This window comes from Euprymna scolopes, chromosome 8, assembly GCF_053919585.1.
Source record: "Euprymna scolopes isolate OS-2025 chromosome 8, ASM5391958v1, whole genome shotgun sequence".
Lineage (NCBI taxonomy): Eukaryota > Metazoa > Mollusca > Cephalopoda > Sepiida > Sepiolidae > Euprymna > Euprymna scolopes.
Genome location: NC_136489.1, coordinates 160,612,204 through 160,756,382, shown reverse-complemented (window position 1 = coordinate 160,756,382; position 144,179 = coordinate 160,612,204). Strand labels below are relative to the sequence as shown.

At 34.6% G+C, this 144,179-nt stretch overlaps 3 protein-coding genes across 6 annotated transcripts in view; 1 reads left to right on the top strand and 2 right to left on the bottom strand.

The window, feature by feature from the left end:
* Nucleotides 1–15,350, bottom strand: part of LOC145283954 (E3 ubiquitin-protein ligase RNF103-like) — a 41,343-nt gene extending 25,993 nt beyond the window's left edge. The window contains exon 1 of the mRNA XM_080133052.1: nucleotides 14,571–15,350. Coding sequence (XP_079989178.1) covers nucleotides 14,571–14,796 — 226 coding nt within the window. The 5' untranslated portion in view covers nucleotides 14,797–15,350. The remainder of the gene's footprint in view (nucleotides 1–14,570) is intronic.
* An 18,873-nt stretch (nucleotides 15,351–34,223) lies between these two features.
* On the top strand, nucleotides 34,224–79,015 carry LOC145283920 (uncharacterized). 2 transcript variants are annotated; one of them, XM_080133021.1, is made up of 10 exons: nucleotides 34,224–34,528; nucleotides 42,096–42,168; nucleotides 46,998–47,059; nucleotides 55,308–55,335; nucleotides 62,281–62,366; nucleotides 63,827–63,851; nucleotides 64,494–64,537; nucleotides 74,850–74,908; nucleotides 76,548–76,614; nucleotides 78,799–79,015. In XM_080133021.1, the coding sequence occupies exons 1-10, from the start codon at nucleotides 34,505–34,507 to the stop codon at nucleotides 78,940–78,942; spliced, it is 612 nt and encodes a 203-aa protein (XP_079989147.1). In that variant the 5' UTR covers nucleotides 34,224–34,504; the 3' UTR covers nucleotides 78,943–79,015. The 2 variants fall into 2 exon arrangements, with proteins under 2 accessions (XP_079989147.1, XP_079989148.1); XM_080133022.1 differs by lacking the exon at nucleotides 34,224–34,528 and adding an exon at nucleotides 34,724–34,775.
* A 4,786-nt stretch (nucleotides 79,016–83,801) lies between these two features.
* On the bottom strand, nucleotides 83,802–123,742 carry LOC145283953 (uncharacterized). Of its 3 annotated transcripts, none has more exons than XM_080133050.1 (8): nucleotides 123,586–123,730; nucleotides 115,512–115,579; nucleotides 108,783–109,002; nucleotides 103,995–104,009; nucleotides 98,384–98,457; nucleotides 93,284–93,363; nucleotides 84,922–84,983; nucleotides 83,802–84,037 (listed from the first exon to the last, which is right to left on the bottom strand). In XM_080133050.1, the coding sequence occupies exons 2-8, from the start codon at nucleotides 115,540–115,542 to the stop codon at nucleotides 83,983–83,985; spliced, it is 537 nt and encodes a 178-aa protein (XP_079989176.1). In that variant the 5' UTR covers nucleotides 115,543–115,579; nucleotides 123,586–123,730; the 3' UTR covers nucleotides 83,802–83,982. The 3 variants fall into 3 exon arrangements, with proteins under 3 accessions (XP_079989176.1, XP_079989177.1, XP_079989175.1); XM_080133051.1 differs by lacking the exon at nucleotides 123,586–123,730 and adding an exon at nucleotides 120,769–120,922; XM_080133049.1 differs by lacking the exon at nucleotides 115,512–115,579 and having other exon boundaries at nucleotides 123,586–123,742.
* Between the last annotated feature and the right edge of the window lie 20,437 nt (nucleotides 123,743–144,179).

The following is a 144,179-nucleotide window of genomic DNA, read 5'->3' as shown; positions in this document are numbered from 1 at the left end:
TGTTGGAATCATTAACTACGCACACACACACACACAGTAATAAATAGTGATATCTACATGTAGAAGCAAAATAGGTTTAAAGTTCTAAATTTTTTTTAGATGAAGGCTGATTGTTTATTTTACTTGTATTGATCAAACTATTGCTCTCATTTTGATTTATTTGTGCAATGTTTCGGTCGATTTGGCCTTCAACTGTCCTCAGGCATGTTGGTTGGAAAAGAAAAGAGAAAAGTTACTGGCTCCGTGGATATTTTTGTATTCTTTGAGTTGGTTTCTATTTTATGACTATGGATGAAACTATAACCATAAAATAGAGACTAACTCAAAGAATACAAAAATATCTACGAAGCCAGAAACTTTTTTCTTTTCCAACCAACATGCCCGAGGACATACACACCAAAACGTTGCACAAATAACACTTAAGATGAGAACAATAGTCTGATCAATACAATATAAAATAGGTTTAAGACTTCTAAAATATGTATTAAAATTGTGCACAATGACTCGTAGCACAGTGGATATAATACTTAGTAAAATTCAGTAGTAAAAGTTACACTTTTCTAGGGGTTGAAGGTTCAAAAATACAATTGTGAATTATTTACTATCTGATCATGGTTGGAGGAACAAGAACATGCTACCCCTATGAATTTAATAAAGGGTTCAGATCAAAATTCCATGCAGATTCCCGAGTTTGACAGAAAGATTCCCAAATTTGATAAGATACACTTGAAGAAAGACGGGGGCTACACTAATGAAAACGTTGTGCAAATCACACTCAAGACGAGAACAGTATGACATTTCTGAATTTTTGAGATGAGGATTGGTTATTTGTATTATTATTTATCGGACTACTGTTCTCATCTTGCGTGTGATTTTCAAGGACCCGTGGTGCAGTGGTTAGAGTACTGGGAAAAATCAATTGTAAAAGTGATATTCTCCTGAAGGTTTAAGGTTCAATCCTCAGTGTGGGTGACCGAAATATACATTTGCGAATTCCTTAGGACCTCTATCCAGTCATGGCTGACGGAACAAGAGCATGCTACCCCCGTGAAGTAAATAAAGGGTTCTGCTAGAAATTTTGTCCAAATTCCTGAGTTCGACAGAAACATTCCTGAGTTCGACAAGATACACCAGAAGAAGGTCAGAGGTTATATTAACTGAAACGTGAAAATCACACTCAACATGAGAACAGTAGTCTGAAGAATCCAAATACGAACTTCAGATTTCTAAAATACTAAGCATATCCGTATTTTATATATGTATTGGGCCGAACTAATTTGCATTTTGATATAAAAAATGAAATCTCATTAATTCAATATTTTGTTGTTAGTGTTTTCTAATTTAATGATTAAATTTATTATAACAAAACTCCTATTTACGCAAATTTTTTTTTTTTTTACATTGTGTATCTTGAAGGCTACCATACTGTAGTCAGCCGGGAAGCAGGCCAGCTGAACAGAGTTCCACAAACGGACAGTTCTAAGAAAGAAGCTTTGTTCAAAGTATTTGTGTTTAGATTTAGGCACAGGTAGAGTGGGGGAACTTGTTGATAGTGGTTGTAGTTAGTCAAGTGTTTCTTGTGAAAGTTCAGCAAGGGTGGGGGGACCACAGATTGGAGCTCAGATGAGCATTTGCCATAAAAAATAATGATAAAGCAGAGACAGGCTTGTAATGCCTCTTTTGTGGGAAAGAGATTGCTGGGAAGAGAAAAGGGCATTACCTATTAGGTTTCAAAGTCGGTTTGGAACTCTTATCAAGCAGGATAGGACGTGCCGAGCAGCTTCTGCCCAAATGTGGCACCAGTACTCCATTTTAAGATGTACTTGGTTCATACACAGATAAAGGATTGCATCAGGAGTAAAATACATGCTAGAGCATTAGAATAACCCAACCATTTTGCCAGCGATCTTGTCAACAGATTTGATGTAGGTGTTCCATTTCAGATCAGTTCTAGAAGCTTGTGTCAAGATATGCTGCTTCTACAAGATGGGAGCTATTCATTTCAAGTCGAGCCTGATGGGTTGGTTGGTTGGTTGGTTGTTTTACGGCATATCAACCTTTTTCAGGTTATTTAATGCCGAATCTAGTTATTTTGAGGAACGATTTTTAATGGAGTATATTTGTTTTTTAAGTCGGATACTATTTAACCCACAGTTGAGACCCTAACAGGTACTACCACTCCAGGTCAGAGTGGGCCTGGGAGCAATGGCAATTAAAAGGTAGTTCCACACTCCCCAAGCCCGCAAAGTGGGGCCTCACCATCGGATATAGTTTTAGGTCATATTCAGGACCAGCCTGATGGGAGTCAATTCAATTATGATGAAAAGAGAGAAGTTTGGTTTTAGCTGCATTAAAATTAACCAGCCACCTTTTTCCCCCATTGCATCACGTGCTCAAGACCAGAATTATGCATACATTATTATTATAAAGAAAATTTATGGCTTTTGTGTGATTTTAACCAAAGATAAATATTTTCTGCGTGTCTTACCAACAATCCAATAAAATTGTTCAAAATATTTGAGGGGGGGGGGGTAGCTCTTGCATCCCTGTCAATTATTTTGACATCGTTCCATAAATTAGTTTTATGTTGAAGGTCAACAGTTATATTACTGGGTTTTCATTTGCACTAGTCATCCATAAGCAGCAAAGAAACGGCTTCCTTTATTTTATCTCTAACTTGAATACCGAAACTTATACAAAGTACAAACTTTGAATATAAATAATAATAGAGGATTCAGAAACGGGAACATGAGTTCCTTGGTTTTCACTAATTTGTGTTACTGTTTACAAATTAAGAGTTTAAAAACAAAACTAGAAAAAACAAAAGAAAAATTGAAGTAAAAAAAATACTTGTGAGCAATGCTGTATGGATAAAGATAGTTTATTATATAATTCACCTTTTTCCAACCTAATAAGTTGTTATGCTATTTGAAATATTTTATCAAGTAGATAAATATTTTGTAAGCAAATATAAATGGTTCTGCGTTTTTGTTTTTAAAAGAAAAAAACAACATTAGAAGCTTATTTAAAATTACACTTATTTTTTTTAAATACAAAAATAGAGAAAAATCTTTGTGATGTACATACTCGTCATGGAATGAAAATGTCATATTCCAAAAATCCCATAAATTAATCAAATAGTTTGTTTCTTTTTTTAATTAGGAAAATAAAAATTTTACGATTTTTAATGATTTTAATAATAAATACATACATTATAAGCCTGATTTTGATCTCAATAGTTCAACTTGAGTTGTCTCCCTATTATTTATACATCATAGCCGATCAAATCACTACGCCTCACTTAGTCATAAACTTTCATTTTTCAAGTTAAAAAAAAAAATTTACATGATGTTTGGAATATGACATCATATTTCAAAATCATGTAAATTGATCAAGTAATTTTTTTAAACTAAGAAAATGAGTATGTACATTATTTTTTTTATATGATTTATTTAACTAAGAGATGAATACATGATTTTTTTTAATGATTTATTTAACTAAGAGATGAATACATGATTTTTTTTAATGATTTATTTAACTAAGAGATGAATACATGATTTTTTTTAATGATTTATTTAACTAAGAGATGAATACATGATTTTTTTAATGATTTATTTAACTAAGAGATGAATACATGATTTTTTTTAATGATTTATTTAACTAAGAGATGAATACATGATTTTTTTAATGATTTATTTAACTAAGATGAATACATGATTTTTTTTAATGATTTATTTAACTAAGAGATGAATACATGATTTTTTTTAATGATTTATTTAACTAAGAGATAAATACATGATTTTTTTAATGATTTATTTAACTAAGAGATAAATACATGATTTTTTTTAATGATTTATTTAACTAAGAGATGAATACATGATTTTTTTTAATGATTTATTTAACTAAGAGATGAATACATGATTTTTTTTAATGATTTATTTAACTAAGAGATGAATACATGATTTTTCTGTATTTTTGTTTTCTTAATAAGTGTAATTCTAAATAAACACCAAACGTTATTCTGAGACCCAGTCAATTCCGACTTTTGGCTAGGAGCAAAGTGTAGTATCTGTCCTCATATAGTGAAGACGAAGTGCAGTAAAAAACAATTGATTTGCATGATGAAAATCGCCTGATGATTTTTTCTCCTTAAGTCAGGAATAATAATTAGTCCAACATGTTGGCTATTTCAGTTGCTTTTTATGTGTTGGCATTTATTATATGTCTTAGATAATCCCAGGACTTACCTTCCTTCTTTGGACAGAAGTTAGTTAATCTCTGTCCAAGGCACGTCTACTGGAGAATGCCGATAGAATTGCCCAGACTATTTTTAGAGGCCAGCTTCACTTTTATACAAGGGTGCTGGCTTTTTCTCTGCCCATCTTCTGGCCTTGTGCCATATTATAATTTGTGCATAGTATATAAATATATATAAGTATATATTTTTTGAATGAAGCAATTTTTATTTTTGTCCCAATCCAGGGTTCCTATTTTTGGAGCGCTGCATTTTCCCTACATTAAAAACTGACCTTATATCTAATTCTAGCCTCATGGAGATGCCAGAAAATAAGAGACGCAGCCAATTTGAAACTGTTTCTGCTTGAAAAGATGTGGCCATTGAGTGACAACATGAATAAATATTTGATGATACCAAGAACTTGAAGCATACTAACTTTTCTCAACATTACTCGATTTAACATTCAATAAAGTTATATCGGTAAAAAAAAAAAAAAAAAAAAAAAAAAAAAAATCGATATTTCAGAAAACAAAATATCAATTTTTTTTTTTTTGCACACGAATGATGCAGTTTTGCTATTTCCTAATAACTTGAAAACAGTGTGACAGTGCAAACTTATTTGTCTAGAAGACGCTCTTCTTTAGTTATATGAAGCGTTAATTTATACAAGTAAAAGTGTGACAGTCATTACGTCGCAAATGGACAAACAAATAAAATAGGAATAGAAATAAATAAAAATCTGGGTCTGCATTATTTCTTTCTTTTTTTTTTTTTTTACGAAACGTTTTTATTCCTGTTACTTTCGGCCAGGGTTGCTAGTTGGATGGTAAAAGTCAGACTCCGACTCTTAAAATTCCTAGGATGCAGATTAAGATAACTTTGATATCTTCAACTCAGACTCCCAACTCCGACTCCTTGACCCGTATGTGGAAATCTATTCAGCAGATCCATACACCAGCCTCCCACACCTATTCAGCAAATATTTTATAAATACTTTTCATGTATATTATTTTTTACATTTAACATTCATTACACACACACACACACACACACACACACACACACACACACACACACACACACACACACACACACACACACTCAACCAGCTTTATAGAATAAGTTAAGATAACAAAGGGATAAAAAAAATTACAATTAAATTTTATTATGCTATCAGTTCAAAAGGGAATACAATATTTAGGGATAGGGAAACCTCTTTAGGCCATGGCATTTCGAAACCAAATACTTCTCATCAGAAGAGGAGAATAAAGACATATTATACAGAGAAGAAAATTTTTAAAAGATAATATTGCCTTTATGGAAAGAGGACAAAAGGAAAAACAGGAAAAAGCTATAAAGGGTTATAGCAGCATGGGTTGCTTATTGATTTAGGCCAGTTTTTTTTGCTTTTTTTTTTTTCGGATAAGATTGTAATTCCGGATCGATCCCAGACTAATCCAATTGCCAAATTCCATTTGATTCGGGAACTGGATAACAATCCAATTGTTATCCTATGTAATCCACAGAATTTTTATTGATCCTGTGTCACAACCAAAACAAAACCAGCTGTCCAGAAAGGATTTGCAGTGATCCGATGGACCGAAATATGTTGAAGTAGAAGCATTGCAGTACAAAATATGATATATCACCAAAAATAAAAGCAAAAGCATACAAAAACTGCTAAATTATGCAACTGGTAAAATCAAACAGGAAAACCATGTAAAAAAATAAATTTATTGAACTTAAGTTGAATAAAAACTTTGGTATATTTACAAAATATTACAAGTAGTATGAAGCAATATGGTGTAAGGACATTAGGTTACTCCAATGTGCACCACAGATTTACCCCCTCCTATATGTAACATGATGTAATTGTAATTTAATATCATCATAACTTTTGTACCATTTAAAAGAAGTTGCAAATAAACTAGCAATATTTTTTAAAATATTTTACAGCATACAAAAATAATGAAAACACAAGACCAAAATCGTGTTTACATTATCGATGCTTTAAAACAACGTTCCTATGTAGTGATCATTTTGAAATCGTAAACACACCCGTATTTTAAAAAATCTAACAAAAATCAATTAATGGTCAAATTTTTATGAACTTTTTGATATGTAGTCAATTTTAAATTAACTTATATTTTAAAAGCAGTTTTCGTTAAATATGTGAGAAGAAATATTTTTTTTTTTTAGATGTTCTAAACCCTCCCCTCCATTTCATGTTATGAAAATGAAAAATAAATTTAGGTCCATAAAAATTGCAACATATTTTTTAAGCTGAAGGGTTTAAATAATTTTTTAAAATAGTTATTTTTACATATACATACATACATACATATATATATATATATATATACACACACACACACACACACACACACACACACACACACACACACACATAAGAAACCATTATTTAACTTATCTTGAAATTGTGAATAAAAAAAACGGACATAAAATCAATATTTTTTTTTAAATTAACAATTTTTTCTCAATAATATATAATTAGTTAAATTATAACAAAACAAAAAAAATCAGATCAGAATTCTAAAAAGTAATTGATTTTTAAAAGATTTAAATAGAGAAAATTACAATATTTCGCGATATGAAGTTTTAAACAGATTTTTTAGTAAGGTTTTCCCATTTTTAAAAATATTTTCATATAAGATTATTGGCAATTATAAAATAGCAAATTAAACTACAACTTGAATTTATTTTAATTGTTAAAAGACGTGTATTTCTAGAGGGGGGTGGTCAACTTGATTTTAGCGTGTATTTAAAAAAAAAAAAAAATGGATGGAGATCTCTAATTGATAAAATTAACATAAACCATAGCAAAAAGAAAAAGCTGTTCCCCTGATTCAATTAAAGCATCTGGCGGTTTCCGTAAAAAGTATGCACATTTATATGGTAGACAAAAAATGAAAAATGATGACGTGGCTGATAGTGCGTAAAATGTTGGTGATTTTACACAAAAATTTGAACATCTCTAAAATACATAATGTCAGAGATACCACTTCCTCCTAACAATGCACCACAGTCAGTGATGTACGTCGAAAATCAGGCCCCACTGTATTACGTTCTGGCCAGACCCCACTTACGTTCACATCTTACCATTTTCTTTGTGCTTTCGACTTTCAAATTCAGCATGATAATCCCCTATATTATGCTAACATATAACTTATTTTCACTATTTCTGTAAATAACCACTTTTTTTAAATAAATATGCATGTTAAAAAATATTGGAGTCTTTGTAAAAAGGAAAAAAATTCCATAACGTTTATTTTATACTAGTGGAGGGGGACGCATGGGGTTGCTCGATCGTAAAAAAAAAAAAAAAAAAAAAAAAGAACACGGAACTTGGGTGGCATCAGCCAGAAACAAAGAAACTGAAAGCAAAAAAAAAAAAAAAAAAATGAACTGTGTTGGCCACACACTCACATAAGTTAGTAAGCGAATGCATTATCGATGGGACCATGAGGACACAGATGTTATCACGTCGCAAATTTAGTTTTTTAAACTGGAAAAACATAATGACGGTTCATGCATGTGCAATTTGCAAATAGTGTCGAAAGTAAGATTTTTATCTACTCCTCTCTTCAAACAAAATGACATTTCTACACAAAATAATTGACGATTTTTTCAATTTGTCGATATCATGTGTCCGAGAGATCGCTATTTCTAACAATACTATATGATGTAGATAAGTTTTTAACGGACATATGAACACACACATACATACAGATGTTTGCCCCTAAAAAAAAAACATTTTCTCTATTAATTATTTCTGCAAATAAGCATTTCAATAAAAAGAAATTACTTTTCAGATTTGCTCATGTTTAAAATCCAAAACACACAGGAGGCCTGATTTTCAACACTGGCAAATGTGGAACACATTGTTAGAAGGAACACACATGCCGAAATAAAAGATGATGTTCCAATTTATCGTCTGCATATTTTCACCAAGTCTAGAATTTGCCATCAAAACAAGAATCTCCGTTAAATTCTTGAATGGCCGAGACCTTAAATTACATGAATAATGACATGGTTTCATAGGCACTTGTGCATTACAGTTATTTTGAACAATTTTTTTGTTTTCAGTTTTGACGACTTCCTTTCAAGGGGAGACAATTCAAGAAGAACCTATCCGAAAATGTCAAGGTTTCGCATAACTTTTAGTTAAAAACTAAAATACACTAAAGTAAAATATTGTATAACTTTAGTGTATTTTTTGTTTTTAAGTAAAGGCTACACAAAACTTTGGCATTTTCGGATAGGGTCTTCTCGAAGTGGCTCCCTCTCTGAAAGAAGTTCTTAAAAACAAAAGACAAAACAAAAAAAAAATTATTGGGTACGTTTTACAATCCACAGAGATTCAAAAAAGTGGTAAAAAAAAAACAAATATATAACAAATAAATGTTATCAAAGGCAAGATAAGTTATTCTTCTTTCTGGAAAAGTTTTTAGCGCTTTTACTTACTTTAAAACGTTTATTCGGTTTGAAAAGCGGTAAATTTGTTTTTGGTTCCCACTTTAACATTTTCCTTTAAAATGATGATTTTTCTAGGTTTTTGGGTATGCTGAAGACGATTATCACATTTAAATTTTCCTCAATTAGTTTTCTGGACATTAAGCAATGTCAGTCTTTATGTTATAAGTAGTGGCCATTGTTGTACGTGCAGGCGCATGCCAAAAAATATGCGCACTTGTACATACAACAATTGTCAGACAGATAAGAAATGGTTAAAAATGAATCGACTTTAACATATAAATGTATATTTGCGTATGCGTACAAAGAGCACTAAGTTGACTTATGCATGTCAAGTTTGAATTTTTTACCCCTAAGCAGCTATTTTTATCATATATATATATATATAATGGACCACAAAAGACAACCAACATAGTGAGTGGTATATATATATATATATATATATATATATATATATATATATATATATATATATATATACACACACACATTAGTAGGGCGGCTGGTATTGCCTGGTGGTAAAATATGCTTAAATATGATATTTTAATTAATGCAGTTTTCGTATTTAATATCATATTGGACTCAATATATAGTAATGATTTAAAAAGTTATAAAAAAAAAAAAAAAAAAACTTGTGCGCCACCACTGAGAATCAAAACCGAAACGTTTAGCTTACAATTTATTTTTTCCTCTGTCATTAATGATTGAGTTATGAAAACATGTTTGCTGCAAGGCTAAAAATTAAAACCAATAGCTACTACGTTATGCATGCATATTCGTAATGCCATCATTTGACTTCCACCTGGCAAATTTCATTTTATTTTTAATTTTCACACTTTTGTACAGATTTTCCCGGGCCAAATATTTCACATGGTTTCAAATATCTTATCTATGAAGTTTCATGTTTGTAGACCAAAAACTGACAGAAGTTTGGTAGGCAAAATTCTATTCTGGAGCAATTTAACTTTTTTGTACCCAATCTAGGGTACTCCTTTTGGGGAACTGAATTTTGTAACCTGGTTTCCTTTAAAATGACGACAGATTTTCGGGTATGCTGAAAACGAATATCGCATTTAAATTTTCCACAAATAAGTAGTTTTCCAGATATTTTTGCATAATTTGACCCGAATTCACGTGAATTCCCATCAAGCATGGATCGGGTGAGACCGGCAATCATCGGTGTCAGCTGAATGTCATAAGAGACGCAGACTAATGAAAAAAAAAAAAACAAATTGGAAAAAAAATAAATAAATTCAAATAATCAAAACTAACAAAAACTACCTTGAAAAATGAAAATATGTTTATTCTATTTTAGTACTCATTTGATTTATTTTTTTTATTTATTTATTTTTTCTTTTTTTTGCAAAATATCTATTCATAGAAAGTTTGTTTTTTTTTTTTTCAAGAAAAATTTTTTTAACCATATAATTGTTAGGTGTAAGTACAAGTTTTTTTTTCTTTTGTTTTCTTTTTTGCAACCGTATTTTTCTTTTTTTTTTATTTTCAAGACTTTTTGTTTAGTCAAGTTTTTTGTAGAGGGGGGCACAGAAATTTAAAAAAAAAAAAAAAATTTTTTATTTGATTGTTAATTGCTGGCGGAAGAACTTTCTTGAGATGAGAATATTTCCTTAGGAATCTTTTACTTCGGTCGACTGTCGACGGCAAAGATGGAGGCAATTGGTTAGAGGAAATATTTTTTAGGGTTGCCATTTTGAATGCCCATAAATAAACGATTTTTACTATTGTTGGAATCTCTAACTTAGATTGTGCAAAAAAAACGATCCTGTGCGCAAGGATATCCATTGTCTGCACTGTCCATTTGTACATCTTCAGGAGATACCATCCTTTACACACAATCTTTTTTTAAGCAAACATTTGTATTTACAATTGTTGCACCTCATTTTGGGGGGACAGCAATTTCTTCTCCTGACAATATGAGATTGTCTGCATCTGTGTTTTCATTTCTTTTTCGAACATGCATAGATTTATTTCCTTGCCTATAATTTTTCTGTTTGACAAGTTTGAAAATATATTTGTCAGCTTTTTTTTTTGTTTTAGTCGCTTTCTTCCAATTCGAATGTCGTCTGCTTCCATTTTAGACAGCACTTTTTCATTGGCTAATCATTGATTTCTGGGAGTTCGATTACTAATCAAATTCCCAGAAATTGAATTACAAAAAATAAAATAAAAAATAAATAACTAATCAGAAAATAAAGTCACCCCCCCCTTAATATTACCTTAAAAATTACTAAAAACATAACAGAAACAAAATAAAATTAAATAAAATAAAAAGTTGAGTTAGCGTTTCAATATTTGAACAACGCTCGCTGGTCTGACACCGATGATTGCAGGTCTCGTCCGATCCATGCTTAACGGGAATTCACGAGAATTAGAGTCAAATTATGCAAATTAATATTAAGCAATGTCATTTCTTGTGTTATTGCTGGTGGTCATCTTAGTACACGCAAGTACGTGTAAACACAACCCCAAGAAACTACACGCAAGCGCACGCCGCGCGCGTGCCAATATGGTCACCGGCAATAACATAAGAAATGACACTGCTTAATATCGAGAAAACTACTTATTTGCTGAAAATTTAAATGCTATATTCGATTTCAGCATACTCGAAAACTTATAAAAGTCATCATTTTAAAGGAAAATTTTAAGGTGGAAACCAGGTCAAAATTTACCCTGAATTTTCCCTACATTAAAAAAACAACTGTTGTCGTGGCGTAGCGTAAACGAAAGCGGTGAAATGACGCAAAATAGTCCCAGAGTCCAGGGGTTAATACCTTGCAAACAGTAAATTTGCGACGGTTTTGATTATCAGATTCGTTGTCAGCGACCTCTAATACCCCTAAAAAATCCAAATTAGAGTGGTCGGTGTTCTGTTGTAAAGTAAGATTTACCTTTATTTATTTATTTAGTGTGTTTTTTTTAAGTGCTTTTGAAGTCTTGTCAATTCGAAAGTAATTTCTGGTTAGAAAAAAAGTTATATTTTACTAAGTTTGTAGTTAATGACTAAAACAATAATCGATGACATGACCTATCACTAATAACCTACATCCAAGTGGCACTGTGCCTTGTTTGGAGTGTAAAGACAGTAAAAAAAATAAATCATTTTTTTATTTATTTTATTTTTTTGTTTTTGTTTTAATTACATTTTCACCCCAAACAAGGCACATTGCCACTTTGTTGTAGGGGGCTACTTATCAGGGACATAAGCTCCAGGGGGGTTGTAGAAAGTTGGACAGAACCATCAACCATCTTTAAAAAAAATAGAAAACAGTTTTAGGGCGTATAAATAATCGTGGTTATTGTGAATAGAAGCATTTTACTTCTACCGCTAAAAATTTTTAAAAAGCGTTCAAATTTTAGCAGAGGCGTTCGATTTTCTATTTAAGTTTCAATGTTTCCGCCCTAATAATTCACACTGGTTGATTTTTTTTCAAGTTATTTACAAACATCCTCTCGCAATTTCGAGCAGGTTGGGTGTGGGTGAAGAGTCGTTTGTTTATATCTATGGCGGTTGTTCGACTGTTTCCGTAAACGAGTGACGGAAATAGCCGAAAAGAAAATATCTGTAATTCTATCATTTATTTATTTATTTGGTGCTAGTGCAGAGAGTGATCCGGACGTAAATAATAACATTATTATTTAAAAAGCCATTCTTAACATGGGGGGGGGGTGCCTATAGTATACTTCAACCTTACAATTGAATAAATAATAAAAAAACAAAAACTTTAATTAAACTTGGAAATACGATTTAAAAAATAGAGCGGATCACGGATCACTCTCTACACTAGCACCATTTATTTTGTGTATGTGTATATATTCATATTAAAAACTCTTTTTTCTATTTATTAAAAATATAAATAAATGCGTTATATATAGGTCATGGAATTGCATTCATCTGCAAAAGACCTAGCTAATTTTCATATTCTTTTAAACATTCATTGTACTTAATTCCTTATTTTTTCGGTTTTCTTATGGGAGGATCATCTTTAGTTAACTATTACGTGTAATTATATTCATGCAGATATTCTACATGATTTAGACTTGCGTAATATTTGCGTAAAAAGTTATAGTAAACACAAACCTCTTTCTGTATAATATACAGAAAGAGGTTTGTGTTTATATACAGTGTATATATGTGTCTTAAAAAATTTGTCTCTAAAACTCCTCTGTCAGTTTTTGGTCTACAGACATGAAACTTAATATATAGAGTATTCGAACCCATGCGAAACTTTATATTTGGGTATTAGCCGGAGAAAATTGGGGCCAAAAGTGTGGAAAAAAAAAATATGGGGGTACTAGTGCAGAGAGTGATCCGGACGTAAATAATAACGTTATTATTTAAAAAGCCATTCTTAACATGGGGAGGGGGAGGGTGTTTTGTACCTATTCTATACTTCAACCTTACAATTGAATAAAAAAACATATCATAAAACTTTAATTAAACTTGGAAATACGATTTAAAAAAATAGCGCGGATCACTCTCTGCACTAGCATCAAAAATGGAATTTGCAGGTGGAGGTCGAATAACAGCATTACGAATATGCATGCATAACGTAATAGCTATTGGTTCATGTTTTAATTTTTAGCCTTGCAACAAACATGTCTTCATAGCTCAGGCATTAACGTCAAAGGAAAAAGTAAACCGTAAGGTAAACGTTTTGTTTCGATTCTCGGTGATGGCGCACGACTACGAGTCATTTTTTTTAATCATTACTACATATTGGATTCAATAATATAAATACGAAATAAGCATTAACGAAAATATCATATTTAAGCGTATTGTACGACCGGGCAATGCTGGACGGCCTGCTAGTATAACATAAAGACGCTGAAAGAAATTCAAGAAAAATTCAGTTTGTTGTTTACTATTTTCGTTTTATTTATTTATTTATTTATTTTTTTTATAAAGAAAACTCTTTTTAAGAATCTGAATTATAAAACGGCACTTGTGAATTACTGAATTACTGTTATTATGGATGATTGGGTATGTTTTACAATCCACACAGATTCGAAAACGTGGTCAAAAATTCAAATACATAACAAAAAAATGTTATCAAAGGCAAGATAAGTTACTCTTCTATCTACCTGAAAAGCTTGTCAGTGGTTTAAAACGTTTATTCGATTCGAAAAACATATAGTGTCGAGCGTTAGGTGAGAACAAGGAAAATTGTCTCGGATTGACACCCAAATATTTAAATATACAAAATACTGTGAGAAACTCCACTCAATATATGTCACTGTTTTTCGGGTAAATATTTACCTGGTTTCCACCTTAACCCTTTCCTTTAAAATTACGATTTCTGACGGTTTTCGGGTATGCTGAAAATGAATATCGCATTTAAATTTTCCGCAAATAAGTAGTTTTCCAGATATTAAGCAATGTTATTTCTTATGTTATTGCTGATAGCCATCTTGGCTTGCGCGTAGTTTCTCGGGGTTGCGCTTACGCGCACAAACGCGCTTGCGCGTACCAAGATGGCCACCAGCAATAACATAAGAAATGACATTGCTTAATATCTGTAAAACTACTTATTTGCGGAAATTTTAAATGCTATATTCGTTTGCAGCATACCCGAAAACCTGTTAAAAAAACAAAAACAAAAAAAAACCGTCATTTTAAAGGAACATTTTAAAAATTAAATTCTAAATAAGCAATAAATGAAATATATAATTTAAAAAGTTTGGAAACGGGAGTGATTCTATAAATATACCAATAATAATAACAACGTACAAGTCATGTAGAAATACACACACGAAACGCAATCTCACCATTTTTTTTTTTTTTTTTTTTTTAAATAAAAGAGTTATCAAATCTACTCACCTGTGGCTTCGACTAATCCGGTAAGCTCTTTCTTTTCGACAAGTCCGGCATAACCGACTCCTCTTTGTTCTAAAAGCGCTTTTAATTTCTTGACAGACAATGTCATTGGATCGAGTAGACGGTGTGCCAGGAGGCCGGCATCGTACCAGGCAAATGCCTCCAAGAGTCGAGCGATCACGAAGAGGACGGCAATATAGATTATCAGCAAGACGATCCTCACCCACATTTTGACGAATGTGGCGGGAGGGGATTTATTTATTTCGATTGATACACAAACCTTTCTCACCGTGACGCCATAAAACAGCTATCACTACAACAGCAACAACCCACAATTCTACTTGCTAAGAGAAGACAACTAGATTGCGGAAGAGAACGTACAAACATTTTTCCTTAAAAAAAAAAACAACAAAAAAAAAAAACAGTCGGCTATCAATTAAAACCACAACAACAACAACAAATATGTTTTTGCTATATTTGACACGTCACATCACATCACTTCCCTTGGCGAAACTAAGTCGCCATTTTTTACCTACTTCAATTAATAATAAAGTTGCTGTTTTCGTCGATATTTTTACCTATGCTAGTACCGACAAGCTGTTATTAAGGACTGGAATACGTAAAACTTTGCCCTTAATTTGATATTTTCTTGCCTTCATTTATATAAGATATGTCCTTTTGGAGAAATGAGTGCCGAGCTAGATTGGACGCAGCCGACATCCAAACCAACATGGTGGATGTAAATAAATGGTCACCTGACATGTGTAGTTGTCGCGCCATAATAGAGTTATCGCCCTTTGATCCTAATGACGGTGGTTGCGTAATATTTCGGATCAATTTTAGTTTCGGTTGGGTTCTTAGTTAGAATTCAACTTAATTTAAAATAAACCTACAGAAAAATCATTATTAAACGTACTCGTCACCGAACGGAAATGTCATATTCCAAAAATTAAGTAAATTGATCTAGTATTATATATCATTATTTAAAGACGATTAATGTGAAATCGGTAGCATTACAGGGCTGAGCTCGCAAATTTGAATTATTGTGGGACTTATTTGCCTCTGTTTTTTTTTTTTCAAAATGGTAACACGAGACAGTCCCTTTTTGCTTACTCATAAAATTTGATTTTCTTAGTCAAAAATAAAACTACTTGCTCAATTTGCTTTTTGAAATGTGATCTATCCGTTCCGTGACGGGTACGTGCATTATAAAAAAAAAATTCTTGATTTTCAGCATTTTTGCTTTTTAATTAGGTTGTTTGCTAATTTCATGGCAGGTGCTCAACTGAGCTTCACTTTATGCCCCCCCACCCCCTGCAAAAACATTCACAGCAAACACTCACCTAGCTATAACCACTATCAGCAATTCCCTTTTCTTCTCTATCTGTGCCTAAAAGTAAACGAAAATTCCACGAGTAAAACTCTTCATAGAATTGCTAGTCTGTGCAACACAATACTGCAGAGCTGCTTCCCAGCTGACTATAACATGATTATTTATCGATTTATTTATTGCGGACTATTATCCTCATCTTCTAGTTGTTTCACGACGTTTCAGCCAACTATTCCTCTGGCCTTCTTCAGGTAGTTAACCGCGACGGGATAGGAACGCTGAGTTTCTTAACTGTATTCTTAGTAATTACTGCCTTCCATAGTTGTTGTTGTCGTCTCATAACTTTTGGCCAACTAAACCTCTAGCTGGCTTTGGGTAGGATTGAAACCACTACCTTCAGACAATGCCCACCTGGAACCGTAGAGATTCAGCGTCTTTATTCACCGAGGATGCAGTTAGGAGATTCAGCGTTCCTATCCCATCATGGTTAACCACCTGATGAAGGCCAGAGGAATAGTTGGCCGAAACATCATGAAGCAACAACTATAAAGATGAGGATAATAGTCCGCAGTAAATAAATAAATATACAAATTACTCATCTCAATAAAAATTCCAATTAATTAAAGAATATAGCATGATTGTATTCAAGGCTAGCAGTTCTTAATAGGCCGTCCTCTTAAATAAATTGATATCTAATTTCCGCCATAACTGATCATCACGGTGTTGGCTCACCTGACAATCATTAGCTCTTATCCGTGAGTGGCCTCCAAGCCTTGATAAGTGGGGACTCTACAGTGTATTTATATATCAAGTTCGATATAGTATCCAATTTAACTGATTGGTTAACCACAGGCATACACAGCCACATACCTTCCAAGAAAGTCCAACAAAAACCAAATAACCAGCAATGGTACACCCCTGAATGTGCTGCTGCCATTGTACACAGAAACCATTACTTCAATTACTCTAAACTTAATAAATGTTTTGAAACTTAAGTTCCCTTTAGAACTGCCAACAATCACTGCAAAAGGACTATAGAAAATGCAATAGAGTCATACACTTAATCCATCAAGTCCAAAATAGAAGAGTTTTGAATTGGAAGCCATGTTTAATTTTAGAAGAGTTTCCGACAGGTAGTTATTCTATACAAGTCCTGGAGATGAAGAACTGTCGGTGGACAGTTGTTCTGTATAGGTTCTGGACTTTATAGTTTTGCAGTCAAAGATCAAAAGATCCTTCTCATGCTGACACAAAAAAATATGTACTTAAATGCTAAAAAGATTAAATTTTTATGGAGCAATTCTGGTTTATGATTGGCTGACAGCAGAAGATAAATTAATTTGATTCGTCAGTTCCTATCAGCAGTGTTTATAAATAGAATCTCCCAACTTTCAGGGATCATACCCCCATCAAATACCCCCATTATTAATGGTAGGGATGTGTCTCCTAGCGGCTTCAGCTGCAGGGAGACTGGGTAGAGTACTCGTCAAGGATCCGTTCTTGACACTCAGTCTGACAGGTGCATGGCCGGGAACTGGCTCAGTACCTGTCAGACTGAGGTACACTACTTGGGTATCACCCAGGAGGTTCACCCTCCCAGGCCTTACCACCTGGCTTTTGGGTGGGGCAAGTTTATTGCTTGTCACCTGAGGCGCCCCGACTGGGAATGCCGATGGGGATGCCCAAGCAATTTTTGTTGAAGCAAGAGTGCCCCTCCTTTAGGGGAGCTTGACTATCTCTCACTTTCTTGAGCTTGTGTCACAATCAAATATCTATCCCCTTCAATTATAAAAAAATATTGCAACAAAAGTCCCCTTTAGAACTGCCAACAACCACTGCAAAAGGATTATAGAAAATGCCAGACAGTCATATGCTCAATCCATGAGTTTTGGCAAATAGCAAACAAGGTTCTGAACAGATGTGTTTTCTCTTGCTCGACCATCATCAACAGGTTTGAGGTGATTTCGTTAGCATCTGACAAACTCTTTGCCAAGAAATTTGCAGCAAACTCAACGATGCTTCTACATTATTGGAACGAGATTTTGTGGTCGATAAATGGAGTTTTCAGATAAAAAACAATACTTTAAATGATTTTTTGTCAATTCTAATTAGTTACAATGGTAGCTTCCAAATTATGCAGCCTGAATATTAACCGAATTATTAAAAAAACAACTTTAATCATGTTACCAGGTGAAAAATTGCTGCCATCTTTGTATAATTCGAACAGAAAATTACCTCTCTGTTGAACTCTCCTGTGTTTGACGATCGTTTTCATTAAATTCTATTCGTTATTTTCTTCAATAAAAAATTTTCTACCTCATTAATTTTTGTAATTTTTTGGATATAATCATCTTAAAAATATGAGGAAGACGTAGAGACCATTGTTTTAAGTGTAGTATCTGTTCTTCAGATGCTGCACTTCCATTTCTTGTTCTCTGTCGGTGAAGGAGAAGTCCTTCACGACTGAGACAATTTTTTATTTTTGTACCTTTTCTCCACGTTAAAAAACGACCCTGGCGTCTAACTCTGTCCCGTGGGGAGGCATTGTAAATAGGGACCATTGTTTTCATGTGAAATTTATTTTTACAATTTCCGAAAATCTCATCCCAGTTCTGTACAGGCGCCAACTCAACCCTATGTGATCAGGGCCACCTACCTCCCGAATTTTAACTCACGACCGAAAATAATCTGAGCGACATCCACATACCTGTTTGTGATTAAAAACTTTGATGCCAGCAAAGTAATTGGTCCTGAAAATATTCCAATCATAATACTCAAGAAGCTGCAACCAGAACTAGCACCCATTCTTGCAAAGCTGTTCAATTGATGCTTAAAGGTGAAATGCTTCCAAACACCCTGGAAAACCTTATTAGATTTTTTTGTGTTTTTTTAATATGGACTTATCAAGGTCCAGAGGCTACTCGAGGATAAGGCTTAATGAGCGTACAGTAGTCACTGGGACAATATCGTAGTAATCGTTCGTAGTGGAAATTTGGTAAATTGGATTATTTAAGGAGACGGCTCATCAAGAATTTGTTTATGTTGAACTTGAAGATGACCAAACAAATTGTAGTCAGCTGGAAAGCAGGCAAGCAGAACAAAGTTCCGCAGGCATGCAGTTCTCAAAAAGAAACTTTGTTCATGGAATCTACATTTAGGTTTAGGCATAGATAAAGAGTGAGGGAAATTATAGATAGTGGTTTCAGCTAGACAAATGTTTTTTGTGAAAGTTTGGTGATGTGGAACCATAGATTGGAGCTCAGACGAGCACTTGCCATGAAAATAACAATAAAACAGAGACAGGCTCACCACATCTCTTCTGTGGGAAAGAGGTTGCAAGGAAGAGAAAAGGTCATCCTTCACTAGGCTACAAAGTCTATTTTGTACTCTATCAAGGCTGGATAAAATCTTTCTACCAACTCCTGTCTTTATGTGGCAACAGTACTCCATCCTTGGATGTACCTGGCTCTTGCCAATTTGCTCAGTATTTAACCCTTAGGCTACGCTGGCTGTTAATTTTTTAACACCTAGTTTTCTATTACAAACAATTGCAACAGTGGTGTCTTCAAGGACTATGGAATTCTTCTTTGCCTTAATCAACGGATGAAACTCAGGCTTGAAACCCATGTTTTAATGTTGTCATTGTTTTTTGATAAAAAAATTCTTTTTCAAAAACCCTAGACTTGATTTTATGTGATGTGAAACAATGCACACTCATCGTAGACAATGTGTGTAAAAATACCATCGTAGCCCAAGGGTTAAAAATATTGGAGATCAGTCTTCTGCATCTCACTACAATTCAATTAGTTTTCTATGCGTTGCAAGTAAGCTGTTTTAATCTGTGTTGAATAGAGAAATTGTCAATTTCCTCAGCAAAGAAACAACCTTATCAGGGACAAAAAATATGGTTTCTGTCCTATGAGATCTACAGCTGATGTACTGACTGTAATTTTACATAGTATCAGTGAATTTATTGATAGAGGGGTGGGGGTTCCTCTCAAGAGCAATAGCTCTTGACATATCAAAGGCATTTGATAGGGTTTGGCATAAAGGCTTACTACACCAGTCTTCCAGCTATGGAATATCTCAGCCAGTGAATTTTTTCTCTCCGATAGGTTTTTACGAGTAGTCATCAATGGGCAGAAATCCGAAACTCAAAGTACTTAGGCTGGTGGGCCTCAAGAATCTATCCTGGGCCCAACTATCTTCCTTATTTTCATCAATGATTTCCCAAATCACATTCAAAGTTCCTTTGTTAATATATATGCAGACGACACTATCCTCTATGGCAACACTTCGAAGACCAACAACTACCAAGATCTCTCTAAGACTCCTCTAACCTTGAGTACATGGTGCAATGGGGCAAAAGGCGGCTGGTTTATTTTAACATATCAAACACCAAGCTTCTATCTTTTCTCCATAAACGCTCTGATCCCTGCTTGACCCCAATTGATATGAATGGCTTTCATCTCAAAGAAGTTCCCTGGGTCTGACCTTCACTCTTAACCTGAAATAGAGGACCTATATGAAATCTGTTGCCAAGTTTGATAAAAAATGGTTGCGTCATTCTACCGCTTCAGAAGGTATTTCACTCCTGATGCAATCCTCTACCTGTATCAGAGTGAGATATATTCTAAAATAGAATACTGTTGCCGCAGTTGGGTAGAGTTCAAAACCAGTTTCAAGACCTAGTAAATGTCCTTTTCTCTTCCCTGCAACCTCTTTCCCATAGAAGAGACATTGCGGGCCTGTTTCTGCTCTCTTGTTATTTTCATGGTAAGTTTCAATTTCAATCTATGGTCTCACCTGGCCAAACCTTCACCAAAATACACTCGGCTAGCTATAACCATAATCAACAGTTCCCCTTACTCCCTATCTGTGCCTAAATCTAAACGCAAATTTCATGAATGAAGCTTCTTTCCTAGAACTGCCCACCTGTGGAACTCTGTTCTGCTGGCTTGCTTTCCATCTGACTACAATATGGTTGTCTTCAAGTCCAATGTAAACAAGTTCTTGTTGAGCTGTTCCCTTAAATAATCAAATTCTATTCAAGTTCCACCACTAACAATTACTATGCTGTTGCCCAGGTGACCTCCATACTCTTTTCTTTCACTAATCGAGAAAGAGAAAGAGAGAGCAGTCTGTCTTCACTGCTTGTTAAGTTTTCTCTGCTGGCTGACAGTGGCTCCCAAAGTGGCTAAAAAAAGTTCCGTAGGAGACGGATGGAATCAATGCGCCCTGTCAGCTGATTGGCCAGTGTGTGGCTTTAGGAAGTTTTTATCCATGATTGCACAGAACCCCTAATAAAAGATTAATTTGCAACACAAAAACACAGAATAATTAACCAGAACCTCTTTTTTAAACAAAACAATGAGGGGATTCAGTCGACAGAAAGTGAGAGGAGAGAGGTCTGTCTTATTTGGTGGCCTGAGTTCCTCTCCGGTACTGGCTTGTTCCTGACAGGGGTAATTAATTCCTAAAGGGACATATAGGATTAATGCGCCCTGCTAGCTGACTAGTAGCGGCCACATCAGTCAGCAAGGGGGGGGGGGTATTAATCCACAAGAGAAAATAGTACGTTATGGTGACTGCTACAAAATATTATTCTGCGTATTTGGCTACCATTTTTAGCAATAAAACCTTTTTTCGAGAGATATCATGTAAGATGTTTACTTATTTTTTTTGTTTATTTAGAAAAAAAAATTAATCACAATCAACAATTTCCCTTACACCCTATCTGTACCTAAATCTAAACACAAATTTCATGAATGAAGCTTCTTATCTAGAACTGCCCACCTCTGGAACTCTACTGGCCTGCTTTCTAGCTGACTACAATGTGGTTGTCTTCAAGTCCAATGTAAACAAGTTCTTGTTGATCCGTCCCCTTAAATAATCAAATTTTATTCAATTTCCACCACTAACAATTACTATGCTGTTGCCCTGATGATATCCGTATTCTTTTCTTTCAATAATCGTCTGGATTGTCCAGTGGACAAGGACGAGAGAGAAGAGTCTGTCTTCACTGCTTGTTAAGTTTTCTCTGCTGGCTGGCAGTGGCTCTCAAAGTGGCTAAAAAAAGTTCCGTAGGAGACAGATGGAATCAATGCGCCCTGTCAGCTGATTGGCCAGTGTGTGGCTTTAGGAAGTTTTTATCCATGATTGCATAGAACCCCTCATAAAAGATTAATTTGCAACACAAAAACACAGATTAATTAACCAGCACCTCTTTTTTAAACAAAACAATGAAAGCGTCTATTGTGTCCGAAGTGAAAGAAAGAAGGAATAGAAAGTTCTAGGATGTTCTCATGTTGGGAAACAGAAACTTGAAGTGTCCCCAGGTTGTCTAGTAAAGGTCTTCAGTGAAGTAGTCTTGCAGCCTGAGGGGATTCAGTGGACAGAGAGTGACAGGAGAGGGGTCTGTCTTATCTGGTAGCCTGAATTCCTCTCCGGTTACTAGCTTGTTCCTGACAGGGGTAGTTAGTTCCTAAAGGAACATATAGGATTAATGCGCCCTAATAGCTGACTAGATATGATCTTAAACTATATCCGATAGTGTGGCCTCAATTTGTGGGCTTTGGGGAGTGTGGAGCCACCCTTTAATTGCCATTGATCCCAGGTTCACTCTGACCCAGAGTGGTAGTACCTATTAGGGTCCCAACTATGGGTTAAATAGAAATTAACTTGGAAAAAAAAAATATATATTCTATTAAAAAAAATTTTCTTCAAAATAACTGGATTCGGCATTAGATAACCTGAAAAGGGTTGATATGCCGTAAAACAAAAACAACCAATCAACCTAGTGCTCCTGCTACTGTTGGTGTTTTCTTAACTTTCTTCATCTTCTATCCCTTTCAGCTCTCTATATAACTGTAATAAAAGATTAATTTACAACACAAAATCACAGTAATTAATCAACTCCTCTTTTTTTTTCAAACAACGAAAAGGTTTATTTCAAAAGAAGAAGGACTGTGACCGCGGGGAAAGAAAGAAGGAATAGAAAATTCTAGGATGTTCTCGTGTTGGGAAGCAGAAACTTGAAGTGTCCCTAGGTTGTCTAGTGGAGGTCTTCATTGAAGTAGTCACAGCCGGGGAGAATTCAGTGGACAGAGAATGAGAGGAGGGGGGGTTTGTCTTATTTGGTGGTCTGATTTCCTCTGCTGGTTAGTTGCTGAGGTTTGGTGTAAGTGTGCTGTAATTCCACACAAATGAATTTATAAATTTTTAATGTGCGTGTGTTTCTTAGAAAAATAAAATAAGAAACAGCACAGATCTTTTACTTTATTTGTGACTACTACAAATCCATCAAAGATAAAAACTTTTATTTACATTTTACACAGACAAAGAAAAACGACCAAAGATTTCCATTTATTCACAAATACAATGGATAACCATTCAACAACGTAAAAACAATGGTGACACTTTAATTATATTCACTGTCAACACAAAAAAGTTTTCTTTGAACTGTCTTCCTCCATTTTAATAGTAAACTTTTGATTTCATGCCAGTTTCCATTCCAGTGTGTCGAATCAACGCCTTCATTTTTGTAAACAATGGCTAAGCTCGACCGAAGAAACAGTCATGTGACCAGCACGTCATGACCATGTGTGCTAACGACTTCCTTTTGTTTTAATCACAAGGTTCTGAGAAAAGAAACATAAAACTTGATTTTTTACAACTAAACAAAAACAGCAGACGTTTAATTTCGAGCTGAAATTAATATGGACACAGTCAATAAATACCTGATTGTGACAAGTTCGGTCAGGGATTAATTTTAATCATTTGTTTGTTTATTTGCGACACTATATAGAAATTGATGTTTATTGCCTATCATTTTGTTAGAGTTAATTTTAAATGTAAACTAATTAAAATTTATTTAAAAACATCTTAGTTTAAATATAAAGAAAGAAAAAAAAAAGTAAATTTATAGAAGGCAATACAATGCAAAGGTATAACGAATAGACATAGACTGAAGTGTAATCAAACTGAACGATGTATATATGTAAAAACTTGTAATTTTTGTGAAATTAACTTTTTCGTAGTTAGAACTCCCGAAGTCTGTTTTCCTTTTCTGGCATGCATGCAATGGGGAGCAGTATTGCTCCTCTAGACGGTCACGTCATAGAAGCAAATGCAGACATAATGTTACAATAAGCTATCCAGAGTCCAGTTTACCCAGGGATAATATCTTCCTATGAACATTCGCCTGAATAAACCTTTTTTCGTACATCAAATCTGTTGCTAAGGCCGCTGGAAAAATGGTGGGATCTTTCTATCGATCCGGTAAATATCTCACTGCTGTTGCTATTCTCTATCTATATAACAGCCAGGTACGTCCAAGGATGGAATATTGTTGCCACATCTGGGCAGGAGCTGCTAGGAAGGACTTGTCCTGCCTTGACAGAGTTCAAAATAGACTTCGTAGCCTCGTAGGAGATGTCCTTTTCTCTTCCTTGCAACCTCTATCTCACAGAAGAGATGTTGCGAGTTTGTCTCTGATGTATCGTTATTTTCATGGAAAGTGTTCAACTGAGCTTCAATCTATGGTCCTCCCTCGCCAAACTTTCACAAGAAACACTCGTCTAGCTGTACACACTATCAATAATTCCCCCCACTCTTTATCTGTGCCTAAACCTAAATGTAGATTCCATGAACAAAGCTTCTTTCTTAGAACTGCATGCCCGTGGAATTGTCTTCCGTTTTTCTGCTTTCCGGCTGACTACAATATGGTTGTGTTCAAGTCTAACGTAAATAAGTTCTTGATGAGCCGTTCTATATAAGTTATCAAATTTACCAAATTTTCATTACTAATGATTACTATATTGTCCAATGTCTACTGTACACTCTTTAACCCTTATCCTTGAGTGGCCTCTTGGCCTTGATAAGTTGAGATGCCTATGTAAAAAAACAAAAAAAAACTTTTCTTTATTACAGTTATTGAAGTTGTTGTGTTCGTTGTTTCAGAAGCTTGTGTTGAATTATTTATTTTCTTAGGTTGTTCCCTAAAAGCATTCTAAACCCTAAAATACTATATATCTATCTATACTCCTATAATTTTGTATGTGTGTGTGTGTGTATTGATATTCATATTAAAAACGGCCCTGTCGGTGGGGCATTAGAATACACCGACTGCCCCCCTGCAGAGGGTAAAAGTCCCTCAATGGGGGTCCTAGATATGACCTTAAACTATATCCAGTGGTGAGGCCCAAGCTTGCGGGCTTTGGGGAGTGTGGAGCCACCCTTTAATTACCATTGCTCCCAGGTCCACTCTGACCCCGGAGTGGTAGTACCTGTTAGGGTTCCAACTATGGGTTAAATAGAAACCGACTTGAAAACAGCAAATATATTCTATTAAAAAGATTTTCTTCAAAATCTTTGGATTCGGCATTAAATAACCCGAAAAGGGTTGATATGCCGTAAAACAAAAGCAAGCAACCAACCAACCAATCATATTAAAAACCCTTTTTTCTATATATGTATTTGCTTCTCCCACGAAAGCAAAATGTGACACAAGGTCGTTTTAATGTAGGGAAAACTTGCTCCCTAAAAGAAGGGCTATATCTTATATGTTTTTAGATAGAGTGATGTGGTTCTCGACTGATTAACTGTGTCTAACTGTGTCGGATATATACTCGAGAGTCAAAACAATGGTAAGAATATGCTGTTGTCATAGCCCTAATGATAACTGAATCAACCTTAAACGTAACATAGACATGAAACTTAGAAATAAATGGCAGCAAATAGAAATAAAAGTAGATTTTAATATAAGTCTATCTCTGCTCCTATAAATTTGGAGGTTATTTTTGTGTATTGATATTCATATTAAAATTGGTATTTATTTGCTTTCCCCACGAAAGTAAAATGTGACACAAGGTCGTTTTTTTAATGTGGATGAAAATCAGCTCCCTAAAAGAAGAGCAAAAGGGGCACTCTGGTAGGGACCAAAAATAATAATTGTCTCAGTATAGAGGGTTTCCCCTCCATTGACCAAGGACAAATTACCTTAAGAGTAGCATGAGAACAGATACTACAATTTGAGATATCAAATCTTTTATTTAGGCTAAAAATTAACATGAACAAAAAACTTATGCACAAGGCCTACTCAAAAAGGAGGGAAGATGGGGGCCATTGGTCATCCTTGTCACTCCAGAACTAAACAAAAGTTTCTCTTAGCTAGTATTGCCTTCCACTATAATACTGCATTCACCCTTTCGTACTGGGGGACGTCCTACTTAGAACCCAATTGTTTAAAACATTTCTACAAAAGTGTAAAAATTTTTAAAAACTGAAATTTGCCAGGTGACGGTTGAACGACGCCATTACGAATATGCATGTGTAACATAGTAGCTATTGGTTCATGTTTTAATTTTTATGCTTGCAGCAAACATGTCTTCAAAGCTCAGGTATTAACGTCGAAAGAAAAAGTAAATCCTAAGCTAAATGTTTTGGTTTCGATTCTCGGTGGTGGCACACAAGTCTTTTTTTATCTTTTGAAATCATTACTATATATTGGGTCCAGTATAATTTATATATATAAAAGCGAAAATGTATGTATGTATGTATGTGTGTTCGCTTTTTCTGTATGTCAACAAAAGGCTTTTTTAAGAGAAGCGGTCGCTCGCTTCACAACTTTTTAAAACTTTTTATATCACATATAAATCGTAATATCTCACAGTTAACAACGAAGCTTGCCTGTCTATTTAATTTGCTCGATTTCGGGAAGATACATATTCAATATTTGTCGCTCGCTGCATGTGGGTTAGTCTTTTTCCTATAACATCTTGAGGGGGGGAAGCGTTCCGCAGTAAATGAAATACAGTTATGTATGATGGTTCCAGCCAGTCTAAGGTGAGATAACTCACTAGTCTTAACTCGTTGTCATGACAACCGCTTAGTAAACAGGTGAACCCACGGACGATCGACGTAATTAAAACTGCTATGTACCACAGCCAGGGGGTCCTACGCACTACTACGATTCCCAACCTGGGGGCCACTCCACAATACTACAATACTATCCCGCAGTCAAACTTGACCTCATTAACTCATTAAAACGGGCACCTGCTAAATCCAAGTAATTAAATAAATTCAAACGTGTTTACGTTAACATCTCGTGGTGGGGCAATGGTTAACGTTGCACGTTTTTTTGTTTTTTTTCACACTTTAATTTACAACTTTGCCTCAACGGTTCGGGTTCGATCCTCATATTTACTTTTTTTTTACCTCCCCCCCCCACACACACACCTCCAAACACCCGGGAAACCCTCGCTAGTATAATAATAAATACGAAATCTACATTCATAAAAATATCATATTTATATTATATTTTAATTCATGCAGAAACTGACACATGTGCATGCGAGTATTATGTTTTTTTCTAAACAGTTCACTTCTTGTAAGTAAAAAAATAAAAGAAAATACTCAAGACAGTGAATACTAAAGACAGTGAATCAAGTACAATAACCATTAGGCCAGTTTAACACGCTTTTTAAAATTTTTATTCTCCAAATTTTTTCATACAATAAACTGAACATGATTAGCTCATATAATAAAGACATGCACACACACACACACACACACACACACACACACACACATATATGTATATATATATATATGGAGAGAGAGAGCGAGAGAGAGAGAGATAGTGTGAGAGAGAAAGAGATATTGTCAATATATTGATATATCTTTTTGCATATTCTAGAGAAACGTTTTTATCGTCTCTGTTTTTTTTTTCCTTTCTTTTTTTTTCAATCGAAGGGTTATTTTTTTCAATACTCTTTTTTTTCTTTCTTTCTTCATTAAGTTTCGTGTGTGTGGATGTTGAAAGGGTAAACTTTTTTCTTTCTGAATCGATCTTTTGTATGTAACGTTTTTTGTTTCTTCGTTGGTGCAAAGCAAAATTCTCTCTTTTTTTTTTCTTCAGGTCTCTGAATGTTTATGAGTACATTTTTTTTTATTTGCGTTTGTGCGTGCGTGTGTATTGGTCTGCCATTTTTTTTAATTTTTATTTTTAATTTTTTTTTTTTTTTTGCAAGAGGCAGACCATCGACTTTCCACACTATAGAAAAAAAAACTTGGAAAATGAAGACCTGTTTGCTGCAAGCATAAAAATTAAAACATGAACCAATAGCTACTACGTTATGCATGCATATTCGTACTGCCATCGTTCAACCTTCACCTGGCAAATTTCAGTTTTTTTTAATTTTTACACTTTTGTAGAAATGTTTTAAACAATTGAGTTCTAAGTAGGACGTCTCCCAGTACGAAAGGGTGAATGCAGTATTATAGTGCTTTTAGATATTCGTTTATCGTCTAGTTCTGAGTACTCCTGTTGTTTTGTTTGTTTTGTTTGTTTTTTTGTTGTTCTTATTAGGACCACTCCTTCAGTTGTGATCACGTTCGCCCACCTTCCTCTTATTCTTTTCCAGAATAGCTGGTCATAAACGGCACCAATTATAACACAATCAGCTAGTCACTGGCGTGTGACCGACCCACGTGTTACACTAAATGTCCTGGAAACAGTCCGCGTATGAAGATCTGTTGATTAAACATCTTTTGTCAGAGGTAAGATCAAAGGCATACCTGAAATGTTGGGTGTGGCCGTCTCCTTCACTCAGGGCGGTGTCCACACTCTGGTGTCATTCTGTATGGAATCTTCTTCGTCTTCAAGCTCGTTTCCTTTGACCTTAGGCAGACATTCAATACAGGCACAAACAACGCATGACACAATTGTATATATAAGATCTTAACTATGTTATTCTCCAAATGTTTTCATACAATAAACTAAACACAATTAGCTCCTTAAAACTAACTAACCTAACTAATGATGAGAGGAGGCGGGGGGGGATTTCCCTTCTTCTTATCTACAGAGGGACAGAAAATACGTGCTCACCTCATGCTGTCCAGACGAAAAGAGAGTGAAAGAGGAAAGGGAATTCTGAGGCTGCATTTCTATGCATCCCCCCCCCCGCCTACAGCCAAATTACCACCGGGCCATGCAGGGGGAAGGTGCATAAGCAACCAACAACCGTGGCACTACGATATAGTGCCACAGCACATGTGAATACCCTTTATGTAAGATTTCAAATGTTAGGACCAAAAATTGTCTGAGTAATTTCGTAGCGACTGTAGAGGTAAATGTTTTTTTTTAACTTTGACCCCAATTTTGACCCTTTAACTTTTATTATTTTGGTATCAAATCAAAATACGAAGTTTTACCCATGTCCAAGTTACCTACATCTAAAATTTTAAGTCTTTACACCAAAATTTGGCAGAGGAATCTACAAAGGTCAACTCTTTCAACTTTGACCTTTTGGCAGCCAAATTTTCGGCTCAAAGCTCAAAACTGATTAAAAAGCTTGCCGCATGTCTGGATACCCGTTATGTAAAAATTTCAAATGTTTAGACCCAAAATTGGCTGAGTAGTTTGCTAGACACCGCAAAGGTAAAATCTTTTGAACTTTGACCCCTTGGCAGCCAAATTTTCGACCCAAATCCATTAAAAAGCTTGCCCTATGTCTGAATATACTTTATGTAAAATTTCAAATGTTTAGACCAGAAATTAGCTGAGTAATTTGGTAGAGACCGCAGAGTTCAATTTTTTTTTTTTGACTTTGACCTCAATTTTGACCCCTTAACATTTATTTTTGGGGGGCTCAAATAAAATTAAAAAGTTTGATTCATATCCAAGTAACCTACATCTAAAATTTCAAGTGTTTAGACCCAAAAATAGCAGAGGAGTTTTCAAAAGTCAAATTGTTGAACTTTGACCCCTTAACAACCACATTTCTGGCCAAAATCTGATTAAAAGATTTTCCCAAATCTCAATACTCCTTATGTTAAATCTCGAGTCTCTAGACCGAAAATTGACAGAGTTATTGTGTAGGGAAATGTACACACACAGACACAAACACACACACACACAAACATTTTCACTTTTATATATAGACTAGCGAGGGGTACCCGGCGTTGCCCAGGTGTTTTTCGGGGTATGTGAAAAAAAGCCGAAGCGTTGACGACGCGCAGTTGGAAAATAGTAAAGTGTTTTAAAAAAAACAGGTGCGCGTTTTTGATTGACATGACGCCGATAGGTATTCAGCAGTTATTTTGTGCGGGACAGTTTTGAATAAATGGGTTTCTTTTTTTTTAAAAACCCGCTCCCTACAGTCTGATATGACGAAGTCGACATTGACCAAACTGGCTCTGGGCCTGTGATTAGAGTCGAGGTTCGCTTTTTTTATAGCGAAAAGCGAATGTAACGCGTGCCGATGCGGGAAATGTGGAAGAATTAAGGTTTGAAATTAAATAGAGAGGCGAGCTCCGTGGATAATTCGTAGATATTACAATTTATAGATGATATAAAAAGTTTTAAAAAGTTATGAAGCGAGCAAGCGCTTGTTTGAAAGAAGCCTTTCGTGGACATCGAGGAAAAGCGAACATACATACATACATACATACATACATACATACATACATTTTCGCTTTTATATTTATAGATTAGAATTAAGGATGTTGTCTCACAGAGAGGAAGTTTCTAGTGATACGTAGCAAATAAGCTGATAAAATCCTTTTCTTTTTTATAGAATTGCAAAAGAGAGTGGTGGTATTTGGAACAGCAGGAGGCCCACAGAGTACTATGTGCGTAGATAAGAGCTAATCTTATGAAAACTGCACACCACCTCTCAGCCTAAGTGGTAGAAAACGCTGAACATTGTCAACCCCACACATCCCGCACATCAGCTTCATCTGTTCCAACCATTCGGACACTGTGTGATCTGGTGAAACACTATAAAATTCAGGAATCAGACCAATATCGAATGTTTTGCCTGCCATTTGTAAGCCGAAATAGCTTGAAAACTGCTAGGTCTTTAGCCTTACACCCCGGAACTCTTTTTTGAAAGGAACTTTTCGCTTCTATCACAGGTTTTCTGTCTTGAGCAAAAGCACAGCCGCCTATCTGTTTGAGTTTGGTCTTCTAATCCTCTGAAGTCTCTGGAATTCTTGCGGTTAGTCTCACCTTTTTCCCAATAAAACCAGCTACGTCTACTTCTTCTTTTTCTCCTAGCCCCCACATATCGACAGCAGGCAGAGCAGACCTTCTGTCTTTTTAGAGGTGAGTGTGTTAGAAGAATTACTACTACATCAGTCACCACACAAAAGAAAAAAAAACTTTTTATAAACGACACAAAAATGTTCATCTATTTCAGATACCCTGATGGATGTTAGTTGAAGAAAGTGGGACAGTTTTCAAGTGACAAAACTAATAAAATTTGAAAGCCGGCCTCCGTTTTTCTTTCAGACGTATTTCTGCATGTGGAAAAGTATTTGACTTGGCTGTTCAGTAAACGGACGACAGATAGAAGATATTAATCTTTTTCTTAGCTGATGCCATGAGAACACTCTTACTGCTGTTCGTGGTTTCTGAAGAGGCTAAAATAGTATTCCAGAGAATGAACGAAATAAATACACCCTGCAAGATGATTGGCTAATGTACGACCCAACTACCTGCATAGACTTCTCTCTAAATGAAGAAATAAATATAAGTGTTCATAACTGCTACACACGTGTTTGTTTCATAAAATGTGTAAATGAGATAGACATAGTGATAGTGTATGTTTGTATAAGCGTGACTGTTTTTGTTTTTTTGTTTAGAAAACGTACATGTTCATTTTGGCTGGTGCCATCTGCATTTATATCTATTTACATTTGGGCAAGAGCAGCTAGAAGCAGTTTAGCCTGCCTTGACAGAGTTCAAAATAGACTTCGTAGTGGGAGATGCCCTTTTCTCTTCCCTGCAACTTCTTTCTCACAGAAGAGACGTTTCAAGCCTGTCTCTGCTTTATTATTACTTTCATGGTAAGTGCTCGTCTGAGCTCCAATTTATGGTATGCCCTGTTCTGACTTTCATGAAAAACACTCGTCTAGTTGAAACCACTATCAATAATTTCCCCCACTGTACATCTGTGCCTAAACCTAAACGTAGATTCCATGAACAAAGCTTATTTCTTAGAACTGCGCACCTGTGGAACTCTGTTTCGTTTTCCTGCTTTCCAACTGACTACATCAATTAGCATAGATATCCCGAAAAATTGAGTCATAGGAAAGCCCTAAAAAAATATCTTAGTGGCCCCTGAAGATTGAATTTTCTTTATGATCTACAGACCCACCCTCAAACCCACGGTTTGAATTCTTGCAATGCAGAGCTAACTCTTCTTTTTCTTAGTAGAGAAAAGGGAACATGTATTTAACACCCAAAGAAGGTCGCAGGATACAGCGGCCAAAACGTTGTGCTAATAACACCCAAAATGAGAATAATTGTCGAATTAATCGAAATAATGCAAATACTACTTCAACTGTTTTAGACGTAGATGTTTTGCAACTAAAGTCGCCTTTAGGACTGGCAGCAATCAAAAGAGTTAAAGAAAATGTGTAAGAATTTCACACTCAATTAATCAAATGCAAATTAGAACAGAGGTTTAGCTCACATGAGTTTTGGCATATAACGAACAAGATCTTGAACAAATACGTGTCCTCAATCCTGACCATCTGCCTTGACAGAGTTCAAAATAGACTTCGTAGCCTAGTAGGGGATGCCCTTTTCTCTTCCCTGCAACTTCTTTCTCACAGAAGAGACGTTTCAAGCCTGTCTCTGCTTTATTATTACTTTCATGGTAAAAGCAAATCTCCACACTAACGTAATGTACTTGCAATAACCCTTATCCCTGAGTGGCTTCCGGGCCTTGATAAGTGGTGATCACTGTGTAAAAAAAAAAAAATCATTAATGGGCTTGAGATGATCATGTCAGTATTTTTTGCAAAGAAATGTGCAACAAACTCAACCGGTTCAAATTAAGAAAGGAACCCAGTGTTGTATTTGTTGTCATTACTTTCATCTCTCTGCAAAGGAAAAACATATATACTATGGAGATTTCAAAATCAACCTGATAATGGCTACAATATACTATTAATCGCTAAAAATTGTAAATAAATGAATTTCTACATAAAAAAATACTTGATCAGTTTATGAGACTTTTGGAAGTTGACATTTTCGTTCCCTGACTAGTACGTCCATCATAGAGCTTTTTCTATATTTTTGTTTTTATAACTAGATTGAATTTTGGATAAGAAGTGCGCGAGCCTTTTCTAGTCTCACACAAAAACACGAGTTCACATTTCAAGCTATATTACTTGTCATATACATACGCGCACACAAACATACGCGCCCACGTCCACACACGTACATATATTCATGTTCGCGAACAAACACTCACATTCAGGTGTATATACACACACGCTAACATACACACATGTACTCACACACGCGCACACATACGCACACAAGGACAACGTCACTTCCCCTTTCAAAGGAAATGCACACATGCGCAAAAGACCACCGGAAACGAGTATAAAAGAAAGAGCAATAAGCTGTTTCCAGCCCTTTTAGGACCAGCTTTCGAGCTGTCCAGTCTACGGACCGACAGCGTGCCTTTTCGGCATGCGCGTGCACACACGTACTTCACACCACTTGCTACCATGTGGAACAAAAGGCAAACAAACAGTATGTACACCATACACTCTTTCTCTCTCTATCTACTATTTGTGCCAGAGAACATCACCGCGTAGCTGACGACTAACATGGCGTACAGCTTAACCCACTATCTTTGTCTTTGTCTACACGCTGGACTATCATTCTCAGTTCTACGACATTACTCACTTCTCTTCCCATGCGCGAACAAACGATAGTGAGATGAACACACATTTCGTTTTTCAGTCTCGCAACAAACAATGGTTACCACCCGAACGCGGTCATGAACACGTGTTATATCTAAAACATTAATTCTTGCAACAGTAAATAAACGATGTTTATCTCATCCATCAATTGAGTCTTTGTTTCCTTCAATTTGATTCGTTTCATTATTTTCTTGTAGCGAGTTAGGGTATTATTATATCCTAGTTCGCAACAGAAGCAAATAAATGCTAACATTTAACCTCCTACCCAAGGACCAGAAAGTGGGATTTAAGGGCCAACGCCCTAGAGGAAGAGCACTCTTTTCTACAAAAATGCCTGGGCAACCCCGTTGGCATTCCCCCCCCCCATGGTAAGGGGCGCCTCAGGCGATTAGCAATAAACTAACCTCTTTTGAAGGGAAGAGGGTAGAGCTTGGGAGGAGGGACCTCCTAGAACTGCACAGGGTCAGAGACATACTTCAGTCAACAGCGAACAAGGTACCTCAACAACAGCCTTTGGTGTCGAGTAAAAAAATGGAAAAAAACCGGCTGACTTGACCGGATTTAAAATAAGGGAGGCAACTCTGATAAAAGTCATACTTGTTATTAACAAAATAATTTCATAACGTTTATTATTAGAATGATTGGGAAAATCAGTTGAAGATTCATCAAATTATATTTTTCGTTGCAGCCTCGAATCGCATATAAAATTGTCACATTGTTCACATTTTACCACGTGCAAATTTAGACAGTAAATTAAAAGGAAAAAAAACCCCAAAAAACAAATAACATTGGAAACTTACAAAGTTTGTTTTTTTTCGTATCTAGTCTACACCGCCGGTGTTATTCATTTAAACTTTTTCCACACAATTTTTCTTATTTCATGTGGATCTCGGACAGGATGAATGTAAGTTAAAAAAAAAAAAAAAAAAAATCTCTGCATTTTGATATTTATAAAATTGTGTGGCCACTCGAATGTGCGTATTTCTCGCCTCTATGTGACTTCCACTTTATCATCATCTTTGGTACTTATGTTAACGTGCTGAAATATAACGGGGTTTGTATTACTATACACATAGATTCGAAAACGTTGTCAAAAAAAAAAAAAAATACAAAACAAATATATATAACAAATGAATGTTATCAAAGGCAAGGTAAGTTACTTTTCTACCTAACCGGATATTTTTTTGTGTTTTTATTTAATGTAAAATGTTTATTCAGCTCGAAAAACATAGTGTTTACCCGATGTATTGAAAAATTTTAAATGGCGCCGAACTCTCTGCTGAAAACGGTAAGTTTGGGAAAATGAGTTAAAAATTTAAAAAAAATACAAAATACTGTTAGAAACTCTCTCAATATATGTTACCGTGACTTAGGCTGATATATATTCGTTGGGTTTTTAACAGTATTTTGCATATTTTCTATTTTTAACTCATTTTCCCAAACTTTCCGTGTTCAACAGAGAGTTCGGCGCTATTTTAAATTTTCCAATACATCGGTAAACACTATGCTTTTCGAGCTGAATAAACATGTTACATTAAATAAAAACACAAAAAATCGATAAAAGGCATGGTAAAACCTGAGTTTAACTTGAAAATACTAGTCTAAAAAATACTCCCCAACCTCGAAAGCCGTTTCAGCTCGAAAAACATAGTGTTTACCGATGTATTGGCAAATTTAAAATGGCGCCCGAATCTCTCTTTGACACGGTAAGTTTGGGAAAAGGAGCTATAAATAAAAAACTAGACAAAATACGGTTAAAAACTCGCTCAATATATGTTACTGTGACAAAGGCTAACATATATTCGATGGGTTTTTTATGAGAGCGCGTTTAAAGTCAGCCTTTATGGAAATTTTTAACACGCCACGGGGAGATAACTATGTAAAGCCACGGGCACTTCCTCCCTATCTTTATTACTAACTTTTCTTCCTAAAAATCGAACCTTTTGCTCGGTATCATAAATTGTTTTTTCGCTGTAAAAAAAAAAAAAAAAAAAAAAATTGATGCAATTAAGTGAATTTTTTGGAGAACTTCGTTCTATAACCTTTTTTAAATGTTTTCATTTTTTTTAATGTCTTGATTAAACTGTACAAGTACCCGTTTTTGTTAACTGATTTTAAAGTGTGTTTTAATTGTGAAACACGAGTTACACGTGTTTTAATTCTGAAACAGTAAACACGCTTAAGTTAAAATTAAAACAAAATATGGCACTATGACGTTTTTAATCGGCGTTTTTTTTTTTTTTTTTTTTTTTTTTTTTTTTTTTTTTTCCTAAACAAGCATAAGTGTTATGCCATAACACTACTTTTACAGAAGAGTAACTCATCTTGCCTTTGGTAATATTTATTTAGGGTTTATTTATAATCCACAGAGGTACGAATAAGGGTATTATTTTGGGTTTGTATTACTGTACACATAGATTCGAAAAAGTTGTCAAAAAAAACAAAAACAAATATATAACAAATAAATGTTATCAAAGGCAAGATAAGTTACTTTTCTACCAAACTGGATATATTTTTCGTGTTTTTAGTCAATGTAACATGTTTATTCAGCCCATAAAACATACTGTTTTTACCGATGTATTGGAAAATTCAAGATGGCGCCCGACTTTCTTTTTAACACGGTAAGTTTGGGAAAAGGTGTTATAAATAATAAACTAGACAAAATACTATTAAAAACCCACCGAATATATGTCAACCTATGTCACGGTAACATATATTGAGCGAGTTTATAACAGTATTTTGTCTAGTTTTATATTTATAGCACCTTTTCCCAAACTTACTGTGTTAACGAGAGAGTCGGGCGGGCGCCATTATGAACTTTCGAATATATCGGTAAACACAATATGTTTTTCGAGCTGAATAAACATGTTACATTAAATAAAAACACGAAAAATTATCCAGTTAGGTAGAAAAGTAACTTATTTTGCCTTTGATAACATTTATTTGTTATATATATATATATATTTTTTGACAACTTTTTCGAATCTGTGTACAGTAATACAAACCCTTATTTTACTTTAAGGCACGTCTCACGTTCGTATATAACAATATTTTTTTTGTAGATTTCGATGTGCTAAAAACGAATCTGCAAACCATTTCCGTTGCAAAAAATAGTTTTCATGATATGAAGAAATTACTTTTTCGAAAAGTGGGTGATCACTTTTCCATGTAATTTTTAATTCAAAATGAGCACCCACTTTCTTGCCACCTGGAAGAGGGGGCATTTTTTGTGTTTATTGGCTAAAAAGTTTTTTTGTTTGTTTGATTGTTTTTCTGCATGGTATTAACCCCTGAACTCTGGGACTATTTTCCATTTCACAGCCTAGCCTTCGTTTACGCTACGCGCGAGCATAGACGAAGGCTGTTAAATCATTTAACTTAAATGTCTCTCTCTCGCGTACCAAACTGCCTTGTCACTGACTAGGGACTGCCAAAATTCACCACAGAATTACCCCACCCTATATATAACACGATGTAACTTTATTTTAAATTAATATTATCAGTATAACTTTTGTACTGTTTGAAAGGGTACTCATTGGGCGTTGAGTTCCATGGCGACCAGCAGAAAAAAAAACAAGCGTCGTTATCTTCTTGACGCATGCGCACGTAACATTTTCATTTATTTACTGACGTTGCCGTAGTAACTAAACGATTATTATTAATAATGTTTCCTTTTACAGACATTTGTTTTTTAATTTCTTTTTAAATGACGACTTTTATCGGCAGCGTTCAACATTGCTCGTTTTATAAACATTTTTCATTACAGAAAAACACAAAAAAACTTATCCAATTAGGTAGAAAAGTAACTTATCTTGACTTTGATAACATTTATTTGTTAAAAATATTTGTAAAAGTGAGAAATTATCAGTAAATGGTTTAGTTATTTTTTTCGTTTTTTACCCATCCGCAAATGCTATTAAAAAAAAAAGTCGTCATTTAAAAAGAAATTAAAAAGCAAATGTCAGCATACCCGCAAATGCTATTAAAAAAAAAAAAAAAAAAAGTCGATAAAAGTCATTTAAAAAGAAATTTAAAAACAAATGTCTGTAAAAGTGAGACATTATTAATAAATGTTTAGTAACTTTTTTATTTTAATATTCATAAAGAGTAAAACTTTTTTTTTCAAAATAAATAAATGTGACAGTCGTTACGTGCGCATGCGTCAGGAAGGAAGCGACGCTTGTTTTTTCTGCTGGTCGCCATGGAACTCAACGCCCAAGGAGTACCTTTAAAATAAGGGCAAAATAAACTAGTAATCATTTTTTAACATTTTTTTCATCGTACGAAAATAATGAAATTGCAAGACGAAAATCGTGTTTACATAATTGGCGCTTTAAAATAACGTTCCCATGTAGTAGACATTCCGAACGTGAAAACATACCCGTGTTTAATAGATCTAGCAAAAATCAACTAATCGTCAGATTTTCGTAAAGTTTTCGATAACTTATCCATTTTAGAATGAAATTACATATAAAATGCAGTTTCTGTAAAATATGAGGGGAAATATTTTTTTTAGTGCATGTCCCCACCCCATATTTATTTTTTCGAAATTCGAACAAAATATATTTATATCTATCGAAATTTCTATTTATTATGAAACATAAAAGTTCAAATAAGTAAAAAATATTTATTTTTTTTAAGTTTGAATACACGTATTGAACAAAAATTTACCTTGAAGTTGCAATTAAAAAATTGATGTCAACTTAATATTATTATTTTTTTTTAATAGCGTTTTTCTAATTAATATATACTATAACCAGTTGAATTGCCAAGAAAAAGTAACTGATTTTTAAAAGATTAAAACAATTAAAATTCCATTATGTCAAAATGTCCGCTACAACATTAGATTTTTTAATTGTGAAATTTTTTTTAAAATATAAAGTTATAATATAAACATGACACTTGCCACCTATTTTATGGCCAGATTAAAATGGATTCAAAATTAATATTGTGTTAAAATCCAGTTTTTGTACATGCACTGCGATAGGTGTGTCAGAAATTTCGTGAAAATAGTGAATAATTCCACCCCATCTTTCCAAGCTTATAACTCCTCGAAAAATGTAATTCAAGCCCTAATTCTTTTTTTCAAATAAAGGAGCAAGGACCAATGTTTCATTTAAAAAAAAACAAAAAACAAAAAAAAAACGTATTTTTTTTAAAAAAAAAGGTTTTAAACTTCGGACTTTACAGGTAAATTTCTAAAAAACAGCACTTTTTTTTGTTTTAAATTTGAATATATTATTTATTGACCTTTTCTCTTCAATTTGTGATATATAAGACTTTGGTACATAAATTAATTATTTACTTTTTAATAGACATTTCAAAATGGGAGGCGTGAATTATTCGACCCCCTGTCTTTCTAAGCTTATAACTCCTCGAAAAATGTAATTCAAGCCCTAATTTTTTTTCAATTAAAGGAGCAAGGACCAAGGTTCCATTAAAAAGAAAAAACAAATAACGTGGTTTAAAAAAAAAAAAAGGTTTTAAACTTCAAACTTTACAGGTAAAATTCTAAAAAACACTACGTTTTTTTTGTTTTAAATTTGAATATATTATTTATTGACCTTTTCTCTTCAATTTGTGAGTAAGTTAATTATTTACTTTTCGGTGAGTAAATTAATTATTTACTTTTTAATAGACACTTAAAAAGGGGGGGCGTGAATTTAAAAAAAAAAACGTTTGTCTAAAATATTATATTCGGTTTATTGGAAAGAACAAAATTTCACATTGACCCTGAAAATATCGTAAAAATAGAATTAATAGAAAAATTTTGATAGATTTTTAAAGTTTAAAAATTTAAAAATATTGAGTTCGGAAAATTCATTACTGTTTTTGGAAGTATAATCCATAAAGAAAATAAACAACCCACTTTTAGCAGAGAAATTACGAGATTTTTATATTTTATTCGCAGTTTCGTGTTAGGGGTGTCAAAAATTCCTACAAAAATTCTGATACACCTAGCACTGCGATATTCTTGTATGTCTTGTTTTATGAAATAAAATATGGAAGCCGAGACTGAACAAAAATGAACTGGTTGATTGAAAACATTCACTTCCGCAGTTGTGTTCGCCGCTCTAAAACTTTACAGCTTAACTCGATTATTCTGTTAGTGTTTACTAAAAAGTAACCAAATTATCTATTAAAAGTAAGTTGTGAAATTATTTTTATAAATTTTTTTTCTTGTGTTTTACATTTAATTTTAAAGTTTATTAAACTTTTTTTTTTTTTAAAAACTCAACTTTTGTTAACGTTTGTTTTTAATTTTAGTAGTAATGAAGTGATCGGAGGCACCAAACTGGCAAAAGGAAAAATTATTCCAAAGTAGCATTCAGGGGGGAAAAATGCTCTTTCGTATGAATAATTTAAATAGTTCCAAAGTATCGAAAACTTAAATAAACAAATAACATGTGTAGTGAACTAACAAACTATTTTATTGTCACTTCTGCTCTTCCGTAGATGCCGAAAAAAAGTCACGTAACATTTTATGGGTTTGTATTACTGTACACATAGATTCGAAAAAGTTGTCAAAAAGCAAATATATAACAAATAAATGTTATCAAAGGCAAGATAAGTTACTTTTCTGCCAAACTGGATATATTTTTTGTGTTTTTATTCAATGTAACATATTTATTTAGCTCGAAAAACATACAGTGTTTACCGATGTATTCGAAAATTCAAGATGGCGTCTCACACCCTCTCTAACACCGTAAGTTTGGGAAAAGGTGTTACAATTAAAAAACTAGATAAAATACTATTAAAAACCTGCCGAATATGTCAACCTATGTCACGGTAACATATATTGAGCGAGTTTTTAACAGTATTTTATCCGGTTTTTTTTAATGTTTTTCGAGCTGAATAAACATGTTACATTGAATAAAAACACTAAAAACATATCCAGTTAGGTAGAAAAGTAACTTTATCTTCCCTTTGATAACATTTATTTGTTATATATTTGTTTTTTTGACAACTTTTTCGAATCTATGTGTACACTAATACAAATCTCAAAATACTTGTAGAACATTACATTTCTGTACGATTGATGACGTTTAGGTAAATGTGTAGTTTAGCGGCATAAATTATTTGACAGACAAAAACTTATCAACCTTTTTATTTTTATATAAAGCACATGATTAGTCCCAAAGGCTGAAATCAAACCAGAAAAAATTTCATTTTTATTATTTTTTTCATAATTTTTTTTTTTTCTAAATGTACAACATTCGAGGCCGCCATATTGCTTTTAAAATTTGGCCTCTCTAAGGTTTGATAGATTGGCCTTTTTACGGCCAAATTTGGCCGTTTTTATACTCTTTCATTAAAAAAATATGGCCGCCAATCATGGTGCCATGAAAGAGCGAAAAAAGACCAAATTTGGCCTTTTTTACACTTTCATGGAAAAAACTCTTGTAAAAAAACAAAAACAGTTGGGTTTTTTTTAATTTTTTTATACAAGAGTACCCAACGGAGTATAAAGTTTATACTATAAACACTCCCAACCTCCCCATATTAAGAACAGCTAGTCAATGTGCACTGGTTGTTCAACCTGTTTATTCCGAAAACCATTCTTAACATAGGGAGGTTGAAAATAAAAAAAACGCCTTCTGGAGTAAACGCCCCTTCCAACCTACTCATGTTAAGAATGGCTTTCGAGGTTGGGGGGGGGTTATTCCGAAAGCCGTTCTTAACATGGGGAGGTTGGGGGAGCGCGTATATATTTTTATTAGTTTGCAGGTGACATGAGAAAAATAAAGCATTAAAAATCGTTCTCATCTTAAACATTATTATATGAGGAGTCATTTTTTGTGTAAAAAGTTAATTTATTTTATTTTTATTTTTTACGAAGGAGTCCCCACTTATCAGGGCCCAAGGATAAGGGTTAATTGGTGTACAGTAGTCAATGGGACAATATCGTTGTAATCGTTAGTAGTGGACATTTGGTAAATTGGATTACTTAAGGGGAATGGCTCATCAAGAACTTGTTTACATTGAACTTGAAGACGACCATATTGTAGTCAGCAGTTGGAAAACTGAACAGAGTTCAACAGGCGTGCAGTTCTAAGAAGGAAGCTTTGTTTATGGAATCTATGTTTAGGTTTAGGCACAGATAAAGAGTTGGGGAAATTATTGGTAGTGGTTTCAGCTAGACGAGTGTTTTTAGGGAAAGTTTGACAGTAGGGGACTATAGATTAGAGCTCAGATGAGCACTTGCCATGAAAATAACTATAAATAACATGGCCTTTGCTAGCATGCAGGTGCACACGTTGAAAATGGAAGTCAATGGTTTTGAAACCTGTCAACCTCAACCGTTCGACCTCGATGCACTTGAAACAAACCAGTCGTGTTCAACTCGGTACTGCATTATTGACACACACCTGTCTAATGCATGCTAGCACGTAAAACGGATGTTAGACTATTACTGATGATGATGAGTTTTATTATTGAATTCTGTCTGGAAGCATTTTTCTTTATTTCAGACTCGGAGGAGTTCCAGGCAATCGAGTGATGACTGCATTCTTTTATCGTCTGACAGTGAAATTGATCTTTCAGGTAAAATATATATTTATTTTTTATTTTTTTTGTACTCTTGCAGAATTTGACCCGGATCCTCAGAATTTTATATCAATTATGACTCGGACTCGACCAGCGATCACCAGATTAAGCCAAGTGTTGTTCAAATGTTGAAACACTAAATAGACATTTTTTTTTGTTTGTTTTTTGTATAAAAAATGTAATTTTTAACTATTGTTTTGGGTAATGGGAGGTATTTTTTCTGTTTATTTTTGTAACATTTGTTGGCAAAAAATGATTTAATTCTCTTGAAAAAAACTTTTGTACTTTCACCTAACAATTTACAGTTTTCATAAAATCATCTATCTATATATATAAAAGCGAAAATGTATGTATGTATGTTTGTGTGCCTGCTAAAAACTTTTGACAGACACAACAAAAATTCACAAACTTGGTCTCATATGAAAGCCGACGACAAATATCGAAAAATTGGCCCAAAGTGACCATCAGAAGTGCGTCAACTGATCGATTTTCGGGGGGGGGGCAAAAAAAGTGACATTTTAATGTTAAACATTACATATTTTTAAATCGATTTATAACTGCCCCAAAAAATACGGCCGCCAACTCTTCTACATAAAGTATACACGCGGCCATTTATTTTGGGTCAACTTGTATTTAAAACTCGCCGAGTCATGTCATGTGATCTTGACGTCAGCAACCTCTAATGGCGGTCGGAATTTACAATTTAAAAATGTTGTTATCGGTAAAAAAAAATTAAAGCTAAACTATGAACTTCTTCTATGCTATGGCAATGTTACCAAAGTTATTACCACATTCAAAATAGGTAGATACGATAGTTAAACGAAAAATAAAGTCAAGCAAAACATGTGAAGTAAAAAATACGCTTACAAAAAATATTAACGATCAAAGTTTTTTTTTTAAATAAAAACAGCCAGACGCCATTTTCCAGCCTTTAGAGTAAGGCAGATGAAGTGAGAGAGAGAGAGAGAGAGATGTCTAGACAGATTCGACAGGGGGGGAGGGTCAACAACGCATGCGTCAGATGACGTCATGACGTCGTGACCTGATTTACTTTAAATAGTTGATAAACTGAACAAACTTTATATACGCCGCTTTAGCGCAGGTAGTTAAGGCCTTGGTTCATTATCTAAACGTTTTGGGTTCGAATCGTGGTGTGAGATGTTTTTTTTTGTTTTTTTTTAATTTAAATATTGAACCCTGTATTATTTAAGCCATTTTTCACGTTATTTTTTTTTGTGTGTGTTTTACCCCCCCCCCCCTTGATTAAAACGTTGTTTTCTTTTCTTACTTCACTTATAACAATGCTTACATCGTCATCATCGTCGTCGTAACGCTCGACGACTTTCAAACTTCGCCTCAGGGGTTTGGCTTCAATCCTAACCCCCCCCCCCGCTTCTTTTTTATTTAACACCACACACCCCTACAAACACCCGGGCAACGCCGGGTACCCCTTGCTAGTCTTTTTTATAAAAAAAAAACAACTTCTGGTTATACAAAACTAAAAAACTTTTACTGCCAAGTTTCTTTCTTTTTAAAAAAAATAAAAAATTTAAGTTTTCTTGAAAAAAAAAAACTGTTCTCTCATCTAACAATAAACGTTCAATTTTTTAATTTTTTTTTTTGAAAAAAAAATAATAAAATAAATAAACAATACAAAATGCAACTTTTCTGGAAAAAAACAATTAAAAAATACAAACATGTATATATATTCAGTAAATTATCAGTAGGATTTTGTAAATTTTTTATTTGTATTTCTACTTTTTCCGGTTTGTTTGTTTTGAAATTTGTCTGCATTTGTTACTTTGCTCGGCTTAATCCAGTGACTGTCGGTCGAGCCTGAACCACAATTGAAAAAAAATCCTGAGGATCCAGGTTAAATTCTGCAAGAGTACCTTATCTTTTTAAACTGAAATCAATTTACCACTTCAAAAAAATGTAGGGAAAATTGTAGCTTATCATTAAAGTGTCTGCACATGTGTGTGTAATGGGAAATCAAATTGCCGAAGTGGAGAAGAAAGAATTAAGATGGTGCCGACCACAACTTTTCAACTTTTGAAACTAAGCGATCTTGCAAAGTGACACAAAGTCCTGCGGCTCATGGACAAAATTTTGCCACTCGTCTGCATAAAACAAAGCTATGGGGAGAATGTGGACAGATGGTTATGAGAACCCTCGGAGACGGATGCACGAGAACCCTCGGAGACGGATGCACGAGAACCCTCGGAGACGGATGCACGAGAACCCTCGGAGACGGATGCACGAGAACCCTCGGAGACGGATGCACGAGAACCCTCGGAGACGGATGCACGAGAACCCTCGGAGACGGATGCACGAGAACCCTCGGAGACGGATGCACGAGAACCCTCGGAGACGGATGCACGAGAACCCTCGGAGACGGATGCACGAGAACCCTCGGAGACGGATGCACGAGAACCCTCGGAGACGGATGCACGAGAACCCTCGGAGACGGATGCACGAGAACCCTCGGAGACGGATGCACGAGAACCCTCGGAGACGGATGCACGAGAACCCTCGGAGACGGATGCACAAGAACCTTCAGAGACAGTTGTTGTGTGTTACTGAGTCACTTTGATGTCTTGCTTTTTTTTTCCTCTTCCTTTTTTTGGTGTTACAAAAAAAGACATTAAAAATAAGACATTCCTTATTGAAACATACTTTTATTTAGATATTCAAGTGTTTATATCACATTCAACTGCAGGAGTGTTAATATCATCTTTCTTTATATTCAGTCAACACTTTATTCCCGTTGAATTGATGTTGCTGAGGGTAGAGATACAGAAGTGAGTTTTCTAAGCAATTCTGGAGTCTCAGTCTTTTTCAGTTGACTCTACACCTCCTGGTTAATGTAATGTTCAGCTATATATATATACAAGGTGCATTCAATAAGTTTCTAGACTTTTTTGTATGGACACTTTTATTGATAGTACACACATGAAACTCTAGTCCCCTTTGAAGTAATCTCCTCCGGCTGCAATGCACTTGTTGTACAGTACCAACAACTTCTGGAAGGCCCCATGGAAATCCGCTTGTGTGAGTATGTTAATGACACTCATCACATCCTTTCATTTCCTCAATTGTCTCCTAACGACAGCCTCTAAGGTTTTCCTTGAGCTTAGGGAATAACCAAAAGTCACAGGGAGCAAGGTCTGGACTGTAGGGAGGGTGATGCCCTTCTTGGTCAAATAGTCTGTAACAAGGATTGAATTGTAGACTGCTGCATTCATACAAATCTTCCGCAACTTCAGTTCCTAACAAATAATTGTGTGTACAGTTCCCGCACTGACATCAAACTGTGCACTTATTGTCTCTATAGACACACGATGGTCCGTATCTATACAATTCCTTATTTGGCCAATTAACATTGGTGTTCTGACTTCCTCACCCCTCCCACATCTCCCATCATAGCTCACAGACTCGCTGCCTTCCTTGAATCTCTTATGCCACTCAAAAACTGATGCTCAATTCATGCAAGATGGTCCAAAAGTAGTCTGAAGCATTCCACACGTTTCTGTGGCATTTTTTTTTTCTTTTTTTTTTTCAAAGTTTAAAACAGAATTTTATTGCATATCGTTCTTCTAAAGTGTCCTCATGTCCATATTGCATTTTTTAAATTCACCTGTTGTGACAATTAGGTTTTAGTAGGGTGTATTCCAATTTCTGCTGTAGCTGTTCATTTGAACCTGAAATCATAAAAATGGATCAGTCATCTCATAAGATGTATAGCAATAACATGCTGAATTTTCAAGTGTCTATGACAATTTTAAATGCCTGTACAAAAATAGTCTGGAAAGGCACCCCGTACATGTTAGCTTAATGTTTAGTATTTATATTATATTCAGTGCATGTTATTTTATTATTCGAATCTTTTGAGTGAGTGGAGAGAAGAAGTGATCATTACAAGATTAAGAACAGGGCATACAAATATCACCCACTCATTCCTATTAAAAGGAGAAAATCCACCTGCATGCTTACCTTGCCAAGAAAACTACACCGTTAAACATTTTTTAATTAACTGCATTGACCTAGCTCCCCTATGCCAAAAACACTACAGCATTAACAACATTAAAGATCTCTTTGAAAAAATAAATGAAAAAAACAATTCTAAATTACTTGAAAGAGGTAAACCTCTCCTCCAAAGTATAAATCTACCAAAAAAGAAAAAAAAAAATTTTTCAACCCAAATCTCTTACAGACCTTCCTCCAATCTTACCTTGATATACTGGAAAATAAAGAACACCTACCTTACTAAGACATCCAAAGAAAAAAAAAAAATGAACTTATTTGGCCATGCAGCTGTTGGTAGGCCAATAAACTGAACAAACAAACAAACAAACAAACTTTGAGTAATTTGTATATTTATTTATTTGCGGACTGCTATCCTCATTTTCATAGTTGTTGTTTCACAACATTTCAGCCAACTATTCCTCTGACTGTGATGTAGTGAATAGAGGCGTTGAATCTCTATGGTTCCAGCTGAGCATTGTCTGAAGATAGTAGTTTCAATCCTAAACAAAGCAGGCCAGAGGATTAGTTGGCCAAAACATAGTGAGACAACGACAACTATGGAAGGCAGTAATTATTGAGGATACAGTTGAGACTCAGGATTCCTATTCCGTCATGATTAACCATTTGATGAAGGCCAGAGGAATAGTTGGCCGAAACGTCATGGAACAAGAACTATGAAGATGAGGATAATAGTCCGCAAATAAATAAATATCAGTGCATTTTATTGTCCATATTTTTTTTTTCCAATCTTTCAAATCTTTTTGAACTAGCAAAAAATGTTTTTAATTTTTTTTCCTCAGATCCAACATTTGATATCGATGAGGTGGTTGATCTCACTGCATCTAGTGATGTCTCCATTGTTGTAAGTATTTTTTTTTTTTTTTTTTTGCAACTTTGAGAAAATTCCTTGCTTATAAATTTTTTTTTCATTTATTATTTTTCTATTTATTCCTTACTAGCGCGACCTTTCAAAATTCTACATCAGACTCTTTCATATATAATATATTGATGTTGGCATTCTTTGGATGTTCAGCGTAAATAGATGTACTTATCTAAACTAGCAGGGACGCCTGGCGTAGCCTGGTTGTAAAATATGCTTAAATATGATATTTTAATTCATGCAGATTTCGTATATATTATTAAAGAATCATTTTTCTATCGATTCTTATCTATTATAAAGTTGTGATTTCAAAATTAAAAAATATATCCATATGACTTGGATGCATCCGCTTGAATCAAAACTAAAACTTATGAAGAAAAAAAAAAAAAAATATATATATATATATATATATATTTTCTTCATGAAGAAATGAAAGGTCATAACAATTAAACAACAGTCACTCAGAAGAAAAAAGATGTAAGCATGATACAAAATAACACACACGTTATCGTATTAATATTAGTGATTTCAGATGTATATAGTCTTTGTTTCATATCTTATACTAGCAATAGCAGACATCATAACATTCAGTGCTGGACAAGACATGCTACTTAATTTGACATTCATAGTTTTTAAATCAGTATTAAGTACATTTCTCCTACGTTCATCAAAATAAAACTTGTATAACTGGATTCACGATAAAATTTACTTTAAAATGATATTTTAATATTTTTGTTATGATTTGTTTATTCGCAGAAATCACTATTTAAATCCAACTATTAATGACAAAACCTGTCATTCTGTTCAAAAAACAAGTAGTGTAAGTGTTACATAAGAACAAGAAAAAATGGCCGTGATGTCTCTTGAAGTTTCGACTTAAAAATAAAAAAATTATACAGAATGGTAGAACCCCCCCCTGATTATTGTTGCAACAACTTGAAGCTGTTAAAATGAAATTTAATTATCCTAATTAGTTTAATGTACTTGAAAACATTATTGTAATCTGTACAAAATTTCCTTTCATTTGATATGCTACAAGCTATGTTTTGTTAATTTCTTTGAATTGTGTCATGGTTGCCATCTTGGATTTTTCACAGTGTAATGATGACAAATGATAATGTCTTTTTCATTTTTTTTTTCTTTGAAGATTGTAATGCTGGGTATGGGGCAGCCAAACCAGCTGGCAACATTGTCCTGCTTTTTATTGAAACCAGCCGAGAGGTTTTTTTAGTATCCTCATTGTTCCCTTAAGTGCAATTGTCTGGATTTCTTTTGCACTTAGTTCACCTGGAATATTAGTTAGGTAGGACTTCAGGTTCTTCTTCCTAAGCCCTGTGGCATCTATAATAACTGGTATGATTGATATTTCTAAGATTCCAGTTTCTTTTCATATCATGCATGAGACCGTGTGCCATTAAACAAAAACTTACCTTACCATGCATGAGACCGTGATAATAATATTTCACATGATGATAAAGTCTTATCACCCATTTTTTAACTGTTTTTCTTTATGATGCTTCTATTTAAAGCCGTTAATGAAATTTAATTATGCTAATTAGTATAATGTACTTGAAAACATAACTGTAATCTGTACAAAATTTCCTTCTAATTTGATATGCTACAAGCCATATTTTGTTAATTGCTTTGAATTGTGTCCTGGTGGCCATTTTGGATTTCCCGGCCACCATCTTGGATTTATCATGATGTTATAATGACAAATGATAATGTCCATCAGAATAATGCTTCCTATGATGATAAAGCCTTACTTAGCATTTTTCATGATGCTTCTACTTAAAGATGTTAAAATGAAAGGCCACTCTAGGATAAGGGTTAATAAGTGTTAGGTAGAAAATGAGACAACCCCATAATGATCAGTAATGGTGGAACTTGGGTAGAGCTTAGTTATTTAAGAGGACGGCTAAACAAAAACGTAGGGTTTGTTTTACTATACACCTAGATTCGAAAAAGTTGTCAAAAAACAAATATAGAACAAATGTTCTCAAAGGCAAGATAAGTTACTTTTCTACCTAACTGGATAAGTTTTTAGTGTTTTTATTTAATGTAAAATGTTTATTCGGTTCGAAAATCATACAGTGTTTATCAGTATATTTGAAAAAGACAAATGGCGGTGAGGTCTCTGTTGAATACGTTAAGTTTGGGAAAATCAGTTAAAACTAAAAAATTATGCAAAATACTGTTAGAAACTCAATCAGTATATGTCAACCTATGCAGGGCTACCCGGCGTTGCTCGGGACCGTATAAAACAATGAGAAAAATGAAGTTACTTTTGAACATACCTATTATTCTTAGGATAGAGGAATTTTTGTATGTATCATTTGCTATCTCGAGCAAAAGAATATTTTACCTACCCTGGGACGGGCAGTACACATGTATGAAAATCCTGCTGAGACATCTTCCAAAAATGACATCATTTTTTCTTAAAATTATAGTGCTGATAATGAGTAAGGAAAGAAACGCAGTAATGTTGAAATTTATGGTGAAGCAAGGGTTACCTAATTATTAACCAAGACTATTTATATATTAATTTAGAAATCCTAATGATCCATCTTCTAAAAATGCTCGAACTGCGTTTGTTACAGTTCAAACCTCTCTCTTACATGCAAAACTGCCGACTGGAAGGACAGCATTTTGTTACATGATAAGGGCTGTCCCCTTTTCATGTAAGTATAAAAATGGAGAATTTAGTTTAAAATGAAAATGAAAAAGCAATAGATAAATTCGAACCTCGTAATTTAGTTTAGAAATAGATTACGTGTGAGAATTTAAAAATGTAAAACAAACATTTGTTTAGAATATAGATAAATATTTCAAGGAAAAAATGTGAACTCGCAAGTTTGTTATGAAATTTTAAATTGAAAGAATGCAGCTTATAAGATAATGTTTTTAACATATTGAATATAGGTTAAAATTCCTTTTCTGAGAAATAGGAAAAGTTTAGGACACGTATGTCCAGAACACGTCATGACGTCACGGAAAATAGAAAGTTCTAGGAATAGAGAAAAAACTAGTGAGAAAACTCGGAGAGAGACAGTCAGGCGTCTAGGAGCAAGACGTCACGTTGAAACTAAAATGTGAGACTTTGAATTCTTGGTGATGGAACACGGCCGTGTGACGAAATAAACCATCAAGTGTTTTTTTGTAAAGCTCGTCTTGTGTCTTATGATTCTTACAGAAAGGTAAAGTGGAATTGTATTATATATTTGTGTTATGTCTTTACATACACGTCTCAACATCATCATGTCCGAACTGTCTGAACACTATCCCTTCACACCAAGAGCTTTCTTCTTCTTCCATTCAACGCAATTAAGGAATGAACATTTAATATATAAGAATCTCTCCTAACATGAACAATCTATCTAAGTCTCTTACAACAAAATCTCTCTCTCGAACTCTCTCTGAGTCTTACAACATCCCTCACTGTAATAAGACTCTTACTCTCTCTCTCTAAGACTGTGCTTTTAATAAGCATCCCTTCCTAAGACTCTCTCTCAATGAAACCCCTATATAACAATTTTCTTTGCCTCATGGACTGAGAGACAAAATAGGGGAAGCGAAAGTTACTAGGCTGCGGAAAAATGTACCCATAAATGCTTTCAGTTCTCCGTTTGTTTTTAAATCCAGGAATAAATGCTTTTTAATTTAAATCGTTAGAACCTCTCAAAGATATGAGTTTTCAGTTATTTTTTATTTTATTTTTTTTAAATCCACTTTTTTTTCTAAATAAAACTGAACTAATTTCCGCTCTCATGACAGTTCTCGCTGAAAACTAAAAATGTTGATTTTATTGTGAAGTCTAAGACTTTTTTTATTTTATCAAAGAATTTTTACGTTTCTGAATTTTTGATATAAGGATTGATTATTCGTATTATTTGGATTTTTCTGGACTACTATTTTCATATTCAGTTTTATTTTCACAACATTTCGGGCAGTGTAACCTTCTTCCGGTGTATCTTGCTGAACTCAAGAATCTGCACTAGAATTGTCTGCAAGGACTTGTAGCGTGATGAATAAATCACTTGATTACACTCTTCTGTAGGTTGAAGGGTTAATATTCAGTGCGGGTGACATTCAAAATACAAATTACTGGATTTCTATCTGGTTATGGCGTCAAATAAAATGTTCCGTTCGAAATTCCGTGCTGATTTCAGAGGTCAACAAGATTCTAGAGTTCAACACGATAAACCTAAAGAAGGTCAGAGGTTATGTCAGCTGAATAACACTGGCGATGAGAACGATAGTCAGAATAAAAGTTACTTCCTATTCCTGGATATGACCTTAAACTACATCCGATGGTGAGCCTCCAGCTTGCAGGCTTTGGGGAGTGTGGAGCCACCCTTTAATTGGCATTGCTCCCAGGTCCACTCTGACCCGGAGTGGTAGTACCTGTTAGGGTCCCAACTATGGGTTAAATAAAACCAGACTTGAAAAAAAAAAATATTCTATTAAAATTTTTTTTTCAAAATCACTGGATTCGGCATTAAATAACGTGAAAAGGGTTGATATACCGTAAAACAACCAACCAATCCTGTTCCTAAACCTACGTAAGCACTCTATGATTGAAACTGATTAAAAAAATTGTTTTTAGTACTGCCTTCTCTCTCTCTACGCACGCACGCACACACACACATAGAAGAGAGGCTTGTGACCCACAAGGTTAGAAAATTATTTTGCTTTCGGCTGTTTTTGCTATAGGTTGATCATATCTCTGAATGATGAATGTCTAACATTGTTTTATCAACGTTTAATGATAAGCCCACTTGGATTTGGGTTCGCAAACAGGTGTGAGGGAGATTTGGGAATACCCGACTTGAGGTTCCACCGAGACGCTGCCCTTCCAAACCTTGACAGAAGAGTCTGCATGGGACCCCATAGTCAAGGCCACTTTTCCCGACCCAACCTCATCCTCAATCACAAGGTTGAGGTGTGTCGAAAACCATGGAGCGACACGCAGTTCTTGAGTTTAGGGCCATGCTAAGGAACCTTCCAAGGTCCAGCGACCTTTCACGGCTGACTAGAAAGGAACTATATAAAGAACTAGTGGGGGGGGGCTGATGACCCGCTTGAGTTGGGCGCCAGGTTTGAATCATCTCAATAACTCTCCTGGTGATTGGCCCAAAACACGTTGCCCCCTTAACGCCATACTGAAAAGTATTAGACTAGTGAGGTCCACAGGGTGTCCCTGTTGTAGGACCCCAGCCAAGGAAATGCCAGAACACGCGTTCTTCAGTTGCAGTGGACTCTGACAGTAATGGGTGTATGTCAACGAGATGACAGCTCGCATTGATCCCGAGCATCCTTGCCCACTGGACGTGTTCTACATCATCCACAGCGCAAAGCTGCCGTGAGACAGGGAGAGACGAATGGTGTTTCTTGCGATCCAGGGTGTGGCTGGAATGGTGATATGGAGTTCAAGAGTGCAAGAGAAGTGCGGGATAGAATCTTTTGCTGATCAGGATCTGGTCCCCTTCTTCAAGCACCAGCTGAAGGTAAAAATCAGATGTGATAAGAGAAGATTATACTCCAAGGCCTTTGACCGAAGATGGACAAAGATAGTGAGTCTGGGCATGCGTAGAGGTGCCAAGTTGGAGTTTGTGTTCCTCGCCTAAGCATGACATACACGGTTCCAGATCCTGCCGGACTTCAGATCTCTAAAACAAGCGTTTAGACTAGGTTCTAAGCTAGCCGAGTGAATGGCCCCCTCCATCCACGATTGTGGAGGAGAAATCCTTCACGACTGAGACAATTTTTATTTTTGTTCCTTTTCTCCACATTAAAAAATGAGCCTGGTGTCTAACTCTGTCCCCCCTGTGGGGAAGCATTGTGAATAGGAACGTTAACATCTCCCCCCCCCCTCTCTCGACACTGCCTGAATTTTGACTCTGATGACCCTCTTCAATTCAGGAATAGTCTGGAGATTATTTTGATAGGCGTTATCTTTGAAATAAACCTAGTGATAAAAATGTGCAGGGAGATAGGGGTGGCTAGGATAAACCCTATTTAGGATCACACTGCCTACTGATGAGACAATCGCCAAAGTATCCCATATTGAATGGTGATAAAATAAAGACTGTTGGATATACATAGCTGAAACTTAGTGGACATGTCAAGCATAGATTGAAGTTTTTTTTTTTTTACCGAATCTGATTGCAGTGTAGAAACAATTTGAAATTTTATAAACCATTCAATAGCTTTTGAGGGGTCGGGGGAGAATTGCCTTGTACATGAAAAAAAAGTTAATCTTTACATAATTCTTTTCTGTTATTTAGCAATTGATAAGTGTTAGATCACCTGTGATTACTAATGTAGATGGAATGTATATGTTACTGTTAGGGTTTGTTTTACAATCCACAGAGGTACAAATAGTTGTCAAAAAACAAATATATAACAAATAAATGTTATCAAAGGCAAGGTAAGTTACTTTTCTACCTAACTAGATAGGTTTTTAGTGTTTTTATTCAGTGTAAAATGTTTATTCGGTTCGAAAAACAAGTAATATTGAGCGCTACCAAGAACAAGAAGAAATAGCTTGATATCTTTGAAGTCTCGCCAATAACTTTAAAATAAGAAATAAAACAAAATGGTGACAGAAACTCAATAAATGTTACCGTGACATTTATTGAGTGAGTTTCTACCAGCATTTTGTTTTATTTTTTATTTTAAAGTGATCATTGAGACTTCAAAGTTGTAAACAGACATCGTGGTCATTTTTATGTTCTCCAGTAGCACTCAATATTACTTGTTTTACGAACCGAATAAACATTTTACATTAAATAAAAACACTAAAAACTTATTCGGTTAAATAGAAAAGTAACTTCTCTTGGATTTGATTACATATATTAGTAGTATTGGGATGATTAATCAGAAAAATCGACAAATTTGGGGGAATCGATATCGGAATTTAAAAAATTTAGGCCTATTTTTTGATGCCAAAACGATTCTTTTGTCTTTTTTTTTTTTTTTATTATTTGATTTTGTTTAAAGCAAAATCTTCCATTGCTGGTAATAATGATAAAATAATAAATATTTATTGATTTTAAAATACCAGTAAAGTTAAAATCGATAGATCATCCTCCACAAGTGTATTTTTACGTTTATGAAAATATCGGCATATTTAACATGTATTTTTTTTTTTTTTTTTTTTATGGAAATCGGGGGGAAAATAGCAACTATATAGTTAAATATTTAGAGATTTATAAAGAATCAGAATCAGGAATTTAGTACGGAATCAGTAATTTTATCGAAATCGGATGAAAAATATTGGAATTGTCCCATCACTAATTATTGGTCCCCTGACAAAGGAGGAATTGAATCGAGTAATTCACTCTCGTTCGTTTGTTCGCACTTTTCTCAATAATGATGCCTTAAATTTTTTTGAAATTTTACACAAACATTAGTCATGGCGAAAGTAAATTTTTATCAGAATGGATTTTCTCGTTGCCCTCCTAAGGGGAATTATAGAGATAAAATTACCCCGAAATCGTTCATTTGTTCACACTTCTCAATAACCACTCCTTGAATATTTTTTTTTTTTTTTTTTTTAAACTTTTGCACAAACATTAGTCATGGTGAAAGTAAATTTTTCACCTATTGAGAGGGACGCCACATGCTCGTCTTGCAATGCCAACTTGTTTTGAAAATCAAGATGATTATTCGTTTGTTATTTTCACGTTTCGGCTGATGTAACCTCCAACCTTCTTCATGTGCATCTTTTCAAATGTGAGAATCTTCATGTGAAACTCTGCTAACCGTACAGAATTTTAAATTGAATTTTTGGATTCTATCACTAAGGTAGATTATTCTTGTTCCATCAGTCGTTCCTGGGTTGAATACTAATTATGTTATTCTTAGCTCTCAACATCTGTAATAAGGACTGAGGCTTTTGTCTAGAACATTCCATGAGCAATGTTTCTGACAAAGAGGAAAGAATTGCTGTTTTCTATTTCTGTAATCTATTCCAGCTAACACTTATTATTGGCAAGTTTTTGACATTAAAGTAATTATTTATTTTTTCAGCTCCTTACATCAAGTGGCTTCATACTTTGTCTGAGTTTATTTCCGTAAATAAAATGTGATATTATGAGAATAGCAACCAAGATGAAAATAGTCTGAATAATCCAAATTGTTAATCCTCACCTCCAAAAATTTTGAAACAAGATAATTATGTTTGCAATAAAACTTTCATCGTTTATCCTTTAAAAATTTCTTGCAGATTGTAGACAGTTCAATTAGTCCTCAGGGTAAGTAAATTCCAAGAACCTTTTCTTTTATTTATTTGGATTCATTATTTCTATATCATAGACATTTTTTTTTTTTTTTTTTTTTTACATAGGCATCACCACATTATCAAGGCCAAGAGGCCACTCAAGGATACTCTGGTTTTGTTATAGTAGATTGTTGCATAAGTTCCCACCGTGTTTTTTTTTTTTTTTTTTTTAAGAAAATCAAAGAATTTTAACAGCAAAAGTAAGTTTGTGTGGGACCCAAGCTCCAAATTTTTGTGTGAATTCCATTGACTAAGGTACTGTGAAATTATCACAAAATCATCTTTTCACCCAATTCTGTACATGTCTGATGGCCATCTTTCTTCAAAAGAACCCTGAGTTGGTTTTTACCTTTCTTGATTGGTCTTCTGGAACGAGGAGCATCATCGAGGTCAAAATTACTGTTTGAATCTGGTAAACCAATCCTAAACAGTCCTCTCAGCTATAGCATTTTCTCAATATATGGCACAAATATCCTTAGTCACTTTACTCGCTGTTTGACCTCGATTAAAGGCGAAAAGAAGGAAGTGTCGAAAATGTGATTTTTTTTTATCTGCTTGACAATCCATTTGACGGTTCTGAAAAGCGAGAAAAAAATTATGAGCAAAAAACGATGACCATTATCTTGGAGAACAGAATATGTGATTTCTAATGGTATATAACGCTTTGCCAAATATCAAAACATGTTTTAGAACCAATTTTTTATGAAACGCCGGGAAGTTATGCAACAACTTGAATATTTGATATCCTATTATATATATATATATATATATATATATAATATATAGTTGCACAAGTGGTTGGGACTATTTTGTTCTCTACATGTGTGCCAATAATGTTTCATCATGTCAAAGATATGACACGCATGATGTTGGAAAAATAAGAATTGAAATGTGTTAATATTTATTAATGATTGACATCGGAAGATTTTTTTTTAATGATTGACATCGGAAGATTTTTTTTTAATGATTGACATCGGAAGATTTTTTTTTAATGATTGACATCGGAAGATTTTTTTTTAATGATTGACATCGGAAGATTTTTTTTTAATGATTGACATCGGAAGATTTTTTTTTAATGATTGACATCGGAAGATTTGTTAATGATTGACATTGGAAGATTTGTTAATGATTGACATTGGAAGATTTGTTAATGATTGACATTGGAAGATTTGTTAATGATTGACATTGGAAGATTTGTTAATGATTGACATTGGAAGATTTGTTAATGATTGACATTGGAAGATTTGTTAATGATTGACATTGGAAGATTTGTTAATGATTGACATTGGAAGATTTTTTTTTAATGATTGACATTGGAAGATTTTTTTTTAATGATTGACATTGGAAGATTTTTTTTTAATGATTGACATTGGAAGATTTTTTTTTAATGATTGACATCGGAAGATTTGTTAATGATTGACATCGGAAGATTTGTTAATGATTGACATCGGAAGATTTGTTAATTGACATTAAAGACAGTATAAAAATATGTAAACATAGCATCACCGTATCAGGTGAGTTGCTGGACAAAATCGACTCTATCCTTTCACAGGTCTCTATCCTCTGTGTCCTTTGGAAGATCTTCAAGTTGTAAGCCAGTGTCTTCTGCCAATAATTTTGTGTATGTGTTGACAGTTCTTTCTACTTTTGTAACGTGGCTTTTATTTTAGTAATTCGTAAAAATAAAACTGGAAAGAAATAAAAATCCGGATCGGCAGTTTTTCTTTGTTAACAAAAGCATTTATTACCGTTATTTTTGGCATCACTTGAAAAGTCTCTTGCTGCCAAATGTCCATCTAACCTGGTGACGTTTCTCCTTCTTCTGACCACATGCTGGCCACACTCGGCCTATCTTCATTCTCAACTTGTCCATTTGCTTCCCTCGACCACGTGGTGCATTTTTTCTCCTTTTTCTTTTTTCTTCTTGTGCACGCTTAATAATTTGCATATGTGTCCTTTTCAGCTACTGCTGCTGCTAATCTCTTCACAAGTCAGCCATCCTTTGCTGCCGCTGCTGATATTTTTCCACGCGCTCATTTGCACCATACCATGTTACACTTTAGCAGTCCCGTGTTTAGGAGATTCCACAGTAGTACATCGCTGACGACCTCGTCTGTTTTCTGTAATAATTCTGAAAATACGCAAGCATATAAACAAAGAAAATAAAGAAATACACGTCAGGAATGAGTCCTTTGCTTTTTAGCAATTCAAGAAAATATATAAACGGCAAAATGGCCGCAAGCGTTTGTGTGTGTCCACGAAAGGCTTGTTTGGATGGGGGCTTCTCACGTCTGGTTAGATTCCGCAAGAAGTTTTCGCATGTTTCCTAGATCATAATATCTTGGATTCGCAAACGGACATCATCTCTATCGTTTTTTTCATCAAGTTCAACAAAATTCATACCGTGCCATCGTTTTCGGTGTTTGTTTGGCTTTTTCACATAAAGCAGAACTATTCGAACGCAAACAACAGCTTGACAGCCTGATGGCTGGCACTGCACCAAAATGAGATTAGTTCTCGGTCAATGGAGGGGAAAACCTTTCTATACTGAGAAAATTTCATTTTTAAGCAATCTGTTTTCATAGGAAAACAAATAAATACCGACAGAAAGCGGGAAGCTTACCTGGCCCTCGGCCAGTTTTAAAAGTAATGTTCATTTCTGCTTCTGTGTGGCGACTCCTATGATTCTTAAATTAATTACCAACTATCACTATCACTATCCTTTTTGGTCTAATGGTTAGCGTGGAAAACTAATTACCCACCTCTCTATCTTTTTTCAATGTCTTTCCTCAGTGGCTCTACCAGTCGGTATTTGTGGCTTAACCATTCAATCATATTCTTGTAAGGAAGAAAGACCCAGATGTACTCAGATTATCACAACACACTGTTTCTAATAAGCTACTAGCAGACTGCCGGGCATTGCCCAGTTGTAAAATATGTTTAAATATTATATTTTAATTCATGCAGATTACGTATTTATTAATATAGAAATAATTCTCTATCGATTATTACGTTGAACCTTATATATATTAGCGAGATCAGAACTAAAAAAAATATATTTATGACTTGGGTGCCATCAGCTAGAATTGAAACCAAGATGACTATAATATGGTCGTCTTCAAGTCCAAAGTTTTTAGTGGTTTTATTCACTTTAAAACGTATATTCGGTTTAAAAAAAGACCTAGTGTTGAGCATTAGGTAAGAACAAGAAAATGGCCGCGAATTGACACCTAAATATTTAAAGATTTTTTTATAAATGACTTCAAAATAGAAAATTATATAAAATACTGTTAAAAACCCACTCAATATATGTTACTGTGATATATATTGGGTGGGTTTCTCACAGCATTTTGTATAATTTTTTATTTTCATATGATTAAAAAATTAAATTAAATAAATTTATGGCTCAAATTGAGGAAATATTTGCTTTCTTCATTTTCAAACTGTAGCAGTCGAAAAATTGCCAAAATAACTAGCAGAGGCAAAATCTCGCAGCTCGAGATTTAAATCTTCCGTCTTATTGGCTTGCCCAATCACAAGCCAGCTCCCAGTCACGTGACCAAGTATATAAAAGGTAAAACCGACAATGCTCTCCCTCTTACTTTTTCTCCCTGGCCTTTGCTGGCAGGAGACATTCGTCGGAGCCTTTGGCCCCAGGCCAATGAGAGTACAACAAGCCAACATGGCTACCTTCAAACATCCACTTATTTCGACGTGCGGTATCCACACAAACTTTATCATGCTACAGAACTGGTCTCGTCGATACACCAAAACACACTCCTAGCACACACTACAACACATAAACACACTGAAGACTTTGCTCTTTATTTTCTCCTTTAATCGGCCTCCTTCATCCCCACAACTACTGGCTACAACAAGTGTAAACTGAACTATTCTCTCAGTCAACAAGCCGGTATAATATTCATACTATCCTTACAAACAAGAACACTTCCAGCTACTAACTCGTTTCTCTCATATACATGCTACTAATGATGACAAATAAAGCTCTTAGTACCCACTACAACACATAAACACACTGAAAACTTTGCTCTTTATTCCTCCTTCATCCCCAAAACTGTTATATTATGAACCTTTTTTTTTAGAATTCAAATACACAACACATTTAGTATAAGCAACAGTCCGTTTTTATTCCTCGTTGTTTCTCTGTTACGGTGGAGAGAGAGAAGAGTAGGAGAGAGACAGAGAGGAGTATATTGTTGCGTCCGCTTGGTTGACAATCAAATGTCCATCTGCCAATCTTCTTTCATGTCACTTTTTCTGTCAACTTTTAAAAACATCCACACAACTTTAATTGCTACATTCCTTCTCAAACAATAACAAATTTTGTTTACATTCGTGAGAAATATTGAAACAATTTTGATTTAGCTACTAATGGAGATAACAAATAAAGTTGCTTTTAAATGTTAAAATGAGACTATTAAACTAAAAAACTGTCTTCAAAATCTTTCAAACTTGAAAGCAACACAATGCGCAGTATTGCTTGCAATGAGAAAACATGTTAAACAATTTTTTAAAAAAATGCAAAAACTTGTTTGGAAAATATATTATTTAATTTGAATTAATTATTGAGATGAGTATTATTTATTAATTTATTTTTAATGTGGACCATTCTTCTCATCTTTATTAGTTGTTGTTTCATGATGTTTCGGCCAACTATTCCTTTGGCCTTCGTCAGGTGGTAACCGCGACTGATAGGAACTTTAAATCTCCTAACTGTATTCTCAGCAATTACTGCCATCCATAGTTGTTGTCGTCTCACCACATTTTTGGCCAAGTAAGCCTCTGACCAGCTTTGAGTAAGATTGAAACCGCTATCTTCAGACAATTCTCACCTGGAACCATAGAGATTCAACGTCTCTATCTACTGCACCACAGGCCTCAAAGGCCGATCAAGGTTGAATTTTTTGGTTTCATAAATTCACGTTTATTTTTATTATCTGATCTTCCATGGTCAGGTCCGTACCGAATGGTATATATATTATTTAATTGGAATTCATTATTGAGAATGCAGTTAGGAGATTCGGAGTTCCTATCCCGTCGCGGTTACCACTTGATGAAGGTCAGAGGAATAGATAACTAAAACTTCGTGAAACAACTAAGAAAAGATGAGGATAATAGTCCGCATTGTTTGGAAAAGTTTTAAAATTTAGATGCTGGTATTCGGTTTTATTTTTAACTAGCAGGGGTACCCGGTGTTGCCTGGGTGTGGAGAAGTGGTAAAGTAAGGATACCGAGGTGTTAAAAAAAAAGGTAAGGATACCAGGTGTTAAAAAAAAAAAAAAAAAAAAAAAAAAAAAGAGCATAGCTACCCAATGGAAAAATAAAAGAACGGATAAAAGGAACAGAAAAAAAAATCACATAAATAACCCTGTTTAAATGTTAAAACTTTTTTTTAAAAATTGGAAAAACAAAAAAGAAAAATAAGTTCAATACATGGTGTGAACGTGAAAACTGAAGCTTACGACACTGCTTCAAGAACCACTGCTCCACGATGAAGTCATCAAAGTAACGTTTTTTTTTTTTCTGTCTAAACCAAGTCAAGAAAGAACGCCATTCGCGCATGTGTGCTTATCTAAAATGTTATGAAGGAACGATTTCTTGCTACCCTCCCTCATTCCAAATGTCTATTTCTATAGGAAATAATTGATCGTTTTTTTTCTAATTCTCATATTATTCGACCGAGACATTGCTCTTTCAACCTAATTAAAAAAGAAAACAAATGCATAAAAATTATGATGTACATACCTGTTACGGAACAAAAATGTCATATTCCAAAAATCATGTAAATTGATCAAGTACCTTTATTTTTAACCAACAAAATCAAATTTTATGAGGAAGTAAAATGGAACGTCTTATATCACCATCTTAAAAACAAAGAAGGCAGATAATTCCACAATAATTCAAGCTTGCAAGATCAACCTAGTAATGGTAATGATTTCACATTAATCGGTTAAAATCATATAAAAATGATAAAGCGACTTGATCAATTTACATGAGTTTTGAAATATGACATTTTTCTTCCGTTACGAGTATGTACATCATAAACATTTTTTTGTTTTTTTATTTAGGTTGAATTCTAGATTTGCACCTGAAGCTCTTAGTCTGTGAGACAATCTTTTGTTCTGGTGCTGCCAGATGAAGCTGTCTAAAGATATTGGCTTCCTGACTTCAAATGTTGTTGTTGTTTTTTTCCTTTTCTTTTGCAAAACTCAATCATGTTCTGCAAAGTCAAAAACAAAAATAACTTTTTTCTCTACAAAACACCCAAACTAAACACCATGAATGAATATTTGGATACATCAAGAACTTGAAGTGTAAAAAATTTTTTCCAAAATTACTGAATTCGGCATTAAACGACCAGGAAATGGTTGATATGCTGGAAAACAAAACAACCAAATCCGTTATTTAATTTTTTGATCCCTAACAAATAAGGAATTGGACCTAGTAATTCGCTTCCGTTTGTTCATTTGTTTGTTTGTACTTTTCTCAATTAATACACCTTGGATTTTTTCTGAAAATTTTGCGCAAACATTAGTCATGGTGAAAGTAAATTTTTGCCAGAACAGAGTTTCCGGGATAACTCTGGTTGCCCCCTAGGGGACATTATAGGGGTAAAATTGCCACCAAATCGTTCGTTCGTTTGTTTGTTTGCACTTTTCTCAATAACTACGCACTGGATTTTAAAAAGAATTTTGTGCAAACATTAGTCATGGTGAAAATAAATTTTTGCCAGAATGGATTTTCCGAGATAACACTGGTTGCCTCGCGCCCCTTAGGGGTAAAATTGCCCTAAAATTGTTCACTTGTGAAGGGGGACCCTACATGCTCGGCTTGTGTCTTTTATTTATCTGTTTTGAATAGCTGAAGTATTTTTTTTTTTTTAATTTCCTATTTTTAGTAAGACAAAGGAATTTAAGACGGAGAAGACGACAAAATTCAAATCAACAACGTGCATCAAATCGCTCAATGGATCCCGTGATTCTTGTAAGTTTTTATATTTTCAATTTGGATTAATTTTACTGAAAAAAAAAAGCTTTATCAGTTGTTCAATTTATTATCATCTTTTTCGTTTTTAATAAATTTTCCAAGTAAAATAAAAAATCTTTCTTCAAGTATTTTTATAGTGGATGCTCTGAACTACAAGCCCTTGTACTCCCTCAACAAAAATTACCCCGACAAACCCAACAAGCAGCAAAGTCCCACCCCTACACAGTAGAGGCCCCCTAGATGTAGGAAGGCCTTCTACTCTAATAGCTTCTTCCCCAGAACTGCTAGATTTTGGAATTCTCTTCCAGTTTCCTGCTTCCCCAACTGTACTGACATGCAGAAGTTCAAGTGTAATGTGAACAGACATCTTGTTGCTAAACTCCCTACATAGTACCCCTGCAACTTAGGCCCCTGATAGTAGCCACCTACATCAAAATGGCAATGTGCCTTGTTTTGGGTGAAAATGTAATAAAGAATATATATATATATATATATTTTTTTTTTTTTTCCCCCTCGCTATTAATTTATGGTCTTTTGACCACGTTTTTAAACAATGTTTTCTCCCCCATTGCCAACGTTAATCTTGAAAAGGGTTGGCTGAAAGACATCTTGATAGGGTTTTTTTTCTGCCCCACCCCTTATTTATCTCTTTTATCTATGCTTAGGAGAAGTATACTTCAGAAGTGTATTTTGGTCTTCTTTTCGGAAGTTTCTTTTTAATGGTTTATGTTTAAACTATAGAAAGAAAAAAAAACAAACCCTAAACCCTCAGCAATTAATTATGACACTACGTTCGGTGTTCTTCAAAAGTGTTATATATATATATATGTGTGTGTGTGTGTGTGTCAAGATAACATCACATACTGAACAATTGATAGAAAATTTATGTTTGGACACGTTCCTCAAGATGTTAATAATGCTTAGATGTACACAAATTTTCATTTTTTTTTTTTTAATCAATTTATGTGCTTTATTTTAATTTGTAATTTATTTATTTTTACATTCAAATAATTTTTTAATTTTTTTTAATCAATTAATGTGCTTTATTTTAATTTGTAATTTATTTATTTTTACATTAAAATTATATTTTTTTTAATCAATTTGTGGTTTATTTTAATTTGTAATTTATTTATTTTTACATTCAAATAATTTTTTTTAATTTTTAATCAATTTATGTGCTTTATTTTAATTTGTAATTTATTTATTTTTACATTCAAATAATTTTTTAATTTTTAATCAATTTATGTGCTTTATTTTAATTTGTAATTTATTTATTTTTACATTGAAATAATTTTTTTTTTAATCAATTAATGTGCTTTATTTTAATTTGTAATTTATTTTTTACATTCAAATAATTTTTTTAATTTTTAATCAATTAATGTGCTTTATTTTAATTTGTAATTTATTTATTTTTACATTCAAATAATTTTTTCTTTTTTTTTTTTTTTTTTTTTTAGAATGCTGAAAATACAAGTACAGATGGTGAGGAAGTTTATATTTTATATTAATATAAATGTTTGTGACATAAATGTTGGCGATGTAAATGGTGACGCAATTATTTTTAAATGTGATATAGATGTTGATGTAAATGGATATTGAATCAAGCTTGAAATGATGCTCACTTCATCTTAAGTATCAAAGCAGCGGGGGGGGGGGGGCTGACTAAGTTTCAATATTTTTAATTATTTTAAATCTCTTAAATTTTGTAGGATTGCAATATCAGCCAGTCTTAAAATATTAGTTTCCACACCTAAATGCATCAAACGTTAATGTCATTGTTTTTTTGTTTTTTTTCTTCCCCTTGCAAAAACTCAATCATGCTCTGTTTAAAACAAAAACAATTTTGCTCTACAAAACAACTAAACTCCATAAAATAACTCAAAAAAGGTTGAACGCTGTAAACAATAGCAACCAAAATAAACAGCATCAATAAATATTTGAAGATATAAAGAATTTGAAGCATAACATTACTGGATTCGGCTTTAAATAACCTGAAAAGTGTTGATATGCCATAAAACAACCAAATCTCTTAAATATTTTTTGTCTGAAGTTCTTTTGTTTTTTTGTTGTTTTTTTTTAGTTTTTCAGAATCGTTTAATCATTTTCTTTGAATTTTTTTTTCAGAATCGTTTAATCATTGGCGAATATCTGATGAACAGACAAATGAGGTGAGTTTAACAATTATTTTAATTTTCTTTTCTGTTTTTATAACATAAGATAACATTTTATGATTTGATCAAAATCTACCATTGCAGGGTGGAACGATAGATTTGTTGCCCTAACAACACCACAGCTTCATTTTAAAACTTTTATTGAAAATATCAATTCGTGTAACTTTATTCTGTAGTAGAGCTGACATCTATTTGATGTAGCCGCCTTCAGCCTCATTTTACAGGGTGGAACGATAGATTTGTTGCCCTAAAGAAAACAACACCACAGTTTCATTTTAAAACTTTTATTGAAAATATCAATTCGTGTAACTTTATTCTGTAGTAGAGCTGACATCGATTTGATGTAGCCGGCTTCAGCCTCAATCACTACCTCGATACGAGTCCGGAACTGGGAACATGCTTTTTTCACAAGTGCTGACGAGTGTTCGGCAAATACTCGGTGGATGGCGAGTTGAAAATCTCAGAAAGCATTTTTTTTCCCCAATAAATGAAAACCTGTATCAAATACTTCAGTTGATTCCCAACCATTTTCAGTGAATTGAAAACTTTTTTTTTTCTGTCGTTGTTAATCTGTAATGGTAAATGCTGACAAGACTTTATTAATGTTTTTTTCCAAGTGTAGTTGCGGTGTTGAAAGCATCAGAACATTGTTTTTAATAAAAATAATTTTTTTCCCCACAGGAATTAGTTTTAAATATATTTTTTAATCTACAGAGTTTTTAAATAAAGACATATTAATCAATTAAATAACACATAACTATTGTTTATTAGCATTAAGCACCCAGCATTGCCCTGTCATAAGATACACTTATTTGTATTTATGCAGATTTAATATTTATTATTATAATTCTCTATTCTATAAGTTTACCCAATATATATTGTTGTTGTTCGTCCGCTGGAACGGCGAGGACCATCTGATCATCCTGTAGGGTGAGGTGGGAGTTGTCATCATCGGTTAGAGCGGATATTGCTGATAAACCCAATCTTTGCTTGAAAAGTTCTACTGCAGTGAGAACAGGGAGTTGTAGCAGATGTCGAGGGTTTCAAAACATTGTCCTTCCAGTCCTTTCTGCGTTTTTTGGTTACTTTCATATTTGCAGGCACCGTCATGAACAGCGGCCTGCCACTTAGCTTTATCTAAAGCTCTCTTCTGCTCTCATGATGACAGATCAACGTTGAAGCCCTTTTTTTTTTTATTTTTTTTTATTTTTTTTATTAATTTTTTTTTTATGGTCACCACTTATCAAGGCCTGGAAGCCACTCTGGGATAAGGGTTATTGTGTGTACAGTAATCAATGGGATAGTATCGTAGTAATCGTTAGTATTGGAGATTTGATAAAGTGTCTTACTTAAGGGGGCGATTCATCAGGAATTTGTTTACGTTGGACTTGAACACATCCAAGTTGTAGTCAGGTGGGAAGCAGGCAAACGGAAGAGAGTTCCACAGGCGGGCACTTCTAAGAAAGAAGCTTTGTTCACGGAATCTACGTTTTGATTTAGGCACAGATAAAGAGTGGGGAAGCTTACTGACAGTGGTTTCAGCTAGACGGGTGTTTTTCATGAAAAATTGGTGAGGGGGTACCAGAGATTGGAGCTCAGATGAGCACTTGCCATGGAAATAATGATAAAACAAAGACATGCTCGCAATGTCTCTTCTGTGGGAGAGAGGTTGCAGGGAAGAGAAAAGGGCATCCCCCACTAAACCACCAAGTCTATTTTGTACTCTGTCAAGGCAGGATAGGCTGTTTTTTAGCAGCTCCTGCCCAGATGTGGCAGCAGTATTCCATCTTTGGACGTACTTGGCTTTTATACAGTTTTTTTTTTTTTTTAAACAGGGTTGTTTTGATCTACCCCACCCCCAACACACACACTTCCGAACACTCAGACAATGCCGGGTACCCCCCCCCCCCCCGCTAGTATATATATATATATATATAAAAGACAAAATGTGTATGCACATTTTATGTATGTCCAGCAACGGCTTTTTTTAGGGGGGGGGTAACTATGTCTTAGAACTATGATTTGTGAACGCATGTCGTGTCTAGATTTATTTTGATCGACTTTTATAAAAATCGTGCTATTTCGTTGTGTCGCCTGTTTGTTCGGCTTTTTAGTATAAAGTGAAACTAAATTGAAACGGGGAGGGGGCGGGGGTCTCGGTTTTTGTGTCGGAACGTCCAGAAAGCAAATCAGTTTTTTATCAGTGCAGTGAAAACAGTCATATCAGACAATTTTTTTTTTTTTTTTTTTTTTTTTTACACAGTGATCACCACTTATCAAGGCCCGGAAGCCACTCAGGGATAAGGGTTATTATTGCAAGTACATTACGTTAGTGTGGAGATTTGATGAAGTGTTTACTTAAGGGGGCGGTTCATTAGGAATTTGTTAACATTGGACTTGAAGACATCCAAGTTGTAGTCCGGTGGGAAGCAGGCAGACGGAACAGAGTTCCACAGGCGTGCAGTTCTAAGAAAGAAGCTTTGTTCATGGAATCCGCGTTTTGATTTAGGCACAGATATAGAGTGGGGAAATTTTTCACAGTGGATTCAGCTAGACGGGTGTTTTTCGTGAAAGATTGGCGAGGGGGGACCAGAGATTGGAGTTCAGACGAGCACCTGCCATGGAAATGATGATAAAACAAGGATATGCTCGCAACGTCTCTTCTGTGGGAGAGAGGTTGCAGGGTAGAGAAAAGTGCATCCCCCACGAAGTCTATTTTGTACTCTGTCAAGGCAGGATAGGCTGTTTTTAGCAGCTCCTGCCCAGATATGGCAACAGTATTCCATCCTTGGACGTACTTGGCTTTTATATAGATAGAGAATTGCGTCAGTAGTGAGATATCTTTTGGAGCGGTAGAAGGATCCCACCATCTTTCCAGCGACCTTGGCAACAGACTTGCTGTACGTGTTCCATTTCAGATCAGGTGTAAAGGTCAAACCCAGAAGCTTGTCAAAACACGGGGCCTCACCCAGACGAGAGCCATCCATCACAATTGATGCCAGCTGGGGATCAGAGCGTTGATGATGTAAGGATAGGAGTTTGGTTTTGGATGCATTAAAGGTAACCAGCCACATCTTCCCCCACTGAACCACGCGCTCGAGATCAGAGGAGAGAGAATCAGAGAGAACTTTGTCATTTACAGCCTTTGATGTGTTGCCGTAGATGGTCGTGTCATCAGCATAGATGTCAACGAATGATTTAAGTATGTGTTTAGGGAGGTCATTGATGTAGATCGGGAAGAGTTGGGCCCAGGATTGACCCCTGAAGGACTCCAGCATTTATATTGCAGGCCTCCGATTTTTGTCCATCTACCAATTGCTTTCATTTGGACACCCCCATTTTTTTTATGGGAAGCTGGTTTTCACCCCAACCCAACATCTTGGGGAAACAAAACCAAAACAACTGTCTCGCAGCCAAACTTAACTGCGGGATTGATGTTTGACCCAACTCACTCATTAGTTAAGTCATCACGTTTTTTGGTTTTTTTCTGCTTTCGCCTCAAGGATTCGGGTCGGGTCCGAGCCTATCTCCCTCCCCCCAACTTTTAAAAAAAATTTTTTCAAACACCCGAGCACCGCTGACAATCCATATTGCATAACATTCGTTTTTTAATTGGTTTTTGTTTTTCTGATTTTTTATTAGAAGTTTTTTTGGGTTTTTCTTATAATATTTAAACAGGGTTATTACTTCGTTTTGTTTTGATTTTACCCACACCCACACCTCTAAACACTGGGTACCCCCGCTAGTCTATATATATAAAAAGCAAAATGTATGTTTGTGTGTGTGTGTATTTGTATGCCTTGCAAAAACTTTCAACACAGACTACGGATTTTTGCCAGATAGGTATCATTTTCAAGCTCAAACCTTCGGCCGACAAATATCGAAAAATTGGCTGAAGACATTAATTCCTTCACCCTCAACGGCTTGCTTTTTTACAGGGATGGTAGAAAAAATCCTTTCATGACAAGATAACGATATACGCATGCGCCAATGACGGTGTCCATCGAATCAGTTTAAATATAAAAACTGACCCCATTCCAGTGACCCTTTATCGTGATGTAGGATATCTTTTTTTTTTTCTTTTTTTTTTCCAAATCTCGATTTTTTTTTTTTTTTTTTTTTTTTTTTTATTGAAACAGTTCTTTCTTTTTCCATCACGTACGCTGTTTTTTCAGATTTTCTAAACAAGTTTATCGTTTTTTTGTCTTTTGCGGTGTGTGTGTGTTGGAGGGGGGGGGCTCCAACACACACACCACAAATTATTTTGTGTTCACTGTTTTTGTTTAACATCGTTTTTTTTTTTTTTTTTTTTTTAAATATTGAAACAGCCCATTTTGTTTTGATTTACCCCTTCCCCAACGCACACACCTCCAAACACCCGGGCAGCGCCAAGCACCCCTGCTAGTCTATCTATATATATATATATATAAAAGGCAAAATGTGTGTGACCATTTCGTGTATGTCTCGCAAAGGCTTCTTTTGCACACGCTCCCGGGGTCGTTACTATCGCTTAAAACTGTTTATATAGGTCCTATATCATAATATCTAGGATTTGGGAACGTTGTCTCTAGATTTATTTACGTCGACTTTTATGAGATTCGCGCTATTTTGCTCTGTCCCCTGTTTGTCCTGCATTTTAGTATAAATACAGTGAAATTAAATTAAAACGTTGTGTTCTCGGTACTGCTTTTCCTCCATTCCCACCATCATCTGGGGGGAAGTGAAAACTAAAAATAACGATCCCGTGATGACCTCATTTAGCGTCTTCCTGTCAATCAAACCTCTTTTACTAGCTTTATAAGCCTTAACTTAACACGCTAATCAATTACTCTCACTTGTGGTCGAGACGGTTAAGTAGTTGGCTTTGGTCTCCACCTCTGCGTCAAGGCTTCCGGGTTCAATCCCTCTTCCCGACCAAAACTATTTTTTTTTTCTTTTACACCTTTAAACACCCGGGCAACGTTTTTTTTTTTATTACTTCGCTTATTCTTTAGTTTACCCCTCCCCCATACACAGGTTTATTTATGCTATTTTTTTTCCGTTTTGGTTTTGGGGTTGTTTTTTTTTACATCGTCTTTTTTTATAATATTTAAGCAGGGTTATTAATTACCCCCCCCCCCATCCATACACACACCTACAAACACCCGGGCAACGCTGGGTACCCTCCCGCTAGTCTAATATATAAAAGGCAAAACGTGTGTGTTTGTATGTCTGCCAAAAACTTTCAACAGAGGCAATGGATTTTCACAAGACTAGTATCATTTTGAAGCTCGACTCTTCGAACGACAAATATCGAAAAATTGGCTAAAAACATTAATTCCTTTACCCTCAACTGGGCACTTTTCTACAGAGGCAATAGATCCTGACAAAATCTGTATTGTTTTAAAGCTCTGTCCTTCAGACGACAAATATAAAAAAAATTGACAAAAAACATTCATTCCTTCACTCTCAACTGAGCAGTTTTGTAGAAGAAAAGGTCGCTTTTTTCGACATTTTAGCAAGTCCTAGTCTTCTTTTCGATTAACTACGTTTAATTTCAACATTACGAACTTCCAGTCGGGCGATGGAGACATTGGCTAAGACATCACGTTTTTTTTTTTTTTTTTTTTTTTGCTTTTTTTCGTTACAGGTTCAAGCCTGCCTGCCTGCCTACTACCACTTTAAAAAAAAAATTTTTTTTTAACACCCTTATCTTCTATTGTTTTAACCCCTCCCACCACCACCACCACCCCGCTACTACCACTTTAAACTAATTATCATAATATAATCTATATATCTATAAAAGTGAAAGTGCGTGTGTCTGTTTGTCTGTATACATTTCCCTACGCAATTTTCAGTCTACAGACTGGAAATTTGATATACAGGGTATTGAGATTTGGGAAAATCTTTGTAATCTGTTTTCGGCCCGAAATTTGGCTGTTAATGGGTCAAAGTTCAGTGATTTGACCTTTGAGAACTCTACCAAACTCCTCCGACAATTTTGGATCTAAATACTTTAAATTTTAGATATAGGTTCCTTGGACATGGATCTAACTTAATAACTTGATTTGAGCCCAAAACAATAAATGTTAAGGGGTCATAATAGAGGGCAAAGTTAAAAAAAATTTGACCTCTGCGGTCTCTACTAAATTACTCAGACAATTTCTGGTCTAAACATTTGAAATTTTACATAAAGGGTATTCAGAGATAGGGCAAGCTTTTTAATCGGTTTGGGTCGGAAATTTGAGCTACTAATATATAAATGCATGTATGTATGTTTGCATCTCTGCCTAAAACTTTCGACAGAGGCAACGTATTTTCATGAGATCAGTATCGTTTTGAAGCGTGACCCTTCAGACGACAAATAACGAAAAATTGGCTAAAAATATTAATTTCTTCACCTTCAACTGAGCACTTTTCAACACGGAGGGGTCGCTTTTTTCAACGATATTTTCGACAGTCATTCCCTCTTTTCGATTGTCTAGCCTTAATTTAAACTTACGTCACTTCCGGTTTGTCTGTGGTCGTAACAGCAAAGACGTTATGTTTTTTTCCCGTTCTTTTCCTCCTTCGCGGTACGGGTTCAAGCTTGCCTTCCTACTACCACGTTTTTTTTTTTTTTTGCTCAATACACACCTCCAAACACCTGGGCAACACCGGGCTGAAATGCTAGTAATATTATTATCTATTAATATAATGCTAACCTCATTGCTAGGTTAGTGTAACTCTTATCTTTGTTGTCGTATGTGGGCGCAGCCGAGATTGAACTCACTACACCACTTTGTATGACACTATCGTTTGCCGGGGAGTGTTAATTGGTTAAGTTTCATTACATCTCGCCGGTGTTAGGCACGATATCAAATGATAGGCACATGGAAACATCAACACAATGGGTCGATATGTTGTTGGGTCTTACCGGCTGGCATGAGTCGTTTTTTGAGTCTTCATTGCGTCATTACAGGCAGCATTTCCATCGTCTGCATTCATGGCAGGAACCACATGTTGAAATTCAACGCTTGTATAGAAACAGCAAACAGATGCATTTTTATAAAAATATATGGTACTCGTACAGTTTAACCAAGACATTAAAAAATGAAAATATCAAAAAAGGTTATATTGTACGTATCTGTTTTGGACTGAAGATCTCAGAAAAAAAAATTTCATTTAATTTGATTGAATAGTTTTTATTTTACAGCAGAAAAACACGTTTTTATGAGAGCACGTTGAAGTCAGCCATTATGAAATTTGTTGAACTCGTCAAAGGGAGATAACTCCATGTAAAGCGCTGACACTCCCTCCCCATCTTTATTACTAGCTTTTCTTCCTAAAAATCGAACCTTTTGCTCGGTATCATAACAAATTGTTTTTTCGCTGTAAAATAAAAACTACTTGATGGAATTAAGTGAAATTTTTTTTTCAGAGAACTTCAAACTATAACGAGTACGTACAATATAACTTTTTTTCAATGTTTTCATTTTTTAATGTCTTGACTAAACTGTATAAGCGTCAAATATATAATTTGTTTTACATTTAACACTGGCGGAGCATATTTAAATTAAGACCTGTTGAAACCCGACGTATGCAGCCAAAAACTGCCATGGCCGCCCGTCCATACAAGATGCAAGTTCAACTGTTTTTAAAACGATACAATCGTATTTAATTCTCTCTTTCAATAAAGAAAAAGAGAAAGGGAGAGAAATAGAAATATGCATTTTAACGCAATGTTTTTTTGTTTTTTGTTTTTTTTTTTCAAATTCAGCTACCCGCATGCAAGCCTGACCTTTCTCGAATGATTTTTACACCGCCAAAATTTACATAAACAATTGTCAGTCAAACCTGGTTGATATGTTCTAACATTTTCAAAATCACAAAGCACCTGCATGACATGTTTTCACTTCACAAGTACAGAACTAGTTAGGCACAAGGTTTATTAATGTAGAAGCCCCCAGCTCCCCCAAAATGAGAACTACGTCATTGTGCCACATTTGTAGTGTAAATCAAATCTTGTCCGTAGCTAAATATTTGAAGTTTTGCTATCAAGATATTTTTATCGTGACATCATCACTAGATGAGTTGCCTCCTTGTGAGAAGAATAGACCACGCCAGTTTCCTAACCTGGTATTTTACCTCACGGTACATACAGCGCCTTGCCTTCCCAAATAGTCACCCATCTGGTACTGGCCAGGATCACTGTTGCTTAACTTCATGATTGATGCTTATTTTATTACCTCTTTGGAATTTTGGACTTTTTCAGACGAGATATAATTTATATCTGAAATCGTAAAATTATTTAGGCTTTTAATGTAGAGCTAAAGTCTGTCTTCTGTTCAAAATGAATATTTCGGGTTTGGGAGGGTTTTAGATAAAAATTGTAATTTGTATTCGATTGTTCAGACTGTTGTCCTTACAACGTTTCGGACGATCTAACCTCCGACTTTTTCAGTTGCATTTTATCTTTTACTTTGTCATGACTGATGAAACGAGAGCATGGAATAAGTAAATAAGCTCTGTTTGAAATTCTGTATAGATTTCGTTGGGTTCAATAGGACGCACTTGAAGAAGGTTAGCTGAAACATGAGATTGAAATCCAAAATGAAAACAGCCGTTCAAGTAATACAAAATATTTTAGAGACTTAATTTTTGTTTTGATCAGACTATTGTTCTCATCTTGAGTGTTATTTATGCAACGTTTTCGTTGGAAATGGCACATACGAAAAAAGAAAAAAAACATAGCAGACCGAGCATAGATATCAGTAGTATATGGGAACCTCTAATTATAAAGGAAAACACAAATTGTACAACCCCTTAAAATTTCAACAATGAAAGGGAAACAATACTGTGAAACTTTATTAAAGTTACTTCCCCTTATCAACCAAATTCTTTTCGCACATACAAAACCATGGCGGAAAAAAAACAAACAAAAAAAAACACAAACAAAAAAAAACAAGAATATGAAATCATCTACAGAGCCAGTAACTTTCCTCTTTTCTTTTCCAAGATGGCAACCAACATGCGTGACATAGGCTACATCAACCGAAACGAACAACTAACACTCAAGATGAGAACAATAGTTCGATCAAAACATAAAACAATCAGGCCTCATCCCCAAAATTCAGAACATTAATATTATATTATGTAATATACAAAAATTTGAAAAGAAAGAGATTACAAAAAAACAAAGACTAATATAAATAGAATTTATTCAATATAGTTTCTGTTGTGATTCTTTTGAAATTGAGATGGAATCGTTTTTGTGCTTTATGTTTTTTTAATTTTTGTTGGAGTTTGTACAACTTTCTCCATTGTCTGCTGCAATGTGAGGAAAGTATTCAATGTCACAATCTTCATGATTGTTCTGTGAAGATTACATGCATTTTTATCTAAAAAAAAAAAAAAATTATTTGTATTATTTTGCGACATGTCATAACATTTGATAATTTCTTTGCAAAATCCTTGATTCATGTCCATGTTTGCAAAACACAACTCTTCACCTCTTTCAGCTGAAAAAGTTTAAAAAACATTTTAATGAGGCCTAATCTCACCATCTTTTATCCTAGCAATCAACATTATCTTAATTCTTCCTGCTATGAAGGTCCTGGATATGACCTTAAACTATATCCAGTGGTCAGGCCCCAGCTTGCGGGCTTTGGGGAGTGTGGAGCCACCCTTTAATTGCCATTGCACCCAGGTCCACTCTGACCCGGAGTGGTAGTACCTGTTAGGGTCCCAACTATGGGTTAAATAGAAACGGACTTGAAAACAACAAATAAAAAATAAAAAAATTTTCTTCAAAATCTTTGGATTCGGCATTAAATAACCTGAAAAGGGTTGATATGCCGTAAAACAAAAACAACCAACCAATCCTGCTATGAATGGTAGTTTTTTCAACCTGTGAGGTGTTTTTGACTCAAAACATTCATTGGTATTGGTACAAGGTGTCTTCAATAAGTTTTCAGACGTTGCACAAATAACACTCAAGATGAGAACGTTTGATCAAAACAATCAGCCCTCATCCCCAAAATTCAGAACTGTGACATATTATGCAATATACAAAAATTTGAAAAGAGATACAAAAAAACAAAGGCAAATAAATATCAACAGAATTTATTCAAAATAATTTCTGTTGTGATTCTTTTGAAATTGAGATGAAATCGTTACACAACTAACGCTCAATATGAAAACAATAATTCAATCAAAGCATGTAATACAAATGATCAACCCTCATCTCCAAAATTCAGAACTATAATATTTGTTTATTTCAAAATATTTACGCAGCTAAAAATTGTATTTCAAAATTTAATTCATTTTTTTTTTTTTTTTTTGTTTCTAGCAATTATCTAACGAAGTGAATTCATCGCAACCCATTTCCGAACAAGTGTCTCTTTCAGCGTAAGTTATTTTCTTCCATTATGCAAATTGTATGCATTCTATCATTTCAATAAATTGTTGCTGTTAATTAAAAAAAAAAAAAAAAAAAAAAAAACTGCCGATGCCATTCTGTTTTTAAGTATACTTTTCAAATAGACATACTAATAAATGCGCCACCTAGTGTCAAATGTAAGCAAAAGGGACAGACAGTTTCCATTCAAATCAAGTCGCGAATGACTCAAGGAAATTTAGCTGAGTTGCTCAAGAATTACAGACGTAAACCTGATAACTGAATTCTTGTAAGCATTAAAAAAATATTATTTTAAAATATCTTTTTTTCTTCAGTTACCTATTAATTTTTCTTTCAGTATTGTATTAATTTATTTACCGAATTGTTTTTGGTCGCCCGACAAAAGGAGGGTGGACCTGTAAATTCACCCTTGTCCGTTCGTCTGTCCGCACTTTTCTCAATAACTACACCTTGGAATTTTTTTTTAAATTTTGCACAAACATTAAACATGATATGAGTAAAAAAAAAAAAAAAAAAAAAAAGTAACAGAACAGATTTTCCGGGGGAAACTCTGGTTGCTCCCCTAGGGGTGCCTTTCAGGTTAAAAGTAGCCCTTTACGTTCAAGTAGCAATACACCTTGTTTGGGTTGAATAAAGAGCAAAAAAAAAAAAACTTAGAGTGGAATGATAAATTTATCGCCCTAAAGAAAAACATTACATTTTTATTTTAAAACTTTTATTGAAAAAATCAATTCTGGTAACTTTATTATGTAGTAGAGTTGACATCTATTCAATGTATCCGCCTTCAGCCTCAATCACCGCCTAGATATGGATCCAGAACCGGGAGCATGCCTTTTTCACAAGTGCCAGCTGGAGCTTAGCGGATGGCGGCAATCAAGTTGGTTTTGGTGTTGTGGGAGGTCATGTTGGTGATTTTCGATGTATGACCAAAGGAAGTAGTCCAGTGCGTTCAAGTCAGGGGAAGAAAGGGCCAGTGAGACAAGGATACAAGGTTGTAGCATTCCTTCTGAAGCCAAACCTGGGTCTCTTTGGACTTGTGGGTTGGTGCCAAGTCCTCCTGCCACACCCAGGGTCTGCCAGTGGCCACCTGATTGCATCAGGGGATCACCACACTCTTCAGCACATCCAGGTACACTTTGGTGTTGACTTGCAAACCAACTTCGATGATGTGGCCCTTATTTGAAATCACACCAAAGACCATAACTGTGGCCGTAAACTTTTGTTTTCATCACCCTGGGCATGTCCCTATTATTCGTGGCAATCCAGCGGTGCATTTTTAGGGTACTGGCAATGGTCCTGTTGTCATAACTTGGATCGGTAGAGAGCATGAGATGTACAGTTGCGCATCTCTGATCTCGCTCGTTGAACATTGTGTCACTTTAAGACATGATTGAAGGCTCCTATCGCTCTTTGGATTTGAACACAACTGGCCACTAGTAGATGGTTTGCAAGAGAAAAAGAAAACCGGTTTTTATCAAACGGAAATGAAATCATTTTTCCTTGGGCAACAATTTTTATCGTTCCATCCAGTATTTGGGTTTAGAATTTTTATTTTTGTTTCTTGCTATATTTGAAAATTGGACTTTTTTTTTAATCATTGATTAATTTTTTTTTTTTTTTTTTTTTAAGATTAAATCCTGATGGTTCTTCTATTGATAATCAAGTGTGTCCGTTATGCTTAGAGACGTATAAAGAGGTAAGACATTTTCTTTTATCTGATTTCTTTTGTTTCTCTTTTGCAGGAAATTATTTGGCCATCAAGTTGATAGTAGTAGATATGGCCCGAATGAAAATTAAACTTTTTAAAAATTCAAATTTAACCTAAAAAGCCTTCCACCGGTAATACTTTATACATACTATATATTATTTATATTTTAGGCAGAGAAAAAAAAAAAAAGAGACTGGCATAATAGATCACGCACTATCAACCAAACTCTTACCCCTGTCCCATCACTGCAATATTGCATAGCACTTGTGCCCATCTATCTCTTTGAGCTCCTGGAGGGACATAGGCCATCCACAACTTTTGTAGATGCTTTTGTAGTGAGGAGTTCTTTTTTCAGGGTGAGGGTGCTGCCCCCATGCTTAACCTTCCCAGAAGGTACATACAGTGTCTAGCCTTCCCAAATGGTCACCCATCTGGTACTGGCCAGGCTCAATGTTGCTTAACTTTGGTGATCTGGCAAGAACCAGTGTATCAACCTGATTGTGCTGTACAGCACTTGTGCCCCCTTGACGTAAATACAATGTAACTCAACAGCAAAATCCCACCCCTTCACTGTAGATGCTGGAAAACCTACTCTTAATAATTTCTTTTACTAGAACTGAAAGCCTTTGTAATTCCCTCCCGGTCTCATGATTCCCTGACTGTACTGACACACAGAAGTTCAAGTTTAATGTGAACAGATATCTCGCTGCTCAACTTCCTACATAGTATAGTCATTTTTAGAGCTGAGGTACCAAGGCAAATGTATTTATTTCTTGGTATCTCCCATGCAATTGGTCCCTACACTGGATGAGAAGTGGAAAGGAAGAAATAGAAAAATACATCAAACTACTTTACACCGGAATTTTGATATGTAATTTCAACCCTGCTATCTGAGCATTCGCAAATTTGTTGTAATATAATTAATAATAGACCAATAATTTAAATATTAATATCATCTCGAAAAATAGAACAAAATCCCCTCCCCCAATATGGTCCTGTCGGTGGGGCATTAGAATACGCCGACTGCCCCCCTGCAGAGGGTAAAAGTCCCTCAATGGGGATCCTGGATATGACCTTAAACTATATCCAGTGGTGAGGCCCCAGCTTGCGGGCTTTGGGGAGTGTGGAGCCACCCTTTAATTACCATTGCTCCCAGGTCTACTCTGACCTGGAGTGGTAGTACCTGTTAGGGTTCCAACTATGGGTTAAATAGAAATGGACTTGAAAACAACAAATATATTCTGTTAAAAATTTTTTGTTCAAAATCTTTGGATTCGGCATTAAATAACTCGAAAAGGGTTGATATGCCGTAAAACAAAAACAACCGACCAACCAACCAACCAACCAATCCCTCCAAAATAAAACATCTATAATATAAATCTCAATCGTCGGTTTGTGTAAATGTATGTCTGCCAAATACTTTTGACAGACGCAACGAATCCTGATGAGATCAGTATCGTTTTGGAGCTCAACGTCTCAACTTTACCCTCAACTGGGCAGTTTTCTACAAGGAGGGGTCGGATTTGGTTTTATGTCGCTATTTTTGCAAGTCTTGGTTGGATTGACTACACTTAATTTCAATGTTCCGAACTTCTGGTCTGGCCATAGACATTGGCTAAGATGTCACATTTTTTTTAACCTTTTCTTTCTCCTTCATGTTATTTGATCCCCACTCCACTGTTCTTTAAAATGATGAACGTATATTTTTGAGATGAAGATTAATAATTATTTTTTTGTATTTGAATTGTTTGGATTATTATTTAAAAAAAAAAAAAAAAAAAAAAAAAAAAACTGAATTGGCCCGGATTTATTAAAAAAAAAAAAAAAAAGACTTGACGCTATTTGCGTTTTGAATTTCTAACGGCTATGTTCGTTGGGAAAGCAAAAGAAAAAAAAATAAATAAAAACTTTTTTACTATTCACCAATAACATCCAGTGTGAATACACCTTAAGATGGTTGGAGGTTACATCGGCCGAAACGTTGTGGAAAAAAAAACAAACAAGATGAGAATAATAGTCCAAATGATACAAAAAATAGTTGACTTAAAAATGTTTTTTTTTTTTTTAATTTATTTTTTTTGCATCTTTCTATTATTGTATGTCTTCAAGAATCAAATATCTTTTTCTTTATTTCTTTTTTTAATTCATATTTTTCCCCCTATTTTGATACAGATAAAAGCGAAAGGTCAATCTCTGGTGTCAACAACGTGCGGTCATGTATTTTGCAAAAATTGTTCCCGTCGGTGCCTTAACGGTCGTTGCCCAACTTGTCGGAAAAAACTAAATGCAAGAAGTATTCACCCTTTATACTTATGAAAAAAACTTTTTATACCCTCCCCCCCCCCTTTTTTTTTTTTTAGTTGATTTTGAAATAAAATCAGAAAAATTATTTTACAAAGTTTTTTGCTTCTCAATTGACAAAAAAAAAACACAAAAGTAACTTGCATATCTAATTGCAGTTTAATATGACAGTTATTTGAAAACTAATTTTCAGGATACGTCTATGGTTGTCGTTTTTAACTCTTTTAAAGTTTGTAATTGTGCATACTTTCCAACTGCATGTCGTGGAAGGATGTAAATAATTATAAAAAGACGTCACTAACGTCCATAAATATTTCGAAATTCCAAAAGTGTCTTCATATTTGGAAAATTCAAAATGGGTTTGATAAATATTTTTGCTAGTATGTTATGACTAGCGGGGGCCACCCAGAGTTGCCCAGTCGTCGTAAAATATAAATTTAAAAAAAAAAAAAAAACAGGACTTGGGTGCCAATCAGCTAGAAGTGAAGCTGAAAGCAAAATTTTATAAGCAAAAAAAAAAAAAAAAATGCTGGATACGAACTTACATAACTTAAGTTATGTAAACATACAAACACGTTATCGATGGGACCACGAAGACACAGATGTGATCACATGGCAAATGTAGCTTTTAAAAACAAACGAACTAACCAATTGTTTGCATATGCGTGGTTTGCAAATAGCGCCCAAACTAGGTTTTTCTCTGTTTGTTTAACCAGCACATTGATCTTTTTTGGGTCATTTAATGCTGTATATAAGATTTAAATTTTTAGATGCTTTCAGAGTCGATTTTCGTTGGGTATATTTGAGTAATGTTTTGGTATAGTTTGTTATTTGATGGTTTTTATATTTTATGGTGTATAGATTTGCTCTTTTTAGGAAGTTTAGAATGGTTTTAAGGTCTTCTTTTTTGAAGAGTTCTTTTTTGAAGAGTTCTTTTTAAGTTTGTAGCCTTGTAGTGTTGATGAATTTGTGTGAGGTTATAGCAGTCAAGTAAAGTGTTTCATCGTATAAGGTTAGTGACATGGTATTCATTTGCGTGCGGAGGGGTTCTTCACTTTTTAATCCGTGAGCACATCTAATCTATAAACTACTGACACGTTCAGCTCCAAATGAATGCAACAATCACTGTAACGCCTCCGTGCAGCTCAGCTCAGGTGCATAGGCTCGTGATTGAAATGCACCTGTAGCCGATACCTGTGGCGCCATCCGTGGTTTTGTCTAGTGGTCGAATCCGTCTCCTTCCGGTTCTGCTTCAAATCAGCTTCCAACCGTTATCTGGGCTATCGGAGAAATATATTGCATTCACAACGGCGTTCCAATCAAAGAAAAGAAAGTCAAAACTTAATTGGTTAACACAGAATTGATTATTGTCTTTGACTTTACAATATAATAGTTACACACTGCCTAGTCATGCAACTTAGGGGGCTGGCAGTTTTGTTTATTTTACCAAGTTCTTTGTTCTTCATCTACCGTCCGTCCACGGCAAGGGGTCAGCGAAAAGAGACACCAATTAGCTAAGTGTCTTGTTTTTATCAAAATAGTAATTCCTCCGTCCACCTTTTTGGAGTTATTCTTTCTTCCTTTCTGTTTCCCTGATTTCTACTCCTCCTTTCGGCTTTATCTATTCCCATTTTTAACCCTCATTGCACTGAGGTGTTCCTTATTAGGAGCTATTAGTCACTCCCAGGTTGACCATGCCTGGCGGCGACTCCTCACCCCCAATTCCCACCCCAAGCTGTCAGCTTAAGAATCTGGATTTCTTCATATCGCTCAACAGAGGGCCCAAAACAACCTTTTCGTTGTTAACGGATTTCCAACAATAAGATAACGATTATTTGTTTTTTTTCTCTCTCTGACAAAATCCCATAGACATTTCTGTTTAAACAACATCAAACCATCATCATGATTAGAATTCAGCCATGCGAATTTCTCTGAATTCGTGTCGACTAGCAAGGTCACTCGACATCGCTCGGTCCGCATCATGTCACATCACTACAACCATCTTACATGAAAAACTGATGACAAAACAGTAGACATCCATTATTTCCAATCTTGAGGAATCGTTATTAGGTAGACCAGCCATTAACATCAGAAGTAAAACACAAATCAGAGGCCCACAGTATTAATGCTGGAGTCCCTAGGGGTCCATCCTGGGCTCAACTCTCTTCCTGATCTACATCAATGATCTCCCAAAACACATACTTAAATCATTCGTTGACATCTATGCTGATGACACGACCATCTATGGCAACTAGGGTTGGATCAAATACTGACTTTTAACAATTGAAATACAAATACTTTCGTTTAGGTTACCAGAAATACAAATACTTTTATTCCTCAATCTCAAAATACAAATAAAAATACAATAACTGATTTAAACAAAAACAAATAAGTACTTTTTTTTCAAAGTAATAAACAAATCTGAAAATATGCAAAAAAAGAAAAGAAATATTTCCTTCCAAATTTGACATCTACATTACATTCTATATCATTAGAGCTCTGAAAGCTTCCCTCTCTCTCTCTCTCTCTCTCACAAACATAAATACAAAATACTATTTTCCTGGATGCCATAATACAAATACAATTACATTAAAATTGTATTTAAATACAATTGAAATACAAATACAATTGTATTTGATCCAACCCTAATGGCAACACATCAAAGGCCGTAAATGACAAAGTTCTCTCTAATTCTCTCTCCTCTGATTTTGAGCGCATGGTACAATAGGGGAAGAGGTGGCTGGTCACTTTTAATGCATCCAAAACCAAGCTTCTATCTTTACATCATCAACGCTCTGATCTCCAACTGGCATCAATGGAAATGGATGGCTCTTGTCTTGGGGAGTCTCCATGTTTTGAAAAGCTTCTGGGTTTGACCTTTACTCCTGATCTGAAATGGAACACGTACATCAAATCTGTTGCCAGGGACGCTGGGAAAATGGTGGGATCCTACCGCTCCAGAAGATATCTCACTACTAATGCAATTCTCTATCTGTATAAAAGCCAAGTACGTCCAAGAATGGAGTACTGCTGCCACATCTGGGCAGGAGCTGCTAAAAACAGCTTATCCTGCCTTGACAGAGTACAAAATAGACTTCGTGGTTTAGTGGGGGATGCCCTTTTCTCTTCCCTGCAACCTCTCTCCCACAGAACAGACGTTGCGAGCCTGTCTGTTTTATCGTTATTTCCATGGCAGGTGCTTGTCTGAGCTCCAATCCCTCGTCCCCCCACCCTCGCCAATCTTTCACGAGAAACACCCGTCTGGCTGAAACTACTGTCAATAATTTCCCCACTCTTTATCTGTGCCTAAATCCAAACGTAGATTCCATGAGCAAAGCTTCTTTCTTAGAACTGCAGGCCAGTGGAACTCTCTGCCGCTTGCCTGTTTCCCACCTGACTACAACTTGGACGTCTTCAAGTCCAACATAAACAAACTCCTGACAAACCTCCCCCTTAAGTAAGACACTATCAAAACCCCCAAAACTAATGATTACTACAATACTATCTCATTGATTACTGTACACGCAATAACCCTTATCCCTGAGTGGCCTTCGGGCCTTGATAAGTGGTGACCCCCATGTAAAAAAAAAAAAAAAAAAAAAAAAAAAAAACATATGATCCAAAAGAGAAAATTGCAGATAAAAATCACTTCTACGGACGAAAATCAAGAATACAATTAAATAACTTTCTAGACTTTATTTTAATAAAGTCTAGAAAGTTATTGAATTGTATTCTTGATTGATGCTGTAAATGCATCTAATCTTAGTTTCTGCTGCATTCCTTTCAAAATTTAACATGTAAACATCCTAAGGAGATGGATACGTTACCCGAACTTACACCTTTCTTATATTTATTCTGTATTCACACGGGGACATTTTCTTTCCCTTGCAATTCTCAGCAATGCACAAAATCTCTTTTGCGCCTTTAGATAAAAGACAATCTGCTCCCCCTCCCCACACACATTCAGTAATTTCCAAAGGATGATGATGAATATTTTCTATGACATCAATGTTCATTTTCTCAAATCATAACGATCATGTGTTTCTGAATTTTGGAGATGAGGTTTGATAATTTGGACTACTGTTCTCATCTTTGGTGTTATTTTCACTTTTTTTTCTTTTTGTGAAAATAACACTGAATAATTCAAATAATAGAACATGGACGCATGTATGCAAATACTGAACGGTGTGCAAAATGGCGTTACCATATGAAAAGGAGAGAGAGCACGTCACAGTCATAATAAATCACGTGTGGCAGGAGAATGCGGAAATAGTGTTTTTTTTTTTGTTTTTTTTTAAATGAGCTAAGTAATTACTTGTCTTTGCTATGCTATGTATTGAGTTTACATGTGTAAAATTACAATCCAAATAATAATGAAGTCATTTCAGATACTTCAATGATATATGTAGCACTTATTTATTTAGGTGTACATGAAAAGACAAAACATACAACATGTATGAGGATTGAACTCAGGACCTTCAGATTCAGACTTTTACATTTAATCCAACTTTCTTTATCGTTTCACATTTCTACCATCCTATATAAACAAGATTATCATTTTTTTTTGTATTATTTGAACTATTGTTCTCATCCTGTTTTCTTTTTTTTGTTGGTTGTTTTGACTTGTGGAAAAAAAAAAAAAAAAAAAAAAAGATGAGAATAATAGTCCAAAGAATACAAAAAATAATTATCAATTCTCATCTCAAAAATATACAAATAAGATTTACAATACAAAAACGGATAAATTTATCAAAGTTAAATTTTGAAATGGATAAGCATGAAAAGTTTATATTTATAGTTTCAGAGGATATAAGCATTAAACCAAACACTGAAATCAATTCAATGTAAAAAAAAAAAAAAAGTTTGAACGGCAGTTTAGAAAGACAAGTTTTATTAGCTTACACTTGTATTTATAACTGCATAAAATTGAAAAAGAAACTTTCAAAAAATACAAAATATTTACAAAAAAAACAAAAAAAAACCCTGAAGTTTGTGGCCGACTTATTTGCATTAAAGTGATGATGAATGATGAAGTTTTCCTAAAATTGGAACCATTCAGGCAATGAAATCCAAAGGTCTGTTGAAACCACCACGTCGATTCATATATTGTCTGGAAAAATAAGAAGACACTTTTAAGTACGTTATTTCAGCACGATCTTCATTAGAAATATTGTCGTCATTCATACAAAGCAATTCAACAAATAGCCAGGCAAAGCTTCATTCTGCATGACCAATCAGAAAGGTCACAATGCAAATGGAAAAGTCCGAGGAATGTATAAAGCAATGGTGCAAGTCCAGAATTTAACTTAATTAAAAAACAAAAATACAGAAAAATCTTGGATATATGAACGTCATGGAATGAAGATGCCATATTCCAAAAATCATAGAAATTGGAGTAGTTTCTTTTAATAAAAAATATCAAGTTTTATGATCAAGCAAAATCCAACTGTCTTGCACCATCCCTAGGTGGGGGGATCATCATCATCACGCAAGGTTTAGTCATGATTGGTCCACTAGTGTGAGCTGTAGGAGAATTGTACACACGAACACTACTACTTTATATATATATATATATATGAGAGAAAGAGAGAGAGATTACTTTGTAGTTTTCCTTTTTTTCTAATTGCCTGAAAATTATCTACACAAAAAAAAAAACGTCTTCTTGACGAGCAAATAAAAAAGAATTAAATAAGCAAAAAAAAACGTCTTATTGACAAGCAAAAAAAAAAAAAAAATTGAATAAAAAAAAAAAACGTCTTATTGACAAGCAAAAAAAAAAACGTCTTATTGACAAGCAAAAAAAAAAAACGTCTTATTGACAAGCAAAAAAAAAAAAGTCTTATTGACAAGCAAAAAAAAAAAAACGTCTTATTGACAAGCAAAAAAAAAAAACGTCTTATTGACAAGCAAAAAAAAAAAAAAAACGTCTTATTGACAAGCAAAAAAAAAAAAAAAAAAAAAAAGAATTGAATAAAAAAAAAAGTATCAACGAACCTGTACTTCCTTTTATGGACAACGTTTGCAACATAGGTTTGATTTCCAGATACATGTTTTTCCTTTAAAAAAAAAAAAAAGAAAAAAGAAAATTCCATAGAAATGTTCAATGTTTATGCATACAAAATTTTTAAATGACACTAAACCAACTGACCCGTTTGGTCAGTATTTGTTCTTTAATCATTACTAGCAGGCTGCCCAACATTACCTGGTCGTAAAATACACTTAAATGATATTTTAATTCATTCAGATTTATTATTATAGAGCTAATCCAGTATTGATTATTATATTGTACCCAATATAGTACAGTATCCACCCACCCCGGTCATAAAATACGCTTAAATATATTTTAATTCACAAAGATTCTGTATTTATTATTGCAGAATCTATTGAATACTAGCATGAGTACCTGGCATTGCCCGGGTATGGAGAGATGGCACAGTAAGAGTATTGAGCAACCAACCCCCTTAAAAAAATAAAATAAATTAGCCGCAGTATCCAGGCTCAAACTTGTAACACAAGAGAGGAAATTGAAACCAAAGCATTTAGCGCTCCAGCCTTAGTTGCTACCGTTTGAGCTAACAATGGATAAGAAAGATTTAAAATTAAGCAACTTCAAGCTATGAATGTATACTTGTGCAGGAGCTGTAATAATAAGTTTTATCGACTTACTATTACTAAGGTCAACTGTTTATTTTTTTTTTTTTAATTTTGACTCAGTAGCTATTTTTACCGGCTAAAAACCAAATTAAAATTGTTCCACCAGTCCAAATCCCCTGTATATATCACGTTTGTAGACCAAAAGTTTAGAGGAGTTGGATAGAGACAGTTACACATTGTAAGAAAATTTTCAGTCATAATACAAGCCCTAACTGCCATTGTATCGATTTGATTGGTCGAATCTAACCAGACATGTCACGTGCCTTTGGTGCCAATTTCTATTTTCTTTTAAGATTTTTCAGTTCGTTTCAGACCAGCGAAGAAGGAAGGACTCATTTTTATTATGTCTTCTGAGAACGAGACTTTAGCGCAAACATTAGTATCTTCTATGCTTCAGATCTCAGTCGTGGATGAAGTATAGAAGTAAAAACCTACGAATTAGGCTTACTTAAAAGACAGGATGTCTACAACCGCATTACGGACTTTTCTTATTGTGAACTTTCCAGATTTGGTATGCATCCTGTTTGTGTTGTTACCAAATTTTTTAGGGCCATGAAGTCCAATGGAACACGGCTAATTTTATCCTTTACTGCAACAGACTACGACAGCATATAGAATGCAAAAGAACTCAAACTACTGCCTCATAAAAGCAAACTACCAGCTCCAAGATGGGCGCACTATTTTGCAATAATATCTTGTGTACCAATAAAGTTGGCCTTGAATTTTACAGGTAGAGTTTGTTGTTTTGTGATTCTCATTTCTTGCCTTCAACAGAGAGCATCGAACATGTTAGATAAAATTCCCATCTTGACATAAAATAATTTCTATCAACATGCACATATGCTAGAACTGTTTTATCCTAAATGCTATGCAATTATGCACAATGTAGAAACTATGCACAAAATAGTAAAATGATAATAAACATCCAATAAGAAACCATAACAAAATGAATAATTAATGAACATTCGTTTTTCAAATTAAACTTCATGAAGTCGCTCGCATATTTATGACTGAGCATATTAAGTTTTTTTAATAATTTTAAATAGAAAAAGTAAGCTTTTAATATCAACGTCAGTGTGACAAAAAAAAAAACCTCACCTTTATAGATTAATAGGTCATTTTACCAATCCATAGGTCTTCCAAAAAGATTTTATTTGCATTTAAATATAAACATCTTAATTTGTTTTAAAATTTATTCAATAAAAAAAGATAAAATATACAAACGTTTAAAATAAAAGAAATATAAAATGAAAATTAATAAGATTACTTAGAATTATTGTGCTTATATTCAAATTAAGCAATTTCAACATTAAATAAGATATAAAAACGTTTATATATATACATATACACACATATACTAGCAGATGTACTTGGCGTTTCTTGGTATTACACGTAATGTTAAATTTCTGTAAAAAAAAAATGGAAAGAAACTGAGACGTGCATGTGAGTATTATGTTTTTTTCTAAACCGTTCACTTCTTTAAGAAAAAAAGAAATACTCAAGCTGAGATCAAAGCCTAAAGACAGCAAGTCAAGTACGATAACCATTAGGTCAGCTTGCTACGTAAGCGTTTTCAAACCTACTTATTCTTAATATAAGGAAGCTGTCGTGTTAATGATGAGCACATGGGTATTCATGAAACAGTTGACAAACGGATAAAATCCGATAATACCCCACCAAACCAATTTTTCAATTTTGACCCCTTAGTAGTGCTTTCATCCGGATGAAAACAGATTAAAAAGTTTTTGACGTCTAAAAACCCTATATACAAATTTCAAGCCTGTAGATCACAAATTTGTTGAGTATATATTATATATATATAGGTTGAGAGTTGTAGTCACACACATTCTTACTATATATATATATATATATATATAGACTTTAACTGCACTGATGAAGACTGAAGGACCGGTCCAAAATTATGTACATGTAAAAAAGAGTTTTAAAAAATTTTTTTCATGTTATTTTGTATTCCTGCACGTCACCAATAGAAAGCGAATAAAGAAAAGTTATAAGCTTTTATACTTTTCATATTCTTTTTTTTTTTTTTTTTTATACATTTTCATGTATATATCGACTGGTGTTAATCGTGACACTCTGCACTGAAGATTCCCGAAAGGATGAAACACTAGTGTCTGTAGGTATTTAATTATTATAGTAAAAAATAATTATGATAGCCCCTTTAAGAAATGAATTTCTTATCGTTGAGCACTTTCAGTTGAATTAAAGTCAGTCATTTTAGCTCCTATGCATAGATCATCGTATAACGATTAGATCACTGTCTGACTGACGTAAAGAACATTTAAAATTAAAATGTTAAAATTCAATGTTATTTCACGCAGTTAATGGTAGCCAAATGGATATGGTCTTTGCTAATCGAGCCAGAGATGTCTCATGTTGCCGAGTTCGAATCGTTCGACTGGTGTTAATCGTGACATCCTGCACTGAAGATTCCTGAAAGGATGAAACACTAGTGTCTGTAGGTATTTAATTATTATAGTAAAAAAAAATTATATATATATATATATAGGGTGGTTCATAAGTTGCGCACCAAAGGATTTTAAATAATTCTGATAGTAATAAACGTTATTTATTAAAACCAAACTTAACCAATACACTGAGAAAGCACGTTGAACACACTGATACAATCATAAAAGAAGATGTATCTCATACCCAAAGAAAAGAAAATATATTATGCCCCGCAGATTTGACAGTTTCACATCACTTAATTCTTTGGTGCGTGATTTGTGGGCCACCCTGTATATCTATATATCTATAAAAGTGAACGTGTCTGTCTGTCTGTGTGTCTGTCTGTCTGTGTACATTTCCCTATGCAATAACTCTGTCAATTTTTAGTCTATAGACTCGAAATTTGAAATACCGGGTACTGAGATTTGGGAAAAATTGATGTGACGGGTGTCAGCCAGAAATTTGGCTGTTAAGGGGTCAAATTTCAACGATTTGACCTTTAAGAACTCTACCAAACTCCTCCGACAATTTTGGGTCTAGACACTTCAAATTTTAGATATAGGTTCCTTGAACCTGGATCTAACTTAATAAAGTGATTTGAGCCCGAAACTATAAATTTTAAGGGGTCAAAATAGGGGTCAAAGTTTTAAAAAATTAACCATTTTTTTTGTTTTTTTGCACAGCATACACCTCCAAACACCCGAGCAACGCCGGGCACCCCTGCTAGTATATATATATATATATATATATATATATATATATATATATACATACATATATATATATATACATACATACACACACACACACACACACAATTTTAAAACTTGCTTTTCTCTGTGCACATAACTAGAATAAATTACTCTTCGGAACATGTTCAAAATTAAATTTTTAAATCAATATACTAAAATCTTGCGGATCTTGCTATTTTTATGTTCCTGTGTACAATGGGTGACATATGAACGGTCACGGGTCATCTTTTAGACAAATGTCTTGACTCTTGAAGGTCTAGCCTATCTATCTAGAAAAGTGAGAATATGTGCGAGAGGAAGCTTCTCAACCAATATACTTAACAAATTTTTCATCTACAGACTTGAAATTTTGTATATAGGATATTCAGACACATGAAAAACTTTAATTCGTTTTCATCTGGAAAAGGAACTGCTAAGGGGTCAAAATTAAAAATTTAGTATGTGGGAATGATCAGATTTTTGTCAGTTTGCTAACTTTCACGAATGCGCATGTGTAATTAGTTCACATTACAGATTACTTATGCTTAAGAATAAATAGTTTGAAAACACCTTTTAAAAATAGTGTCAAGCTTGCCTAATGGTTATTGTACATAACTCACAGTTTTTAAGTTTGGATTTTCATCTCAGCTTGAGTATTTTTTTACAAGAAATGAACGGCTTAGAAAAAAAACTATACTTGCATGCACATGTCTCAGTTTTTGCATTAATTAAAATATAATATTTATGCATATTTTAGGACCAGGCAACGTCGGACAGCCTGATAGTATAGCTATAAAAGTGAGAATGTGTGTATGTAGGTGAGGACACTTCTCAACCTATATACTCAACAAGTTTTTGATCTACAGACTTGAAATTTGGTATGTAGCGTATTCAAACAGGTGGAAAACTTTTTAATCAGTTTGCATCTGGAAAAAAAGGTTGCTAAGGGGTTAAAATTAAAAAATTGGTACTTGGGTGTCATCGGATTTTATTTGTTTGTCAACTGTTTCATGATTGCACATGCGCGAATCGTTCACATTATGTTAATAATAAGTAGGTTTGAAAAGACTTTTTGTTAAGTGTTGCGTTATGTTGAACAAAGATGGCGGCAGTAAATCAAATCGGCAAAGAATCAATGCAGTCACAATCTCGAGTGTTATGTAATTCTTAATAACAAAGATGGCGGCGAAGAATCAATGTAGTCGTTTCAAGGCAGAGGTTGACAGCGAATTGAATTTAATCCAAAATTCGATATTTTTATAATAAAGTTGGAAGCTTCTCATTGGTTGATTGTCCTAATCATAATTTATAATAAGATCGTCGAAATCATTGGGGTCATATGCTCATTATTAATCAAAAGCATTTTAATGTGTAAGTGCCACAAACTCTGCCTCACAAGTAGAAAGGGCAACAATTTGTTGTTTTTTAGTTTTCCAGGAGATCATAGGTCCCATCTTTGACAGTCTAAAACAGTATCTCGTTATACTTTTTCGATCCTCAGAGTTATCTGAATCTGAAAATCCTTCTAAATTTAGAAGATATGTCGACTTTTTAAATACTAAAGATTGTTCCTTGGTTCCTTTCAGATAACAAAGGACTTGTTTTGCACGAGTTAAGTCCTTAATTGTCGGTTTTGATAAGTTTGGAGATAGCTTTGTTACAGTGTAACATATATCAGGCCTAGTGGTAGTCATCAAATAAATTAGACTGCCAATAATTTTTCTGTGTAATCGATTGTCTATCAATTTAGTTTCGGTCTTTATAATTCTTATTAATATCAATCTCAATGGGAGTTACACATGGTTTGCAATCTCGCATTCCAAACTTCAGCAGGAGTTTTTCAATGTACTGTGATTCGTTCATTCTCGTAGTTTCATTTTCACAGGTAAACTCTATACCAATGAACCATGACAATTGTCCAAGATCATCCATTTTAAATTTTTTATTCAAAAGATGCTAAAAATAAATTAAAAGTGTTGTCACAATTTGAGTCGAGTAATATATCGTAAACTCAAAAAAATCAAAATAAACAATTTATTACCTTTATTTTTGGTATACATGCATGCGTCTATGGGACACTGCCTGAATTCTTGTTCTATTAAATAATTATGGAGTCTTAAATTCCAATTGTGAGCACTTTGTTTTAGACCGTACAGATTCCTTGGATGATAACGTGTGCTATAGCGCCACAGTCTTCAAGAAGATTTTTACCGTTTGTGGTATTGCCAAAGCTACACGTAACTAGAAATGTATATTCATGAAAGTTCAACATTTTTGATGGAGTCCACGTTTAAGCTTTTATACTGACATTGGAAACTTTTGTGATTGGGTCGTCCACAATTATAGCAGATAATTTTTTTTTTTTTCTTGGGAAAATTACTTTTGGGGAAAACACTGTGGTGAGACGTGTAATTTGATTATGTCAGTTTTTGAGAAGCATTTTTGAACTTCATGATATTGCTAGTTATTATTGTCCATGAGCATCCTGGTTGAAGCTTTTTTAACACTATAATTGGGATGCCATCAGGGCCAGTTGCTTTACCGGAATCTAGGTTCTTTATTAGCTTGGCGACCTCATGCACGGATATTTGTATGTTACCTAGCTTGTTCTGTGTTATAGGAGGAAATATGGGGAGTTGATGGCCTTCGTCGCATAGGGTAGAATTAGCTGCAAAGTTCTTTGCAAATAGTTTGGCCTTGTCTGACGCTGACGAGATGACCTCTGGTCCATTGATAATGGTTGGGATAGAACGCACACTTCTGTTCAGGATCCTATTTGTTATTTGCCAAAACTGGTGGGATCCAAGCCGCTGATCAGCTACCTTGGATTTAACAGACTGGGCATATAGCTCTCTTGCATTTTTTATTACTCTTTTACAGTGGTTGCTGGCAGACCTGAAAGCAGCTTTAGTCTCAGTGCATCTATTACGTTGGTAGCTATGGAAAAAGTGATTTCTGTGCGCGATAGCAGCAGCACATTCTGGGGAGAACCATGGCTGGCTGTTAGGTTTTTGTTGGAATTTTTTAGATGGTATGAATTGGTCTATGCCTACAATTAACCATTCGGTCAGATCTGATACTATAGAGGACACATCCTTTTTAAACATTCGTAACGACGCAATACCACTTTAAATTCACTGAAAGTTATGGGCTTGTATTTTTTGCGTTATAACATTTGTAAATGGTTTAAAATCGGCTGGAAGTCCCTTGAGCATCATTGATATTAACAGGCTATCGCTTATTATTTCACCCGAGAGTTTTAAGGCATTTGCTCTTGTTTCTGCCCTTATAACATTATGAGTCTAATATAGTCTTCATTACGTTTTAGAGACGTTACTTCTGTATATAGAGATATAATTTTCGGTTTCCCTTTTGATAAATAGTGTTCTCTTAATATGTTTAATGCTTTACATCCATCATCCAAGGCATCTCTTATAATCAGAGACAGACTTCTATCGTCTAAGCATTAAATCAGTTCTGCAAAACAGTCACATTCTTTTCAATAAACTCACGGTCGTTAGGATTCTCTACCTGAGAATTCTTTCTTCAAACTCCTCGGCCTAACATTTGCGAGCAATATGAACTGAAACAAATATAGAGGACATTGCAAAGGCTGCTGCAAAGAAGGTGGGTTCCCTCTATCATATTAGAAGACTACTCACACCTGAAACTATCCTGAACCTCTACAAGGCCACCATTCGCCCATGCATGGAGTATTGTCACCACATCTGGTTTGGTGCATCTCCCACAAGCCTCTCCCTCTCGGCTAGGGTCCAAAGAAGAGTTTTCAATCTAATAGGTCTCACTTTGTCAACTAAGCTCCAACCCCTGTCCCATCACTGCAATGTTGCATCTCTGTGCCTGTTTTACAAATATTTTAACGGAATATGCTCTGATGAACTCGTTAGATTTATTCTCCATCGACCAACATATCCTTGACAAACACACTTAGCAAAACAAAATCTCACCCCTTCACTGTTGAGGTCCCTAAATGCCAGAAAGCTTTCTACTCTAATAGTTTCTTCCCTCGAACAGCTAGACTTTTGAAATTCTCTTCCTGCTACTTGTTTCTCTGATTGTACTGATATGCAGAAGTTTAAATGTAACGTAAACCAACATCTTATTAATCTTTCCTAGGCATGGTCCCAAATAGTAGCCTCTTAAGTCCTAGTGGCAATATACTTTGTTAGGGGTGAACGGGAGTAAAAAAAAAAAAAAAAAAAAAAAAAAAAAAAAATTCCAATATTGTCATACCCGGCAATGTTCTTGACAAATTTTACGTATATTACTGTCGACCTATCACTACCACTTATAGCTCCGGTGGTTGTATCAAGCTTATATATCTGTTTAGTAGTGTCTCTCTTAACCATTGTTCTAAGATTATCATTTTTCTCTGGATGACTTGCGACTAGGTTAGGTATCTCATTTGAAACAGGGTTAATCTTTTTGAAAAGCATAGAAAAAAAAAATTGAATTGAATAAAAATAAATAAAAAAACAAACCTTTGTGGAGTCAAATGAAAGAAATCCCATAACTTGATACATTTCTTTTTCTTCTTCTGTTTTGTCGACCAACTGTGCAGCTAAAAAGATAAAAAAAAATATTAGCAAATTATTATTATAGCCGAGCTAAGAATTTGCTGGTTTTGGCAGTAAAAGAAACAACCCTTTTTGATGGTTAGTCATAAATTGCAAAAAACAAAGTGTTTGTGTCAGTCAAAACCTGTGAATATAGGAAAAAATAATTTAAAAAAAAAAACAAAAAAACTGGGTATAGAAGGTCCAGAGTGCATGAATTTACTCGATGGTAAATCCAAGAAGCGAAAAAATTTTTTTTTAAAAACAAATAGTCAGAAGTCCAATGTCAGCTGAAACGCGCGAGTTGTAAGAAACAATCCGATTGAAAAAGAAATTCAATGTAGCTTAAAGGAATATAAAAATCTGCTTGTAGTTGCCAAGAATGCCCAAAAATTGCATTCAGGCACTTAAATTTTTTTTTTTTTTTTTTTTTTTTTTTTTACATAGGCATCACCACTTATCAAGGCCAAGAAGCCACTCGAGGATAAGGGTTAAAGAGTGTACAGTAGAAATTGGACAATATAGTAACCATTAGTAATGGAGACTCTGTAAATTTGTTAACTTATATGGAACGGCTCATCAAAAAAAATGTAACCAACTCATCTTCTTCCATACATATATATATATATATATATATATATATATATATATATATTAGTGCTAGGAAAGAAAAAAAAAAAAAAAAAATAGAACTCCCTGAAGCATCAGAATCGGTATCAGAAAAATGTGTCTATTTTACAATGCCAAAAATGATTTTTTTTTTTTTTTACAAGGGAATCACCACTTATCAAGGCCCTGAGGCCACTCGAGGATAAGGGTTAAAGAGTGTACAGTGGTCAAAAGGACAATATTGTAATCGTTAGAAGTATAAATTTGGTAAATTGGATTACTTAAGGGGGAACGGCTCATCAAGAACTTATTTACATTGGACTTGAAGATGGCCGTATTGTAAGCTGGAAAGCAGGGAAACTAAAGAGAGTTCCACAGGCATGCAGTTCTAAGAAAGAAGCTTTGTTCATGGAATCTACGTTTAGGTTTAGGTACAGAAAAAGAGTGGGGGAAATTATTGATAGTGTTTTCGGCCAGACTAGTATTTCTAGTGAATGTTTGGCAAGAGGGGGGCATAGATTGGAGCTCAAACAAGCACTTGCCATGAAAATAACGATAAAACAGAGACAGGCTCGCAACGTCTCATGGGAAAGAGGTTGCAGGGAAGAGAAAAGGGCATCTCCTACTATGCTAGGCTACGAAGTTTCTTCTTATTCAGAGTTGTGTTTTCTGTGATAGAAGCGTTGTTTAAATTTGAAAATAAAATGTGTAAAATACGTTTATAAACAAAATTACAACACAATATTATGAAAAAAAAAAAAAATTTATTTGTTTAAAATTAATATTTCGGCGATAGATGCCATCCTCAGAGTTTTATACATTTTTTTCTTTTGTTTTTCTTTTCCTCGCAATGATGTTAAACTGAAGACAAAAAAAAAAGTTATTAGAGTTCGTATATTGTTCGTCTGCGGTGTTATTTTATAACCCTGGAAGAATATACTTGCCGCACGTGATATAAAAGTCAGAGTTGCATTTTCTGTGTACCAACATATTAATTTTAAACATATAAATATTTGTTTATTTTCATGAAATTTGGCTTTTAAACGTATTTTATATGCATTTTTTTTTTTTTAATTTCTTATTTTTATTTCTTTGTTTTTATTTAAAACTTAATTTTCCACGGCTCGTATTAATGATGAAATGATAAATATTTATTGATTTTAAACTACGAGTAAAACTAAAATCTATAGATTATACTCAGCAAGTGTGTTTGTCCGTTTGCGAAAATATATGCACATACTTTGCAGTACTCTACTCCCTACACAAACATCTATATATTTAGAAATTAAAAAAAAAAAAATCAAAATTGATAACTGAGAAGAGAATCGGGGGAAAAATATAGGAATCGTCCCTTGATTCCTGAAATTTAGCTCTTATGTATAGATCATCATATAATGATTAGATCACTCTGACAGAGGTTAAAAAAAAATTCAAAATAAATGTTTAAATTTCAACAGTGTTTCTCGCAGTTAACGGTGACAGAATGGATTAGGCCCTTGCTAATGAAGTCAGAGATGAATTCTGTTGCCGGGTTCGAATCTATCGACTGGTGTTAATCGTGACACCCTGCACTCATGATTCCCGAAAAGATTGAAACACTATTATCTGTAGGTATTTAATAATTATTATAGTAAATAATTATGTCAGCTCTTTTAAGAAACTCGTTTCTTATCGTTGAGCACTTTCAGTTGAAATAAAGTCGGTCACTTAAGCTCGCATGTGCAGATTGTCATATAATGATTAGATCACTCTGACAGATGTTAAAAACATTTAATGAAATAAATGTTTAAATTTCAATAATATTTCTAGTGGTTAACAGTAGCCGAATGGATTTGGTCCTTGCTAATAGAGTCAGAGATGGCCTCGTTGCCGGGTGCGAATCTCTTGTTAATCGCAACACCCTGCACTGATGATTCCTGAAAGGATGAAACACTAGTGTCTGTAGGTATTTAATAATTATTATAATAAATAATTATGTTGAGCATTTTACAGTTGAAATAAAGTCGGTCACTTAATTACATATATATTGGAATCATCCCACCACCAATATATATATATATATATATTGGTTCTGGGATAATTCCAATATTTTTCCTGATTTCAACACAATTACTGATTTGGTTCTAAATTTCTGATTCCAGTCTTTTAAATTACTAACTATATATTGGGGGCAGGGGGGTTGCAAAACCCATGTAATATGCACATATATTTTCCCAATCTATATATCTATAAAAGTGAAAGTGTCTATGTCTGTATGTGTCTGTGTACATTTCCCTACACAATAACTCTGTCAATTTTCAGTCTACAGACTCGAAATTTGATAGACAGGGTAGTGAGATTTGAGAAAATCTTTGTAATCCGTTTTCGGCCAGAAATCTGGTTGTTAAGGGGCTCAAAGTTCAATGATTTGACCTTTGAGAACTCTACCAAACTCCGACAATTTTGGGTCGAAACGCTTGAAATTTTAGATATAGGTTCCTTGGACATGGATCTAACTTAATAACTTGATTTGAGCCCAAAACAATAAATGCTAAGAGGCAATAATAGGGGTCAAAGTTTTTAAAAAATTTGACCTCTGCGGTCTCTATCAAATTACTCAGACAAGTTCTGGTCTAAATATTTAAAATTTTACATAAACTCTTTATTCGGAGAGAGAGCAAGCTTTTTAATCAGTTTGGGTTGAAAATTTGAGCTACCAATATATAAATGTATGTATTTTTGCATGTCTGCCTAAAACTTTCGACAGAGGCAATGTATTCACAAGATCAGCATCGTTTTGAAGCTCGACCCTTCAAATGAAAAATTAGCTAAAAACATTCATTTCTTCACCCTCAACTGGGCACTTTTCTGCAGGGAGGGGTCACTTTTTTCACCAATATTTTCGAAAGTCATCCCCTCTTTTCATTGTCTAGCCTTAATTTAAACCTACGTCACTTCCAGTTTGGCGGTGGTCGTAACAGCAAAGACGTCATGTTTTTTCCCCGTTCTTTTCCTCTTTCACGGTACAGGTTCGAACCTGCCTTCCTACTACCAGTTTTTTTTTTGTTTTTTTTTGCTCAACACACACCTCCAAACACCGGGGCAATGCTGGGCACCCATGCTAGTGCACAAAAAAAATGTCGGGATGATCTACAGATTTTAATTTTACTGATAAGTTTAAAATCAATAAATAATTTTCATTTCATCATTAATATGAGCCGTGGAAAATCAAGTTTTAAGTAAAAAGAAACAAAAACAGTAAAAAGAATAGTTTTTGGTATTGGAAAATAGGCACAAAATTTTCGAATTCCAATACCTAAAAAAATTCCGATTTTTTTAATTCCAATTTGTCATCCTAACACTAATAGACATGCGTGTGCATACACACACACACATTTATGTATAGACACACACACACACACACACACACATATATACACAGCATAATCACGTCAGCATACCGGTTCTCATTAGATCACCAAAGTTAAGCAACACTACGTCTGCTAAGTGTCAGAATGGTGACTATTTTGGAATACCAGGCAATGTATGTAGAAGGATCTCTAGACCTCCCTGCAAGAACTGCAAGAACCTAAGATTGCCGCCATCTCCTAACTGGGAACCACTTGTGAATTTAATATTTCCTTGATACTTACGTCTTTGGAGGAAGCTGGTTCAAATTGCCTAGGGTGAATACCGTACACAAACAAGCAAAATAAAATTCCCAGAAAAATCAACTTTTTTTTTTTTTTTTTAACTTTTGTACAAAAAAAAAAAAAAAAAAAAATTGCTGAAAACACATTTAATTCAAACTCTCAACACCTGCACAAATTTTGTCTGTTAAACTCGGCCACAACAGACAGGGCTCTATGAACAAATTTATCTTTAGTTGACCTTTGACAACTAAATATTTTCGTTTACTAGCCAAATAGAAAAGTTACTAGCCAAACCCACATGATTTTTAGAATATGACATCTTCGTTCTGTGACGAGTATGTACATCAAAGATTTTTCTGTATATTTTTAAATAAGTGTAATTCTAAATATGCAACAAATCTTATGTTGATACTTGAAGGTATAAACATTCTAATTTCTTCAGATGTTTTTTAAACAGCCTTCGTTAAAAAAAAAAAAAAAAGAAAAAAAGAGTATATTGTTCTATTAAACTTTTATTGTTTAAATAATTTGACTTTGTTCGTTTTATTTTTTTTTAAAAAGTTGAAAAGATATTTTTCACTCAGTAGTGAGCTTTGGAAGATTGTCAGTGAAAGAAATATGATCGCCAAAAGATAAGCGTTTTATCATTTCTAGTCGCCATTTTGAAAAATCACTTGCAAATGTGACTGTTTCACTTGCAATGTAGAGTCCTGACAAAGGAATAATTTTACAAGAGAAATTGAGACTAAATATTTAACTTCATTAAAAGAAAAGGCAAACTTACAATTTGCTGCTTTTTCTTCCCCCATAAAACGAACATCTCCATCACTATCGTCACTTCTGTTATCACGAGATGGGCTAAAACAAAGAGAATTTTAAAAAAATAAAAAAATAATTTCTTTTAATCATTCATTGACGGAGGCAATTTGGCAGATTTATAGATCTACCTGAGAAAAATTGAAATTTCATTTCGAAAATTATATTTAATTAATATGATGTCATTGGGTCATTAAATTATTAATCAAACAAAATTCTTATGAAACTAAGCGTTTTACCTTCAATAATTTTATAAAGAGATTGATTGATTGATTGGTTGTGTTTTACAGTATATCAACCATTGTAATGCTGAATTTTGTTAGGAGTATCCACATACGAAATTTGTAAAGAATGATCTTTTTTTTTTAAAGGCTTTAAATGTACATTGAATAATAGTAATTAATGTTTTAGTTTTAAAATAAGGAAAAGATTTAGATTTCAACAATAAAATTGTCACTCTAAAAAAGACAACGATTCCATTTCCGTTTGATGAAAACTTGTTTCCTTTTTTTTGTTGCAGACCATCTACTAGTTGGTCAGTTGTATACAAATCCCAAGAGCAAGAGGAGCCTTCTATCATGTCTGAAAGTGACACAATGTTCAACGAGCAAGATCGGAGATGTGCCACTGTACATCTTATGCTCTTTACCGATCCAAGTTATGACAACAGGACCATTGCCAACACCCTCAAAATGCATTGCTAGATTGCCATGAATAACAGGGATGGGCCCAGGGTAATGAAAACAAAGTTTCCAGCCATGATCATGGTCTTTGTAGTGGTTTCAAGTGAGGGCCACATTATGCAACCTCGCATCTTCAAGGTCGGTTTGAAAGTCAACACCAAAGTGTACTTGGATGTACTGAGGAGAGAGTGCTGATCCCTTAATGCAATCAGGTGGCCGCTGGCAGGCCCTGAGTGTGGCAATAGAACTCAGCACCAGCCCACAAGTCCAAAGACACCCAAGCTTGGCTTCAGAAATAGTGCTACGACTTTGCATCCTTCTCTCGCTGTACCTCCCTCCTTCCCAACCTGAACCCGTTGGACTACTTTGTTTGGTTACACATCGAGAAATCACCAACATGACCTCCCACAACACCAAAGCCACTTTGATCGCCGCCATCTATTCACAGAGCTCCTGCTGGCGCTTGTGGAAAAGGTATGCTCCCAGTTCCAGACCTGTATTGAGGCAGTGATTGAGGCTGAAGGTGGCTACATTGAATAGATGTCAACTCTACTACATAATCAAGTTACCTGAATTGATTTTTTCAATAAAAGTTTCAAAATAAAGCTATAGTATTATTTTTCTTTAGGGCGACAGCTTTATCGTTCCACCCTGTAGTTTGATTTCTTTCAGGAATTGTATTTTGTTTGGGTTGATATTGTTGAATAGGTTTTTTTAATTGTTTGATCTGTAAAATTTTGATCGAATCGGATTGAAGTTGTAGCAGTTAATCAGCGCAGGGTTCATGGTAAGCGGTTCTTTGCATACGATACATATCGGAGGTTCCTTGTTTTTTAGATGTGAATGGGTAACTTGCACATGTTCAATTAAGAGTCTGGTGAGTACTATTTTCTCCTTCTTAGTTTTGGTAACCTGAATGCCATTCACCAATGGTAAAAGGAATATTTCAGAGCTTATTATTTTCAAATTTCTTGCCATTTACAGGGTTCGCACAGATTTTCGATGTCCATTTTCAAGGACTTTTCAAAGTTTTTCAAGGCCTTCTCCAGACAAAATTCAAGTTTTCAAAATTGGGATTGTTTTACAATCCACAGCAATTCGAAAAAGTGGTCAAAAATCAAATAAATGTTACTTTGCAATCAATCTGCATCAGTTTTTGGGGTTTTTTTTTTTTTTTTTTTTTTTTTTAAGTAGTTTTAAATGCTTTTTATTTCATTTCAAATAGTAAATCTTTACAGCTTTTAAATTTCACAATTAAAATGGCTGCTTTCTTGTCCATTTTTTTTTTTTTTTTAGAGTTGCCATTGGAGTCCCATCTGCACAAGGAAAGTATTTTTTTAGCGGGGGCGGGAGTTATTTATGGCAGTCACCATTACTTCTCCCCACTCCCACCAATCTTTTACTGGCTGAAACTACTGTCAATAATTTTCCCCACTCTTTATCTGTGCCTAAATCCAAACGTAGATTCCATGAGCAAAGCTTCTTTCTTAGAACTGCACGCCAGTGGAACTCTCTGCCGCTTACCTGTTTCCCACCTGACTACAACTTGGACGTCTTCAAGTCCAACATAAACAAACTCCTGACAAACCGCCCCCTTAAGACACTCTATCAAAACCCCCAATACTAATGATTACTACAATACTATCTCATTGATTACTGTACACGCAATAACCCTTATCCCTGAGTGGCCTTTGGGCCTTGATAAGTGGTGACCCCCATGTAAAAAAAAAAAAAAAAAAATTTTAAATTATGAGAACAAAATTAGATAGAGATTTGAATCTTTATCACAAAACTACTCGAGGTAGTAATTTTGTAAACTTTCTACTGGGTAGGTGTTAAATTATGTTACAATTATGAGTTCTGGTGGTTGAGTCTAGGAATCCAGAAATAAAAAATGGTAAGTTGTAACTTTCAGGTTTTTGCGATTGAAAACTAATAGTTTTCTTTTCTCTGCATTGCTTGATGTTTTTGAAATGTTCTATCGTGATTTTGTGGGGATGAATTCTACGAGACAGTTTCTACGATATGGTTTGCAATATCCTTTTTTTTGTGATCTTTATCTTGTTCTGAGTAAGGTGTTTCAGTCGAGTATTATCATATTTTTCTGATATCTTTCGAATCATGTCCCCTATTTTTTTTTTTTACTTGGGAGTCACCACTTATCAAAGCCTGAAAGCCACTCGAGGATAAAGGTTAACGAATGTAAGTTGGTAGTTTAGTAATCGTTAATGGTGTAAACTGGGTAGAATTTGATTATTTATGGGGGATGGCTCAACAAGAATTTGTTTACATTGGATTTGAAAGCTACTATGTTGTATTCAACTGGGAAGCAGATCAGCGAAACAGTGTTCCACAGACGAGCAGTTCTGGAGAAGAACCCTTCTCCATGGAATCTGCGTTTAGATTTTTGTACTAGTGTTCAGTTTTGAGATATAATTTTTTCTGCGCAATTCTTTCGGATTCGTTAATAGCTTATCTTGCCCTGACTCTACAGTTTTTGAAAAAGTATACGTTTTTCTTTAGTTGAATTGAAGTTAAACTTTCTTAGGATTGCATATCATGCTCATATTGCTTCTTTGCACGGGGCATTGAATGACGGCTTGTTAAATTCCGTTGAGATGGAGGATTTTGGATTATACATTCCTTAGCGATGGATGTTAGAGTTTTCGTGAAGTAGAAGAGATGATCTTTGTTGCTACTGTTGGATTCTAATGTTAGTTCAGAACAGCAGAGGTTTTGAAAATTTTCCCAGTTACTCGACTCCGTGCCTCCGTTTAGTCTCGAAAGACAAAGGATACCTTTGTAGGGCGGAACTGCACATGTAATTGTGAGGCAAGGGTTGCGTAATATCCAACCACACCTCTCCTAAATTGGTACTGCTTGAATCCAGTGGCAAGAGAAGTCCAGGATGACTGGAAACAATGCCGAGATAAGCGGAGAGTACATACAGCATTTGGAAGTCCCAAATAGTCACCCATTTAGAACTGACCAGGTTCAACGTTGCTTAGCTTCTGTGATCCAATGGAAACCGGTGTGTCAACGTGATTGTGCAATACAGTTAGCCCTTTGGATATTCCAGCATGTTGGTTTCCATCCCCAGTTGAGGATTCAAGTTTTTTAGGATGATTAGAAAGTGATCGTTTCCACAAGTATCCTCATGGACTCTTCAGCTGTATTCCGTGTATGGTTAGGTCTATGACCAAGTATAAGTCTGCTGCATGGTGAAGGTATGTGCTAGAAACAAATTTGTTTTTGGGTCATTACTTTTTCTATAATTTTTCCTTTTAGTTTCAATGTTTTCCCAAATTCCGCTGTGACAACTGAAATCTCTCATTAAAATAAATGGTTTTGAGAATTGTTGGATTAGGTCGTCTAACTGATTCAGTAATATTGTACTTTGGCGGTGTGTTTGTGTATATATATAATAGAAAAAGGCAAAATCTGTGTGTGTGTGTGTGTTTTTATGTTTACCAAAACTTTCAACACTCACAAGATCGGTGTTGTTTTAGAGCTTGACGTCTTGGACGACAAATATAAAAAAATTGGCAAAAAACATTAATTCCTTCACCCTCAACTGGGCAGTTTTCTTGTAGAAGGTACCTTCAATAAGTTTGAAGACTTTTTTCGTATGGGCACTTTAATTAGTAGTACAAAGATGAAACTCTAGTCCCCCCCCCCCCCCACTCGAAGTAACCTCCTCCAGTTGCAATGCACTGATTGCACCATTCCAACAACTTCTGGAAGGCCTCCATGAACATCCTCTTGTGTGAGCGTGTCAATGACCCTCGCCACAGCCTTTTTCATCTCCTCAATTGTCTCATAACGGCAGCCTCTAAGGTTTTCATTTTCTAAGGATTGTTAATTGCTACAAAGAGAAAGGATACGCACAATCATGGGTTAAGTATCAAGGCCTGAAACTTCTAGAAACAAGAAAGTGATTGAACGTAGCAGATAACAGGTCGACAGATCAGATGAAGTTTGGCTTTGAACATGGCAGGGGAACAGTTAATACCATATCGCCGTTCAGCAACTAGAGGAGACGTATGCCTGTACAGTATATTACGTGGCATTTCTGCATCTGGATAAAACCTTCAACAGAGTTCCCAAAGAGACGATATGGTAGGCAATGCATAAGATGGGCATAGAGGAAGGAGTTGTCCATTGTCTCATACAATAGATGTACATAAAAACTAGTAACAAGGTGATATTCAATGCAATATATCATGAGATATGGCAATGAATTCTGTTTATCACTAAATCCCTTTCACCTGTTTGCAGATCTATCATCAGATTGATTCGCAACGTGAAATCTGATCAAACAACACATTAAGTCAGAGGATTTGTGGGAATTGAGTTCTCCACGCAAGCGAACACACAAACACAAATGGATGACTTTAAGGCAAACACGATTATCGCCATTTAACTCTGGTAATATCATTTCTTGCTACAAGATGGCGACACAACCTACTTCCACATCAGGCTTGTACAATTCTTTCTCTTTTCGCTGGAGCTTGCAACAAGGCAGACGTGACAAAAAATGCTTTCCGGTTTGGGAACAGCCAAACCATTCCAAACCGTCGTTCAAACTCTTATGAAAGACTCTTGAGGCCTACATGCAAGTAAGATCACTCACATCTTTCGCTATGAACTTTTATACAATTTTTAACTTGTATTTTATGTTATAAATAAAAGCATATATTTGATGACACATAACTGTGTATTAATTTGAGAGAATATTTCCGATGATAATTTCATAGCTGATAATGGATATGCCAGTCAAAATTTAGATTAAGAAAATGTTTCAAAAGATTTTAACATTATTTGGAATTAACTAACTTAAAAAAATATTAAGTTAAACACTTTTATAGGTTGAGATAAGTAATATTATTCACTTACTTGTTTCTTCTTTCTCTGAAAATAAAAAAAAATTAAAAAAATTTGTTAGCAATAAAAAAAAACTCAATGAAAGGAAAAACACAATCTTGTTTTATTTCAGGAAAAAATCTTTTTAAATTTATGTGTAATAAATAGAATAGTGATTAAACTAAATCAATAAAACATATTTGGTGCACGTATGGAAGTGCTACCCCCCTCTGTATTTTTATTTTTTGTCTTTTCAGTGGATTGTTACCGAATGGACACTAGTCTACCAGTATACCATCTCTCTTCACCCGGGCAACGCCAAGTATCTCTGCTAGTCAGATTTAAGCAGGCTTTTAACACTCACATTATACACCTATTCAAAGAAGTAGAATAAATAAATGTAAAATGAAATACATTTAAACTGGTACGACCAGATTAGGCTGTCTGAAGATATCAGCTTCCTAACGTAAAATGCACTAAGCATTGATGTTTTTACTTTATTTCCTTTCCTTTTGCAAAAGTCAGTCATGTTCTGCAAAAAGAAAGACAACAATTTTTCTCTACAAAACAACCAAACAAAACTTCATGAATAAATATTTGAAGATATAAACAACTCGAAGCATAAAATCTTGTATCGAAATGACCAGATCTGACATAAAAGTCAGATCTAGTCATTAAAGCAAGACAATCAAATGCATTTAAATTGAGGTCCTGACGTTTACTAAAAAAATAACATTTTATTTTAATAAATTATAACACAATTATTTTAATAACATTTATTAAAAGTTTGAAAGAGGAACTTACTTTATAATTTATAAAGTTTTTTTTATAGTTTATAATATTTTTTCAGTTTCTAAAAATTTTTTAGTTTCGAAAGTTTTTGTAGTTTATAAAGTCGGTGTCCGAAATTCCATTTTGGATAATGGAACCACACAACAGAAACAATCCACCAGTCAAAAAACGCCTATAACAAGTGAAGCATGCATAGTCCCCCGTGAGTGCACAGTGAACGAGGCATAAAAAAATTGACTATGTTCAGCATCCCCCCCATTTAGCCTCAAAAGTCCCCAGGGGATGTCAAATCCTGGTGAAAATGAACAAATGGTGCAGCTTTAGGCCTTAACATATGTAAATTTGAGTTCTGCACCATGCAAAAAAAAAAAAAAAAAAAAGACCACGTCCATCATTTGTCCACGTCCCCCATTTAGCCCCAAAAGTCCCCAAGGCCTTAACATATGTAATTTTGAGTTCAGCACTATGCAAAACTGCTAGACATACACAGAAAATTTTGGACAAATATGGTAAAATAGTCCCAAAAATGGAGAGTTTTTATTAGCCCTAAAAGAGCCCCTGGGGCACACCCAAGAGTTATTACAAAATATAGACAAACAAAATTATATAAAAATCAGTTAGTTACAACTTTTCAGAAAGTTTTATAAAAATCCAAGGCATCAATTTTTTTTTAATAAGCACAAAAGTGTCAATTTTAGCCATTTTAACTCGAAAGGCATCTCTAGGATTTTTCCCGGAAAATACATTCTGTTATTTTTTTTACTCATATTTAATGTTTGTGCAAAATTTACAAAAATTCCAAAGCGTAGTTATTGGGAAAAGTGCGGATGGACAAACGGACACGGATGAATTTACAGGCCCACCCTCCTTTTGATGTGGGACCAAAAATAAGACATGGTTCCTACAGATGTTTAATTGTGGGAAACAAATTTAATGTATAAATTCTGACTTATGTACAAATGGTCACCAAGTTAAACCAAAACACAACTGATATATTTTTCAAGATGATTTAAGAGTGAAGTTTTCTGGTTAAGATAAGTGCCGTATTAGGTTGCTTTATCTTGCTTGTTGATGCAAATGTTTTTATTTAAATCGGTGGGGACGAGGATCGACAACAAAACAGCACAAGGTGAAAATTGAGACTCATACAATTTTGTGTGGACTAGAAAAATGTTTGCTTAATGATATCAGCTGCAAAAAATATTTGCATAAAAAAAAACATAATACAAAACTTATTGGTTTATGTATATTTGGATGATGAATCTTTTGTGTTGTTCAAAAAGTTTTTTTTTTTTTATTGATACCATTGTAGCACAAAGACAAGCTGGTGTTAGTGCGATTGCAAGAGTTTAACTCTTCTTCTAATTTAGAAGTGGCTAGCATAAGCTTAGGGATCTTCTGCTTTTACCTACAAGTAAAACAAACTAGCAGGACCTGTGGAAATTCCAGAGCAGACTCTTTCATATGTAATATATTGATGTTGGCATTTTATGGATGTTCAGTGTAAATGCAGACATCCTGATATTATTGTAGCTCTTTTTTTAAAACTGCAAAAATATTTATCTAAGCTAGCAAGGACGCCTGGCATAGCCCGGTCATAAAATATGCTTAAATATGCTATTTTAATTTATGCAGATTTTGTATATATCATTATAGAGCAAATTTTTTATCGATTCTTATATATTGTAAAGTTGTGATTTCAAAAATAAAAAAAATATATCCATGTGATTTGGGAGCATCAGCTTGAATCAAAACCGAAACTTATGAAGAAAAAAAAAAAAATATATATATATATATATATAACTTGAGTTCCTTCAGTTATAATCGAAATCGAAACCAAAACTTATGAAATATTTTTGGTAAAATTATTCATAAAATAAACAGATGTATTGAGTACCATCAACCATAATCGAAACGAAAACTTATGAAGAATTCTTAGTAAAATTATTTATTACAAAAAATGGAAGGTCATAACAATTAAATGACAATCACTCAGAAGAAAAAAGATGTAAGCATGAAACACAAAAAATAACAAACATGCTATTGTATTAACATATGGATGACCAAGCATGCATACAAAGTGCAATGATGTATGGAAATGAAACCTAGCCAGTGACGGTTGAGGACATGCGTTGTATGGTGAGAAAAGATAATCCGCAAGGTGGCAAAATGGTTAGAGTACTTGGAAAAATCAATTCTAAAAAGTGATATTCTCCTGAAGGTTGTAGGTTCAATCCTCAGTGTGGACGACCGAAAAATACAATATTGCGAATTACTTAGGACCTCTATCCAGTCATGGCTGACAAAACAAGAGTATGCTACCCCCCCCCATGAAGTAAATAAAGGGTTCCGTTCAAAATTCCATCCAAATTCCCGAGTTCAACAGAAACATTCCCGAGTTCGACACCCCTGCAGAAGGTCTGAGGTTACATTGACCGCAACATGAAAATCACACTCAAAATTTTGGTGAGTGTCCAGGTTGTAGCACCGTAAACAAGGACAGACTCCACCACTGCTCTGAAGAACTACCTTTTCAGTCTGTCAGTTAGCCTCGAAGTCCATGCTGACCGCAGCTTATCCATGTTTTTGAGATGCGAATTTCGATGTCTTTCTTCTATAAAACCTGTGTTGCTGCCCAGGTACGTAAACTCAGTGACTTCCTTCAGTGTTGTTCCATCTGGAGCTTCGATCTTCTCCTCCGCATTGAAAATCATAAACTTTGTCTTATCCACATTAACGTAAAGATCAATGCCATGGATGGTGTCTGCTTCTGGATTCATTGAAGGTGAAACCCAGTGTGCTATGTATATTAACAGAGCTAGACAATATAAGAATACTAGGGTACAAAATAAAATAGTTGCAGTAGCAGGGGGGGGGGGTAAATCAACAGTAGGCAGCCCGGGTGGAGAGACGTGTTAAAAAAAAAAAAAAAAAAAAAAAGTGGTAGTAGGCAGGCAGGCTCGCATCATAACACGAAGAAGGAAGATATTTGTCGTCCGAGACGTCGAGCTTCAAAACAATACTGATCCTGTCAAGATCCGTCGTGTGTGTTGAAAATTTTTGGCAGACATACAAACATACACACACACATTTTGCCTTTTATGTTATAGACTAGCATTGCTAGGGTGTTTGTGTGTGTGTATGTGTGTGTGTGTGTGTATGTGTGTGTGTGTGTGTGTATGTGTGTAGGAAAACAAAAAGTTTCAGGAGGCACGACCCCAAAGACTTGAGGCGAAGGCGGAAAAGAAAGTGTTACATCTTACCGCGACGCTAAGAGGGCAGAGAAGTGAGAATGGTTGAAAGTAAACACGTAAAAAAACATCTGCCTTTCTGGGTCAAACATCACGCCATCGAAAAATGAATTCACGCAGAGCCAGTTAAGCTTTACACTTTCTGCGTATTTGTTTGCTTTCCCCAAGATGTTTGCGAAAACCAGCTCTCCACAAAAAGAGGAGTGTCAAAATGAATAGCAATTGTCTGGACGAAAGGCTGAGAGAACACACTTCGCTTTCGATTTTTGGTTTCGCTTTTATACGGAAAAGCCAAACTAACAGGCGAGAGGAATAAATAGCGTGAAAACAGCGTATAAAAGTTGCTCAAATAAAAGATAGAGACGACCTCTTTTCGTAAATCATAGATATTTAATCTAGGGAGTATATAAAAAGTTCTAAGATGTGGTAACCCCCCCCCCCCGGAAAAAAGCCTTTGTCGGACATAGAAAAAGTGCACACACATTTTTGCTTTTATATAATAGATGGTATGATTTAATCACATTGAAAGAATAAATGAGACTCCTTGGGTTAGTAGATGTAATACAGTTGATTTAGCAGGGTTAGTTAGCAAGAAACATGTTAGAAAGTAATAAGGATGAATTTAATAGAAAAATGGATAAATAAAAACCAGATTAGAGATAGGTTCGTTTAAAAGGCAACTTCTAAAAGCCACCCAACACATGCCAGACCGTTTTAAAGTCTATCTGAATGTATCGCTCCAAATATTTTAACAAAATTCTTTTAAAGTCATACAAACCTTCTTCGTCCTGGAGATCGTGATCTTGACCGGTATCTGCCTCTTGGTGACCTTGACCTTGACCTATAGCGAGGCGGTGACCTGGATCGCGATCTGTATCGAGCAGGGGACCTAGATCGCGATCTGTACCGAGCTGGTGACCTGCTTCTAGATCGCGAACGGCTCCTACGTCGATCTGTAAGCTTACGTTTGCGTTCCCTTTCGCGGCGTCTTTCACGATCTGAAGAGAAAAACAATGTTTTTGATCAGTTCACAGACTTTAAAATAAGAATAAAAACAAAAAAAAAAAAATTTGCTTTTATTAAATCAAATAATTCTATTTAGATTCTAACCGTCATGGCGTCTGTTCAGCATTGAGAGACAATGGGTGCCCCCCTGTAAAGGTGGCTTCGCGTGTAATTGCGAAGCAAGGGTTGCACAATCCTCAACTACACTTCTCTTGAGTTGACACTGCTTGATTCCAATGACAAGAAATCCAGGACGACTGGAAACAATGCCGAGATAAACGGAGAGCACATACAGCACCTGGAATTTAGTCTTGTTGCAGAAATGTTAAAAAGACTTCAGATGATCATTAACTTGATAAATCGGATAACAAAAGACGACATTATTCTAAAGATGAACCATTCAAAAGACTGGAAACTTTGTACAATTCCAAATTATTATAAGGGGAAACCACTCAATATGGAGGTGCTTTCAATAAATTTTCAAGAGTCTACAAAAATTTTAAATGCCTGTATAAAAAAAAGTCTAGAAACTTATTGAAGGCACCTTGTAAAAGTAATTACAGTGGTTTATATTAGACTAGCCTGGGTGCCCAGCGTTGCCCGGGTTTTTGGAGGTGAGCATAAAAAAAAAAAAAAAAAAAGTGGTAGTAGGCAGGCAGGCTCAAACCCGTACAGCGAAGGAGGAAAAAAAAAAAAAAAAAGTGACGTTTTTGCTGTTGCGTCCATTACCAAACTGGAAGTAGCGAAGATTTAAATTAAGGTTAGATAATCGGAAAGCTGGGATGACTTGAAAATATCGGCGAAAAAAGCAACCCCCTTCCTGTAGAAAAGTGCCTAGTTGAGGGTGAAGAAATTAATGTTTTTGACCAATTTTTCGATATTTGTTGTCCGAAGGGTCGAGCTTCAAAGCGGTACCAATCTCATGAAAATCCGTCACATCTGTCGAAAGTTTTAGGCATACATACATACATACATACATACATACACTAAAACAGACAGGTGAAATTTATATTATAGAAGATAAATCAAGTCCTGAAGATGACAGAGAATAATTACGCAAGAAATAAAAAGTCATATTAGCATAGACGAAATGCAGTTTGGTTTTATGTGAGGGCAAAGTACCACTAGTGTCATCTTCATCCTGAGACAAATGCAAGTACAGTATGTGAATAACCTTTGCATTTCTGAATATAGAAAAAGTGGTACTTGTACAGTTTAATCAACACATTAAAAAATGAAAATATCTAAAAAAAAAAAAAAAAAAAAAAAAGATCTTCGAAAAAAAATTTCACGTAATTTGATTGAGTAGTTTTTTTGTTTTTTTTTTTTACAGCGGCAAACACGTTTTTATGAGAGCACATTGAAGGTTGTCATCTTTGAATTTTTTGAATACGCGACTGGGAGATAACTCAGTTTAAAGTGCCAACACTTCCTCCTCCCCATCTTTAACACTAGCTTTTCTTCCTAAAAATCAAACCTTTTGCTCGGTATCATAAATTGTTTTTTTTCTGTAAAAAAAAAAAAAAAAAAACTATATGATGAAATTAAGTGACATTTTTTTTTTTTTTTGGAGAACTTCATTCCATAATGGATACGTACAATATAACGCTTTTTTTTTGTTTTTGTTTTTTTCGATATTTTCATTTTTTAATGTCTTGATTAAACTGTACAAGTACCAAAAAAGTTTTTGATCGAGTGCCAACAGAGATTGTCTGATAAGGCTTTGTATCAACTTGTGGCAAGTGAGTGGTTGATGAAGGTTGTTCAAGTAATGTAAAGAAATGCTCAAAGTTGTGTTAAAAGTAACAGCACATTTAGTTAAAAGTAACAGCACATTTAATGACAACTTTAATATCAAAGTAATAACACACTGGAAACAAGCCGCGTATGTGGGGTCCCCCTTCCACGAGTGAAAAATTTACTTTTTCCATGACTAATATTTGTGCAAAATTTTTTTTAAAAAGCCAAGGTATGGTTATTGAGAAAAGTGCAAACAAATAAACAATTTAGGGACAATTTTACCTCTAATAATGTCCCCGGGGGAGGGGGGGGAGACAACCAGAGTTATCCCAGAAAATCCGTTCTGGCAAAAATTTACTTTCACCATGACTAATGTTTGTGCAAAATTTCAAAAACTCCCGGAGAAAAGTGCGAACAAACGAATGGGAGTGAATCATAAGGTTCAATACCTCCTTTGTCGAGATGGGTGGGATGTGGTAGGGGTGGGGTGGTGGACAAAAATTGAAAGGACTTAAAATATCTTAACGGCATACACAGAAAGAGCTTAATGATACAAGAAAGAATCTTTTTAAATTTGACTAAAAATAAGGAAGTTATGACTATCTTTATGCCTTGCACGTTTGGATATTTTCCCTCTTTAAAACCATATGCATTTTGTCAGATTTTTTTTTTTTTTCACTACTTTTTCAGTAAAAATGTCATATCCTTCTTAAAACACAAGAACAAGCAACAAAATTTGACATTTAAATGAATTTTTAATAAAAATAAAAATTTTATGCAAGGAATCAGAATATGGCTGCGAAAATCTCCAGAAATTGATGGTTTCCAAGTAATCTGTAGTAAATGCATATAAATCTGCTGCAATACCTTAAAAATTCCGTATATGCATTAACAAAAGTTAGAGAATTAAAAAGTTAGATTGCAATATATTTTTTTCATGTACAAGAAACTGAAATCTAATGCTAGGACTGTTTTAAAACAAATACATTACAACATTTTTTAAATAATTTGCATAAATTATAGATTTTTCACAATTTCATTTCTATTGCAAGATTTACGAAAAACAAGCCAAGCATGCACGCTCCCCCTTCACGAGTGAAAAATTTACTTTCACCATGACTAATGTTTGTGCAAAATTTGAAAAAATATCCAAGACATGTTATTGAGAAAAGTGCAAACAGACGAAGGGGAGTAAATTACTAGGTCCAATCCCTCCTTTGTTGGTGGGACCAAAAATGTTTAATTGCTATAATTATCGGCTAATTTTGCAAATGTTAAGACTTAGATTTTAAACATTCAATTATCTTTTACTAGCAATACACATGAAAAAATTGAAATAGCTTGAAATATTTCAATATTGGTATGCATAGAAAGAGCTTGATGAGCTAAGAAAGAATCTTTTTAAATTTTTAAAATCTGATTAAAATTAAGGAAGTTATGGCTATTTTTGTGCCTCACACGTTTGGATATTTTTCCCTCTTTAAGACCATATGCGTTTCGTCACATTTTTTACACTACTTTTTCAGTAAAAATGTCATATCTTTGTTAAAACACAAGACTAAGAAATGAAATTTACCATATAAGTGTATTTTTGTACAAGGAATCAGAATATGCAACTGAAAATCTCCAAAAGTTTATGGTTTCCAAATAATCTGCAGTAAATGTGCATAAATATGCAGCAATTCCTTAAAAATGCCATGTATCCATAAACAGAAAAGAAGTTGGAGAACTCAAAGTTGAATTGTAATGTGCTTTATGTACAAAAAACTTAAATCTTAACATAAGACCATTTAAAAATGAATATATTGCAATATTTATTTGGTATTATTGTAGATTAACACCTTCTGTTTAACCCCACTCAACTCCTTCTGACCACCCCTCCAAAATGTGATTCTACCTTTTTAGGAAATTATGTATAAAATGCTATGAAAAACTTTAATGAAAGATAAACAAATTATTTTAGAATTGAATGTAAAATAATTTCCTAATATAGGTCATTCTAGCATTTTAGGGCAGTTAACTGGGTTTTTTTCTATGGGAAAATATGCATTTTTTTTATTTTTTTTAAGATGATTATGTGTAGTTTCAAGAGGGTTTCTATGCAATGAGAATATGGGGAGGGTTGCCATTCGGACTTTGAATTAATTGTAGGGGCTAAGGAAAATTATGTGTGAACATACTGAAAACTTGACAGAGACAAAGCTAACAAAAACAATATTAGAGGGGGGAGCGGTTAGTTTCACAAAAATTTAATGTAAAATAATTCACCATTTCCTGGCCATTCTAGCATTTTAGGACAGTTAACCAATTTATTTTTATGTGTATTTTTCTTTAAGGAAGGATCTATTTTTTGTTTGTTTGTTTTAGATGCTTGTATGTGGCTTACAGAGGTATTTTATTGGGGGGGGGGCTTGCCACTCGAACTTAGTGTTATTGTTAGGGTTAAAGAGTGTTTTAGGAATACGAACCGTTACTTCATTTTTGTTTTGTTGTCCTAACTGCAAAATGCCGTTTCCATTTCAAATAAATATTTTACAGAAAGTTTATATATATATATATGCGTGTGTGTGTGTATTCGACAGGTAAATAAGTCAGCAAATGTTATATTTAGTTTTAATTTAATAAGAAACTGCGTTGCGAAATTTCAAAGAAAATTCCATAAATTTGTTGATTTCTATTTTCGAGGTTGAAGGTGTTAATTCCATAGGCCGTTTATACTACGCTGGAGCAGGTTGTAAAAATATCTTTCGCTTAATAAGTAGGAAAAAAAAAATAACGAAATAAAAAGCTTCCTAATTGTAGTTTGATGTGTTTTCTTTTAAAATTTCAAGAATATTGATATAGATTTTGAGGGTTTGTATTACTATACACATAGATTCGAAAAAGTTGTCAAAAAACAAATATATAACAAATAAATGTTATCAAAAGCAAGTTACTTTTCTACCTAACTGGATAATTTTTTAGTGTTTTTATTTAATGTAACATGTTTATTCAGCTTGAAAACAGTGTTTACCGATGTTTTGGAAAATTTAAAATGGCGCCCGACTCTTGAAACAGTAAGTTTGTGGAAAAGAGTTAAAAATAAAAAAGTAGACAAAATACTGCTAGAAACTCGCTCAATATATGTTACCGTGACATAGGCTTACATATATTCGTTGAGTTTTTAACAGTATTTTGTATAGTTTTTTTTTATTTTTAACTCCTTTTCTCAAACTTACCATGTCAAAGAGAGTCGGGCCGGGCGCCATTTTTAATTTTCCAATACATCGGTAAACACTGTACGTTTTTCGAGCTGAATAAACATGTTACATTAAATAAAAACACTAGAAAATTACCCAGTTAGGTAGAAAAGTAACTTATCTTGCCTTTGATAACATTTATTTGTTATATATTTGTTTTTTGACAACTTTTTCGAATCTATGTATAAACGAAATTTTGATACTTATTTTGATTTTGAAAAAAAACATTTGTGGCTGTTCGCAGTAAAACATTGTTTTAATTCGCTGTTCAAAACTAATTTAAAGAATAAAAGTGCATGCAATCTACAAAAGTTTATTTTGTTTTTTTAACCATGTTTTTAAATTTGACGAGAAATGTGAGAAATTGCAACAGATTCATAATGCTGAATTGGTTGGGATTGTTGTTATTATACATTCTGAAAACCGAATAGTTCTAAACTAATGTTATTCTGATAACAAAATAGCTCTAATTAAAACATATAAGAACATTTATATTCATATTTTCATGTTTTTCTTAATTCGTTCTTGAATAAAAATTAAAGAACGCGTGTTGTTTACACTGTGCTATGGCTGATTCTACAGGCTGGAGCTGCTGCTGCTGCTGCTTCTAGTAATACTAACTTCATTTGACCAAATTCGAGAAATAGAAACAATTTTTTTCGGGTAGGTCCTTTTAAATTATCAATTACTGCGGTCCTACTCAACATAAAATAATACTTTTAATTGATAAAGATAGTAAAAAGATTGATTTACTTACTACTGGGTGTCCGAAGAATTTTTTTTTCAAAATGTTCGATACTCGTCATATTAAAGTCTTATTTTTAACACGACAAAAAAAGAAATGGTCAAAAATATTTCGGACACTTGACAGTATTAAGATTAACACCTCTACTGATTGGTTCCCAAATTTCATGATGAAATTCTTCATACAATCACGGTACGAACCTTTAGAAAACAGGGGGTGTCATTACAAAACCTTACCGAAAACACCATTTTGACGTTCACATTTTTATCACTTTATTTGCTTAAAACTCTTAAAATATATAATGTACATTCATATTTATTAATTCATTTGAAAGTATATTCATTTCCGAACAAAACAGTAGTAATTTGAAGACTTGAAGTGCTTTGGTTTAAAAAATATCGCTATTTTAGTAGAACTACCTTGAAATCTGTGATTATCCAAAGCGTTTTTTCGTTCGTGTGTATTACTACTTTTACATATGAAAATATAGGTAAAAGAGTGTTAGTACAAAATTACTTTGAATCTTTCACATTCTTTAGTAAAATTTACTTTTTTATTTTAATTTTTAAATAAAATCTAGAAATACACAATTTTAATCTATATTATTTACAATGAAAACTAAAAAAACTACCCTTCGCAATTGTTTTCGGCTTTGTCTTTTTTTCTCAATTTTTACACTATATTGATTTAACATGTTTTGCACGTTAACATGTAAAACAGATTTTAAAACTGAATATGAGGATGGACTCTTGTATTATTTAATGCCGAAACACAATACCTTGTAAGTGATTGCACGATACAATTCTCATCTGATCTGGAAGGAAGCCAACTTGAATTCAACCAATTCTACAAGGGAATTATTAAGTTTGTTTAAATATCATTTAATTGTGAAACAAAAATTATAATTAACCTGCATTTTGCTGTAATATAAAATATTATAGTTAATTATATTTCTTGAATTATTGAAAAAAAAAAAAAAAAAAAAAAAAATGAAAAATCCAATAGAAAATATCTCATCTATTGCATTTTCAATCTCATTTTTCCATGAGTCTTGCTCAGCAACATATGGCAGATGATGTAAACCGCCAGATTATACCGAGTGAACAGAAGTTAATACAAAAAATAAAAAATAAACAACCTACCATAAGGATTTCATGAAATTTACTGTTTTATCTTTATTTATTGTCAACTGTTCTTTTTTGTTGGTTTTTATTATTTTGTAGAAGGTGGAAGAGTCAAGGGAATATTGAATTCACAGTCGGTCCCAAACAGGGGTGTGGAGTGGAAGTCTTAGTTGGAGGGAGTCGGAGGTTTTAGCTGGAGTCAGAGTTGGATTTCTAAGAGTACTAGGAGTTGGAGTCAGAATGTTTTTATCCGATTCAGACTCCTTAAGTCCAATAAATTTTTTTTATTTTTTTTAAATTTTTTTATATGGTTTTCCTGTTTGGTCTTAACAGTTGCACAATTTAGCAGTTTTTGTATGGTTTTGCTTTTATTTTTGGAGACATATCATATTTTTTACTGTAATGCTTCTACTTCATCAAGATATTTCGGTCCATTCTACATTGGACAGCTGTTTTCGTTTTGGTTGTGACGTCACACAGGATCAATGAAAATCTATCTTTGAGTGAGATCACTGTGGATTACATCGGATAACAATCAGATTGTAATCTAAAAGTTATCCAGTTCCTGAATCGAACAGAATTTGGTAATTGAATTAGTCTGAGATTGATCTGGAATTAGAATCTTAACCCCCCCCCCAAAAAAAAACAGCCTAAATCAATAAGCCATCCATGCTACTATAGCCTTTTATAGCTTTTTCCTGTTTTTCCTTTTATCCTCTTTCCATAAAAGCAATATTATCTTTTAAAAAATTTCTTCTCTGTATAATATGTCTTTACTGCTCTCTTCTGATGAGAAGCGTTTGGCTTCGAAATGCCATGGCCTAAAGAGGTTTCCCTATCCCCAAATATTGTAATTCCTTTTGAACTGATAGCATAAAATTCAATTGTAAATTTTTTTATCTCTTTGTTAACTTATTCTATGAAGCTGGTTAAGTGTATATGTGAGCATATTTATCATACAAGTGAATGTTAAATGTAAAAAAATAATGTACATGAAAAGTATTTATAAAATGTTTGCTGAATAGGTGTGGGAGGCTGGTATATAGATATGCTGAATAGATTTGCACATAGGGGTCAAGGAGTCAGAGTCGGCATCCTAGGAATTCTAGGAGTCAGAGTTGGTCTTTTACCATCCGACTCCACAACCCTGGTCCCAAATTGCTTGCATAAAAGTTTGTGCCTCTTAAGATTTACAATTATGATTACAGATGACGTCCCAGAAGAGGCTCAGCCTGTGACTCTGGCTCAACACGTTCGTCACCGTCATCTCTATGGTTGATGATGGTGCTGCATGGGTGGATGCACGCCTTATAATTATACTAGCCTAGGCACCCGGTGTTGCCCAGATTGGAGGTGCGTGTTCAGCAAAAAAAAAAAAAAAAAAAGTGGTAGTAGGCAGGCAGGCTTTAACCCATGACGCGAAGGTGGAAAAGAAAGTGAAAAAAAATCTGACGTCTTACCGCTACTCCATGACACGACCGGAAGTCTAAAGCGTTCAAATTGAACGTAGTCAATCAAAAACAAAAGATGACTTGCAAAAATGGCGTTGCTTTTAAACCTCCAACGAAAGCAAATTAGACAACAAGGTTGTTTTTAATGGGGGAAGGACCAGCTCCCCCAAAAAGGGGGCACTCTGGCAGTATCCAAATAAATAGTAATTGTTTCAATATGAAAGGTTTCCCCGACATTGACCAAGGACCAATTACAGAACAGATACTACCCAGCCTTTCCAATAGTTTTGCTTTATTTATGAAAAAGACAAACTCACACTGAAGACAAAAGCACGGTGGGAATTTTGTTTAACTCGATCAAAAAAAAAAGATAGAGACAATGTCCATTTGCAAATCTGAGATATTATGATCTGGGAAGTATGCTAAAACTTCTCACGGAATCTAACCGACGCGAGAACCCCCACCAAAAAAGCCTTTTGTGGACATACACAAACGCTTGCGCCCATTTTGCCATTTATATAATAGACTAGCGGGGGGTACCCGGCGATGCCCGGGTGTCTTGAGGTAACTCAAAACTCCGGGGGAAGGGGGGGGGGTTGTTAAATAATAAAAAAAAATGTTTTGGTAAGTGAGTATGAGAATCGAACCCGTACCCTTGAGTTGGAAATTAATGTGTGAAAAAAAAAACCTGGCGACGTTAACCATTAGGCCACCGCGACATACAGCATACACAGGTTTGAATTTATTTATTTAACTATAAAAACAGGCGTGCGCAATAAAAGTTAACTCTGCTACTTCCATTTGACCTAATTAAGAAGGTCAAATAGAAGTCACGCAGCGTTTGGGTTTGTTTACCCAAATTTGACTGTTTTTTCCCCCAACAGATGTTGGGGAGGGAAAAGCAGCTCCCAATTGTCCAGATTGAATAGCAACTGTCTTATATACAAGATTGATCAAAGCTGATTGCTTCTGGCCATTTTTCCCAGCGAAATGCCAAGAACACTTCCATTTGAGTTTAGTTTCACTTTATTTATACTAAACACGCGAGAAGCCAAAATAGCAATTTTGTAAAAGTCGATGTAAATAAATCTAGATGCTATATGCGTTCTCAAATCCTACATATTATTATCTACGGCCTATATAAACAGTTCTAAGCAATAGTAACCCCCCCGGGAGCGTGTGCGAGAAAAGCCTTTTGAAGACATACACGAAATGGTCACACACATTTTGCCTTTTATATATATACTAGCAGGGCTACCCGGCGTTGCTCGGGACCGTATAAACAATGAAAAAACAAAAGCAGATATTGAACATATGTTTTATTCTTAGGGGAGAGGAATCTTTCATCTCAAGTTTTAGCGTTACAAACAAACATTTGTCTTTTATATATATAGATAATGACAGGTTTTTTGGGGGGCCCCCCTCGAAGATAACTGATCAGTTGACCAACTTCTAGTGGTCCGTTTGACGTGAAATTTCGATATTTGTCATCCGGGTGATGGGGCTTCGATATGATACCAAATTTGTTAAGTTTGGTTCCGTCTTTCAAAAGTTTTAGCGTTACAAACAAACATACATACATACATACACACAGACGTTTGGCTTTTATATATATAGAAGATAGACTAGCGGGGGTGGGGGATGTTTATAAATGAAAAAGAAAAAAGTTTTGCTAGGGAGGTAGGCTCGAACCTGAAGCCTTGAGGTGAATAGCTTGATAACTTACCACAATGCTACGAGAGCAGAGAAGTGATAATGGTTGAAATTAAACGTTTAAAAAAGCAGGTGGTTAAACGAACGTCAACATGTGGTTTTCTAGGTCAAACATCACGCCATAGAGAAATGAAATCACAGCGCAAATTTTGTAACATAAAAGTCGCTCAAATAAAAGATAGACGTGACCGTGTTTCGTAAATCGGAGATATTATAATCTAGGGCGTATATAAAAAGTTCTAAGAAACAATGAGCCTCCCCCCCTCCCCAAAAAAAGCCTTTGGCGGACATACAAAAAAAATGACCACACACATTTTCACTTTTATATTATAGATTTCTGATCATTGTTTTTTCAGAATTTTTATCTAGCCCTTTTTCACTTTTTAAACTGATTCAAGTAGCGTGTTCCACGTATCAGTCACTCGGCACAGGAAAGAGTACTTCCTCTTGATGAGTCTTGATTGATGCTTGAATAACTTCTTGAAATGTCCTCTTGTCACACTGTGTTCCCGCTCCACAAACGTTCTCAGTACATTCTTTATTATATTTCCCCACTCACTATCTCGTACGTTTCTTTCTTGTCTCCTCTTGATCTCCTATAAGATAATGTAGGGAAGTTTAATGTCCTTACTCTCTCCTCATATGGTTTATTGTTCATATCTGGTAGAAGTTTATTATGCCACTTAATAACTGCCATTCCATATTTAGATAAACTGAGTCCACTTCCTGTGTCTTAACTTTGCGTACTGAATTTTTGGAATACCCCACCCCCTCAATTCTAATGCCTACACAGAATTTTTTTCTCACATGATTTGCCAAAAGCCGATGCAAACACTGCCTGACGGGTGCTTGTTAAGGATAGAGTCGACAGATCAATTTTTTAAATATGTGGTTTTAAATAGAAACAACAGTACTTACTTCTCATGTTGAAACTAGTAATATATCCAAAAATTACGCAAATCCATCGAGTTGAACAACTGCTGTTGTGTTTTTAGTAAAATAAAATCTATCGCTATGGTATGAAACAGTATGTCAGCCATTAGTGGCAAAAAGGGAGATAAGTATGTCCCCTGTATTCGCAATCTTGACGCTCTTCCAACAAAAATTTGGCAAATGTGTATTTCAGCGGCTTAAATTCAAGTTTTACACGTGTGGGTGCTCAATTTGCATAAAATTCTTCATATCTTGGAAACTACTCGTTTGCTGGAATTTTAAACGTTATTTTCGTTTTCAACATCCTCAAAAACTTATAAATGTCTTAATTTTCCAAGTTTTTTTTCTATAGTGCGGAAAGTCGAATGTCTGCCCCCTTGCCGATCTTATATTCCCAATAGGCGTCGCTAGCAGTGTACCATTCAAAAACAAGACGGTGGGAAGTTTTTCTTCGATAAAATTTCTCATAATATTTTTCTTAAATAAAAAAAAAAACTACTTGATCGATTTACGTGATTTTTGGAATATGACATTTTCATGCTGTGACAAGTACGTACATTATAAAGATTTTTTTCAGATTTTTATAGTAAAAAAGATTACTAGTGGCCCATTTATAGACTTGCACCAAAAATTGACATGTCTTAACAAGCACCCTAAAATGTTTTTTTTACTCATCGGCTCGTTCTGATGTACCATGTATTGTATTTACGTTGTATTTGTTTTCTTTTGTTTGTTTGTTTGTTTGTTTACTAGTGCTTAGGAACAATGGCTAATATAGCAAAAAGGAATTTAAGAAAAAAAAAAAAAATGTTACCAAACGCAAGTTCTTTTTCTCAGTACTCGTTCTTCTTTGGGTTAGGAACAGAAATTTGTGCACCTGAACAATTGGCACCTCCCCCTTACAATTTCTTTTTCCTTTTCGTCTTTTTCAACTATTTCTGTGCATTATTATCGATAGGACACTAAGCCTAAAGATTAAAAAAAGAAAAAACAATATTTAAAGATTTGGAAGGGGGTTCAGTTTCACATTCAACTTCCTAATAAATCGCTTCCCCATTTTTAGAACCGATTTACAGCCTCGTTTTGACGTTGGCTCCTTCAGCCACGCCATTATTATTATTTTTTTTTTTCTTTGCGACTTTTTACTTTAAGAAAAGTTTGGTCTGTCGTCACCTTATCCTGTCATTATTTTATTATTTATTTACGACTTTTTAAGGTGCTTTTGCAGTTAACGACTCGCACTATTTTTTAAATATTATTTTCAAGTTAAATTCAAGTTTTACGATTTCTTTTTTATTAAATTGTTAGTTTACAAAGTACAAAATAGTTAGCAACCCCCCCCTTCTCATGTTAAATAATAGGTTTCTAAATAATAACGTTATTATTTCAGCGCGGGTTGTTAAATGCAAAAGTACCTTTTTTTAAGTAATTACTAGGGCTAGGACAACAGCAGATACTTGATGAGGAGTAGGGACTGCCAAAATTCACCACAGAATTACCCCACCCACCCTATATGTAACACGATGTAACTTTATTATAAATTAATATTATCAGTATAACTTTTGCACCATTTTAAAGAAGGGCAAAATAAACCAGTCATAATTTAAAACAATTTTTTTCATTGATCGAAAATGATGAAATTGCGAGACGAAAATCGTGTTTACATAATTGGCGCTTTAAAATAACGTTCCCATGTAGTAGACATTCCGAACGTGAAAACATACCCGTGTTTAATAGATCTAGCAAAAATCAACTAATGGTCAGATTTTTGTGAAAATTTCGATACTTATCCATTTTAGAATGAAATTACATATAAAATGCAGTTTCTGTAAAATATATGAGGGGAAATATTTTTTTAGTGCGTGCTCCCCCACCCCCATATTTATTTTTTCGAAATTCGAACAAAATATATTTAAATCTATTGAAATTTCTATTTATGAAACATAAGAGTTCATATAAGTAAAAAATATTTATTTTTTAAAAGTTTGAATACACATATTGAACAAAAATTTACCTGGAAGTTGCAATATTATTATATAAATTTAATATTGTTATGTTTTTTTTTTTTTTTTTTAAATAGCGTTTTTTTTTTTTTTTTTAATTAATATATACTATAATCAGTTGAATTGCCAAGAAAAAGAAACTTCTTAAACATTAATTTTTAAAAGATTAAAACGATTAAAATTCCATTATTTCAAAATGTTCCGTTATAACAGATTTTTAATTAATTGTGTTTAAATTTTTTTTAAATATTAAGTTTTTACATAAACATTGCTCTTGTCAGATATTTTATCGCCAGATTAAAACCGATTTGAAAATATTGCACAAACATTAAGCATTTTGTAGCCCCCCCCCCTCATAGTTTGTTCGTCTTTTTTTACCGAACAAAATATGGAAGCCGTAGGTAACCAAAAAAAAAGTCAGTAAACCGTATTTCATATTTAATATACAAATGTTTATAATATTATTAATTGTTAAACTGTGTAAATCTTAAAACCTAACAAAATTATAACAAAGATTAATTATTAATTGCAGTTTGAAGATAAACAAAGGTTTAAAAAAAAAATCATTAAGTCGCTTTTGCTTTTCCATAGTTCGTATAGTTAACCCAAGTCTGACGTCACGGGAACATGCGCTCCGTTTTTCAGTTTTGGGGATACCTAATGAGGAGTGTAAAAAATGAATATAATTAAGAAAGTGAAAAACAGATTGTCCGTTTCGATATCGAGAAGCGGAAAAATATCCGGAACGGTGAGTGGTGGGGGTGGGGAAATCATTTCGGTCTTAAAGCCGAAAAATATTTTTTGGGCCATGTTTTGGCTCTTTTTTCCTAAATGGGGAACAAGATGGTCGCCAGCAAAAACAATAGTGATTACGTTGGTTACTGAATGTCTTCAAATATGGATAATTACTTGTTTGCGCAAAAAATGAATGCGATAGTCGTTCTCAACGTACCCGGAAACCTTCAAAAGTCGACAAATTAAAGGTGAATGCCGAGGGGTCGGTAATACCCAAACGTTTGCGTAGGGTCCACCCTCAAGTACCCATGTTTTGACTCTCGAGTGTGTATCCGTTGATATATTATGTGGTTCTCGGTTGATTAACTGTGTCGGATATATACTCGAGAGTCAAAACAATGAAAGGAATATGCTGTTGTCATAGCCCTAGTGATTACATGTGAATTATTGTAATAATCCGTAGAAATAGTTGGGGGGGGGGATTTGCAAGGGGGTGCTGCTGAGTGTTCAGGCGCACCCGCACCCCATATGGGGCTATAATACTCGACTTTTGTGTAACAACTGTAATTCTATCCGTTAATTTAAAGGTTTTCATTTTACCATGGAGACTACTTGTCTCCGACATTATGTTTACATTGTAAACTTACACATTCGAAAATTATTTTTAAGCCTTTAACTTGTCAGAAAGTATTTTATTGCTAGCATTAAAGTCGGATAGTGGGGTTCACTTGTGTTAGAACTAAATAAAGAGTAGTTTTGGAAAAGAGACCCTATTCTAGAAAAGATTCTAACACCAAGCAAATGTACACACAATGCGTTTTATAGACTGGTGTGTTGCTGTATAGTAACTTTTTTAGAATAGAAAGAATTAAAACTTTTCAAATTTAAATTACCTTTACGGGGAGGAGATCTCGAACGTGAACGAGATCGACTTCGACGAGGCATTTTCTATCCTTCAGAAGTTTAACACAGTCTTAATTCAATCAAGGACTTTCAATTCTCAATGGCGGCCATGTTTAAATGTGGAGTTGAAAAAGTGAGTCTTGTTTCAGAACGAAAGGACTGTTTCGTATATATTAATTGAAATAATTGAATTAATTGCAATATTAATAAGGGAAACGTGTGTATTTAACTAATATATGTATTATTTTATTAGGCATTAAATTAATCTGTGGAATTACCAATATAAAAATAAAATAAAGCTAGCCTCATTTTCGTAATTATTATTATTATTATTATTATATGTTCGTTCGTCGTGTCATGTTATTTATCATTTCGGTTGTTGTACAGCATTCAACCTAATTTTGAAAAACAAATACAGAACGAATGTCATATTTAAAAAAAAAAAAAAACGACGTATAATGATCAATTGTTTTTCTCAAAAATGGCGTTTCTGCTTTATTAGAGCGAAATTGTCGAAAATCAAAACATTGAATTTTCAAGTAAAACCAATGATACCTACTTAAATTACGGGGGCCAAGATCAAAGTGTAGTATCTGATCTTCAGATGCTGCAAGCTATGACTAGCAAAGACCAGATGTGGGGGCAACCCCACATGCCTGACCTTTAACCAGCTCCCATTTCCCACCTCTCGGGAGCTGGCCCCCTTTTTCCCTTCCCCCTCCCTTCACTCCTCACATTAAAAATTGGCCTTGTGCCTAATTTGCTCGGTGGGGGAGCAAATAAATACCATCTGTTCTTCAGATGCTGCATTGCTGCACTTCCATTTCTTGTTCTCTTTCAGTGGAGGAGCACGAGCAGTCCTTCACGACTGAGGCAATTTTTTTGTTTTTGTACCTTTTCTCCACGTTAAAAAACGAGCCTCTGCCCCGTGAGGGATGCATTGTAAATAGGTACTTAAATTACGGGGGCAATGTTGTAAATGTCCACCAAAAAAAAAAATCTTTTTCTTGTCGATTACAAACTTAACTTTCAGATCTAAAAAAAAAAAAAAAAAAATGATATTTGTGCACGTTTGCCACCCTACTGAAATAATAACTTTGTTATTTTGAAAGCCATTCTTAACATGGTGAGAGTGTTTTGTAACTATTCTGTGCTACCTAACAATTTAAGAAAGAAAAAAAATATAGATATCGTGAAGCTTGAATTTAACCTGAAAAAAAAATAACTTAAAAAATAGGCTATTTTTTCAAAATACTTTGGTGCTTGTGCACTTTGACACCGCGCTATTTTAAATAGCGCAATGGCAAAGTGCACAAGTACCAAAATATTTTGAAAAAAAATGGGTAAATTTTTAGTTTACCGACCCCCCCCCCCTCGGTATTCATTTAATTTGTCGACTTAGACGGGTTTTCGGGTACGCTGAGAACGAATATCGCATTTATTTTTTGCGCAAACACGCAGTTATCCATATTTTAAGACATTCAGTATTCAACGTAATCCTTATCATTTTTAATAGTGGCCATCTTGTTTTCCACTAACGAAAAAACGCCAAAAGAAGCTAAATATGCCACATCTGACTGGAATTCCCCTCCCTCCCAACCACCGGCGTTGGCGCAAAAAAAAAAAAAAAAGGTTTATTGGAGGGGGAAGAAGTAAATTCCAAGAAATCTTGAGCGAAAGGAAAAAACGTAAAGAAAAGACCACAAATTAAAAACAGTATTTAGAGTAATATTTATTAAAATAAATTAAACGGTAAATATTACCTTTCGCTACAACAGAACACGGACCACCAATTTGTTTTTTTTTTTTTTAGGGATTGTGAGAAGTTTATATCTTACATCTCAATTTCCTGCAGAGGCAAAAGAATCCACAAATACAAAAGCGTTTCAAACTCAAAATTCATTCAAATGTAACAATGAAAGTTTATTGGTTCTGATATTGTTTATTTGCAAAACAGTGGTCCGATTTGCCCCCGTACGCATGGAGCCTGTAGCAGAAACAAATAGAACTCTTTTCTTGTGCGTCAGTGCCTCCCCTGACTGTGCGATATGGCACATACTGACCAATCAGAGGCATAGCGCAGGAATCTTCCTTACCCCCTTAAGGAACTATAACTGCTTCCGTCCTGGACAAGAAAAACTCTTCCCTTTTTCCAGCGAGACATCAAAGAGAGCAGACCTGTTTCCTCACTCTCTCTCTCTCTCTGCCTACATCGGTATCGACTGTCCCCACTTGGGAATAACTACCGGGCAAAGGCAGACAAGTTCTACCCCAGCTATATCTAAATGGCATCCTGCCTTAATCCAATAAACCTTTTCCTTGCAAGTTTTACGAAGTCGTTTGTTTGTTTATTCAGTAGCTTGTGTTGAAATATTTATTTTATTAGGGAGTGCCCGAAAAGCATTAACTCAACTCCCTAAAAGCCTTTAGTTCGAATTCCTATTGTCAGAATGTTAGTTCGTTGTTCCTCGTAAGGATCCATGAATGTTCATGGTAAACTCGGCGGGAGTGATGGCGCGTATAATTAGGCATAATGTGAGCTTCTTGGGACGCAAGATGAATTGAGATAAGATCCAATATTTGGTAAATAAACATGCAGAACAGTTCTTGAATGTCATCCTCAATTAGGATAAATTCAGCAGCATAAGTAGTCTCTGCTTGTAGAGATGTGGCCCTTCGTTCACCAACTCTTTGGTGCTCATGAAGGAATTGTCTTAGCTCCCTCGAGTGGCAGCTGCCGAGCTTTGTCTAGACTGAAAGAGAAAGCATGATACAAAAGCACGTCAAGTCAATCACCTGACACATTCAAATTTAAACCAATGACAGCCGACCACTTATGCGTGGGCGGACAAACAAGAAAAGATGGCTGCCGTATATGAAATTTCTCACAGGATATTCGATGTTGCTGGCCACAAATCTGATGATCAAATCCGTTGCAAATTTATGGTTTGCATGGTATTAAACCCTTTTAATTGATCTGAAAAAAAAAGTAAGTTTTCACGAGCGGTTTACAAAAGCATATTTTATGTTTTTCATTCTTTTTTGGGGGGAGAGGGGTTATTCAATTATAGAACTTGTGTAGTTTAACAGGTGCTTCTGCAGTTTAATTAAACATTTTTCCATGGAGGGGCAGGGGGCGGGTGTGTTATGGCACCAAAGCAAAAGCAGTTGAAGCTTACCTCGCCTTCATCGACAGTGAGGTGGACTTGGAAGAGGAGCTTGAGAAATTAAGACTCAGTACACTTTAGAAAGAAATAAAGCTGAAAACAAAACTGAAGAAAATAAAGGCCTGGAAAGAAGTGGCCTCATCAATGCTAGCGGAGATGAGGACCTAGTCATCTCTTCTTGTCACAGAGCAAGCCCTATGTTCGACTATACTCCTCTCGATGTCTTGCAATGCATCACGGACTGTCATTAGTCAGGCATCCTTAAAGCAGTCAGATCTACCAGTCGACCCTTCTGCTGAACAACCATACCAACTTTCTTCCATTAACAGAACTCTGGACCTCCCATAGGACCTTCTGCTCTACATGGCTCGTCAGGAGATGATCTCCTCAAGTTTAACAATATATTCCAACCAGCTAAAGAATTACAGAGCCTGGAAACACTCCTTTAGAAATACTATCTCAGGATTTAGACTTACCCCTCACGAGGAGATGGATATGCTGGTCAAGTGGCTCGGTAGGCATTCCTCAGACCAAGCCAACAGACTCAGGACGGCTCACTTCAACCATCCAGAAAAAGGGACTATTTGATATATGGAGGAGGCTCGACAAATGCTACGGATCCACCATGGTCCATTTTTAAGAGACTTAGTGCATTCCCTAAGATCACGAGTGACTTCATGAAGCTTACAGACCGAAACGACCTTCTTGCAAAGTTTCAAGCTCTTAAGGACAATGGGGATTTACCCGGCCTCACTGTATTGAATATTGCCCACAGCATTCAACAAATAGTGGAAAAGCTTCCACCCCAACCCCCCCCCCCAAATAAAAGAGAAGTGAGCATCATATGGTGCTAAATACAAACGGCAACACCAACTGTTGTACCATCACCCCCCCCCATCCTTTAAATAGATTAAAACCCAAAATACCTCCCCAAATCTATTGTTAATGCCCTGAGGATCTTGCAACGAGGCAATATCTTTATCGGTCCTCTAGATATTAAGCTAAGTAGTCATGTCTGTTTTTGTGTGATAACTAAAATTTAAAGTCAAATGTCATTTTAAATCATGCGTGAATACTTAATCTTTTTATTCTTATTTTACTCATGTATTCATAAACAGGTTTTTCACAATATTCTAGTTCTCCTTAAATCTAATCATAACACGATGAAGAGCTGGCTTCCTCCAATCAAAGATATAACATGAGGAAAACTGTAGTCTATATTATTTAATTAGAATTCATTATTGAAATGAATATTATTTATAAATTTATTTATTGCGGACTATTACCTCATTTTTTAATTTTAAAACTTTACTAGATTAAATAAAGTAGTTGCAAAATAAAACATTTTTTTCTTAAAATTAATCAGAAGTGACTTTTCCAGGGCATTTTTGTAATTAATCAGAAGTGACTTTTCCAGGGCATATCACAACTGATCTTTGTTTAGACATTTATGCTGACAACACTACTATCTATGGTAACACATCAAAGGCTGTAAATTACCAAGTTCTCTTTGATTCTCTTTCCTCTGATCTTGAGCATGTGGTGCAATGTGGAAAGAGGTGGCTGGTTTATTTTAATGCATCTAAAACCAAGCTTCTATCTTCAGATCATAAATGCTCTGATCTCCATCTGGCATCAATTGAAATAAATGGCTCTCATCTTGGGGAGGCTCCATGTTTTGACAAGCTTCTGGGTCTGACCTTTACTCCTGATCTGAAATGGAACACGTACATCAAATCCGTTGCCAAGGTCGCTGGAAAAATGGTGGTATTCTTCTACCGCTCCAGTAGATATCTCACTGCTGATGCAATTCTCTATCTATATAAATTATGGAGATAATTCTCTATCTATATAAGAGCCACTAAGACGCAAATCTAAAACGTTGTTGCCGTGCATACATTTTCAACGTTCGCGACCTTTGTTCCAGCTTTTCAATGTAAGACGTAGTACACTGAAAACTTACATAGTCCCCGTCTGGCATCAATTGAAATGAATGGCTCTCGTCTTGGGGAGGCTCCATGTTTTGCCAAGCTTCTGGGATTAACCTTTACTCCTGAACTGAAATGGAACACGTACATCAAATCTGTTACCAAGGTCGCTAGAAAAATGGTGGGGTCCTTCTAACGCTCGAATAGATATCTCACTGCTGATGCAATTCTCTATCTATATAAGAGCCAGGTACATCCAAGGATGGAGTACTGTTGCCATATTTGGGCAGAAGCAGCTAGAAAGACCTTATTGTACCTTAACAGAGTTCAAAATAGACTTCGTAGCTTAGTGGGGGGGGGCCTTTTTCTCTTCCCTACAACCTCTTATCCACAGAAAAGATGTTGCGAGCCTGTCTCTGCTTTATCGTTATTTTCATGGCAAGTGTTCATCTGAGCTTCAATCTATGGTTCCCGCTCGCCAAACTTTCACGAAAAACACTCGTCTAGTTAAACACTATCAATAATTTCCCTCACTCTTTATCTGTGCCTAAACTTAAATATAGATTCCATGAACAAAGTTTCTTTCTTAGAAACTGCATGCCTATGGGGCATTCTGTTTGCTTGCTTTCCAGCTGACTATTATTTGGTCGTCTTCAAGTCCAATGTAAACAAGTTCTTGATGAGCCGTCTCTTTAAGTAATCAAAGTAACCAAATTTCCACTATCAATGATTACTGCGATATTGTCTCATTGACTACTGTATGCTCATTAATCTTTATCCTAGAGTTTAAGAATATTAAACTGGATAAATTTCTTTAATGTGGCGGAACACAACGCCAGAAAAAAGTTCTTTGTTATTATAGTGAAATATGAAATATTAACTTTCAAGTAAAAACAGTGGTACGTACTGAATTATCATGTCACAGTAATGAAGATATCCAAAAATTACAAAAAAAAAAAAAAACGATAACGAAAAAAATTAATTATTAATGAAAATAGTTTTTGAAGGCAATTAGGCAAAAATTGAGCTTTGCAAAAAAAAAAAAAAAAAGAAACCGGAAAGTTCTAATTGTAACAAAAGAGAGGTAAATCTTTGGCCAATTTAGCTAAACTGAATTTTCACTAATTGTCTTCAGAAACTGTAGATATTGATTTCACTTAAAATTCAATCTTTCAATTTTCGAATTTTGCTACAATAACGAAGAACCCGAAATAATCACTGGTTACCTCCCCTTACGTTCTTCATAAAAAAAAAATGGCTTTGGCCTTTATTGTTAAAAAAGAGGGCAAATTTGCTTTTCATTAATAAAAAAAAAAATACTTGATCAATTTTAGTGTTTTTTGGAATATGCAATCTTCATTCCGTGACAAATACCCAATAAAAGTTTTTCTTCATTTTTGTTATATCATCATTAGACCTATGACAACAGCATATTCTTTTCATTCTTTTGACTCTCGAGTATATATCCGACACAGTTAATCAACTGAGAACCACATCACTCGATATAAAAGCATATAAGATATCAATGGATACACACTTGAGAGTCAAAACAATGAAAAGAATATGCTGTTGTTATAGCCCTAGTTATCAGTCATTAGTTTGGGACAGGTTGAACAAACATGACACATAAGCATACAATGGCCATTTAATAACGGACTACTAACCTTATGTTGTTGCTCCCTCCATCTCTTGGACACTGCAAGAAAATGCTTCAAAGTGAAGCAGTAACAACAGGAGTTCTTTATGTTTTTCCCCGTTTATTCTTATTTTCGCAGTTAGGTGTTTTTCTCGGGGATTTACAACGCTTTTTCCTTTTAGTATTCTGATCGTCTCTTAGCTTACTCAGAATCTATTCCATCTAACACCTATTATTGACCTTGAAATAGTTGTGGTTTTTTTGTTTTTTTAACTCCTTGCATCAACTGGCTTCAACAAATTCCATAGAACAAAAAAATTCTGAGAAGGGAAAGTGAATGCCTTCTTTTGTCATAAAATTAGAAGATCTTGCCGTAATCCAGGAAAGTAGAGTCACCCAAGAAACCCCTAGCCCCAGCCTTTAACTATTTAATTATTCACTTTCCAGTATGAAATTTGCAAATCGCTTAGCTTTGTTGTATAATCGGTAGGCCTATGACAACAGCATATTCTTTTCATTGTTTTGACTCTCGAGTGTATATCCGACACAGTTAATCAACTGAGAACCACATCACTCTATATAAAAGCATATAAGATATCAACGGATACACACAAGAGAGTCAAAACAATGAAAAGAATATACTGTTATCATATTAAAAAAAAAAGCTTTCAATTTTATACCTATTTACTATGCCTCCCCAGGGGACAGAGTTAGACACCAGGGTCGTTTTTTAACGTGGAGAAAAGATACAAAAATAAAATATTGTCTCAGTCGTGAAGGACTGCTCCTTCACTGAAAGAGAACAAGGCATGGAAGTGCAGCATCTGAAGAATAGATACTACACTTTGATCTTGGCCAAATCTTTCAATTTTATAGTAAACGTCTTCACTTCATCGCTGTTAAGAAAACAATATGAAACTAATAAAACAAAAAAGACACAAATGTTTGGGAGCTAACATCTTCAATATAGCACACAGTTAGCATCTTTATTCATACTATATAAATGGTTAAATTAAAGAACATTTTCCATTTGGCCTTTTTATTGAAATACTTTAAATATTTTTCATAGTCTTACATTCTTGCACATGTGTGTCAAATAAATATATCGTGTCAATTTACACGGATTCTTCCGGAGAAGTAAGTTTCATAGGAATATGAAACTCACAAGCAGTCCCCAGTAGCATGTATTTTCGCGTTAGGGGATATGACAACATTAGGTTTTTACAACTCTTACTGGGAGGTGTTGATGTCTACTTACATACAGCGCCTAGTATTCCCAAATTGGTCACATATTTAGTATTACCAAATAAATTAAGGGCTGGAGTAAAAAAATAAATAAATAAAATGAAAAACTGAGGTGCTTCCGTATTGTAAGAGTGAAATTCGAATTATTGAATTTCAAATTAAACAAATGGTACTGTAGTGAACTACTACTATGATGCTGCTACGGTATGCTCCCCTTATTTCTCTCTTTCTCCCTTCTCTTCTACTTTTCCCTTCCTTTCTTCTCTCAACGTCACCAGAGGTTTCAGCCAATTGAAATAGAGGACTGTCTTAGAGGGAGATACAAAGAAGAAATCTCTCTCAGACATGCGGAAACGATAGAAGCATCAACATGCAACTGACCAGTTTCCCTGGGTAAAGACTTTTATCAAAGAAATGTACCATCCTCTTTGTACCCCTATATCTTGGAAACCTTTATAAAACATCATCAATCCTAAAGTCTCGTCGCACTTAATTATAACCCGATGTTTTCTTTTCCACAACCATTCTTTTTCAGCACTCTTGTTCTCTCTCTAATTTCGGAGGTGCCCCAAAAAGGGGACTAACTGAAATGGTGACCCTTTTTCAAACGTCGTTAAAATCTATGGTAACCGCCATGTCATGTCGCACATAGTAACATATCCAATAATTACGAAAAACAATAAGGCAGAACAATAATTGTTAATGAAAAAAGAAATTTGTAACTAAAAAAGAGAAAGGTTGACAATTTAGTTACAACTGAATTATTCCCTTTTTGCTTAAGTCAAGTGACACAAACACAATTTAGAATGTCGCACTCATTTCTTCCTCATTTTGTTATGAAAAGGGACAGACCCCAATAAGTAAGAAAGCAAAACTAAATAAGTTTGAAAATGATTTTAGGAAAAGGCTAGAATTGAACCCAGTGAGCAAATGTTAAAAGATAATGGATATTGAAATCCTAGGGATGCAGAACGATTGTCATTGTTCGTGCAAATAGGTAAATATTATTTATGTCAGAGTTAGATATTTGATTTATAAATGCAGTCGATTGTTTATTCTTTTAGAAATAACTGGATATTAAATATGTCAGTTAAAAGAATGGACAATACAAGTTTTAGAAATAATGATTAAAAATAGGTCAGATATTGAACAATTAAAATTGGGAATTCTTTGTTTGTCAAAAGTGTGTTTGGACATACATAGGTAAATCCACGTGAATAAACTTCACATGGCGAAGGCTAGAATCGAACTCAGTAAGCAAATGTTAAAAGATATTAGATATTGAAATCCTAGGGATGCAGAACGATTGTCATTGTTCTTTCAAATAGCTAAATATTATTTATGTCAGAGATATTTGATTTATGAATGCAGTCGATTGTTTGTTCTTTTAGAAACAAGTCCGATAGCCATTAGTCGCATGCTCTTGTGTAATGAATGAATGCGTGAATGTAGGATTGACATGAAATTCTTAAAGATAAACTAAAATGACTGAAAAATGGGCTGAAATAACTTAAATAATTAAAAAGTAAATGACTTAGAATGACTTTAATGAACTTAAGGATGAACTGAATGACCTTAAGAATGACTTGAATGCTTAAAAAAATAACTGGAATCCTTCAAAAACAACTTGAATGATCTGGAGAATGACTTGAATGGCTTTGAAACTGACTGGTTGTAAAGTGGGTGATCATTTTACATTAAATTAATACAGAAAAGTGATCCCCCACTTTATATCACAATAAGTACAGCATGTAGTAAGAACAGATGGTATTTATTTGCTCCCCCATCGAGCAAATTAGGCACAAGGCCGATTTTTAATGTGAGGAGTGAAGAGGAAATGGGGACCAAATCCCCGGGGAGTAGGGGAGCTGGGTAGTGACAATTGGTATGAAGGGTTGCCCCTACATTGACCAAAGTCTTATATGTGGGGTTGGTATTTATTTGCTTCCCCACTGAGAAAATTAGGCACAAGGCCGTTTTTTAATGTGGAGAGAGAGGGAGGGAGAGAGAAAAGGGGACCAGCTCCCAATGGGTGGGAAATGGGAGCTGGATAGTGACAATTGGTATGAAGGGTTGCCCCTACATTGACCAAGGTCTTATATGTGGGGTTGCCTCCACATATGGTCTTTGCTTGCAGTATCTGCTGGAACAGATACTACACTTTGAGATATTAAATCCTTTATTCATGTTAAAAATACATTGAAAATCAACAATGAACAAAAAACTTAAGCACATGGCCAACTCAAAAGGGGGGGGGGATTGTGGGTGTCGTTGGTCATCCTTGTCACTCCAGAACTAAATAAAATCAAAAGTTTCTCCCAGCTAGTATCTTTCACCATAATACCACATTCACCCTTTCATACTGGGGGACATCCTACTTAACTCCCAATTTTTAAAACATTTTTTATTGACGTGTAAAAACAAAACAAGATAACAATAGAAATGGTACAATAATTCATTTGTGTCAAGGGCGCCAAGAAAGCTTAAAAAGCTAAGAACAGCATCTATTAACAACAGACCTTTGATCTTAACCAAAAAGGCCAAGCACAAAAGTGTTACGGACAAACGGACCGACGGAGTGACTTAAAGAGTCGTTTGCACACAACTAATAACTGGATATTAAATATGTCAGTTAAAAGAAAGAACAATACAAGTTTTAGAAATAATGATTAAAAATAGGTTAAATACTGAACAATTAAATTTTATTTGTGTTCCGATTCGGGAATCTTTTTATTTGTGTTCCGACTCGGAATCCTTTTTGTTTGTGTTCCGATTCGGGAATCTTTTTATTTGTGTTCCGACTCGGAATCCTTTTTGTTTGTGTTCCGACTCGGGAATCTTTATTTGTGTTCTGACTTGGGAATCTTTTTATTTGTGTTCTGACTCGGGAATCTTTTTATTTGTGTTCTGACTCGGGAATCATTTTATTTGTGTTCTGACTCGGGAATCATTTTATTTGTGTTCTGACTCGGGAATCATTTTATTTGTGTTCCGACTTAGGAATCTTTAAAAAGGTTTATAAAAACTTTAGCACCACTTTATGTATTGAAAGTCGTGCAAAGTTTTTACATTTAATAGATTAAATCAACTGTTATAATTTAAATAAATTGTTCTTGTGCCTAACTTGACTTTCCATTCAAATTGAGATTCGCCATTTTGATCCCGTTCAGATATATACATGAAGAATAATTTTATTAATGTACTAGTGCAAAGATCTGAGTGGCGACGAATTGTCAGGTGTCGGCGTTCTTTTCTTTGAAGAAGAACAGCCTTCACAAGTTTGGTTTGGAATGATTTTCTGTTTTCAACAGAAATGGAAGCCAGTAAGAATAAGAATACTAAGAACAACAATTATTATCATCAAGGGTGAAAGGCGCTTTTAGTGTACGAGCACAAAGGAATCATAATTATTGGCTTCTCCATTTCATTTTCAACAGACGGACTGTTCCGCTGTATTACAGGTCTTAAGTGTGACTAGACTAAAACTCATCAGAGCCAGTTATTCAATTTACAACCAGCTAATCGACAGCCGACACATTTATTGAGACATGCGATAAGCACTAATTGTCCACAGACGAACTGTTCCATTGTATCACAGTTCTGAAGTGTGACTAGACTAAATTAATTAGAGCCAGTTATCGAATTGATAACCAGCTAATCGACAGTCAACACTTTTACTGAGTCATGCTATTATCGCTAATCGTCCACAGACGGACTGTTCTGCTGTATCACAGTTCTTAAGTTTGACTAGATTAAAACTTGTCAGAGCGAGTCATCGAATTTACAACCAGGTAATTAAATCCAACACTTTTACTGAGTTAAGCTTGTATCGCTAATTGTCAGTGACAAATGTTTAAATTAAGGCTAGTCAATCAACAAGAGGGAATGACTTTCGAAAATATCAATGACAAAAGTGACCCTCTCCTTGTAGAAAAGTGCCCAGTTGAGGGTGAAGGAATTAATGTTTTTAGCCAATTTTTCAATATTTGTCGTCTAAAGGGTCAAGCTTCAAAACGATACCAATCCTGTGAAAATCCATCACGTCTGTCGAAAGTTTTAGGCTAAAATACATACATCATACATATGTACATTTAAACAGACAGGTGAGATTTATATTATAGATAATGTCTCAATCGGAGAAGTTAAAAAAAATGAAAAAGAACAGCTTGAAAAAAAGTTGAAGAAAAAAAATTTTTTTTTTAAACTATCAATTGGTATTGAACAAAGAAAGAAAATACCTAATTATGTAAAGACAATGAATGATTTCTACACAAATTCATTTCAGACAAAAGGAGGGTTTGACTTGCTATTTGCTTTCTTCCTATAACATTTGAAATTGCCATGTCTGACATTTCTACTCGCTAATTTTTTGTGTGACAATATAAATTGTTGATTGTTGAATGTAAAGTTGTTGTGTGTTAAACTTATTGTAATGTTGCCTATGTTTGTGATGTTGGTGTCTTGTAAGTCCTGGGTTTGTAAAAACTCCTACATGCAGATATTCCCTCCTCATGTTTTTTTTTTGTTTTTTTGTTTTTTTACATGGAGTTCACCACTTATCAAGGCCCAATGGCCACTCGGGGATAAGGGTTATTGTGTGTACAGTAATCAATGGGATAGTGTAGCAATAGTATTGGAGAATTGATAAGGTGCCATTACATCTCGTTGCCCTAATCCCTACATAGTACCCCAGTAGATGTTTCCCCTGATAGTAGCCCCCTACACCAAAGTGGCAATGTGCCTTGTTTGGGGTGAAAATGTAATAAAAAAAAAAAAAATAAAAAATAACTTAGGGGGGGGGGCGGTTCATCAGGAATTTGTTTGTATTGGACTTGAAGACATCCAGGTTGAAGTTGGGAGCGAAACAGGCAAGCGGAACAGAGTTCCACAGGCGTGCAGTTCTAAGAAAGAAGCTTTGTTCATGGAATCTACGTTTTGATTTAGGCACAGATAAGGAGTGGGGAAAATTATTGACGGTGGTTTCAGCTAGACGGGTGTTTTTTGAAAAAGATTGGTGAGGAGGGACCAGAGAATGGAGCTCAGATGAGCACTTGCCATGGAAATAATGATAGAACAACGACAGGCTCGCTATGTCTCTTCTGTGGGAAAGAGGTTGCAGGGTAGAGAAAAGGGCATCCCCACCAAGCCACAAAGTCTATTTTGTACTCTGTCAAGGCAGGATAGGCTGTTTTTAGCAGCTCCCGCCCAGATGTGGCAGCAGTACTCCATCTTTGGACATACTTGGCTCTTATATAGATAGAGAATTGCATCATTAGTGAGATATCTTCTGGAGCGGTAGAAGAATACCACCATTTTCCCAGTGACCTTGGCCGCAGACTTGATATATGTGTTCCATTTAAGATCAGGAGTAAGGGTCAAACCCAGAAGCTTATCAAAACATGGGGCCTCCCCTAGACGAGAGCCATCCATTTCAATTGATGCCAGATGTGGATCAGAGCGTTTATGATATAGAGATAGGAGCTTGATCTTAGATGCATTAAAGGTAACCAGCCACCTCTTTCCCCACTGTACCACGTGCTCAAGATCAAAGGAGAGAGAATCAGAGAGAACATCATCATTTACGGCCTTTGATGTGTTGCCATAGATGGTCGTGTCATCAGCATAGATGTCAACGAAAGACTTTAGTATGTGTTTTGGGAGATCATTGATGTAGATCAGGAAGAGAGTTGGGCCTAGTATGGACCCCTGAGGGACTCCAGCATTAATACTGTGGGCCTCTGATTTCTGCCCATCAACCACTACTCTTATGAGCCTATCTGTGGAATATTTGAAGAGAGTGAGAATACATTCATCGTGACGAGAATTGTGTTGTTTGGTAAGTTACTGATGTTGTGTAGGATCTGTAGGAAGTGTGTCATGCCTTTAAGATAACTGGGGATGTTTGGCAGCAAGGGGTTCAGGATACTGTCTATATATTCGAAGATCTTCCCTGTGAGGATTCCAATGTCTGAAATGATAGGTCTACCAAGTGGTAATACTTTGAGAGCCTTAGCTATATGGTATGTGTCTGTGGGTTTGTTAATCAATAGCTCAATGTTTCCTGTGTTTTCAAGTAAGTGTATGAGTATTATATTGATAGTGTAAAAGACAGTCGGGTTGTGGTGTTCTGGTACTAATTTTTTAACTGTTGTCCTAATGGCTTGATCTAGACTGCTGATTAGGGTATTGAGTTTGGATTTGAATGTGTTGCTGGGATACCTGGGAGTGGTTTGTAGAATTCTCTGTTCGCTAGCTATGTGTTTATTTCTGCTATGTTCTCATTTGTGTTCATGATGGTGATAACTGCTCCCTTGTCTGCTGGTGTGATGGTGATGAGACTTATTTTTCATGACCTGTTTTATGTTGTTCATCCTTTGTGATATTATGATGGATTTCTTTGTAGAGTTTGTCTATGATGAACTTGTCTAGATGCTTTTTTATTGTGTTGTTGTGTGCGTCTCTGTTTAGGTTGTGTCCATTGGGAGGTGTCCAATGTGTAGCTTTTGAATCCTTTGCACAATTATTTGTGGTGGAGTTGGTGGCTGCTGCTTGGTTGTTATCGAAATATTCCTTTAATTTTATTCTTCTGATATAGTCTTCCATGTCGTACCAGATTCAGGTTTTTGGATGGTCAGAATGAGAGTCCTTTAATTCATAGTGTGGTTTCGTTTTCTGAAAATTGGTGGTCCGATAACTTGGCAATGTTTGATGCATTGCGTTTTTCGGGGGATGCATAGTGTGTTATTATTTTTTAGAAATCTACTGATGGTATATGGGTTTTGTTGGTTGTAGATATGTTTTAAAACTTGATCTTTGTTGATTAATGTGTTAAGTTTCCGTTGTTTGAATTGTAAACATTGACAGAGACGTTTAGAGTAGATTGTGTTGAGGGCTCTGGAGGTTTCCATAAATGTGGCATAAGTAAATAAATCATGAAGATGAGATCTGTTTCTGTCACATACGTTCGAGAGTTTTCTTTATTTTGCATAAAATGCTTTTATAGCGAGGTTCTGTAACTTGCATGAGGCAGTTTCATATATTTGTTTTGCTCTGAGTGTCTAGTTTGTGCTAGATGCACTCTGGAAGTGGATCTCAATTCTAAGTCCGGTGGGTATGATGTCTAATTTCTTGCATGTTGAGAGAAAAATAATGTCCAACCTTATTTGTGCCGTTTTACTCAGTTTTCCTTCAAGTTTTCTTCTAACGTAGAGTCCTTCACTGTCAATGTGTGGTCCGAATTGCATGGTGTATCCACACGTATTCCTTGTGAAGTATATATATATATATATATATATATACTTCAGAATAGTTTTTATTTAACAATCAGTTGTTATGGAAACGTGAGATTGTTAGGTTTACAAAATATTACTGGCAGTAATATTCTATAAGTTATCCCATCTAAACAAGAATTGCTCGATATGCAAGATAGAGCAAATAAATTAAATTGTAATTCAATGAATTTCAAAAAACTCTCATTGAAATGAAATGAAGTGGTTGAGTTTCATATCAAAGAATTTTTATTATTCTAAGCAAGACAAAGAATGCTTTAGAAAATTAATCTTCTTAACCTATAGGGTTTCGATGTCTACCATCTCATCAGAGGAGAGAAAATATTAGCAAATACTTAAAGGTATGCACCCTATTTGCTAAAGTCAGTGAGACATGGAAAGTCAAAATAATAAATTTATCAGAAGTCCTGTAGCATGAGGGTTTGCAGAAAAAGAATATGAAATTTTTTTAGATCCAACTTGCTTGGTAAAATCCATGTTATGCATTCTTTACATCCGTTTGGTAATAAGGTCCAAATTATATATTGGGTAATCCGCATAGCTGTGTAGATGTCCGAATCGGGCAAGTGCTTGTATAAATTTGTTTGTGGGTCCAGCGATAATAATTCAAAGTCTGGTGGAATGCTTTTCATTACCATTGAGATGGTAGACATCGAAACCCTATAGGTTAAGGAGATTAATTTTCTAAAGCATTCTTTGTCTTGCTTAGAATAATAAAAATTCTTTGATATGAAACTCAACCACTTCATTTCATTTCAATGAGAGTTTTTTTGAAATTCATTGGATTACAATTTAATATATATATATATATATATATATATATATATATATATATATATATATATATAGAGAGAGAGAGAGATAGATAGAGAGAGAGACAAAAAAGGAACAAACCAAGTTGTGTGTTTATCAACGTTTCATCTTTACTGCGATGAATGAAATTAAGAAAAGAAAACATCAGTATAAATATTTGAAAATATATTTTAGATGTAACGAAATGACTGTTCCATTTCAGAAACGGAAAAAGCTGAAAAGTCGTTGGAAATTCAAAAGGTGGGCATAACATTGTGAAAAGAGAATAAGTTTTTTTTTAATGCCATATAGCCGTTAATATATTTAAAAAGATATGATGCAATTCATATTCTTTTTGGAACAAATATGTCCGTTATAATTCAAATATGGATGTGTAACGGTAATGAAATGAGTGAATTTTTTTAATGTAATTTATTGACTGATTATATCTTTTTTTATAGGATGCGTTTTCTATGGTGTGAGAGAGTTAACCTGTATCTAAAGTTAAATTATGTTCTTTTAATAGGTTGGTTGCTTGGTTGTTTTTGTTTTACGGCATATCAACCTTTTTCAGGTTATTTAATGCTGAATCTAGTTATTTTGAGGAACGATTTTTAATGGAGTATATTTTTTTTAAGTCAGATTCTATTTAACCCATAGTTGGGACCCTAACAGGTACTACCACTCCGGGTCAGAGTGGACCTGGGAGCAATGGCAATTAAAGGGTGGCTCCATACTCCCCAAGGCCCGCAAGGTGGGGCCTCACCATCGGATATAGTTTTAGGTCATATCCAGGACCCTTTTAATAGGAGTTTACTTATTAATGACAATAAATTATAGAAACCTCCACGTTATTTAATTGTGCTTGAATTTGCGATAAGTTCTGGAAGTGGTTCTTAATCCTAAGTTCAGTTTAATTTCTTGCATGTTGTGAGAAAAAAAAATGTCCAGCCTTATGTGTGCCATTTTCCTTAGGTTTCCTTCAAGTTTTATTATATCTATATATAAAGCTGTATGTGTGTGTGTGTGTCTGGTCACGAATAGGCTCCTATATGGTTGACTATTTTAAAAAACTGATTACATATAATGATAGAAGATGTATCGAGACACAGAAATGGGTATATTTGATCCTGCAGAACGGTGGTTCATTAAAATTGTGGGGTCTGCGTTCGCGCCTGGTACACAAAGTATGGGAATAAAAAATTTGAAAAAAAAAAAAACGTTTACAAGTGTTTTTGATATAGATGTACATAATAATACTTTGATAAGTATGTTTTAACTTAAATAGGGATGGTATAATAAAATTGTGGGGTTTGCATTGGCGCCTGGCCTCCATAGAATGGAAATAGGCACAAACTTTAATAAAGACTTTTCATATCTATCTGCGTAAGTATATTTTGATAATTATGTTTCAGTTTGAAGAAATATGGTATAATAAAATTATGGGGTGTTCGTTCGCGCCTGACCTTCTATGGATAGAATGGAAATATGTCACAAAGTTTAACAAGTTTTATTATAGACCCACAGAATATTGTGATAAGTATTTCAGTGTGAACAGGTATGGTATAATAAATTATGGGGTTTATCTATTTTATTTTTACTTTCATCATATTTTGCTTTGGTTTTGATACCCCTGAATTCGAAGCTATCTCTTCCTTTTCATAACCTATCAAACCCTTCCTTTTCATAACCTATCATACTTTAATAAATCAGTCCATTTTCTGTAGGCTGTTTTTGAACCCAGTCAACGACGGGTACTTTTGCTAATATATATATATATATATATATATGGTACCTAAGGTACTTAAGCTTTTATGCATTTTTATTCTCATAGCATTTATATGCTAGTTAACATGTCGTAGAATGGATCCTAAACTTACTTATTAATAGTTTTTCTTTTTCGATTTTATTATTTAATTCATCTATTTTTTTCATATATTAGAAATAGTAACCATATTATTTTACATTTTTTTTATTGAGGAAGTGGTATTATCCACTGGAGAGCCATGTATTAAACAGCTGTCCTGTTTTTAAATCTCCGAAACACCTACATGGTAAGAAGCTGATGATCCTCGTTTTCTAATTACAAAATTTTAGCTAAGGTTTTCTCTTTCCATCCTCATGTAGTTAAATTCTGTTTTAAAATTGAAGACTTTTGTGAAATCGGCTTATGAAAATACGAAGTCTTTCTATTTAACAATTTTAGTAAAGTTTTTTTTTTTCTTCTTTTTCTTCCTTATATAAAGGAGTTCTGTTTTGTCATTATAAACATTTTTGAAGTCAGATTATGTAGGTTCTAAGTCTGCGATAGGTTAGAGTTAAAAAAATTTTTTCCTTCCGGGAATTTAAACTGCATTCTTTATTTTTATTTTTGCATTTTTTTATTTAAAGCTTCTTTAGACTATATATATATATATATATATATATATATATAAATATATATATTTATGTCTCCGCAGTAGAGTGAAAAGCATATCTTATTTTTCTTTTATTAATATTATTGGAATTTTTTCCTTTTTTCCTTGTACACATTTTTGTGAATTATTCCATGGATTTCTGCCTTTGGATTATTATGGACCATCTTCTTCCAATTACGGGATTTCCTTGGATTTTACTTGTGCAAACGGAAATTCAATTAACTTTCTTGAAGTTATATATTTGGATTTTACCGTCACTGGATTATTTATCTTCCACCAGACTATCCATTCATGTGTAATCACCTTTTTCTTCACCATATTCCCTCTGCTTCACTTTTTTTGTTATCAAGTAAGATCTTTGACTTACTTGTTTCATACAAATACTTTTTCATGCAAAATCCGATCCCGCATTTTGCTAATTCCTACCCTCTGATGAGAAGTAAAGTATTTCTTCAAAACCCCGCAGATTAAGGACTATCCACTTATTTAGTGTTTCCTTTTCAGATTAAATATGTTTTTAACTCTTTTCCAAAGTGTTTTTTAACATCTTTTATTAACTGTTTGCTCGTATATATATATATATATATATATATATATATATATATATATATATATTACTATTTCATTTAATCACATAAATTAATATAAAGATATAATTTTCTGTGTAAATTTTCAGTATTAACTTCAACAGTGCTCAATGCATAAGTATAGTCAGGTAGTAAGTTATGAAAATATACATGGCAATTAAGCTACACAGAATATTTCACGTTTCATCCCCGTGAGAATTCGTCACGCTAAGAGTTGTGGTTGTTGCGCATTTTTATATATGAACACATGGTATTGAATTTGCTAGTTAGCCAATCAGCTTCTTAGTTGTAACCACGCTCATCCTAATCAGCCAATGGTGGGGCACTTACAGGACAAAGGTACAGTTAACCGATTGAACTAGCTCACACACGTTACAGACATGAAACGGAATGAATTACAGAACCAGACACGTCATACGCACAGGAACAGCGACAAAAACAGCAAAATAACTGCCATAACACCTCAAATAACCAACCACGTGGTGAACAAAGAAAAGATGGCGGACAACAGACCTGTCACTCTTGTGGGTACTCCCCAATGCACTAAACTTGTCCAGCCCGAGGAAAAGAATGAAAAAATTGCCACAAAAAGTACCATTTTGCAAGAGTATGCAACATTAAGAGAAATTTGTTTCAACAATACTTCTGCGTCCCCGTCTACATATAGTGAGGAATTAGGATACTCAGTTAAATTTACGTCACCTAAAACACCAAAAATTACTGTCCTTGTGAATAATTCCCCAGTAATTTTCATTTTAGACACTGGAGATAGTGTCAATATAATAGCTGGATGTGTAGACAATAGTCTAAAACACAAACCATCTAGACACAAGACCACAATTTGGATTTTTTTTTTTTTACACAGTGATCACTACTTATCAAGGCCCGGAAGCCACTCAGGGATAAGGGTTATTGCAAGTACATTAAGTTAGTGAGGAGATTTGCTGAAGTGTTTACTTAAGGGGGCGGTTCATTAGGAATTTGTTAACATTGGACTTGAAGACATCCAAATTGTAGTCCGGAGGGAAGCAGGCAGACGGAACAGAGTTCCACAGGCGTGCAGTTCTAAGAAAGAAGCTTTGTTCATGGAATCCGCGTTTTGATTTAGGCACAGATATAGAGTGGGGGAAATTTTTCACAGTGGATTCAGCTAGACGGGTGTTTCTCGTGAAAGATTGGCGAGGGGGGACCAGAGATTGGAGTTCAGACGAGCATCTGCCATGGAAATAACGATAAAACATTTATATATCAACGTCAATATAAAATTTCAGGATAAGTCCTGCAGAGCCAAGATATTCGTGGTCGACAGTGAAAGTCCCTTACTTGGACTGCAGAATTTAGTTAGTGCTGAAACACTGGGCATGATAACATTCAATTTTATGTTCAACGTGATGGTTCCTATCCCAAACGAATTCCCCACACCGTTTGATGGTGTTTAATGTTTACAGAATATATAAAATATGCTTGGGAAACATAACATCATACCAATACATACAAGAAACAGGGATACCACAGGGTAGTGT

Coding starts and splice junctions, on each gene's coding strand:
- LOC145283920 (XM_080133021.1), top strand. CDS start 34,505: ATGTGGATCTCGGACAGGATGAAT. Junction 55,336..62,280: donor CAGTTCAATTAGTCCTCAGG/GTAAGTAAATTC, acceptor TCCTATTTTTAG/TAAGACAAAGGAATTTAAGA. Junction 64,538..74,849: donor CTGATGAACAGACAAATGAG/GTGAGTTTAACA, acceptor TTTTGTTTCTAG/CAATTATCTAACGAAGTGAA.
- LOC145283953 (XM_080133049.1), bottom strand. CDS start 123,637: ATGCCTCGTCGAAGTCGATCTCGTTCACGTTCGAGATCTCCTCCCCGT. Junction 93,364..98,383: donor GGAAGAAAAAGCAGCAAATT/GTAAGTTTGCCT, acceptor TTATCTTTTTAG/CTGCACAGTTGGTCGACAAA. Junction 84,984..93,283: donor TTTCATTTGACTCCACAAAG/GTTTGTTTTTTT, acceptor TTTTTTTTAAAG/GAAAAACATGTATCTGGAAA.